Genomic DNA, 121,307 nt, shown 5'->3' with positions numbered 1-121,307 from the left:
TGTGAAAATTGGGCCTAAATTGTAATAAAAAAGAACTATTCATCGAATTTTTTTCGAACCGGTCTGCAAACCATTTCAGGGCTTAAAGGAACAAACTGTGAAAATTTCAGCGAAGTCGGCCGGGTAGTTCTCCAGTTTTGCGAGTTCAAACACACAGACGCTTTTCGGAAACTTCATTTTATACTATGTAGAGATAAAATTGAACTCCTGAAATATAAAAATAGAAATAAAAAAACTGAAAGCTGCATCTTATGTCTCAGTAAAGACGTGTTAAGGCGCCATTCTATGAAGAAATTACAATTTGTCCCGAACATGTCATAAGTTTTACATCAAATAGTAATTTCAAAGGGTAATGAACACAATTCCGTTGAAATTGTTGCCAAAAAACTTTGTTCATTACCTTTGAATTTTAATACTTTTTAACAAAATACATGAGCTGTCACGAAACGGATAAAATGACGGCTTTTCCGTAGAATTGTCCCGAGCACGTAAAAACTAAAAGGCAGCAAGAAAAATAATGTATAATAGTTTTAAAAAACTAAATGAGCAAGTTCTTGAATAAAAATGAACTATTGAGTAAAAAATAACATTTGAACGTCAAGTATGTTCAGCAGCGAGAGGATGCCCCTTTCTTTATGCGTTTTCTTTAACTATTAACGAATTGTATCTCAAGATCAAATTATGTATGTTGCGCCCACGGAACAGAAGTGACTCGTCTGAAAATTTTGAAAAAAAAATGTTCTAATCATTGATTTAAAATCTAAACTTAATGCTCTTTCTTACCACAAAATTCGCGAGGTGTGTGGCGACGTATAAGCGGTATCAGCAGTGACACACACTAGTAGGGTCTGGTGGGGAAAAGTGGTCAATGGGGTAAAGTGGTTATAATTCAAGTAAATGGCTATAGCTTAGAAATTAATGTTCGAATAAATGTGAAAATTTTATTTTAGGGTAGTGTATTTATAAACTATATTTTTAATACAAAATTTTACAAATGGCAAAATTTTATTTGGTAAAAAAAAATATTTTGTGTAAATATGAAAATTCTTAAAATCTAAACACCTTTTTTAACTTCCTTGGGAAATTTTGTTTGTTAGAATTATGAACATATTGACTGCACAGGAAGCTTCCTACATGTCTCAAGAACTCTTATTCATTAGCAGTTAGCTGAATCTATTTTGAATAATTTGTTAGAACAATTTAAGTAAGATGGGGTAAAGTGGTCATAATATTAGACTTAACGAATATTGTTCTTCTGAAGTCACTAAATCTTTAAGTATAAGGCAGATATAAATTAAATATTAATTTCACTTAATATGTATTGTTTTTACAATAAATAGGGTTAAATATACGAGTATATGCGTATGTATACGCATATACTCGTATATTTAACCCTATTTATTGTAAAAACAATACATAGGGTTAAATACACGTTTATATACGTATTCACATAAATGCACCAATAAACACGTATTTGGGTACCTACAAGTATTTTTTATCTATACAGATAAACATTCGACTATACACGTATATTCCGCCTGTATGCTTGTATATATACGAACAATTATATACTCAGGGAGACAGGTATATACGCGTACGTACTCGAGTAGACACTTGCATACAAGCATATGATATACATGTACACAGGGTGAGTCTAAACTCTTGGTCAAATTATTAAAAGGTGTTAGACTGGAGGATAAGAAGCAAGAATCATAAGAAACATCCAGAATCAAACTCAAGGCTGACGCGCTACATGCACGCAAAGCCAGAAACTGATGGATGCAAAACATGTCACAAATTTATTACACAAAGACAATTTTACACAACATTTTAAGTTTTAAGAAAATTTTAAAGTTATTGATGAAATTTGCGGCCGGCAGCTGTAATACATGCATCGCAATCACTCTGTGGCAATTACGAGACTTTTGAAAAACTTTCATCAGTCGCTGCACCTTCGTTGCGATGCGTGTATTAGAACTACTACCAGTGGCGGATCACCGCATAGGCGCATGAGGCGATAGCTGGGGCCTCCAGCAAAGCAGGGGGGCCCCGGGCCGCGAAGTGTTACATACTCAAAACGAAAATATTTTGCTTTAGGATTTGCCATGGAAAGTCATTATTTTGAGTGCAAAATGATCAAAATTCATGGAAATTGACAGTAATGGATTTTAAGCGCTGACTGATTGCTCCCCATAGGGCCGCGTCTAAGGGGGCCCCAGGCTTCAGGTGCTTTTGTTTGGATCTTTCTAGGGGAAAAAATTGTTCGTTTAGAGGAATTGCAATGGGTAACGTCATAATTTTGAGTGGAAAATGCTCGAAACTCATGGAATCTACAATTAGTCATGGATTTCAGGCGCGGGTTTGCTGCTCCCAATGGGGCCCCCAGCGTCTAAAGGAGCCCCAGGCTTGGAGTGCGTTTGTTTGGATTTTTCCAGGAGAAAAAAAATGTTTATTTTGAGGATATGCCATGGAAAGTAATCATTTTGAGTGGAAAATACTCAAAACTAATGGAAATTGACAGTTAGTGATGGATTTTTGGCGCGAGCTGATTGCTCCCAATAGGGCCCCCTAATAGGATTGCTCCCAATAGGGCCACATCTAAGAGGGCCACAGGCTTCAGGTGCCTTTGTTTGGATTTTTCCAGGAGAAAAAAATTGTTCGTTTAGAGGATTTGCAATGGAAAGTCATAATTTTGAGTGGAAAAGGCTCGAAACTCATGGAATCGACAATTAGTCATGGATTTTAGGCGCGGGTATGCTGCTCCCAATGGGGTCCCCAGCGTCTAAAGGAGCCCCAGGCTTGGAGTGCGTTTGTTTGGATTTTTCCAGGAGAAAAAATTGCTTATCCTGAAGATTTGCCATGGAAAGTAATCATTTTGAGTGGAAAATGCTCAAAACTAATGGAAATTGAGTTAGTGATGGATTTTTGGCGCAAGCTGATTGCTCCCAATAGGGCCCCCTAATGGGATTGCTCCAAATAGGGCCACATCTCAGAGGGCCCCAGGCTTCAGGTGCCTTTGTTTGGATTTTTCCAGGAGAAAAAATTGTTCGTTTAGAGGATTTGCAATGGAAAGTCATAATTTTGAGTGGAAAAGGCTCGAAACTCATGGAATCGACAATTAGTCATGGATTTTAGGCGCGGGTATGCTGCTCCCAATGGGGTCCCCAGCGTCTAAAGGAGCCCCAGGCTTGGAGTGCGTTTGTTTGGATTTTTCCAGGAGAAAAAATTGCTTATCCTGAAGATTTGCCATGGAAAGTAATCATTTTGAGTGGAAAATGCTCAAAACTAATGGAAATTGAGTTAGTGATGGATTTTTGGCGCAAGCTGATTGCTCCAAATAGAGCCACATCTCAGAGGGCCCCAGGCTTCAGGTGTCTTTGTTTGGATTTTTCCAGGAGAAAAAATTGTTCGTTTAGAGGATTTGCAATGGAATGTCATAATTTTGAGTGGAAAATACTCAAAACTCACGGAATCGACAGTTAGTCATGGATTTTAGGCGCGGGTTTGCTGCTCCCAATAGGGTACACTGCTTCTAAAGGGGCCCCAAGCTTCAAGTGCGTTTGTTTGGATTTTTCCAGGATAAAAAAATGCTTGTTTTGAGGATTTGCCATGGAAAGTAATAATTTTGAGTGAAAAATGCTCTAAACTCATGGAAATTGAGAGTTAGTCATGAATTTTAGGCGTGGACTGATTGCTCCCAATAGGGTACCCTAATAGGATTGATCCCAAAAGGGCTTCGTCTAAGGGGGGGCCCCAGGTTTCAGGTGCCTTTGTTTGAATTTTTTCAGGAGGAAAAATTATTCATTTAGAGGATTTGCAATGGGTAAAGTCATAATTTTTTGTAAAAAATGCTCAATACTCATAGAATTATCAATTAGTCATGAATTTCAAAATATATTTGTTTCTTTCCTCCGTAATGCTTCATCGAAACAAACAGCATATTTCGTGTTCCACCGTAGCCATCACTTTTTCTGAGATCGGAGAGTTCCCGCTTTTTTTTCAAGGTCGTGTGTCCCCTAAAGAAAGTGGGGTGTTAGATAAGAAGTAACAAAAGGAAAGGCATTATATGGCTCAAGTTCCACGTCAAATGGAAGCCAAAACAGGGGCGGTTGACCTTGGGAAAATGACCGCGAGCACCGTTCTTCTTCCCTGTACATTTCAATCCAATTCAGCAGTGCAGTGTCATCTTGTCTTGCAACAGTGGTCAGAATCTTGCTAGTTTAATGAAAGAAAAGAAGCCTTCTCCCCCCCCCCCAAAAAAAAAAAAAACAGCACTGGAATTTAGGTGAGCAATCAAACTTTTTTTTTCTCTAATGCCTGAACTTACTTTTTAGTCGTAAGTTTGAAAACGAAATTGTTTCAATAGAATCGGTAAAGTAGGGAAATGTGGGGCAAAGTGAAATGGTTAAGATCACTTACTTCATTTCAGTATGAACAAATTGGAATTTTGTTCGAAAATTTTCGGCTCATAAAGTAGGAACAATATATTTTGTAATAAAACTTGCATTTAAACATTATTTTTAATTTTTAGCTATAACTTTGCACCTCCAAAAAAAGGTCGAAATATTTATTTTTTTTTCTATGGGGCAAAGTGAAAAATGAAATTTTTTCGAATTAAACATTTTTTATTTGATTATTAAAGATATCTTTGATCAAATGAATGAGTAAATAAAAGAATAAATGAATGAATAAATAAAAAGAAAAGGAAAAAATAAGCAAATAAAAAATAATTAGTTAATATATGAGAAAAATTAAATGAGTCAATAAAAAAAAATAATTTTAATTCTGAAATTTTGAATTCAAATTCTGTGTTTCGCAATAACGAGTTGCGACAGGACCCTACTCATTGGAGTTATTGTTTACAGAAACGGCTCCTGTCCCCCCAAGCCTGCCCCTCCTCCTGGGAAGTTACGTGTGCTTAGTTGTGTGTGTGTAAACCTATGTGTATGCACGTAGGCGTGTGTGTATGAGTATGAGCGTGCGTGTGTGCAGGACATCGACGCCACCTACCAGAAGAAGCAGATTCCGGGGGACAATGCTCAGGACCAGCAGAGGACGGTGGGCTGTAGTGCTGCAGAGGAAATCGGGAGGAAAATAAAATCACAGTAACGTCAAGGACAGTCAAATGAGAACAATAAGCAATCGTGATTGCTCAATTGTGAATGAATAAGAAAATGAATGAATGACTAAATAAGGTAACTATTAAATAAAAGAATGTAAATGAAATAATTAATAAATAAATACGCAAGTGATTTTATAAAGTATTGAAGAAGTAAACGAAATGGAGCTGTTTCACTTTGTCCCATCTACTTTGCCCCACATGCACTTGAATAACTGTACAAATTATTTAAAACAACAAATAAGAAGCTTAATATTAAACAAATACTTTGCCGAATATTAGTAGATCTCAATTAATATTTAAAACATTAATTCCAAGAACTTTATCATCTAATAATAACAAAAATAATTTTTGACTTACAGCAAAATATTACAATATGAGTATCAATTTTTTTCTTTCTTTTTCTTTTCTTTTTTTTTTTCGCTCACAAAAGTAAATTTTTATAATTTGCTTTCAACTGTCGGGTCTCGCGTAGGGTGGTTAAGTAATTATATCATATTAAACCAAGATTTCTGTTCCTTGAATATAAGGCACGTGCGCAGACCAAGTTGATACCGAGTAATACTTAAGACTTATAAATTGTAAGGATTATTTCCTTTTACCAGAAATGCTTAGAAATGCCCCCCCCCCCCCAAAAAAAAAAGCATCTATCAGTCACATTTGAATTTCGACGTCTTGAATTCAAATTATTTTTTAGAAATCAGGAACTGCAATAAGACCCTACTCGTTGGGTTTCTTGTTTTTACAAATAAAATGGAATGATCAAGAAATTTGCACCCGTCATATTATGACTGGTGGTTTTCTAGAATTGGTGACACGAGGTATTTCCACAAAAAAGAAATAGTGATTAGATTGCCGTAATACAAATGAAGAATTTATAGCCGATATCCACCAGTAAGTATACTTATCATGAAGATTATTTACAGTGTATAACGTTATGTATTTTAATTTCTTATCAGTCTTAAATGACGGGATAAGTGGACAGAGTACTAAGTGCGTACCGAGTACCCGGTACCACACTAATCACTGCTATTCTTTCACCACTATTCTAGAGAAATTGATATAATTATTGTACATTACTGATTCTCGTGGGCATGTTCTACGTAATACATTGTTTTAAGCAGCTCCCCCCACAAGGCCGTAGCCAGAGGGGGGAGGTCAGGGTGTCAGGCCCCTCTCGAAATTTTCAAAATCTTGCATGCTATAAAAACGCTCTCAAAAATGTTTCGCACTTCAACTCGAAAAAGTTAAAAATCTCCCCCCCCCCCCCCAATATCACCGAAGATCGTCTAAACTTCCGTTTTAAAGGCTTCAATTCCAAAAAAATCTCCGTTGAAGCGCACCCGAAAATTAGCGAAAAAGGGCCCACAAACCTCTCCTCCCCACTATCGTTACCGAAGATGTTCTAAAACATGCGTTTTAAAGCTGACTTCAAAATTTTTTGCAGGAATATCTCTCTGCCCCCCCCCCCCCTCATTAAAATCATTAAAGATTATCTTAGTTTTCATGGCTTAAATTTCAAACATTTTTCAGAGGAGAGCGTCCGAAAACTCCTTTTTTCCCTAACAGCATTGAAAGTCAACCAAAATTACGTTTTCGGAGCTTCAATTGGGAAAGATGGCCAATCCACTTTACGTTACCGAAGATGATCTTTCAATCGTATTCTAAAGATTTCAGTTTCAAAAAAAAAAAAAAAAAATCCCGGAGATTGACACCAAATCTCTCTCCTCCCTAACATTACCAAATATCGTTTAAAAAACTCCATTTTTGCAACTATAATTTCGGACATTTTCGGGGGGAGAGCCGCCCGCCGAACCCCCTTTCTCGTAGCATAATAGGTGATAATTGACAGTTTTAAAGGATACAATTTCAAAAAAGACCGGGGGAGCGCCTCTGAACCTCTATTTACATTACCAAAAGTTGTCTAAAATGCATTTTTAAAACTACAAATAAAGAAAATTTGCGAGGTCGGGCCCTGGAATCTCTCTTCCCCATAACATCACCAAATGTCTTCTAAAACTGCGTTTTTAGAGCTATAATTGAAAAAAAAATTAGTTGGCGAGCTCCTGAAAAGCCCTTTTATTAACATAATTTAGAGATGTAACAATACTGCGGTTTTACAATTATCTTCATACCTCTTCTGCTTCTAACATTACAAAAGATCGTCAAAAAACGAATTTTCAAGACTACAATTCCTTAAACTTACTGGGGCAGAAGCCGCTGCATTAAAAACACTTATGATATAAAAGAAGAGACCTGCATTTTCATACACCTCCTATTATTTTTTATTTGACTTCGGAATCGCCCTGAAGGTCGGATCATGCCGCGACAGCAACTTCTGACACTTACCACTGATCCAAAAGAGGGTTTTAACCCTTTTGACAAAATCAAAGACAGTCGAAAATTAGGTTTTTTACGATCGTAATTCTGGAAAATTTTCGACTCAGAGTCCCCCAATCCCTGCTATCCTCCCAAAAGTCACTTAAAAGTCCATTTTCAGAATTTTTATTTCGAAAATTTGCGAGAGGACAGCAGCTACTTACCCACCTCTTATGCAGTTACCAAAGAGAACTTTAGAATGTGTTTTAAGAAGGGAAAACTCCTAAATTTAAATCTCCTTCCCATAAACTCTCCCAAAGAAGATTTGTAATGGCATTTTTAAAGTTTTATTGTATATAACTTGAAATCCTCTCAAACCTCTTCTCTTCTCCACCAGCATCATCAATCGTAGACCTTATAATTTCAAAAACTTTCCGAGTTAAAGCAACCACCTCTCCCCCTAACATGTCCACATGCATCCCAAAATTGCGTTTTTTAAACTACAATAACAAAATTTCCCGGGGTCAACCCCAAATGCGTTTTTAGGGTTCAAAAATTTCCAGGGGAGCCTTCACAAAACAAACCCTTTTCCTTGTGTTTTTACCAAATATAGCCTGAAATTGCGTTAAAAAAATGTCTTTTGAAATTGCGTCTAAAATGAGGTATCAAACCCAATGTCAGTTTTTCAAAATATTAAAAATACTTCTGAATCTGCTCCTCTCTTATAAACAATAATTTAGGTGCTCCTGACCTTCAAAGCTCAGGAAAAGTGATTGGTGGTTTATATTACTATTTCATGTTCTAATTTGTGAGCCAATTAAAGGTCTTCATGTCATTGGTATCTCTTTCACGATTGCGACATTTAAGACGCCACACATCATTTTTTGTACCAACAAACTTGTACATTATTGAATTTTGATTAAGTGATATTATAATAATAATAAATTATTTGGAGAGTGGGAAAAAAAATTATAAAATAAAAAAAAGCCTTCAAAACGGCCGAGAAGATAACCAGCAGTAGCAGTGCATTTTTTAAAGTAATATAAAATATTTAATATAGTTTGGAAATTCTTGGGATAATGACTGATAATCATCACTAAGGATCGCATTAAAATCTTTTATTTGATGTCCTAAAGGTATAAATAAATTAAGATTCCCCCTCCCGTTGAAAAAAAAAATCAGGACTGTAATTGCTAAGGGGGGCACCTAGGCATATCAAAATGACCGTTACGTAACGTTTCAGAAATTATTTATCAAATTTGTAGTCTCCAGTTACATTTCGTTCTCCAGCTGAGCTTTAATTTAGACTATGATGTGCGCAAAATTAGAAACGCTTGTATTTGTCTAATATTAACTGAGCAAATTGTAACAAACTTCATCTTCTACAGAAGAAAAGCTGTTTTCGACGACGTAAAATATTAAGGAGTGCGTATGTCAATTTTAAAATATCAATTTTTGATATTTATACATAATTACACTAGTGGCGCAATCAGAGGGGGGAGTGGGGATCACGGCCTCCCCCTCATAATGCTGAGTTGATTTTTTTTTAAACTATTCTTTATTATTGAAGCGAAGAAAAGAACAGGTCTTGGGAAAACACAGTGATTGTTGAAAGAAAAAAATAATAATGATGGGAAAAATCTAAATTTCTCTTTAAAAGAAATCTCTGAGATAAAAAAATTCAGCAGTATGGCTTACTGTGTTCTTATTGCCACCCCATTCATATTTCGTTCTTATCTCTCCCTCTTAAGTTTTAAAATTGACACTTCTCTAAAGTCCCCCCTTCACACACACACACACACACCGAAAGCATTATGGAGAGAAGAGCGAGACTCTGAAATACCATTTTTGAAGATCTTCAATTTCACAAAAGTTCCAGGGGTAAGCCCCCAAACAAGATCGAAAATCGCTTAAAACTGCGTTTTTGGAACTTTAATTTCCAAAAATTACTGGCTCTAATGTTGCAAAATATGGTCTTAACAATCGCGTTTTTAAGACTTGAATTTCGGAAAATATTCGAGCAATGGTCGCTGAACCACCTTCCTCTAATATCATAAAAAAATAAGTTTTTAAAATTACACTTAGAAACAGTTTAAGTGGATTAGCCCCTGAATATAAATGCTTAAGTTTTTAGGACCATAATTTTGAAACAAATGTCCAGGAGGAGAGGCTCCAGAACCTCTTTTCTGTAAAATTGTTTATCCCGTAATGTTGTCTACAATTGCGTTTTTGAAACTTCAGTTTCTAAAATCCGGAAAGAGCTAGGAGTAATTGATTTCGAGCTATTTAAAAAAAAAAAACAAACAAACAAACAAACAATCGATTGGAGGCAGTTCCCTGAGCTCCATTCTTTACCCTAACGTCAATAAATATGGCCTATAATCGCGTTTTTAAGGCATCTATTTCAACAGCTTTCCCCTTGCACCTTTTGCCCCCTAACATCAGCGAAGTCTAAAATTGCTTTTTAAAACTACAAGTTTCAAATTTTTCCCGGGGGTAACCCCCGGACCCCCCTTTCTTATCTGATCAGAGGTTATCCCCCCTCTCTTTTTGCCAACTACCCCCCCGCCCCCCGTTGGAAAAACTGGGTAATTCTGGGATTTTGCCAGAAGATGGCACAAATCGGGGTCGGATATGCACCCCTGCATTAACTAAATTGCAAAAAAATAGAGAAAACAAAATTTTTTCGCTGTAAAGTTTTTTTTTTGTCGGAAATGTCGTTTTTCTCCTATTAAATAAGGATGTAAGCCCCCCCCCCCCCCCCCCACCCATTGCTGCTTGATTCAAAAATAAAAGAAAGTTATGATTTTCTGCATTGTTAATAGTAGCAAACTATCATTTTTGTCGTGTCAATTAGAGGGCCTCCGGATCAAGTTGCGCCTGGGGCCTCAAAATCGCATGATCCGCCACTGACTACTACAGGCCGTAACTTTTAACAACTGCTCTAAATATGTCTTAAAAACTAAAATGTCGGGTAAAATCATCTTTGTGTAACAAATTTGTGACCTGTTTTGCTAACGTCAGTTTCTGACCTTTTGTGCATGTAGCACTTCAGCGATCATAATTTCCTTATGCTTCTTTGCTCCTTATCCTCCCCTTTCACACCACTTAGATTTTGCAAAAAATCTTGGATTCATTCTGTAAGCATACATGTATATTAGCGGATATACTCGTGGATATACGTGGATACATGTACTGGTGTATACACGTAAATGCACGTATATACGTCTAACAGGTATATAATCGTGTTCACACGTGCTTTCATATATATTTACGTGAGTAGACACGTACAAACACGCACTGGATATATCCACGAATTAACTCGTGTATACTCGTATAAGTATGTATGTACACTTATATATGCGTCGACTGTACACGTATATACTCAGGTATGCACGCATATACTCGAGATACAAGCGCAAAACACGCATATGATGTTCTTTCCTACGCTTTACTCGCATATACACGTGATACGTATATACTCATGTAGACACGTATACACTCTTATAGGTAATCACGTATACATTCGTGAGTATATACGTGTATACACTCGTGCATACACGTATATACTTGAGTAGGCATGTGCATGCATCTGATGTATAGATGTATCTATTAATATATGAACATATTTACTCATGTCTACACGACACGTATAGTAGACTCGTGTATACCCGTATATACTCGTACATATACTTGTTACTATAAAAATAAACGAAATATACAAAAATTAGGGTTATTTGTAACGGTTTTGCAGTTTTTTTTAAACTATGACCACTTTACCCCATGCTATGACCACTTTCCCCCATCCCATGGGGTAAAGTGGTCATAAATACAAAGGGAAATGAAAGTGTTATAAAACTACTTAAATTCAATATTTTTTTCCTGAAATGCAGTACACCGTGTTCTTTAATAATGCAATGTAAAATAACAACAAAAAAAGTTCAAGTGTTTAAAGAATTTATTGTTTTTATTATCCACCTAAGTTGAAAACCTACGATTTTATGACCACTTTACCCCACCAGACCCTACAATTTCATAGTTTAGTAGAAGACTGTTCGTACTTCAAATCTATAATACGTATTACTTTAGAATAAAAAAAAGAGAGAACAAATCAGTTAAAGGTAGCATTCCGTCAAACCTTGGTTTTTGCCTATGCTGATCCCCACCCCTACCCCCACTGTGTCAATTTTGTTTTCGGGAAGCGATGTAAGTAAAAGTATATATGTTTGTGTGTATAACATATCATCGCCTCAGAGCAACAGTAAGATATCTTCGTGTTATTTCTGGGATTAGATATCTAACCGTTGCTCCGAGGCGACGACATACACTTTTTTTCTTGATTTTCACAACATTGAAGGAGCAGTCTAGGAAAGCGATATAAGTAAAAGTATGAATGTTTGTGTGCATAACATAGACAATTTTTATTTTCCTAATTTTCACAATATTGAAGAAGAAGTCTTTACTAAACTAGTTCTGAATTATAGAGCAAAGGACGAGATAGGAAAATTCTAACCCTAACAACAAGAAACAATTGTGTATGAATCAGGTGGTGCATCTAATTCCCCAATTGTTGTACATACATTCTTTAAAAGATCTTTAGAGTCGAAGAAAGCATTGTGCTGTAAAACTACATGTTGCTTCCTGGAAATGTTTTTACAAATAGCTTCAGGAATTTGCACCTGTCTTAACATTTCTAGAAGCATTCCAGCTTAATCTCTAAATACTACTATTGAATCAACCTAGGTGGTACTGATAAGGCCTTCATCTACAAAAGAAGCAGTCTTTCACGAGTCTTAAAAATATTTTTGAATGACATTTTAGAAGATAAAATAAATCTCTTAACAACTGAAAATGTGAAAGTATAGGTAACTTTTCTGACTTTGAATTTTTAGAGGTCGCAGGTAGATCCCTAGTATTATATAAATAGCCAAATATATTCCAAATATAGTGTTTCCCTCAGATCAAGGGGGGGGGGGGGGTACTTCCAGATAAAAGGGCATTTTAAATATAAATTTTGTAACATAAAGGCGTTTTTTACATTTCTGTACTGCATATGCCTTTAAACACAAGTATTTTATACAAGTAATTAAATTTCAAATAATAAAGAGCTTTTTTACGGTTAATTCGAAAAACTTTAAAAAAAAAACTGAGGAAATTAAAATCTATTCAAATTAAATTCTTGTGGACAGGGAGGCGAGGGAGTTTCGTTTCAGTTTTCGTTTCTTGCCTGAGCTCTCTCTCGCGCGCAAAGAAAAAAAATTGCTTTTGTGATTTTGTCTTGAAAAGACTTCAAAGGGATAAGAAAGGCGCAAAATGTTTACTTAAAAGGTACAGGGCACTGCGCCCTTTTAAAAATACACTACAAATATCAGTATCAGGGTTAAGAAACAGAGCTGGATTTTTTTTTTCTAATTTGAGTTTAAAACCTCTCTATTTCTATCAGCTGGCCCGTCCTAAAGACATAACAGCGCTTTGGCAAAAATTATCTGGCGCCCACTACCAAAAAATTGCTTATACTATGTTAAATATTTAGACAATTTATAATTAAGCATTGAGTGCTGAGCATCTGAATTTTACTTCTACTCAAAAGAAAAAAGACATAAATCCTGGCGCAGATGGAGTTTTAGGTTGATAAAATTACTTGTAACTAATTGTTTTTGATATTAACAACTATTAAAAAATTAAAACAGAACTACTTTTACAACTGGTTTTAATACTCGCAGCTTTTACAGCATAGCAAATTATTATGAAGGAGTATTTTCTGTAAAAGATTTAAATGTGGAAAAGTATTAATTATAGATTGCGCAATGGCTTATACATTTTTAAATATGCCTATTTCATACATTTACAAAAAAGGAAGAGGACCCTAAAATGGTAATATTGAAGATGATATCGAAGGGTTGGTACGAAATGTTTCGCTAACTTGAACTAAAAGGTTTTTAAAATAGCACCTTCCTTTTATTTTCATGAAATTCTTGAATTTGGATCAACAACAGCGATCTAAGTAAGTCATAAAATAACGGGGGGAAAAGAGAAAAAATAACAGGATGGAAAAGAAATTGTCATCGTTAGAATCTAGATTTTATGCACTGAAAACTAGTAAAATATGCTTGCGAATATGAACTAAAAGTTTTTAAATATGTCCTTCTAACACCGTACGGCAAAAAAAAAAAAAAAACCTTCAAAATGTTTCTGATATAATTCTTACTGATTCTCATGCAAATTTACCCCCCTGAATCCAAATGTGACCACCTTTTCCCCCTTTTACATTGTCGTATATTGTAATTATTGTTACTAGATTTTGCTTACTATCTGTACATAATTGGTATCTTTAGTTTAGTTTTTAATAATTTGTAGGAGAATGACGAGTCACAGTTATTGTAGTCATTGTAAAGTAAATTATATTTTAAATATTTCTACTTTAATCTTTAGCGATGTATGTTTATAGAAAAAGACTCTTTTTCTGTTTTAGAAACTGTCGTTTGCAATAGCTATAAATAATACTCTTGACACATATATTCTTTTATGTTCTAATACCATGAAATTATTAAAACGAACATTTGTTAAATTTACCTATTCCAAACTGATATGCATGCTTGTTGAAACATCTTCATTTATTTTTTAGTTTTATTTGCAATTGTATTAATCGCTAATTGTATTTTCTGGAATTCAAAAATATAAGTGTAGAACATCAATTTAATTTTAAATTTATGACTTTTATCCTTGGAAGTGGAAAAAATAAGAAAAATGTATAATACAGTCCACTCGTCTCGCCTAAACATTTAAATTTATACGAAATTTTAAAATAAAATTATAAAAAATATTTATTTATATTTCAAAATAGTAAAATTAATGAAATATAATAAATTTTGGCAGAATTAATTCGCAATCTTATTGGCAACTTTTTTCTCTGCCCAAGCCATTCGGTCAAGAAATTCTCGCCAAAGGTTACCGAAATCATCCACGCAGATTTCATCTTCAACGGGGGTAGACAAATTTGCTAGTCTTGGTTAGGGGAAGAGCTTCCTCTCCCAATGGTGCGATCTCAGGTTAGCCAGAAGAAAAATCCCTTTTAAAATCCCTACCACAGCGTCCCCCTTTCTAAATAGGAGGCGAGTTCATCAACTGTCAACTCGGCTTTCCCGATATCTATTGTTCATTGTTAAGCACCCCTCGCCCTATTCATATTGACAGTCCGAGACAAGATGTCGCGGAGGCGAAATATGGTATAAACCTGGTGTTTGTTTCCCCAACAAAAAAAGGGATGTGATTTGAGGGTGAAAGTGACAGCACATATTATGGTCAAGAATACGAGAATGGTTTTATTTACTGACTGTACTTTAATTGCTTAAGAGCATATGACTCCCTGTTCTTCTAACGATCAAGAGTGCAATAGAAGCAAGAAGACAAGTAATGTTAATATTTGAAATCTGCACATTAAAAATAGTGTAATGTCGAAATAAGTCGCATTGAATCAATATTTTAGTGGATGGGTGGACATGATGACGGATGTCGCATTTTTTGTAGCTTCAAAAAAAAAAAAAAAAAAAAAATGAGGACAGGACTGTACGGTGATTCCTAGAATTTTTGAGTCAAGGCGCCCTTTTTGGAACTAAGATTTTCGCATGGCACCCTTCCCAAAATAAAAGTATGACTTGTAACTGACAGTCAAAAATAAATACGAGTCGTGTATTTGCATTGAATAGCCCTTATTTATGATGCAGAGGTTCTGTAAAAAATGTAAAAAAGTTTCATAAATAATAAGTCTAAATTAGTTGAGAAAAAATAGTAAAATTTGGAAGTGGTCCTAGGAGGACTGCAGGGCTTCCCCGTGCACATTTGGGGAATTACTGGACTAAACAATAAAGATGCCGAACAGTTTTAAAGATAAAACATTTTTCGATTTTAAACTAAGCTTTGTCAATTAAAATTATAACAAAAGTTCAAGATCTTTGCTGTTGACAAGCTTTGTGTTCAAAACATATTCCAGTTTTTGTAAATGGATTTAACTCCTTCACTGTCTTTTTAGCCAGAGGTGTGCACAAAGGAAGGGGATCATGGCATAACCTTCGGTATTGAAATTTTTTGGGAGTAACTTAGGAGATTTTTTAAATCTTAATTTGGGTGTCACGTTCTCGGGGGGGGGGGGGTGTAACATTTGGACGAGGGAGTTCGTCATAGGGTGGTGGGGGGTTGTCGCCCTTGTGTAAGCTATAATACTACCTTAAAAATATTTATATTTGAATTTCTGCATAAAATCATTACATTATTGCATTTTATGCTGCCTTTATATCATTTTGGGAAGTTTGGGAAGTTTTTTAATCCGTGTTATCCCTCAGATGAAGCTCGATACCCCTCCCCCCTCGCTATCCTGCTCACTTATGAAGATTATTATTAATAAATTTTGCATCAATGAAACAATACAATTCATTATGAGCGAAAAGAAGTTTGAGTTTGGAGAAGGAACGTATAACGATGTCGTTAATACGTAAAACGCAAAGGTATTACTAGTGACGTCGCTAAGGTGGCCGAAGGGGGGGGGGTGTCCGTCCCGGGTTTGACCTGTCTGGGGGGTAACACCCAAAGTGTAATTGAAAGTTTTTGAAAAATATGAAGCTGAAATACATTTTTAAGACTTCTAATTTGAAAATTTTCCAGGGAGTGGGACCGTCCGGACCCCAATATTTTCCACCCCACATCATGGAATTGATACATACTACTATACTTCAAATTAGGTTCATATTGTCAATATTAAGACCTGGTAGTGACCTCTTATACCAAAAAACTGAAAACTCATTATCTTTCCCTGTGTGTGATATACGTTTAAAGTAGTTACGGGGCCATCAATTTCAAAGACCATCTTCCTTTTTTGATATCTCGACGCACACATGCGTCTAAGGCAAGTTACATAAAAAACATTCATACTTTTATTTGTCTTTTGTATATTATCCCACTTAAAATTTTGTTTCTCACAAATACAGTTGTTTCTAAAAATTGTAAAATTTTAAAACTTTTTTTTTTTTTTTGGCGTTTTAGAGGGAGGGTGGGGAGTGACATCACAAATTACCGTTCCGAGTGTCACCCATACCAGGTACGCCACTTTCATTACAAATATTAATAAGAGTCAAGAAAGACTATATTAGAAATGTAATGTGAGAAATATCGAAATAACCTTATTCGTTTTCTATCTGCAGTTATAGTTACATACACATATCAGGATAGCATAAAGCCTTAAAAAAAAAAAAGCACGTTTTCTTTCAGAAAATAAAAGCTGAAGATTCTAACCATTAAAGCATTTTATGAGGGTCTTTCGAAGCATTCCTGTACTGAAAATGGACTTTATTAATTTTGTACTGTCCAAGAGCTTTTGACTATCTTTTGGTAAGCAGAAAAAAGGGACCATACATGTAGACCACATACTTGTTTTATGGCTTTAAATGACGCCTTTTAAGATGCTTTTCATGGATAAGGATCTGAGATGCTTGGGGATTAGCAGCAGTGGATTTCTGTTGGACAAGGGAGGACAACTATCATAAATTTTATGCAGTTAGACGACAGAGGTCCAATTGCTGTTACTTACACTGGTGTCCAAAAGTTAAGCATAATTGTTATTTATGTGAGTAATGGGAGAAATATGTATCGAAATAGGGGGAAACGTGATATGCGAGTGCAACACGGTTACAAAATAAGGAAACTACTCAAAAAAAAACGGTAATATTTACTTTTATCATCCCAAAAAATAGTTTAAATGAAAATTAGGCATATCAGGAGTTTACTCTTTGCACAAAAACTTTTCTTTAAAAGATGATGCTGAAGTTCAATAGTGTGTATGGCCACCTGTGGCTGCTAGGCACGCTGCACAGCGATTACTCATACTTTCTATGAGGTGGTGGATGAGTTGTGGGCTTAGACAGTTCCAAGCATGCTGGAGAGCTCTTTTTAGCTCCAGAGCGGAGCTTGGCGGGGGCGAACGGGCTGCAAGTTGTCTCCCGAGCATATCCCAGACATGCTCGATAGGATTCAGATCAGGGGAGTTCGCAGGCCACGTCATTCGCTGGATATTTTCTGATTCGAGGAAGTCATCGACCACAGCTGTTCGGTGACATGGCGCGTTATCGTCCATGAATATGAACTCAGGACCAACAGCACCTCGAAACAAGCGAACATAAGGCTCAAGAACCTCGTCTCTGTATCTTTGACCAGTGACTGAGCCTGTCTCAAAAATATGGAGGTCGGTGCGGGCATCCAACATAATGCCCGCCCACACCATTACTCCTGCTGACGCAAAGTGATGTCTTTCTCTTATGTTTTGTGGTTGGAAACGAGTCCTTTTTTCTCTCCAGTTTGTTACCTGACGAGAATCACTCTGTAGAGTAAAGCGGGACTCATCTCTGAACATCACATTAGTCCACTGTCTCAAACTCCAATGCCGATGTTGCAAGCTCCAGTTTAAACGAGCGCGTTTATGATGTGAGAGGAATGCAAACTGCTGGTCTTCTGGCATACAGATCGACATGATCGAGTCTCCTGTAAACAGTTTGCCTCGAAATTGTTATTCCTGTGACGGCACTGAGCTCCGAACCCAGTGCTCTGGCAAAGCTGTCCCTATGACGTCGTGCAGAAATTGCCAGAAAACGATCTTGGCTTGCGGTTGTGACTCTTGGTCGACCTGGTACTGGTCGGCGGGTAACATCTCCCGTATTTGAAAATCTCTGCCACTGTCTCGAGATTACACACTGAGGCACATTACGAATACGAGACACTTCAGTTTGTGATCGTCCAGATTCTAGCATTCCAACGATTCTTCCTTTCGCAAACATGTCCAATTGGCGTCTTTGTGCCATTATTAGAACTGTTTCACCAGATCCAATGTTTCTTGGTACAGCAATTGCATGAAACGCGCATGAACTCTCTATAGCGTGCGAGCTGTTTTATCCACATTCCGAAACACGCACTTAATTCGCGCATCGACTATACTATTACATATTGTTTCTTCTTCAACCAATAAATATCTCCATAAGTAACTTTATATAATTTTACGAAAATTTACAGATTTTTCTCGCATTTTATGAATTATGCTTAACCTTTGGACACCAGTGTACATGAATCGAAGAGTCATTTGGATCAGATTTTAGCATTTGTGAACAAGTGACTTTGAAGCGGCAGCAAAATTGGATGCATCAAGTCAAGGATCTTTTCAACAGTATGTTACTCGTTTCAGTTTTTATTTTCTTTTTATTGCGGAAATATTTTCCTATGTGTATAATCTTAAAATATAAAATTACGATCTATGATTCATAATTAACTGTATGATCTATGAGCTGCGAAATGACAAATAAATGATATTGCAAAGTTTTCGACAATACATATAGTTAAGAAAATAATAAGCCGATTTCATTACAAATGCATAATTCGTATCAAATTTGACGCTTGAGATGCAAAAAAAATAATAGTATACTATAAACACAGAACAAATGAGTAAACATAATTCGAATAATCTTTTGATTTTGAGGACTGAAATTAATTAACCACTAGTGTCATGTCTCATGTTATATCCACATCCACACTAAATTCTTCATCTTAATTACTCTTTATTAATTTTCATTTCTGATAAATCATAATACAGTGAAACCTGTGTAAGTTGACCTCTTGCGGTGCAGTACTTTGGTGGTCAACTTAGACAGGTGGTCAACTTGTAGAGGGTAGTAATGATTTTTTTTCTTTTTCTTTCTTTCTTTCTTTCTTTTTTTTTTTTTTTTTTTTTTTGTCATTTCTTGCCCTATGCATTCATTTTTTAACTAACTGGAATACTTTAAATTCATTTTCATTGCTTAAAATTACTTTAAAACAGTAAGAAAAAATGTTGTTTAAATATTTTTAGAGATTATTTACCAGAATGGCGTGTAAAATATCATACAAATTCAAAATTTCTGTAAATCGATCAAAAAAAAAAAATGTCTCATGGCTTACAAAAAACTACTTACTTGATATTAACGATTCCTAAAAATTTATAACAAGTCAAAAGTGACTCAAATTCTTAATTCGATTTTTTCCTGTGCATTTGTAACCATGGCTATCTACTTTTCAACAAAATAAATCCTTATTGAAGTTTGGCGCATTTTTTGGGACTTAACATTAGCCCAATGTTTTTCGATGGAAACGTAAATATTCATAGGTTTTTCTAAAATGTCTGGTTGCTTATTTGAGGCATTTCTGATTAAACTTTTTGTACAATCTAATACTTTTGCAAAGTGGTCAACTTACAAAGGGTTTTTTACAATACCCTAAACCAAAGCTGGTGTATATTAGTGGTCAAGATAGAGAGGTGGTCAAGTTATAGAGGTTTTCCTTCATTATATAAGATAGGACTAATTCCGTTCCTGACAAAAGTGGTCAGTTTAGACAGGTGGTCAACTTACAAAGGTGGTCAACTTTACAGGTTTTACTGTATTTCTTGACTTGCCCAATTTGTGAAATCATGTTTTCCCTTCATGACTGAATGCCTTTTTTTTTCGCTATTCATCGAAAAACATACTTTTCTTAAAGTATGTACATTTACAGAAACTAGTAATGGCCTGATATCCATTTCCACTCGCTCCTACTCTCAAAATAATTGCATAGCTAAAATGCTTTAAAAAAGCACCATGCAGAGATGCAAAGATTTTTAACAGTGAAAAGAAAAAAAAATTATTTACAATGAATTGATATCTTTAATTTATTATTTTTGAGTTTTGAACTTTAGCACAATAAATAAATTGAAATTTTTTTTTTTTTTTTTTTTTTTTTTTTTTTTTAACAGTCTGAAAACGGACAACAGTTTCAAACGTGATGTACACCTCTTTTTAATTTTGAATTGCGGAAGCACTTTGTCGAAAATGATCGGGGGAAGGGGGAACCTGGGCATGAATATTGATTACACGGACAAACTCGTCAGCTTAAGGAATCGATAAATTCATGTAACAAAATGACAGCATCATGTAAAACAACTGCAGATACCAGTGAAAAAATTCAATCGACAGCACACACATACAAAAAACGAAGTATCACAGTAAGAGGTGTTGTCTTCTAATGCTGTTGAACTAGTGAATGATGCATTTCTGAAGAAAGACGAACAAGCAATGAATTTTCGGAAAAAGTGCCTATTGAGAAACATTTAGCAAAACTTCTCATTCTTCGAAACTAGAAAATATTTCACCCCCTAACCGCTTCCCGCCGTTCTTCAAATTTTCAGTGGGTATTTTGGTGATCTTTCCTCTTTTTTTTTTAGGGAAATTCTCTTTCTAGGGTATCAGTAATCAGTAATATTTAAGAGGATGTGCCAAAACTCTTTGGGGGGGGGGGGGGTGCTCTCCTACTATTTTTGAACTTGCAAAAAATATGGCTTCTCGTTTGGACATTTTCTGAAACAAAAAAAGGGCTTTATTTACTTCTCAATGATTTTTTATCATCTTTAAAAGTCCGCACTAAATCTTAATTTCTTTGATATTATGGAGGCTAAATCGGCGCCCTTTCAACTCAGCCTTCCCGCGCCCTGTTGACCACCCAGTCCGGCCCTGCGCAAAAGTGTTCCCTAAAAAGTCCATTGCGTCTTTACAAAGCATCGCTAGCGTGGGATGGGAAAGGATTTTTGCTTTAAAAAAAAAATAATAACTTGAATTCTGAAATTTTTAATTCAAATTATGTTTTTCGCAATCACGAGTTGCGACAGGGCCCTACTCATTCTCTATTGTTTCCAGAAACAGCTCCAGCCCCTCAAGCCTACCCCTCCGCCTGGGCGGTTACGTGTGTATAGTTGTGTGTATATGTGTAGGCGTGGGTGCGTGCATGTGTAGGCTTGTGTGTGTGCGTAGACCTGTGTGCATGCACGTAGGCGTGTGTGTATGTGTGTAAAGACTTGTGTGTATGAGTGTGTGTGTGTGTATATATGAGCGTGCCTGTGTGTAGGACATGGGCGACGCCACCGACCAGGAGAAACGGATTCCAGGAGGCAGTGCTCTTTTTGAGCAATCGTGATTGTTCAAAAAAAAAGATCTTGATAAAAACACGTGCTGTGGTTCCACTGCAGTTAGTTTTACTGAGATTAAGCAATTGCGGACATTTAGCAAAAGATCTCCATTAACTTCATCACCTTCTGAAATAGCTTTTACTTTTCTTATATGCTTGGTTTTTGCTCAAAAACTGCAAATTTCGAACAGAAACGATGTCTATTGGATATGTGTTTTACTCAATCAATTCTAACTTGCATTGAGAATACCCTTGTTGCTTCAATAACGTTTGCCTTTGTATCAGTGCATTTGATTCATTACAGTAAGGTGTTAATTCTGCTTGATTTCACCAAGTCTCAGTCTCAGTAAAAGAATTTGGTTTACTTCGCTATGTTTACTTTTACTTTAAAGAAACATTCAAAATTTTGAACAGCTTAACTTACTTCACTTTCATGCGAGTCATTATGTGTTTCATCCCAGCTTCTGTCGCCTCTTCTAGAGTCGTGCCAAATATACCACTTTATGTAAGTTTGCGGTTTAAAGTGTATTCCTTAAGCTTACAGAAGTGCTCCAACATTGCATTCAGGCTACTCCAACGAGTTTTGCAATTTGTAATAAACTTTCTCTATTTTTTCTAAATCATAATTTTCTAGGTTTTAAATTTTAGTGATGGTTTTCGAAAATGTTTTTAAATTATACTCATTTTCTTAATTGCGGAACGTATGAAAACTGAAATCTTGAACGAGAACACCAATTCATTTTCCGAAAAATTTACTATATTTGTTTTGTGTTCTTAATGGTAAATCCACCGTTCATCATATGAGACACTCAGTTTTTCTTGCTCTTCTTGCAGATATATGATGAAGGTGATTCAACCTTCAATTGATGCTTGTGAAAATAGTCGTTTTATGAGCGGAAAAAACAGGAAAACGCTTGCACGGAAAAAATTTGCTGAATTAATCCCGCTAATTATCATGCGGATTCCCGCCGTTTTCTGGATCGGGATTTCGGGATTAGAAACCCTAGTTGCGATCTGAACTGTGGGACGTTCAGACTGTATTTTGGAGCACTTTTTGGCGATGTTTGGATTGAACGCACGTTCTACCCAATTTGGAAATATGTTTCAGATCGAGCAAGGGCGGATCCGGAGAAGGGTCCGTGAACTACCCCTCTTTCCCAAATTGATATCCGACTGTGTTGGAGACATTAGAAAGAAAAATAACTTGGACAGTTTTCAATGTTATTTTTCTAATACATATGTTTCAAAACAATGGGAAAAAAAATGAAAAACAAGCTTTCAAAATATTATCTTTTGAAACAACTGGACAAATTTGAAGAAAAATAGCAAAAAAAAGTGTCTTACGCTAACAGCTCTGGACAAAATTTGGTTCTAATCACACATATAAATCCTTGTGAATAGCATTTTTTGACATTTATGTGTGTTTTGCTGTAAAAGATTTCTTGTTTTTCAAAATAATTCTAAAATATAGCTGAAGAAAGTTCCTATACTCTAGTTTTTAAAAACAAAATGCGTTCTTAAAAAATTATGCGCACAAAAATATTACTGATTTCTAAAATTCAGCTTAGTTTTTAGGGGAGAGGAAAACAGCAAACATATTGTAGAAAACTATCTCAGAATATTTTTTTTTTAAGAGTCTCTACTCTTAATCGGTGATATAATTTCCTTCACTATCTTTTTGCCATTTTAAGTTGAAATTTTTATTTCGAATCGGAAAAAAAAAACAACAATCAGTTGGTTTTGGAGTAAAATATATATGGAGAAAACACTTCGGATGTCAGCCAAATTTTCATATTTTTTTTGTCTCAGCTCACATTTTCCACATAAAATTTAATCACGCAAAGATTTAGGGGACCACGACAAACAAAAAAAATTGAAGAAGCAAAAACAGTTTTTGAACATAGTGCGTCGTCGTCGTAAATACAGCTTGAATTAAGAGGAAATTTTCGAGAATTAGTTAACTTACTAAATATTCTGATTCATAAAATTTACAATGCGTTTTGAAATTAAAAGTTATACTGCTTGCATTGAATGTCAAACGAATTGAAAAAGAACACACGCTGAGATCAACTTGAAAATTTTCAGTCAATATATGGAGTGATAGTGATGTGTCATGTGTCATACAAGCATTTTTGATGCTCAATTTCCATTCATTTTCTTTTGTCGTGAACTCTAGCTTCTCGATATGAAAACTGCGCTTTCATATAGGGACGCTGGTGGACTCCATAGCGGTAGTCTACATTGTGCACAGTCGTGCTGTTTTTATTTATAGTCCCCTAATTCTTTTAATAGCAGTCAGAAGTTTCGTTTTCTAATTCTAGTTCTAAATTATTTAACTAGTTTTTCATGATCTCTTTTGGGCATACAACTAACCTATAAACTACTCACAAAACAACTGCGAATTTAATTGCCTTAAGTTTGGCCTTAATTTTTACATACCTAACTCAGGCATTTAAATTTCGCAATTGTAACCTCTATTTGGCAGCAGTAGTTTCGTTAGTGTTGTGGGTTTTCTGCGATTTCTGTGAGTAATAAACCAGGTGTTTACTAAATGATATTACCAGATAGACGTTTTAAGCAGCTGTTTAATTCGATGACATGTTTGTAAAAATTGGTCCAATAATATTCTACCAGTGAAAATGTAGTGAATGTCTGGTGAGTTAAAGATATCAATACGCTTGGTAAAGTAGTAGACATTGACGTAATGTATCTGTACTTTTTAATTTACATTCTTAGTTTCCACAATTTGATCTAGCTGTTAGTTCCTGCTTTTTAATATTACACAGGTCACTTTCTGTTCATTTGTGATTATATGGAAATGTGTAGGAGTAGTGCATGGTCTTTTAACGATTTACTTTAGTTCCTGGGTGAACATCCACAGGAAACGAACTACGTATTTTTGAGTCATTTTTATTCTTCGAATGTAGAAGTATGATTAAAAATCGTCACTTTTTTAGACTTTTAGATTCCAAACAGAGAATGTAAACCGGAAACCGTATTTTTCTTTACGCTTTTCCTTCATTGACTAACATTTCTGGTTTACTGTCGGAAAAAGTAAATATGTTAGAGAACTAAAACTTTATGATCTTAATTGGGCGAGTGTAAGTTTGAAGTTTAATTTCTTCGATTCAATCAACGAATTTTCTGTTTGGTTTATAACATGCTAGATTTGCTGACTGCTTGTATTTTCTTCTTTTTTTGTTATATATGTAAGTGAGATTTACTTTGTCAACATGGACTGCTTACTTTTCAGAGTTTTATGGTAAAAGGTTTTGTATTTCTTTTTGAATTCAGTACTTCATTTTTGTTTAGAACGCTGAATGTATGTTTAGAATTTTGTCAGTACTCCTGTAAACCAATAACATCACATCATAGTTCACTGAAATAATAACAAATTAAATGCAAGATTTTCTACACTTTTTTTTACTATTAAATCGCATTCTTTTTGCTCACACTGCTTTCCTCTGAATAATTATTGCTTGAAATTGCATAAAAATAAAAGTTAAAATGTTATAAACAGTATTGTTAATATTCAGTAAGTTACCATAGCCAGGGCTAAGGCAGAAATACATGAAATACACCGCCAGCTCAGTCAATTCCAGCCAAGGACTGCAGTTTCATGCTTATTAGCACTCATCAGCCAGTCATAGGAGGGACTGAGCTGGAGGTGGAAAACCTCTTAAGGAAGCCTAGAGTGCCAAACAAACTGGTAGCTAATACAGAATTAGCTTACTGAATATACCTGCCTTGCCTTCAATATTCAAATTGAACCGAACCATTGTTTTGGTCACTCATCTGGTCAGTGCTAATTCTGTATTAGCTACCAGTTTGTTTAGCACTCTAGGCTTCCTGTAGAGGTTTTCCACCTCCAGCTCAGTCACTCCTATTCCCGGCTGATGAGTGCTAATAAGCACAAAACTACTGTCCTCGGCTGGAATTGACTGAGCTGGCGGTGTATATTATGTAGGATTGTTAATAATTATGCAACTGTTACATTTTGTCAGATTCCTGCATTTTTAGTTTTTTCGGTATAGATGTGATATACCCCCCTCCCCCCCCCATTTGGCGACATTCGATTTTTTTGCACAAAATTAAAATATTTTTCTCGCCAATGAGGCGATAATTTTTTATGCATGGCATCCCTGGCCAAACTAACCTGTGTTTAGCAACCCGACGGCAATCTTACAGATCTGTTCAAACTTGTTTACTTGGGTTGTTTGGGTTTCAGGCAGGAGAGATACGTGGTGTTGTTTCGTGCAATATACCTTACAGGAATGCTTATTTTGTGTTAGTTTAAATTCAGTAGTTGTGTTTTGAAGTAAAACATTAGAAAATGCCAGTTTCTTCAAACTTGAAGGTTAATTAAAAGTTAACTCCAACATGGTGTGTATCTGTAACGTGCCATTGTCATATGATGTATTGTTTTAGACTGAGTGAATATTTATACCATATAAAAAGGTAAGTTCTTTATTTTAGAATTCAAAAAAAACCTCTCACTTCCAAAATTCTTTGTTTTTACAAATCCTTGAGGGGTTCTTGTAGTTTTTAACTTTATTTTTACTGTATGTAAATTAATTTTACAGAAATAGTACGGTTATTTTGTTCTAAAAGTTAATTCTTATCGATGCTACGAATTATTTAGACATTCTCTTAACGTGCCTCCTTTAGGTACTGAATTTTATGTTAACAATTGAAAGTTCTTTCGGTTGTACTCTTAAAAATGCTGAATTTTATTAGTAAATCTGCACAATAATGGTGCATATTTCACACTTAAAATTGTGTCATTATTGTACACTGAACGGAAGGAGCCACCCTTGGGTGTCATGAAAATATACATAACTGTGACCATACTCCGACTGTAATGTATATTAACAGTCGGAGGGATAACGGACCGAGCGGAGCGAGGTCCTGGCGAGCCAGAGGTCTCATAGTACTTTCGTAACGAGACCGAGGCAGGGCCGGCGAGCCGAGGTCTCATTACGAAAGTACTATGAGACCGAGGGCTCGTATCCCGGAGAAATGATGAAAAAAAAATTAATGCATTAATTTCGACTTGTAATTAATACAATAATTTATTTCATTGTATTTTAATATGTTTACAAAAAACCCCGGCCCTGTACATTTTTGAAGCATATATTCGTGATGTTTTTTGTTGTGCTTTTATGTTGTTTTTATATATATTGTGTTCTGAAGTGCTTTGATCATGTTTTTTTATCTGATTTTTTCCTGTTGGCGCTAAAAAAGCATCGCTAAGAACGATGTATGATATATGTCATCATACATCATTTTCTTGGCGACGCTTTCTTGGCGCCAACAGGAAAAAGTCGGCAAGGGTGGGGTATATCACATCAGTTCCGTTTTTTCTTGTTGGTTCCATATTTGTTCAATACTATTAGTATAAATTATTTCTGCTTATTATGTTTCTCTATCCACCGCATTCCCAATTTTATATTTGTTTCTTTTCAATCCGAAATTTCTTCAATGCTGTTAGCGTTAATTCTTTCCACATATTAAGTTTCTTTAGAGACTGCATTCCTGCTTTTAACATTTTTACCCAATTAATGTGAAATTGATTTTGTTCATTTTCCTATAACAGATTCCACTTTATATTTCTTTTGAAACCAGAAACATAATTTAAACTTTAAAAATGCTTCAGAAAGAAGACTTATTGTGTTAGAGGCGCTGCATTTTGTATACTCAAATCAAAAACATAACACAAAACTGCCTCGCTCATAGGCTGACATGGCCTCTTATGAGGCCTGTGTTGATTTTTATCTTGAAGAATTCACAGGTTGTAATTCTTGGGAGCTTCAAAAGTATTAGACGTAGTCATTAGACAGTAAAAGTGAAGGTAATGGCTAAAAAAAACCATTAAAAACTGATATGATTCAGAGGAAAAATACTTACAAGCTCTTCTTGGGAATAAAGCAAAAAATGTTGGATAAAAATAATCAATTTTAAACATTTTATTTGTAAGTGTTCTATTTTGTCTCATCGTATAGATCAATTTTTAAACAAAAAAGGTTGTGAAATATTTTTTACTGTGTGAATCAACTTCTATTAAAATTAATTTGTAGCATTTAATGAAAATTTGGGTTTTTCCTGCCTAATGTTTTCTATCTTACTGTCACACTTTTTCTCAAATAAAATATGATATAATTGAATATCATCAAGGGTTTTGCTATGTTCTTATTTTTTGCAAAATGCGAAAATACTCTTTCAATTACAAAAATGAAGCAAGGTATTTTTTTTTTTTTTGCGAAGAAAAAAAATGAATAAATTTTTAAAAACTACAGTTGACTCTCTGTTTAACGACTTTCTCTATTTAACGATGGCTTTTCAGGGTCCCAGATGGTCCACTATAGTGTTAAAAGCATTCTATTTAAAGACGGTTTCTATTTAAGGACCATTTCTTGTGGTCCCTTGAAAGTAATTAAACAGAGAGCCAACTGTATGCCCGGCCTGAGGGAGGAAACAAACATGGCAACGGTCTTATAAATCTTAACTAAGTTGTTTAAGTTTCTATTAAGTTCAACAATACTTAGTATTAATGTGCATTATGCCTCCCCCCCCCTTCCTCCCAGGGGATGGGACTTGTGAATATATAAGGCCTGACCTTAATATCTGTTTCTATACTATTTATCACATCGTTTTCAACTTTCCTTTTGTACAAACCTGCTAGAAACTGAAAAATAAATAAATAAAAATGCTGTCAACACAACTAAGTAGCATAAGCATTTATAGCAATATCAACTTTGAGTGACTTACAGCAGGGGTTCTCAACATAGGGGTTAGAGAAGAACTTGAACAGAGGTGTGAGTGTAAAAAATGTGAAAGGAGAAGTGAAACAGATCATAATTTATTCATTTTGTGGCCATATGTTAATATTAAATTGTAATGTCAGTCAGCTTATTAATGTTGTGAAAGTGACTGATGTGCAAAGCAACCTAACTTGGATCCTAGATTAGCTCAAAGAATGTGTCTATTTTTTTGTTTCTTAGATATTATCTGTTCTAATAATTCTGTGTTGAAAATATTTTTTTTTCTAGCAATCTTTAATTTTGTGTTAGAAATTATCGTATTTTTTACTTAAGAACTAGCTTCAGCTATTCTAAGACTGAAAGGTTGAGAACCCCAGGCTTAAACGATTATATGGTAACCTTTTGCTTCATTTTACTAAATTTCATTTCATTTACAAAATCTTCAATGTCATCTATGGTGTGAGAGTTCACACTCAAGGTTTGTTTGTGTTTTAATGAAGTTCCTCATGTGTTCATACATTTTCTATGCTTCAGAATAAAAAAGTATTTGAGTATTTAGACTTTCATATTTCAATAAATTTAAAAATTGTGGAGACTGTTAAAAAAAGTTTGTAATCTTTGGTTGAAGAAAAAATGGCAAGCATAGAGCGTTGAAAACCAAATCATTCTCAATGTAGTTCCTTTGAATTCCACGCACTTCACCTAATGGTGCTGCCATGCCGTGCTGAAATGAAATGAAAGAAAGGGATGTTCAGCTGAACCAAGCCCTGCAACCTGAGGTCTATTGTACTAGTCCCCAAACAGAAGTCTTAAAACAGACCAGCAGTTGAAGTAAAATTCTGCAAGCACCCAATAGGAATAGCATGAATCTCCCACGGTTCCAGGGCCAATCCAAGGGTCTCGGCTGCCCGTGTGCAAAGGGCTGCCCATGTGCCACCCTCAAAGAGTAATTTGCATATTTTGACTAATCTTTAACGTCCATATAAATCTTTCTTCAAATTTCTATCCCAAATTTTGATTCAAATAACAAAAAAAAAAAAAAAAAAAGAAGAACAATGAACTTATAAAAAGGAAGACAAGTTTTATAGTAAGAAACTCCTTAGTACAATTTGTATCTTTGAAGAAAGTAATCGACATACCAAAATTTACTAGTCTGTCTGTACCATTTTATAGTCTGTCTTCGGTGACATCAGAAGAAGGACGGAGGAGAGGAAGCAGGGTTGGGGTGGGGGGTGGGGATTTATCCCAGAAAATTATCGAAATTGGCGTATGAAAAATTGTTTTAGTTAATCTTTGGTTGTGTTTGGTTGCAATGACTAAAGAGTCGGGTATATTCAAGGTGCATGGAGAAATTTTCGAAATTGACGCCAAATATCGCAATTTTAGGAACTTTTTTGAGACTTCAGGGAAAGTACTAATGAAAGCTGGAGTACTTTCCTAAAATTCTTTCAAAATTGAAATCAATTTGAAGCTATTTTTTGTGATTGTATCTTTAGAAAAATCGGCACTGTTCCTGAAAATTTTTCAAAACTGGAGTTTTAAACACGCAATTTTGGGCTATCTTTGTTGACGTTTCTAAGTGAGGGAGATTCAATCGTCCCTTATCGAAAGTTTTCGAAATTGAAGTTTTAAACGCAAATTCAGGCCATCTTTGGTGACCAATCTGGTGCCTTTCCTTTGGTAATTTCTCGGGACTATTGTTTCAAAAACCCACTTTTGACTACATTTGAAAATGATAAGGGGAAACGTGAAAATATTCCTAATCGAAATATTTTTCGGAACTAAAATCCATTTCAGGATATATTTTTGGGAAGGAAGGGTTTTGGGTCCCCGAAGCGGATATTTCTAAAAGCACAATTTTATACTATCTTTGGTGACGTTAACGAAAATGGGAAGCTACGGCGGATCTTTCAGATATTTTTCGATATTAATATCTGAAAAATACAACTATAGACTTTTGTCCACCTCAAATTGACGATTGATGGGTATGCCCTAGCGCCGTGAAAAGTTACATAAGCAAGGCAGTTCTCTGGAAATTTTTGAAAATTGAAGTCCCAAAATCGTATTTTAAGCATTGTTTGATAAGGATGGGGCAAAGAGCAGGCGGGGGTTCAGTGTGCCCTCACCAACTGTTTTTTGAAACTGAAGTCAATTTCAGGCTAGATTTGGCAGGAAGGGTTCTGTGGCTCCACAGAATTGTCTAAATACGAATCTTAGAAGTATAGTGATTGCGTTGGAAGAAAGGGGAATCCCGGGTCTTTCCCCGAAAGTTCTTGAAACTGATGTTTGAAAAACACAATTTTAGTTCGTTTTTTAATACCTGAAGTGAGAGGGGGTAGGATTTGGGGCCTCTTTAAAGACGCTAATTGAGACTATCTTCGGTAGTAATGTCTTCGAATAGATTGGGGGGGGAGGGGCGTCTGTCACAAAAATTTCAAAAAGAAATCCAAAAATGTCATTAAGCAATTTTTGATGACATTAGTAAGTGCTGTCTTCTGAAAACACATTTTGGATTTTGGAGTACATTTTTACGCTATGTTTGATTTAGTTAAGGTGGAAGGGGTGAATCAGAGGCTTAATTGGGTCCTTAAGATCGGTGGTTCAACCAGCGACGGTTTCCGAAACTGAAGTCCTAAAAACGCAATTTTGAGCCTTCTTTGATCTTGTCAAGGAGGTTATGGCATCCTTTTGGATCTTTGTTTTGGAGGAGCCACATTTAAATTTTCTACCCGGGTCAAGAGCCCTGTCCTCCTACCAGATTTGAAACTGAGCAGTTCATCCGTGATTTTAATTAGAAAAAATTGCTACGAAGGGAGAAAGTTACAAAATTTTTGTTTGTCATTCCTATATGTTTGACTCTCAGGGGAGTTGTAATTTTCCACTGTCACTCCACGCATCCCCAATTGTTGAACACAGAATTTGTTGTTTGAAACGCTTGTGAGAGTATCTAATCCGTATAGCCTTTTTTTATACATAAAATAAAACTATATCTATAGTCTATAAAAGCTTGGGGGTAAACATTAGTGGCCACCCTCGGTGCTCCTTTTAGAATGCACCTTTTCATGCTTCAGGAGGGGGCCATTTCCCCTTTCCTTTATCCATGCCTGAGTACCAGTTCTGTCACGAATTTTACAACCAAATGAAGCATGTGTGAAAAGAGTGGATAAATAATGGACAATGAACCGATACAATGTTCCTTAACATTCTATTTTTCTTAAACTATTATATGCTGTTGGGAAATTGGCACTTACTTTGATAATTGAACATTTAAAATTCAGCATATTTATTCGACTTATAAGTTGTGAGAAATTCTTGAGGAATTTTTCTTGATTAAAAGAACTATATGATGCGGCCTGCGGCCGCCCCTTGCTTTGGCTTCCCTTGTGCGGTGCACACCTGCTAGGATCGGCCCTGCACGGTTCAAGCAAATGATGTCCAAGACTTGCTTATTAAGTAGGGTGATTTGCCAGTAGTTGACCATTTATTGAAAATTTCTACAAATTCTATTTAACTTCACAGGGAAAAAAAATGGAAAAAAATTGAAATTTTTTCTATGTGTCTATAAAACTATCAGGATCACCGGTTACTAATAAATTTTCTGTTTTATTTAATATTTTTCATGTTATTTTGAATAGAAGTTAAAAAGGAAGATTTCGCCAGTAGTTGACCACTCACTTCCAGTAGTTGACCACTTTTTAAACACTAAAAATTGGACCGGATGCATGCAAGTATGTACTCATGTTCCCTTAAAGGTCGCCCCTGATTGGTTGTTAGGTGGATGACATCATGATACATGTCATACGTGACTTTGATGATGGTTACACAACAGTGATGACTAATAGTTTAAAATGGCATGAAAACTTTTTGACATTTGGCACCAAAACTAAATCACCAAAAAATTGTGTCAACTTTATATTATATCTTCAGTTTCCTGCCAAGCCTATATACTACAAACACATATAACGTCATTGATATATGAGAGGCCAAAGGCTCCCCAAGTGCAGAATTTAGCTACCTTAGATCACCCATATAATGCTTAAATATTAAAACATTGCTACAAAAAATAATACATTGATATTATGAGTGATCAGTGTAAGTGCAGTAAACTCCCAATTATCTGCAGAATAGGGTGACATGGTAATCGCGGATAGGTGAATTTCGCGGATAATTCGCAAAATAAATTAAAAGAGATAGCTAAAAAAATCAACATTCGCACATATTTTTAAGACCTGCCAACAATGACCTATTAAATTTTAAAAAGTCGCCAAATTTGGCACCAAAAATAAATTGCCAAAAATTATCCCAACTTAGCAATATCTCTTTAATTTCTCGCCAAGTCCATAGCAGCCACTCCAAGCAGATATGACATCTCCATCATGTAAGTCGTCGCAGAACCCGAACGTTACCATCGACCCACATCTAGTCAGCATAGCTGCAAAAAATGTTTGTTCGAAAATTTAAGCGGCAAGAGAGAGAGACTGAAGAAACACGCTTTCCAGTCTGCATTTTAAAGATTTTCCTTAAGCTTTGCACATGGTGTTTAGTGGTTGGTGCTTCTACTACTGTCTTACCCTGTGAATTATGCAAAATGCTTCTCTTTTATATTGTCACTAGGATAAACAATTTTCATCTTTGCAGTTTTTGCTGCGCCACTCATTACAACGCAATTTGAGGTTTTTCAATACGCGGATCAATTTGAGCACGAAAAATGTGGGTATTGCAATTCGAAATTTACGAAATTAGTTTACTGTAACAGAATCTGTGTTAGTACTACGTTGTTTAAAATTTTCGCAATTAGAAGAACATCTGTTCAAATAACCGTGTCACAAATTTTTGTTTAGCGAACAGGCGGCTAGTCTGTTACTTGCAAAAATACTTTTTTTTTTTTGAACAAAAGTAGCATATTTTATCTTAAGCTAAGAAATGTTTGTAATCACTTTTAGTTGTAATCACTAATATTTTCTGGAAAGAAGCTTTAAAGCCAACATAAATTCATTACTTGACCATCCAGCTCAACTACTGGCATTTTAGACAACCAGTAGTTGACCACCCTCAATCCCAGCATAAATTATTAGTAAATTGATGCAATATTTTTATTTACGTAGTATAAACATGGATGATCAGCATATATCAGTAAATTAACATGAAGAATAAAATTTAACTTCGAGGAATACAATTAAACATTTTATCTCATGACAATTCTCACAAATAAGAAAAGTGATTTTCTTGAAATTTTTTATACGTCTTTGTAATTCCATACCATCCTTTCCTTTGTATACCATCCTAACCTCCATTCAGAACTTAAGAGAACACTTCATAGGATGCTATATATTAGTTCCAGAAATCAGATTAAAAATATCGACTTATTTATTCTTATTTTGTACATATTAGTACTTGAGTGGTCAACTACTGGCAGGTGGTCAACCACTGGCGAATCAACTTTTACGGTACAATCTTGTAGAGATTTTTTTTTTTTAAGAACATTTTATTGATAGAGTTTATTTCTTTTTAAGAATATTAAATTTATTTTTTCTCCACAGGTAATCACTTTGATGTTCAACAGCATTTAACTTGTAAATTGTTTTCTCATGTAATGCACGGATGCCATTAGCACTCTGGGAAACTCCTGTTCAACCTCCTTCCAATAAGCAAAGTATCAAAGGATATGAAAAATCAAAAATCGTAAGTAGATTTTATTGCCAACCTGTTTAAATGTTTTAAAATTTAAAAATTGCAGGAAGATGTAGAAGAAAATAGAACCCATTTTGGGTGATCTTTTATGGTCATTTTTGGATTTTACTAAAGAATTGTGTGATATAAATATTTACTTATGCTTTTTGAATATGATGAATAACTAGCTTAAATGCAGACCTGTAATCCAAAAGGGAGTTCATACTCAAGGGAGTGTAGACCCCTGCCCCTTAGGTGACCAAATATAGCAGCGGAAGGCAAACCACCGATCGCAATGAACCAGTCAATCTCAAGCCTATTTTCAGTTGATCACAACATCATTCTAGATCATGGTTTTTGTCAGAGAAAAAATGTTATTTTCTCAAAAAAAAAAAAAAAAAAATTGCTAAACTTCTGAATCAAAATATTTTTGAATATTTTTGAAAATACTTAATATAATCACTGAAAGTGCAACATTTTTTAAATTTCAAGAAACAATTCTTTTTGCCTTTTGTTCTTGAAAAATGTCTATAAAAGTTACATGGAATGAATATTTATAAATAATAAAAGTAGGAAGACATATTTTGAATGGGATTTTACTAGTGGGACTGCATAGAAAAGGATCAGTCTCCCCCTCCCCAGTGAATCTTGGTGTTTGCAAAATTTGGAAAATAGATCAGCAATTAACTTAGGTTGCCAATCACTGAAATATAGTCCAAACTTGCATTTTGGAAATATATGTTTTGAAAAAATTATCCCAGATCCCCTTTTTATACCCAAATTTTGTACTTTGATCTTTTTACTTTCTCATAATGACAAATCAGAAAAGCATAAGAAATAAGAATGCTTGACCAGAAGCGTCAACAAAAGTTACCAAATGAAGGTGCAAAAATGACAAAGCATGAATAACTGGAAAAAATCTTGATTAAAGCAATAATTGATGATCTGTTGATGTGTGTATACAGTCAAATCCCGACTTACGCGAGGGATGTGTTCCAAGACCCGTTGTGTAAGTCGAAATTTCGCGTTGTGGGAAACGGTATGTGTAAAATTCTTTATAATCATTCCTAATTATTTAAGACACTTTTTAACACCACCTAAAACTGATTTAAACCATTCCTAAACTATACATTATCATTTCAAAAAGAGCTGAATTTTTATTTGTATTTTCAAAAAAGCTGTTTTAATCGACTTAAAATACTGTTACGATGCACAAAATACAGCGATCAATGGGAAAAAGAGACATAAAACAAACCAGTACGGTAGGTGCATTATGTAGTAATAATAAAATGATGTACTATAATAATACTGTACAGTAGATCTAGTGATGATATTTGTGACTTTAAAAAATTAAGATGTTGATGATTTATGCTGAGTGATCAAATCGTTATTCTAATATATTTTTAAATACAGTTGCTTTTCTAGTTCTTTTGTAATGTTTCCTTCTATGGCACCACCCCTCTTCCTGGTTTCTTTAATTCTCAATACAAGAGCAGCTTCCCTTTTCATAATTTTTGCATTTTGTTTCGACACTACTCGGTGAACTTTTAATTGTACATATGAAAGATTTATTGACACCTAACTGTCACGTTATCTTCAGCGCATTTTTTAGTTGTCCAAGTGCATCAAGAACCTTTAGCTCTTCTTCAATTGTTAGAAACTTTCGCTTTTTCTTTTACCTTCACAAACTTTAGACGAAACAGCGCTCTTAGGTGTCATTAATTTTCGTCAACTTTCTCATTTAGAATGAAAAATACATGATAAATGCAGAGTAGTTATTTGTACCTATACGTAAACAAAGCCATGTTCAGACTAGTACAGTGTGGGAGCTTCTGTTGCCAGTGATGCTAAAGGGATAAAGGTCCATTCAGGAAAAATATATTTATAGTAGCCAATAACAAAGATACTTTCACACCGCCACTCCCTTCTGAAAAGTTTCGTGTTGTGGGCAAGGAATTCGCATTAGGTCTAAAAAATTTAACTGGTGAAAAAATTGGGCCATTTCGCGTAAGTCGAATCGCATTGTAGCGGGAGTCGACTGTACATCCAGTGCATTGTCTCTGATAAGTTTTTAGTAGATCATGTCTTTCAAGTAGAAACAAAAGCCCACACAAAAAATGATCCATGCAAGTTATGCCAAACAATTATGAGGGAGGAGCGAGGGAATTATGGGATTGAGAGATATTGTTTTGTACGTTTGGGTTTCTGGTTACAGAGTTCTGTATTATTCTTATATTTTTCTGTAATTTATCCTTTCTCTAAGCATTTGTATGAACAATTTTTAATCACCTTGTGTATAAAAATGAATTTATTGTATGATAATGCAGATTTTTTTTTTTTCTTAATTTTCTTTTTTGAGTTGAAGAATCCAGAACCAACTGTATGGAACATTATTTCCTTACTGTGAAGATAAACAGTCTAAGATTAATTTTCAAAAATTTGCTTACTTTCTTCTATATGACCAATTTTAATTGGCTCTTGATTACGTTTCTTTTATAAAGACAATGTTTAGTTTATAAAGTTTATGATACTGCAAGGTTTTCTTTATTTTCCGAATCATGTTTTATCAGGAATTTTTATCAAGAAATACATTTTGTCTTCATTTTTATTAATTGCTGATACTCTTGTATCAGCATTCCATGATAAGAAGTCTTTTTCATGTACACACGATAGTTATCCAAGTACTTGCACAGTGTACTGTGCATTTAGCTGCTTGGTATTAGTTTTTCTGTGCTCAACTAAATTTAACACATAGATTTGACTGTGGTTCCAGTGGGTAAATACAACTAAAGGTTACTTAAAACTGCAGGACTGTTTTGAGAAATTACTGAGAGAAAGCCCCAGACCTCTAATTTGGGCCTGAATAATTATACTTCTGAAGCCTTTCCCTTCAGATTTGTAAGCTCATGTTTTAATAACTCCTTCCAAAACCAGTGGTTGAATCCATCCATGCATTGTATTGAGAATTGATATGTACATAGTGAAATTTACAGTATCTCCTAAAGAACTTTGCAGCAGATGAATTCATTTTAGAATGAGCTGGGAAGTAAATAATGAAGAGATGTATTATACAGTGAAATTTCTCTGGAGCGACCACTCTCCGTTCCTGCAAAAAGTGGACATTAATGGAGGTTGGTCGCTCTCAGAGGTCCTTTTCCACCATGCAAATATAGCACCATAGTTGTTGTTTACCTTCTTCCTGCAGTACATTAATCAAGAACTTTATGATAAAAATTGTATTTAAATAAACTTTTTTAAAATTTTAAATGTAAAATATACTTTTTTACATGATTTTTCTATTTAAAAACTAATAGCTTTAAAATATGTAAAGAGATTCATTTGCCTCAGATTCTTTGTTTCTTTCAGCTTCTTTAGTTTTCAGCTGCAAAAAGTAAAATTCTAATATGTCATTATTAGTACAGGATAAGATTATCTATTTCTGTTAGAGTGTATTGTGCTGACAGCTTTGGTCATACAGTATCCCTCAATATTCTGCATTTTCATCACTTTCATTTTCCTCATGGGATTCTGTGTGTCTGAAGGACAAAAACATTTTTTTACCGCTTATTTCCTTTAATTTCCTTTTTGATTTTCCTTTTTCGTGTAAGTACATGACTTCTATATGTTTCTTGAGCATGAGACAACTCTCTTTTTTCGAAATTTTGACTGCAGTGTCACTGAAACCAATTCTTGAGCTACTCAAAGGCACAAAAAATAGATTTTGTCCATTCTGATGAACTAGGAATACTTCGTTCTAACTCCCTCTCCCATAAGCAACCAAGAAATTCCAAGAAACAACTTTTTAACGAAGTTCTATTCTTATCAACCTCCCTCAATGAAAGGCACACACTTGACTTGCCTTGACATTTGCATGTGCCACCTTAGCTTCCCAAGGGTCCAAAAAACAATGCCCTCCTTTTTGTGACATTTTTGAGGTTCAAAGCAGAGATGGCAAGAAAGGAATACGTTTTGACCCACAGGAGAATTGACTTTAATCCCTTATTCTGGTTTCTTTCCACCTTCGTCAACATGAGAAAACTGTAAAGTAAGACAAAACAACGTTAGAAGAAGCACAAATTTGTAAATTACAGCAGACACGTGTTTCGGCGTTACAGGGAACGCCTTTTTCAATGCAAAAAATAATGAGCTTATGGATGAAAAGACATCCGACAAAAGCCAAAATCGCTTTTGTCGGATGTCTTTTCATCCATAAGCTCATTATTTTTTGCATTGAAAAAGGCGTTCCCTGTAACGCCGAAACACGTGTCTGCTGTAATTTACAAATTTGTGCTTCTTCTAACGTTGTTTTGTCTTACTTTACTGTTCAGCACAAAGGTATTTATTTATCTTATGAGAAAACTGGTCTGTGTATGAACTCCATGTTCTATTGTTTTTCAATTGTTGTCTCTCTCTTTTTGAGTTTTCTCTAACAAAAATTCCTATATTTTTTAATGCTAAGGTTTATGATTTGCCGGTCATTGTGAGAGGTTTCAATGGTCTTTCCCAGAGGTATTTCAGCATTAGTCATACACGGGGGAAAATTGGTGCCTCAGAAAAGTGGTCATTAATGGAGGTGGTCGCTATATAGAGGGAGGTCGCTCATAGAAGTTTCACTGTATAACTAAATAACAAATCGGCAATAAATGCAAAAGTACACCAATGTTGGTAGTTATTATTTCTGAGTTTAGTTTGAAATTTAAGTTGTTGACATAGATGATAGGAAATTACAGATCTTGTTTCTATGATAGGGTGATTGTGCATCTTCATGAGCTAATGGACAAACTATATTAACTTTTTCATCAACAAAAATAAATAAATAAATAAATAAAATAAAATAATAAATTTTTTTTTCGTGAAGATATGTTTTCAGTAATTTTAATATTCATTATATTCAGGATATCTAGCTATGGGAGAAAATATTTAAATAAACATACAACTTATTACATAGCTATTTTGATAATGTGATTTCATTCCATTATTTAAAAAAATGACATTGTATTAAAATTATGAAGAAATCAATCAATGAGAATTAATGATGTTTAATCATAGAGCTGACCAATTTTTATGCCAAAATATTTTAAATTTTCAAGTTCATTGAAGGTTGTTTAAGATGAAAAATTTTGGGATTATAGTAGTCATTGTAACTATTTTTACTACTTTAATCTGCATGCAAGTGGTATGTATTGTAGTTTTGACGGGCATCGAAAGAGTATGTGTGTTTCAATAAGTGGAATTCAACTGTGCATCTTTTTGTGTTTGTTTTAATTTCAACTACTTTCTCAAAAGCTTTTTTATAAACACACACAGGCAGCATTTGACTTGTCAATGGTTTTTGAAAGTATTTAATAGAAATTTAACTAGAATTTAAAAAATATTCTACTTAAAATTGAAGTTTTTCAAAATTCAATTGTTCATATTTTTCAAAAAAAAAAAATAAATAAATAAATAAATAAAATCATATTTCTCTTGATAATTATTCATTTTATCATTTATACCTTCATTCAAGTTTTCTCTGATATTTCCTAACTTTGTTCATCTTTATTAATTGAGCCAATGCATAAAATGTAAGGATTAAAGGTTTGAAGTAAATTAGGGAATTAAAATAAAACCTTTTATTAAGTTTCACATATTTTTTAATGCAAAAATACCTCTGCCAATTATTTTCTATTTTAAACTTGGATTGTTCTAATCTGAATTATGTACTTCTTTCTAAATTATGTATGAGCATTTGGTGTTTTCCAGCATGCAACATGTAATATATAATATACTATTGGTTATCCTTAAGTAGCAAGGTTATCCCAGGTAAGCCAATTTCAAGGATAATCCACAAAGAAATGAAAGAATTAAACAAATCAACTCAAATATAAATTTGAACAATCTTTACACAGTGTTACATAAATGTAGTGCTTGAGGAATAATGAAATTTTTCACTACTTACAAATTTGTTGATTTACTTCTTTAGAAAAATCAGCCAAAAGTCCTGCTTTTTTGCATTGAATTTCTCATATTGGAAATTGAAGTTTTTTTTAGCACTATTTTATCATAGAGATGCTTTGTCATTTTCTCTAAATATGTATCAAAGCCTTTAATGTGCGCTAAACCTGTGTGTCTTATCTTTTATCCTATCACAATCAATCTAATCAGTGATATTTTCTTTGTTGATCTTTTCTCACTATTAGCAAATTTCACTAAATTCATTAATTCATGTACCAAAACTTCTTCCTCTTTCTTTTCAGATGATAGCAAAGCTTTTTTTCATATTTTGATGGAATTAGTGTTTAGTAAAAAGGGTCAGCAACTAATCTTTAAATACAAAAATAAATTTCCTCTGAAAGATGTGAATTGAGAAAAAGATGATAGTTTGGCATGTGGTTGTCTGAGATAGCTTGTGAAATGTTGGTATGTGTGTTTCTCATTATCCACAAAGCCAATATATCGCTTGTGGATAAATGTAAATTTACTGTAGTTAGGTTCAAAATCATTGTAAAAATATTCTGTTCTAGAATAAACTTCTGTCATTTTGGAATAAATTAAAATAATAATAATAATTGATATTATTTTAACTACCCCCACTCTTCTGGATGTGTCCCTAAATTCTTTCATACTTATTAATTTTAAGAGGAGGAGAAAGGTGGAATGTGTTAAGGAGTCTCCTTGTCTGAGCCATATGTATTTAGTTTTTTGTGCATGAAAATAATGATATTGGGTTTGCTTTTAAATAATTCACACATATTTGTATGCGTCAATGCTTGTATGAAAGTATTTCATAGGAAATAGTATTTACATTGATCTTTATAAAAAAGTTTTTAATTTCAGGTAAAATTCTTAACTTTTGAAATCACATTTTATTGTTTGATGTGTAAGTTTTTTTCCTATAAAATTTTTCATTTATTATTTTTTCATTTATTTATTTATTTTTGCTTTTATAAAAGTGCATACAATATGAATTTTTGTTAATTAGCCTTTGGGAAATTAATTATATTAATCTATTGAACATAAAATCACTCTTCAGATGCAAAGGTTACTGTCCTTTGATATTTAGTGGTTTGATTTCAAGGAAGTGAAATTGGGCAACAAAGTTATTTAATTAAAAATTAGCATATTACTTTAGTCAATGGTACAATGAATTTTATAAAGTTATCTGTTTCATTTTAGCTTGCCCAAGCCCAGGTTGCCTGCTGACTGGAGTTATTTAATTTTGAAGTGTAGTTAAGTGAGCAGAATTATGCTTTAAACAAGCTAAAATTGTGCTTTAAAAAATCTTTAAAAGTTGAAGGCTTGTAGTGGAAATAAATTGAAAGGGTTATTGCAATATCATGGCTGAAGATAATATTGTTTCGTCAAATTTAGGAGTAATGTTTGGACTTGATGAAAATATTAATCCTTTGAAATCTACTAACTTGCTCTCATGTTCTTCAGAAAGAGAAGATAACCAAAATACACTCTTTACTAACTCACATGCTATTGCAATGATACAAAAGCTCTCTGAATTCAGAAAACTTTCAACAAACACTTCAAATAAGCGTAAGACTGATCAGCCTGAAACAATTACCTTAGAGAAAAATGTTTCCTTTCAAACAAGTACAAACACAGTGTCTTCCAATGCAGTAAGTTTAAATGAGTGTATGACTGGTGCTGTTTCAATTCTTAATGGTGCACATACATATCCAGCTCTTACATTAAAAGCTGATATTCTGCATCAAGATGATGTAGGTAATGAACATCAAATATCATCATCTGCTGAATACAAAGAAAGAGAAGTAAGTTTTCTCCTTATTTCTGATTTTAAAAAATGATTTCAGCGCACTTTTCATAATTTGAACAACTGTGTTTGTAAAATCCCGAAAATCATTAATTATCTAGATCTTTTAACGTTTTAATTTCACTAACTTCTCTTTTTGCATATTTTTTTCTTAACATTTTAACGCCACAACTTTCTTCTTTCTGCCTTCAAACATGTGTTTCAAATTACTATTGTTTGAAAGGCTTAATTTAAAAGCTCAGTATACTGTCTGCTTAAAATTCAGGAAACTACATAATCATAATTTTTGACAACATAATACTGTGAAGTAGTAATTATTTTCATCTGTTTTTTTCCGTGAAACACCATACAATAAATTAAACTGGGGTACAAAAAGAAAATAAATCATGAAACTCACCTGAAAAGGTTCTATAAAAAGTTTTTTTAAATTTTATTTCTGCATTTTTAGGTATTTTTACAGTAATCAAAACTCACATATTGCTGCAAGTATTTATTCAAGTATCATGTGCTAGAGTAAACTGCAATATTATATTTAAAAATGACTTTCATGAAAAATGTTTTGAAGCATTACTGTATATTTACTTATATTACGGGTGATTTTCAAATGCATTGACATATTAGGCTCAACACAATTTGAAAATTCTTGTTGTTATAAACATTAAAACTTATCTAGGTATAAATGCCTTACAATTTATAGTTTTCTAACCTGGTGATTATTTGTGAGTTAATTTACTTAGATTTTAGAAATTCCAAAATACTTCTTGGCAAGTCACTGTTTTTCTCATGGGAGTGTTATCTGTATAGATCTTTCTGTAATTTCTTTTCTGAAAATAAGTAATCTTAACAAACTTGATTAAACTATCTTAAATGCTCAGTAATAAGACAAAATGGTATATATTTATTTAAGAAATTTTAAACATTTGTATAGCTGTTTTTCTCCTGAGTGTTACTTTGTTTTCTAAATAAAGGGTAAAGTTTAGGATAAAAACTTACTAAATATTTTCATTGCAATTACCATTTGAATAGTTAAATAATTTCAATATTGAAACCAATTTTTAAACATTAAAGAAAAAGTTTATTTATACAAATGCTGAATTTTAGCTATAGTAACACTCATGAGAGACGGTAACACTCATGAGAGATGGACTCATGAAATAAGTTATTGTACAGCTTTTACTGTAATTCCTCTAAAACAGCGGTTTCCAACCTTTTTTTCCTTGCGAATCCTTAATGCAGTAAAGGTAAAGTTCTGCCTGTATAAGGGGGAAAATGAGTCTGTTTTTGAAGAGGATTATATTTGCACTAAATGTGCTGAACTCTCAGACTTAAGACTTAAGATGCTAGTTTCCCAGTTAGCATTAGGGTGTAAGCCAGTTGTAGAGGGTATAAATGTTCCAGAGATTCAGGGGGAAGTTTCAAATGAGGAGTTAGATTGGGAAACTAATAGGACTCGACCGATGCATCGGCCTGGCCGATGCATCGGCGCCGATGGTTCAACAATTTAGCCATCGGCATCGGCATCGCGGCCGATGCTAACTTGCAGGAAACATCGGCCCATCGGCCTTAAAATACATCGAAACGCCGATGGAATTGGCCGATGTTTTTGAAACAAAAAAGGACCTTTGTTGTTTTACTTTTTAATACAAAGTAAAGAGAGTTATTGTTTTCATATAAAATTGTTTACTTAAATTTCAGTATGAATTTCTATTTTAATCCCCCTGAAAGAGTTTTTAATACTGCATTCAGATTACCAAACAAGTTAATTATTGCGTTGTTTCTTGCAGCTGGATGTACGTATATATCTCTCATAAGTCATAACTCTAAGATGGTACGCTGTAGAAGGTTAAGTTTTCGCATGTGGGATGTGCGTACGTTCCAGTTGTGCACTTCTTTTTTTTTGTTTTCGATCGGGTGTTCTGAAAAGTCGGTTTACTTACTTTTTATAGCTATTAATTACTTATTTCAATGCAAAACTAATCTATCGTCTCAGACTGACAATCATTTGGTGATATATTGCCGAATTGGAGATCATGGAAACAAATATGAGATGGTGAAACCGGTTTTTGTGTCATTTTGGTAGATTCCTGTTAACCGACGGTAATTTTTAATTTTTCAATACTTGTAATGTGAGTCACAGTAATGCAGTTTTTTCTGTATCGCTTCGGCGGAGTTACAAGTTTAGGGCCCGTCGAAATATATTTTGGGGCCCTATTTCTCTATCGCAGAAGTTGTGAAACATTTATCCTAAGCATTTTTCTAACTCCTACGGTGCCCCGATGGTTATGGGGCCTCTCGTACAATTGCAACATTTGCTATATTTTAAATCCGCCACTGCACGTCAAAACAAACTCGGGTGCAAGTTTTAAAAGTATTTTTCTGCTCCATGTTTATGATTATTTTGAACTCTATATTTTACGACTATCTTTTGAATTTCCGAGAACACTTGCGTGCCCCTCCCCTCACTCCCTCAGTTTCTGAAATTAAACCCTAGTTATACTTCTGAGCTTTTTAAATTAACACCATTCATAAAATTAGAGATTTTTTTCCAACTTAATTTATTGTTTAGAAATAATCTAGAGCATTAATGTAAGAAATTCATTAAAGACGTTTTGAATGGTGACATAATTCGAAAATCAAAGGGACTCTTGAATTTTTTCTTCAGATGTGCTGAAGTAGATTCAGAAACTCTTCCGAGGCGTTGGTGGTAGCGGTTCTGTACTAAAAATATGAGGCCGAAGTTATGGCCGAAGTGTGAGTTACTCAAAAATGAGAGGTTGACCCCTCCCCCCTTAACCCTCCCTCGTCGTTTCGAGCATTTCTTAAATATTTATAGCGATTATTTATTTTGGTCAAGAAATGTCATTTTGCGTATTTGTCATACTTGTTTCACCTATATTTCGTAATGCGCCATCTTTTTTGCATCATTAATAGTGATCGATGTTTTTTCTGTTGTAAGTAAATATTTTTTTGTATTTATATAAAATCAATGAATAAGTTATTTTCGTTTTTATAGAAACGTTTCAATTATTTCCTATTATGCAATTTTTTAACTTTCAGAAAATTATTCTTAAATTTAAAAATTTAATTTGAACTTGTTTGTAAAGCGTCATAAAAGATTAAACAATCAAATTGTTCAATATTATGTGTGCAAACATCAGATCAAGTAGTATATTTATTCAGTTATGAACTTGGTGTAAATATTGAGTTTGTTTATTATAGCTGCGTTTTAAGAACCTCGCTCTTTTTATGACTATTTCTCTTTTTAAGCAAAATGTATGTCACTGTTATAGCTTTTATGAAAAATGCAAACTTTTCTTTTCATAAATTTTAAATAGGTACAAAAATATTCCTATTATGATTTAAAATGTAATTTACCTGTTACCTTTTTTGTTTAATTTGATGACTAAAAAATGTCTACGTGCAATCTTTTCACTTTAATTGCGTAATTTCTTGACGGTTTCATAGTTTTATTCTTTTTTTTTTTTTTGAATGATTAAACAACATAATTTAATGTTTTTCAACTATTTTTAGTGTACCTAAATCCATACATTATTACAATATTACTGAAATCTTAGTTATATGCTCAATTTAAAAAAAAAAAAAAACAAATCAATTGGTTATTAAAGTCTTTTTGTTTTTCTTCCTTTTTTTTTTCTTTCTTTCTTTTTTTTTTTTTTTTTTTTTTGGCTGTTGTTCTTGTTCTTTCATCATACAGCAGTCAACAAAGGAGAAGCATAACTACACCCTATACATAGTGTACGTAGTACGACGTAAAAGTTCGGGGAGAAGCTGTATAGAACCTTACCCAGAATAATTCACATTACCGAAGCACATCCAACTTCAAAAGGTCACCTTGAGGGACTATGTACTTCGTCCAGTGTTCATATAACTTTTGGAAACACTCCTGGAAGCCATTTTTCGCTACCTTCTGTGATGCAGCTTTATCTTCTCCTGACGGAAGAAAACGGCGTCCATGCAAATGTTTTTTTGCTGGGAACAGGTAGAAGTCACACGGAGCTAAGTCCGACGAAACGTTGTGTTATTTGTTTGTCATATCAGAGTATTGACCAATCAAACCGTGCATCCTCAACATGAAAGTCGCCTTCTTCCCCACGATGAAGTAAAAAGCAGCAGCGCAAGACGCCTTACAGGAGGTTGCGTAAAATGTCTTCCAGGAGTATTTCTAAAAGCTATACGAACGTTGGCAGAAGTGCATAGTCGTCCAAGGTGACTATTTTGTAGATAGGCTTCGGTAATGTGAACTATTCAGGGTAAGGTTGTATACAATTTGTCCTGAACTTTCAGATCATATTAAGTACGTATGTGTTTTCAACTTACTATTTCCTAACGTTTTTGAGTGACGCAAGTTTACCCGCATGAAGACATCACTAGAGAATTTGCGATAATTTTAAACTGGGTGATCGTAAAATAGAAGTTTAGGTCGAAATCTGATTTTTTTTTTTTTTTTTTTGTGATTATACGATTCCTTATTCGTAGAAAGATAGTAAAATGAAATGAATCAGCGATCCTTTAAATCCCTAATAATCTTATCAATTTATTTCTGTTTGATTTTTTTTTTTTTTTGCCATCGGCCGACGGCATCGGCCATCGGCCATCGGCAATCGGCCATTTGGAGGGAAACAATCGGCCATCGGCCATCGGCTGTCTTTGAACAATCGGCCAACAATCGGCATCGGCCCATCGGCCAAAAAATGCCATCGGTCGAGCCCTAGAAACTAAGGGTGTAATTTTGGGGGACTCTATGGTAAGGGAGGTGGGTAACACAGTTGGGAGAGTAAAGCGTAAGGTGGCTAGGTGTTGTTTACCAGGGGCTCGGGTAAAAGACATTAATATGGTTGCTGAAAAGAAGGGAGTATTGAATAAGGAGGACATGGTTACTTTGTGGGTGGGAACAAATGATGTAGGCCACAGTAAAAATGAGGAGTTTTCTAGGGAATGGGAATCCCTGTTGGATAAAGCAACCAGCTTTTCGACGAATGTCCAAGTGGTTGGTTTGCTTCCCAGGTATGGAGTGCATAGGAGCTGGCTAAATCAACGTGCGAGGTGTATGAACTTGCTACTGAAGTCAATTTGCGAAAAGCGCAGTATCAGGTTCATTGATGTATGGAGTCACTGTAAACGGGATTGGATTGCTAGGGATGGCCTGCATCTGAGCTCTACAGGGGTCAAAATGGTTAGTGGATTAATTTTAAAGGGCTTCGGAGTCAAAAAACTAAGTTGGAATGGGGGGCATGGTTCAAGCACCAGGTATCGAGAGAATGAAATGTTTTTGGGTATTGCTAGAAATGGAAATAAAGTGACAAACAAGAGTAGTAATGTTAACAATTGTAATTTAGGAAATTTCAGGGTGTTAAATAAAAGCAACTTAGGCATGCTTAAAGTTTTCTATACCAATGCTCGCAGTATTAGGAACAAGATGGATGAATTGAAAAGCATAGTTATGGATGAGAAGTTGGATGTTATCGGAATTACAGAGACATGGGCTACCGAATCTGATGCAGAGTTATTACATATTGCTGGGTATAATTTATTCAGACAGGATAGAGTAGGTAAAAGAGGTGGTGGGGTTTTATTTTATGTTAGAGACAATTTTATTTGCAATGAATTGGTCATAAATGATAAGCCTACTGATATTGATATGGTTTGGCTGGAGTTGATGAGCAGTAAGGGCATTAAGCTACGCTTTGGAAACATTTATAGGCCACCTAATTCAAACCAGGGACAAGATGAACAGATGTACCGTATTATTAGTGACATGTCTAGTAAGGGATCCGTTATCATAATGGGGGATTTCAATTTTCCGGGTATTGATTGGAATAATTTTTATCCTGGTAATGGCAAAGAAGAGGAATTTTTAAAAGTAATTGGTGACTGTTTCTTAGATCAAGTTGTAACTCAGGGAACTCGAGAGGAGGCCATTTTGGATCTAGTTTTTTGTGACATAGGTAGTTTTGTTCAGGGGTTGAGTGTAGGGGAGCATATTGGAGATAGTGATCATAACAGCATTAGGTTCCGGGTTAAATTTGAAGTGTGCAAAGATGATAATTTTAGGTTTGTGCCCAATTTCAGAAATACCAATTTTGTTGCACTTAGGCAGAGCTTGAAAGAGGTTTTTTCGTCAGGGTTGGAAAATAACGACGTAGATCAGCAGTGGACGGAATTTAAGGATAAACTTGCTAAAACCGTTGGGGACTATGTTCCATTTAGGAGAAAAGGTGTTAGTACCAAAATTTGGCCCATGTGGTTCTCCAGGGAGACTAAAGTAGCTCTTAATTATAAGCAAGCCACTTTTCGTAAGTTTAAAGAAACTGGTCAGAGTGCGGAGAGGCTCCAGTATGGTAAGGCAAGGCGAAATTTTAAGTATTTGGTAAGGATTCAGAAAAGGGAATTGGAGCAAAGGCTGGCAGATGACATTGATGGGAACCCTAAGAGGTTTTTTGCTTACGCTAATTCTGGGAAAGCTCGAAACAGTCAAATTGGGCCTTTGGTTGATGAGCATGGAAATTTAATCCAAAACGATAGGGATATTGCAAATGTTCTAAATAACTTTTTTTCCAGTGTGTTTAACGATAACTGTATCTCAACAGTTGACACTAACAAGACACAAGCTATTATACAGCTTGAGGATTTTGTATTTTCCAGGGAGGAGGTTTTATTTCATTTGAAAAAGATTAAAGCAACTAAAGCTCCGGGACCAGATAATATTTATCCAAAAATTTTAGTTGAATGTGCAGAGGAATTAGTGGATGTTATTTTGAACATTTTCAATGCTTCTTATAACTCGGGGACGGTGCCAGAGGACTGGAAGCTGGCTAACATAACGCCACTCTTCAAGAAGGGGTCTAAAGGTATTGCTGGGAATTATAGACCTGTAAGTTTGACTTCGGTGATTTGTAAGATTTTCGAAACTTTGATCAAAATTAAGATCATGATGTTCTTAGAGACTAATAGTCTGTTGACTAGTTTGCAGTATGGTTTCAGGAAAGGTAAATCCTGTACTACTAATTTATTGCATTTCTACGACAAGGTTACCTCAGCTTTAGATAACAAAAAATGTGTGGATGTTGTTTATATTGATTTTCAAAAAGCTTTTGACAAGGTACCGCATGTTGCTCTTCTCAGCAAGTTAGCTGACATTGGAATAGGAGGAAAAACTTTACTTTGGGTTAGAAATTGGCTTACTGGTAGGAAGCAAAGAGTAGTTGTGAGAGGAAATCATTCTAATTGGAGTGATGTTTTAAGTGGGGTTCCTCAGGGATCAGTTTTAGGGCCTCTTTTGTTTATTATATTTATGAATGACATCAATGAAAATATTTCTGGAAGCATGAATTGTTTTGCTGACGATGTAAAAGTTATGGGGATTGTCGAGAATGAAGAACAAGTAAAACAGCTGCAAGAGGATTTAGATCATATTACTAAGTGGGCAGATAAATGGGGTATGGCAGTTAATGTAGGGAAATGTCAAGTGCTGCACTTAGGTCATGGAAATAAGCGTATGAGATATCGTTTACAGGGTTCAGTCATAAATCAGGCAGAAAATGTTATGGATCTGGGTGTCTTTATAAATCAGGACTTCAAGTTTAGTCAACAGTGCAGTATTGCTAGTAACAAAGCCAACAAAATGCTTGGGTTCATCAATAGATCTATTTCAAACAAATCTAAGAAAGTTCTTCTGCCTTTATATAGGAGTTTAGTAAGACCTCATTTGGAGTATGCTGTTCAGTTTTGGTCGCCTTATCTGAAGAAAGATATTTTTGTATTGGAAAGGGTTCAAAGAAGGGTAACTAAATTAGTAAGGGGACTCTCAGATTTAGATTATGATACCAGACTTAATAGGCTTAACATGTATAGCCTGGAGCAAAGGAGAGTCAGAGGGGACATGATTCAGTTATTTAAATTTATCAAAATGAAAGATGTAAATGGATTAAATTTTTGCGGGGAAAGCAGGACAAGGGGTCATTGTTTTAAGCTATTTAAATCTCAGGCTAACTTGGAAATCAGGAAAAACTACTACTTTAGCAGGGTTGTGGGCACTTGGAATAGCTTACCGGAAGAGGCGGTAATGAGCAAGGGAGTGGATAGCTTTAAGAGGGCCATTGATCTTCATTGGGGACTAATTAATTGACTAGGACCAGCCTAGCTGGGCCCAGTGCCTGTTGCTGGTCGTCACATTTGTATTTGTATTTGTATTTGTATAAATGATAAGAAGCAAAAAAAAAGAAGAAAAATAATGAAAATTATGTACATTCATAAAAATTTGGGAGAGGTGTTTCAGTTTGATGCTGCTGAATAGTTTATCACGAAAACAAAATCTTAGCAGAGCAATATAGGAGCACACATTTCGACAAACTAAAGTGATAGCTAGAAAATGAATTCAAAACTACCTCAATAAACATTAAACTAAGTGATTAATCTTTGTTAAGATTCAGTCAACTTAGGAACAACTCTTAGTTATGGAGTAAAGGAGCTCTGTGTTTGACTCTAACGTCTAACAATTTCAATCTGATTTTAGGTTCATCATTCAATTTGCTTATGTATTTTTCTCTGTGTGTGTTAAAATCCTTCTTAACATTGAACTAATGTTCAAAAGGGATATAAAATTTAAAAAGGATTCTTCTCCACGACAGTATATTTATTTGTAACACTGAATCAGATGTCGATTAAAGAATTATTTTTAGAAATACCTTTTAGAAAACTCTCAGTTTAACAATATGACGTTTTTACTAGCAATAAAATTAGAACAGCCTATAAATTTATATCTTCTTGTAAAGGACTATGAGTCTAGCTGTTGGTAGGGATGTACTGCGCACATTAATCATGTGACTGCAATTTGAGATAATCATGCAGTAGACCCAACTGGGTTACGCTCCGCGGAATGCCACATAAATTGAGACCTAATCAGAGCCGTGTCCAAGGGGAGGGTTTTAGGGGTTAAACCCCTCCCATTGCGGAGAAAATAATAAGAAAATAAATGAAGAATGCATATTTGACTTAAAATTAGCTTTAATGTTGAAATTTGTGCACAGAACTTTTTTTAAAAGCATTCTCTTTGAAGTTGCCCGGAAACTTACGACTGTCTTGTCGTAATAAACTAAAATCATATTTTGGAAAAACAGAGATGTAGGAATAGTTGAATGGGCTGTCAATACACGTTTAATATTGTTTCTCATAAGGAGTTTTGATCTGAGGCGTTTCACAAAAAGTGATGAGTGTTGCCGCTCTGTAAACGCATAGTAATTGAGTTTGTTAATATAATTTACATCTGCATCGAAACTCTTCCCATTTAGTTTGCTAAGCATTATCTTAGAATATTAAAACCTGAAAACATATGTCATAAAAGAATTTGTGAAATTTTCTCAGTACTTGTTGCAATATATTGCACAGTAAACAGATAATAGGTTTGAATCTAAATAATCAATAAAATGGATAAGTACTGAGATTTTCTTGCGCAACCAGAAATTTTCTTCTGAGAGGTGGGCTTCATAAGATCCTTACATGTACAATACAACCTCGTCTATCCGGACTAGATGGGACCAAAGGCAATTCTGTTCTTGAAATTATAATTTTAAATGATTATTTACGTAAATATATTTTTTCTACAAATATGATCCGGATAAACGGGGGCTGAATAAAAAAGGTTCTGCTGTGTGTAAAATACATTAATAGAATAGGTAGTATATTACTTAAAACCTATTCTTCTGCGAATTTGAGCCATCCCCCTCCCCTCCGAACCCCCAAGCCCCTCATTGTGATCATTAAACAGTGATGAATTATTTGCACACTGTCGTGTTTTCCTGACAATGCAGCTAAGAATGAAAATAATTGAAGCCAAAAGCAGGCCCGTCGTTTGGGAGATCAGGGGGGGTCAATTGCTACTCTTCTCCCTGGATTTTACAAACACAGAGGGATGTAGCGTCCAAAACTCGCTTTTGGAGCAATCTTGGGAGCAGGAAAATGGTGAGTTTAGAGCAGTAAAACGGTGAATTTGGAGCAGCATGAAGCAGTAAAATTGTAAATTTGGAGCAGCATGAAGCAGTAAAATTGCAAATTAGGAGCAGCTTGCGGCAGCAAAAAGTTAAGTTTTGCATCAATTTGGAGCAACTGTGTATATTTCACGCACAGAAACATGTGTGACATAATAAAATAATAAAAAAGGAGATTAAGGGTAAAAACCAGGAAGCTCTCTTAATTACATTTATTTATTTTGTTTGAATTTTTATTTATATTTATTTATTTATTTATATTTTTTTTGTCTAATATTTTTCACAAAAAACAAGTCATGTCCTGCTGTACTTTTTTCTTACACTGATTTAAATTTAGTTCACATATTTACTTTGCTTAATACATCACTGCTTTTGTTCACACACACACACACACACACACAGATTGTATATATATATATATATATATATATATATATATATATATATATATATATATATATATATATATATATATGCATAAAACTCAAAAACATATTCAGAAATGCTTTGAAAAAGAAAAGCAAAAAAGAATAGTTCAATTTAAAAACTTTACCTCAACAAGTTACAAGTGAGTTTTAAAGAGCTATTAATTAATCTTTTTTGTTTTTTTGGTACCTGTAAGTTATTTACTTACATTTGATCTTATACACATAGGCATATATGTTACATACTGAGCTACTTAATTAAAAAATCTGAAGATCAAGCAAAGGCAACCATCAAACCTTTTATTTTTAACTGTTTGATATTTAATCACAAAATTAATAATGAAATTACAATGAAAAAAAAAATGCTTTTGAGAAATGATGTCATAAGAAAAGGAATTTTAAAATACATGTGAAAAAAAATATATAATTTTTTTTTTTTTTTTTTTGAAGCAGGCTCAGAATATGGAAAATGATTCTTGAATCTCAGAAACTTGAAATGTCTGCATATTCATCGCCAGAGCATTAGAATTTCCCGATTTTTGCTATCTTATGTGTCTCCAACCAAAACTAGGGATCAATTTTCTGTCCTAAAATCTTAAGAAACCCAAGATAAAAAAACTGGTGAACAATATTAATTTTTGCAGATGGCATTTGCTTAGATCAAGTTGGATGCAACTGGATTGACATTTTTGAGTGGGCATGGCAAGAAGACGAACTTACAAGTCCTCTTCTTCTGAAGATAAAACATTCGATTCCGAGTCACAACTGACTACAACTGTATTTATGTCGAGGACTGCATACTAAGTGCCTTGCCTCCATTATTTTTTTAAACCGATAGATGGCAGCACCATCACCAGATCGAACAGTTAATTAGAATTTAGAACCAGTCCAGGAGCTAATAGCTACCTGGTGCTAGCACCCCCAGAGGTATCGTTTCACTTGGAGGACATTGAGACCATGAGCATATTTAACGTCGCCCAGTCTCCTTTAATGACGACGGTGGATCTTCGACCATCGAGGTCAAACTCAGGACCCTCCGGCCCCGAATCCGACACTCTACCGATCGGGCTACCACGGCCCTAAGACAAAAGATAAGAATGGTTGAAAATAATGGTCAATGCAAAATGTTTCAACTCAAAAGAACCGAATCACATAATAAATTAAAATGATCGAATTTTTCAATCGCGGATGCAGTCGGATTTTGAACTACGCAAAAATCGGGACTATATTAAAAAAATCGTACAAACAAGCTCCAAATACATTAACTTGATGATAATCTGCAAAAACTGTTTTGGTGCAAGTTTGTCCAATTTTGGAGCAGAAAAATTCATTTAGCAGTCTTTTGAAGCAGTTTGACACAGCTGGCACATCCCTGCAAACGTGATGAATTTAAGCATTTTTGTATGTATTTTGTTGTTTTTCTGGATAAAATGTATTGAGCAAATGTTTTGCCTCCCCCCCCCCCTAAAAATATTTTGAACTGACAAGACTGTAAAAACCTCTCCCTTTATGAAATCCTGTACACGGGCCTGGACCCAATAGTAGTGTTAAAATAGGGGTTAGGTTCCGCAGATAAAAAAAATACTTCATTCTAGCGATGACTACTTGTATAATAAGTTTTATGTGTGCTTATATCGATTTTCATGCACAACATGCATAAAGAAAACATAAACAACTTTCGTGTTCTGTTTATAAAGAAGAGCTGGCTATGATATTCTTTGCAGAGCATTAACACATCCATGATCACTTGCTTCATTTCCATGATTAAATCTTCCTGCACCAAAAAATCCGAAAGATAATTTCTATTATCTAGGAATGGTTCAAAATTTTCAATGTGAAAGTTTTTGGTTGTGTGTCACTGAAGTCGGTATCCTCGTTGGTTTTGGCCTCCTTTGTGACTCTTAAAAGCTCTTCTTCCAGTGAGTTCTGAACTGTGTGAGTTTAATAACTTTACTTCTGGAAAGAGCTCTGGAACCAATCGCATTAATGTCTCCATGGGCCCAAGTTTGGTTATTAGCATGCCAAAATGCAGTTTATTGCATGTAATCTGCTATCTTTAGGAGTTTGGATTTTGAAGGAGAGGAAAATGTTATCTGTTTGCATTGCTGCATTAGCGTAAAACTAAAACTCATCCACCTAATATAAAATAAAGATGTCAAATCTTAAACCGCGTAAAATAAACCCGCGTAAAACGAGGGTCTACTGTACTTCGATTTGAAGAATGAGTGTTGAAAGATTTTCTTGTTATGCTAAAAGTGTGGAATTTAATGCATAGTTATTTTTAATTTCATTTTTAAAAAACAAAATGGAAACACCTATAATTAACTTTAATTTTTACATAAAAGCTAATTTTTACCAACAAAAATATTTTTATGCCCACTTGTAAGAAACTGTTTTTTAAACAAATTTCATAAATTTGTTTTCTAAATACAAATCAAGCTGCATAGTTTAATTTCTTTGAATCTTTTTACTGCGTAATTCACACAACAGCAAGATTCAGACAATAAATTTTTCTTAAGTAAAAATATTTATTCACGCTTCCTGCATTATTTTTGCATTACCAACCAGTTCTTATCTTTTTCATCAATAAAAGCTCAAAGGAAATTGAAGTATAGGTATTGTGAAAAATACTGCAACCCACAACAGCAAGATTGCACTTCTGCTCATTTTCGGCATGCCATAAGTGCCAAGTTTAATAGAATTTTCCAATCAAAAACTACTGAGAAAACCAAAGCATTTAATTGCTTTCACCTTCATCTACATACATTTTATCCAAAAGTTCAACTTCTTTGGTACTAAATGAAAATGGTAAAAACCCGCGCCTTACAAGGGACAAATAAATGATGAGCAAAAAACACTTAAATTAAAACTCCGCCATTACAGTATTACTTTTGCAAACCCCCTTAATACCTCTCGCAAACCCCTACTTGTTTGCAAACCACCAGTTGGGAAACAATGCTGTAAAATATATAGTTATTTGAGTACCATATCTAAAGAATTTCGAGTTTTTCTTAAAGAAAGCACAAAAATTTCATTTTTGCAAACATTAGCTTTGTGTCAGTGTTCATTCTTCAATTTTTAATGAATGAGAATTTATTATATACATATGTGTGAAAAAAATATATCTCTTTGATAATGATATGAGTTAAAGGTAGTACACTATATATATATATATATATATATATATATATAAAATAATAATAATTTCTATACTTTAAAAAAAAAAAAATCAATAAATAAATGGGTAACACTCATGAGGGATGATTGAAATACTCTTCACATTGAATTGTACGTTTCGAGGTACAACATATAAGGAATAAATATATCCAATTTTGGACTTATACCTTCTAAGAAGAAACAAATATGCCTTCCTTAAATCTGGTGCTAACTACAATATAGAAATATTTTGCATATACACTCAAAAGCCATTACATTATGACCACCCTACTAATAACATATAGGACCACCTTTAGCCCTCAAAACTGCTAACACCCGCCGTAGCATTGATTCTACAAGGTGCTGATAGGTAGTCTGAGGTATCTGGTACCAAGTGCTCACCAACTGGTCCTGCAATTCCCTCACATTACGAGGCGGTAGCAGGGCAGCACGAATTTGGTTTTCCGAGTAGGACCATAAATGCTCTATTGGATTAATGTCAGGTGAGTTTGAGGGCCAAGGCATGACTTGAAAGTCACTGGAATGTTCCTCGAACCAATCCATGATGATTCAAAACGTATGAGGTGGTGCATTATCCTGTTGGTAAACACCATCACCCGCAGGAAAAACTGTTGCCATGAATGTGTGAACCTGGTCTGCAACTGTGTTCATGTAGCTTACGGACATCAAAGATTGTTCTATGGGGATTATGGGACCTAATGTGCTCCATGAAAACATTTTCCACACCATAATACCCCCGCCACCAGCTTGTATCTGTCCAACTATGCATCCGGGAGCCAGGGATTCCTTTGGTAATCGGCATATTCTCACACGCCCGTCGAGGTGATGGACCAAAAAACGTGATTCGTTGGACCATGCAACCTTCTTTTATTTCTCTAGTGTCCAATTCCAAAGTTTCTTGGCCCATTGCAGCCCCAACTGGTGATGACGTTTCGTCAGTGCAGAAACATGCTTCGACCTCCAGCTGCATAGGCTCATATGCCGCAATGTACACTGCACAATGTGTTGAGGAACACTGTCTGGGTCACCTCTGTTGTAGCTGGTGGTGATTTCTGGTGTTGTAGATCTTCCATCACGCCAAACAATGCGTAGCAATCTCCGCTCTCCTCTGGAATCAATGCGCCGTGGACGACACACTGTTGGCCGGCAACTTGCAGTTTCACCATCCCTGCACCATTTTTGATATGTTCTCACAACAACTGCATGTGGACAGGCCACTATACACGCCGTTTCTGAAAAATTGATGTTCCCAGTCGCCGAGCCATAATGATTTGACCTTTATCAAAGTCTGATAAATCAGCTGCTTTTCCCATTATGTCGCTAATCGCACTATGTTTAGAAAGACAATGCATACCCGCTTTATAAACTCCAATATCAGCCACGCACGTGCAGTGGTTCTGCTCCTAGGCGAGCCCATTGCTATAGATAGAGGATGGTCATAATGTAATGGCTCTTCGGTGTAAAAATCATTTTATTCCCTGAGGTAACACTCATAAGTTGCACTTAAAGACACAAACTGCACTGAAATTTTAAAATGTTAGATGAGCAGTTCAGTAAAATCAGTTTCAGCTGTGTTTAACCAAAACATATTACTTCTTTCTTTAATGCACAAAAAATAAAAAAACTACTTGAAAGCATACAAAAAAGATAAGGTTTATGCAAACTTTATAGTCAAGACAAGGAAATTTTCCTTACTAGCTAGCTAACTAAAGTAATAGAAATGGCTTATTAATTTACATCCATGAAAAAAATCACTGAATGCAATGAATTTAATGTAAAACAATGCCTCACTACATTCTTATGCAATGTCAAAAAAAAAATAATTTTATCGACATTAAATTGAACGGAAAAAGTCAGGACACCAAACTGTTGATTGTTTTGAAAATCACCCTTACATTCAAATTTCATAAACTCTGTATGTTAGTATCTTTTCTAACATACTTTCTTTTTTTTTTTGTTTTTCATTTATAGACATTATCATAATTGCCTTGCATTTTACCTTTTTAATTATTTTATTTATGTTTTTAGATGTTCCATATAGGTTCTGTAATTGAAATAGTTAAGTTTTCTCTTTTCTTTCTTTATTGTTTTTTTTAAAGTACATGGAAACTAAGATATGTTTTAAATTTAAGTCTTAGATGTTAGTGAGCCTGTAGTTCTTATATAATTATTATTTTGAACTTTTATCATTTTCAAAGTAAGTAGATTTACTTAAAATCATACTGAAAAATCAATACAGTTGGTTCTCGGTTTAACAATGCTCTATTTGATGACTTCCTCTATTTAAAGATGATGATTAATTTGACGAAAATTCTGTGTATGGATGCGTTCTACTGTGGACTTTTTCTTTTAGGTCTCTTAAAATTAGTTTAATAGAGAATCAAATATATCTCTTTTTTTGTTGAAAATTCATTATAAAGTATGATATATAATATATATATATGTATATATATATATACACAGAGGGACAAGAAATGACTTGGACAGACAAAATACAATATAACTTTAGTGCTAATGAAAATATTACGATCTAACTTCAAAATAACTATGAATCGATTGTATTGGCTAATATATTTACAAAAATTTTCAGAATGGCTATCTTTAGCCTTAATACGTACAGAACTTTAAATGTGTCACAAAATTTTTGGCTAGGGGTAGCAACTCACTTACTCATATTTTATCCCATTCCTTGCATGGGGATTTCTTTAGAGTTGACAAAGTTTCATGAGCTTCAGCACACACCCTTTGTCTCCACGACCTTTTGCATTGTTGAACGGCGTCAACGACCCCAATCTGTAATGATTTGGAGTCAGATGTGTGCTAGTGGGAAAACACCACATGTTTTTGTTGATCAAGGGATAAAGATTAATCAAGAAACATATCTCGGGCTAAATTTGGAAGATATTGTCTAGCCTTGGTCACAAAAGTTCTTTAGAAACAAAAACTGGACCTTCCAAAATTATTCCGCACCTGCCACACTGCACTATAGGCTATATGGTGCAAGACACATTTTCTGGACTTTTGGAGCACAAGAATGACCACCATGTTCCCCAGATGCGAACCCAATGCATTAATCTGCTTGGTCCATCTTGGGAGACAAGGGAGTATGCTGAACCTCGTTAACAATAAAAAGTTGTGCGGTGTATATTTTCCAATCCTACTTCTATCTGTGTAGAAAGAATCTGGTTCCCACATACCAATGGACAAAATTAGGGAGTTATCAGAAAAATTACCAAAAAAATTTTTTTGCTTCTTTTTTTTGCAAACAATTTTTTTAGAATTAGTATTTCCTGTGAGATTTAAATGCTTGATATATCACTTATAAATTGTACATCAAATTATTTCCTTTTGGGTAAAAATATAAAGGTGACTCTATTGTTTTTAAAAATGCAGTATTCATGACCCTAAGAGGGTCTATTATGTATTTCTGTTGGTGAATTACCACTTTTATGGGTGTATTCAAGTAAAAAAAATAGAATAGTTATTGCACTAAAAAAAGATAGCAGGATACAGTTTACCTTTAACATTGCCAAGTAACTTATTTTATAAGTTATAAATTGATATTATTCCACAGTGCTAAACTGAAATGCTTTGAATAACATAAAATGTACTACTTGAAAAAGCAGTCAGAAACTTTGTTCAATGAAATGTGTAAAATTGTGATAACGTATATACTAGTACAAATAACTACAATTAAAATGAGTTTAAAAAACTCTGCAAACAGCCTTTTCAGGCTTGTGAATGCTAACCCCTTCATCACTGTAAAAGGAAATGGATACCAAAGTCTGACAATGGAGAAGTGAACCAAACGCATAAAATGTTCTCTTAGAAAAATTTTAGTTTAGTAAATAAATAGAATGCATTACTTTATGTCTGTTAACTGCAAAATTATACAATGGATAGTTCATAATCTGGATAAAGTTTAATGTAATTGTGAATAGTAACACTTTTAAATGTTGCATTTTACCTAAGTTATTATTTTTAATGAAATCAATGCTATTAATGTATATCATGATTCAAACACTAGTCCTCAAACAAAATGAATTTGGTTTCTGCATAATTTTCTTCTTAAGAATGCAATACTTGTCTTCCATCCAGAAAATCAAAATTGACACAGAAGAGTGATTTTATGAGAAGAATGAGTTAAAATGTTTCGATATATTGTTTAAATTTAAGCTGACAAATCAACTGTTGCTATTTTTTTTTTTTTAAATCTTTGCCTGACTTTTATAGCATGGTTATTTATTGTGCATGGTTACTAGGCTGTGTTCTAATTTGTATTGGTTGTCTTTTCATCCTCATTTGCATGAATTAATTTATTTGTGCTTTTTTTTTAGTTTTGTTCCAGGCTCATAAGTATTTTATTGTAAATAGTTTTTGTTACTCCTTGGTTTATTCTTCACTGCTTGATTGTTTTTAAATACTTATTCTTAACATTTTATTTTTATAGCTGTATCATGAAGTATCTCATACAAATTCCTTCGTGAAGAATGAGTTAGATCAGGAATTGTCATCTGGTTGCTTGGTTGAAAATCATAGCGAAGCTGGTCCTGATGTAGCAGAGTTTTCTGAAGATGAGCTTCGATCAGTAGCTGAATGTAAGAAACCTTTAATGTTTACGGGTTTTAATTTAAACCGGCTAATCTTTTAAATTGAGGGTTGAAATTACTAAAATAAGAAGCAAGAAATGAAGAAAAAATAGTAATTACTCATGAGTAGTGATGTAAATTACCCAGGTATTTTTTAAGGGAGATTGGTATTTACCTGGGTATATATTTTCCAAAGAACTCTATTCACACAATATACTTGTATTTATGGGTATAACAGGTAGGCACAAAAATAATGGAAACCCTTGAGATTTACAATCCTTTATTAGTATGGTATAGAACCACCTTTAGCATGCAATACAGCTTGGATTCACCGAGGAATCAACTCAAACCAGGGACGAATACAAAGGAGGGACAATCGGCCCTCCCTTGAGGGATCCTGCAATGGTAATGTTTCCGAATTGAAGTCCTGAAATGCAAGTATAGGCCCTTTTTGATGATGTTAAGAAAAGGAATAGAGTCAAAGTTTCTCCTCCAAAAACTTTTCGGAATTGAAAATTCAAAAAGGCAGTTTTAGACGATCTTTGGTGATGCTAGGAAAAGAAGTACAGCCCCCCCCCTTCCCCGGGCATTTTGTGAAATGTAATCCTAAGGATGCGATTGTAGGCGACTCAAGTAATGTTAGGGGAAATAATAAGTTCAGTGACTATCCTCATTATCCATCATTGCAAAATTGAAATTCTGAAATGCAATTTTAGAATGCCTCTTTCAACAAAAAAGGAAAGGAATGCTTTTGGGATATCCTTGGCTAAATCTCTATATTTTTAATTGTGTTAGATGAATATCTTGTGCCTTTGCGTGGTTTACACATGCTTGTGGTCGCAAACATGTGTAAACCAGATAAACAGTAACCGATCTATTAAAAAATAACTGACCCCTCCTTGAAAACTTTCTGGATCCATCCTTGATTCACACAAGTATGGAATAGTGTTTAGCGTTATTCTGTACCATTCTTCATGAAGATATTGTGAAATTTCTGAGAGAGATGCTGGTGGAGGCTATCAATTTCTTTAAAGTTGACTATAACGGTTCAATTATTTTAAAGTGAGGTTTAATGTCATGGGGTGGGAGGGATTTAGGTGAAATATGTGAAATTTTAACCAAAATCATTAATTTAATAGAAAAACTAATTCAAAATTTAAAATTCCGGCTTCAAGGTTCAAACTCCCCAGGGTATGTTCGAATTTTGTGCTAAGTTTCAGGGCTGTAAGTGCTATAGGTGCTAGCCATCGGGTACAAAGAAAGAAAGAAGCAAAAAGAAACAAACATCATTTCCTTTATATATATATATATATATATATATATATATATATATATATATATATATATATATATGGAGGGGAAAAGAGTAGAACTAACTTCTGGTTTAAAAGGAGTTATTAGTAGATTATGAGCATATAAATCAGGGAAACTGCATCATACATACAGGAAAGAGAGAGAGAGAGAGTTAGCAATATGAACTCAGTTGTAAGTAGAAATATAGGATAAAAACTCCTAAAATTGTCACCTCAAAGTAACAGTAGAATATGTTACTGTCATTCCTGGGATTAGATGTCTTAACTTTTTTGCTTGAATGACAATATGAGGTATCTTTAATCTTGTATTAAATTTGTAATATTTTTCTTTATTAATTATGAAATTCTAACATTCAGCAGAGAATGAGATTCAAGATCTTGGATTAGTATCATATGCATATTACTATTTAAACTAATAATTTTAGCTTTATATTTATATTTATCCGTAATTGGAAAGAGATTTCCTCAGATGAGAGCGACTCTTATTGTGGAGTACACTAGCAAAAGCACTAGAAAACAATTGTTTGCAATTCAACAATGAATTAGCTCGGGCGAATCCATCTCTTTTTTATATCACCAGCTGTCTAAATGAGCCTATTTGAGGTATTTTTAGTATGAAACTCACTGTTCAGTGCATGATCATTTGAAAATAATCTTGCGCTAAAGCACTTGGCATCATTTTCATTCCATTTTCCCTTCTCTATTCTTTTTCTAAGGATGTAAATGTGCCTCACCCTATATTGAGACCTACCCCATATTTTGCATTTTACCAACCAGATTTTCATTCTTAATCATATGCATTACTAGTGCATGAAATCAAATAATTACTAAAATCAAGCACTTAAAATAATACAGTGAAAATAATAACTGATAAAGTTCAAGTCTTCAATGAACAACAGAAATATAAATTTGATTACTGTAGCACCAAAAAATAAATAAATAAATAAACCTCCACCATACTGCTGCGCAGACCACTGTTTTTCTGTTCCACAATGAAAATATCTAATATTTTTTATTATTAAAATACTAGTAAGAAAAACTGTTTTTAAACTATAAAATTAAAATATTGTTTTAAATACTAATTTACATAGTTTAATAATACAAAACTAAAAAAGATATTGTATTGAATGTTTTTATAGTACTTTACTTCATATTTAATTACAAATGTAGCAGTTTGTAGTTCTTTAATTTTATCTTTAAACTTTTTGCCCATTGATCTGTTGTTAATTAAAGGCAAACTATTTTTCTTGTTTTTTAGTGTTCAAAGAGCCTTCTGCCTTCCACTTTTTCCAGAAGGCCTCAAATTCCAAGGTAAGTATTATTTTAACCCTCTAACAATTTCATTTTTTCTGCCACATTGTAAAAAAAAGGAGGAAAAAAAATATTTTTGTGATCACAATTTTGTATTTATATCCATTTTATGAAATCAAACTATCATAACCAGCATTCATTTGGTTATGATAGTTTTTAGTTATGATAAAAATAAAGCATTTTATATGAAGCTATTTTTTTTATTTATTTATTTTTTGAAACAAAAATCTAAACTAAGAAAGAACACCTTACAAAAGATAAATGTTAGAAAAGAGCACTGAGTTTTTAGACTTTTTTTTTTATTTCAAAAAACTCTGAAAAAACTATTAAGGTGAATTACAAAAAAAAGGTTTTGAAGTTAAATTGTTTGAAATTTTTAATTTTATCTGAAAAATCAGAAAAAAAGAGTAAGTACTTTAGATGTTACATAATTGAAATAAGACATCTGCAGAGCTTAACTATTTGTATTTTCGTAATTCTGTTTTTGTATTGCATGCAAATGGCTCAACATGAATTTGCCAAGATACTGAAGAGATATCGACCAGATAGCATCATTTTTGTTGACAATTTCTTCCAAAAAACACAATGTCTCCTATTTTGCTGACTTATTTACCTTATAGATCATTATAGAACTTTCCAGAAATTTCTAGCATTTTCTCAAAATAGGACTTGTTTTAATTTCTGGCATTGGTTGTGAAGTTGACTAGCTGTGCGAGTTTGTTTTACTTCTATATTTCAAAACTATAGTGCATTTGGATTATCGCATTTGGAATTAAATACGTGTTTAGGCTGTTCAATAAGATTTAATGGATGTTTTAGCAATTGTACATACTTCTTTATAATTTTGTCAATAAATTGCCTACTAATTTTAGAACAACTTAGTTGTTACTTACCAAGAATACTTGAATTTAAGCTGACAATATAACAGTAGAAAAAAAATTAAACAACCCTGCACTTCTATCACTTCTATCATCTAAGATCTTTGAGTCATTTATGTATTTCAATGTACACCATTCCAATGACATATGATAAATTGAATACCAATGACAAAACAGTGTTAAATTTTGTTGAAGCTATTCATTTTATAAGCTTCTAAACCTCTCTCAAGTTTTAGAATTGAGAGATTTATCACAGTATATTATAAAATTTTAATTATATTTATATTTTACTGGGATTTTGCTAGCCATGTCTATAACAGAGAATTAAAACACCTACCTTAAAAATGAAGTAAAAGTTATCACTAATTTAAAAAAAAAAGTGCAGATTGTCAAAATTGAACCTAAATCAACTTAACTAACATGCTTCTTTTTCAGTAGTGTTGCAACTATTTTCAACAAGTTTTCTAAGGAAGAAACATATTTAACTTTTAGCCCTCTGAATGACAGACAATGTTTAAATTTTTTTACGAGATGATATTTTACTTTGTTTTTATATTTTGTATGATACATGCTCTTAAGATATAAATTTTATTATTTGTAAAAAAAAAGAGCTGAAATTTAATAAGTTGCTTAGATTTTTGGAATATGTGAATTATTGCCACATGGCAATGATAGTTAACTGAAAAGATTTATTTTTAATGGGAAAAAAAAAATAGATTTGAGTGAAGTTAAATATTGGAATTAAAATGGTAAAGAAGTTTAAAAGTGTGCAGATTTTTTTTTTTTTTTAAGAAGTTAAGCAAAATAACACAAACTTTCTCCTTTTTCTAGACTCACCCATATACAAGGGTAGATCAAATATAAACTGGAATTTGGCTCTAATGCTGCTGTTAGTAATAAATCTGAGGTGATGCTTTGCCAGTATGTTGGTGGTGATGTTTGAAAAGAGGTTTTTTTTTTTTTTTTTGTTTGCACACATTAGGATATTTGGGCTGTTTCAGTATGCCATAAATGAGCATGAAGTGCACGCGTCTGTTGTACAACACATCATTAATAAATTTCTTGCAAAAAAGGGCACCAAACCCTCTAAACTTTTGAGACAGTTTCATGTACAGTTTGTGAAAGAAACACTTTGCACACTCGAGTGTATGAGCAGGATAAAAAATATGTGGTAGAAAGAGAAGCTGAAAAAATCGAACCTAATGAAAGGAGACTGCACACAAGAATCACTGTGAACAACATTGTTGCCATTCCTGACATTATTAAAGAATAAGATGTTATATGTCGCAGAAATTGTGTATTTTTAAAAAACAATTGGAAAAACAAGCAAAAAGTTCCTGGTTTTCTGATATTCTGGATTCCGGATAAAATGTTCTGTGCTGTACATACTTACATTTTAGTTAATTACCTTTTACCAATAAAAAAAGGTTCTGTATCACTATACAAATAGTTGCTTTTTTTTTTCTTTTTTCAAATAATACTTTTAGATTTCTCTTCAAATCATTGTTAGTGCAATGCTGACTTTTCTGTTTCATTGTATTTTGTTTATTCTTACAAATAAGTAATCAAACACTTGTCTTCTTTTAGCTATTGAGGGAATCTCCATTAGGGCGTTTGTCTTTGCTTGTGAAACTTGACTCCACCTGCAAAAGTGGAATTGAAGGTAGCTGGAAGATAGATCTATGTAGTTGTTTCTTTCCCGGTTTTGAAAAAAAAAAAAAAAAAAAACCCTAAAATATATATTCTCTTCTCATTAATTTTTTGAGTTTTAAATGCAAATTCTTATCATAAAAAAAAGCTGTTTGGCAAGAACTATTTCTTAATAAAAGGAAGCATTAATACCTAAGAAAGAAATCTTAATGCACTCAGTAGTATGTACTTCTATTTGTTTTATTAACACTGTCATGTTTATTGGTTTTATAACACATATTCATAATATGTACATCTGAAAAGAATAGATTGGTGATTATTTTTTGGAACCGAATGATTAATTTGACTTACGTATTTAGAATTTACCTTCTAGGGGAGGTATTGGTCACAAAATTTCTTACATGTATATAACCTACCAGGGGTGGACTGAGGAGGAAATTCGGCCCTGGCAGTTGTCAAATCAACCAGCACTTGAGGGGGGGGGGGGTACTACAGGGAATTTAAAAAACTTGCATTCTTAAGCGAGTAAATACCGTAAATAAGCTTTGCAATAGCAATTTTGCAGTTTTACGATTATAATTTACAAAATTTTATTAATAATATCATTATATGTCTAACATTAACTGCTGAATCAAAAGAAAATTTATTCTTTTCATGTTGTGTTCCTTTAAATTGATTAAACATGAGAGGGATAACATATTTTAAGAAAGGCTTCTCTTCCTCTTCTCTCTGTTTTTTTTTTTTTTTTTGAACCATTTTAAAGTATGCAATTAAATTTAAAACAAATGATTAAAAAGCATTATGAACAAAATAAAGAAATATTAAATGCATAGTTATCGAAGAGAATAACATTATTTTTTTTCCTTTTTTTCTCAGTTATTACATAAAGTCCACCTCTGTGAAGACTTTTTGCCATTTAGACTTTCCAGATGTACTTTGCAAGAATTATTAGCTGCTTAAGAATATTTATTTATTCTCTCCTTTTGCTTACTCAATGCAAATTTTATCGGAAAACAACAAAAACCACGTTCACTTATATATAAAAGCATTTGTTTTTTAAAACCAAGGAGGGCGGGGGGGGGGGGGGGTAGTTGCTCTTTCCCCGACCCCTCTAAATGATGGACCTAGTTGCAGTGATATCCATGTTATTTCAACTCTGCACGCCCCTGGAAAAGGGTCCTAGATACATGTTATTATTATTTATGTATCTAAAATAAATCAATGTTACATGAAAAAAAAAATGTTGAAGTAGCATGCTTTTTAAGTTTCAATTAACAATAACCAGTGGTAAAAGCAGAAGAGAACAATGACGTACATGCTTTTGATGTGTATCAACTATATCTCATATCAGTGTGCAATATTTTCAAAGAGTTTTTACATCACATATTTTCCCGAAATAAATATTTAATCTTTTAACGGAAGTAAAATATAACAAACTAAAGATTAAACTTGTTTTTTAAAATTTACGCTATAACACTCTCAAATTTGAATAACCCAGCAAACGACATGTATTTAAATAGTACGAACATATATCAATAATTTCTGCTGATCTGTAAGAGAATATTTACAGTATATTGTATTGGCTCGAATATGAAATGACTTTGACTTTTTAATTAGAAACTTAAGTAGAAAGACTTTTTTATAAGCCTTCAGCTCTCTATCTTAATTGCTGCTTTTTATAATAATGAGAAAAAAAGTTTTTTGTGTTAAGTATATCAGGACTACAAGCTACAAAGTGGCTTTTTCAGTACAAAAGAGTAAGCTTAATTCAATTAAAAAAAAGTCACACATTGTAATAATTGTACATGAATGTTCATGGATGATTTATAATAATTTAAGTTAGCCTGTTAGTCACTTTACAATGATGGGTTCTCACGTGAAGAAGACAGTGATGAAATTTAAAATTATATACAGCACCCCCCGTTAAAAACAAAAAAGTTATCACCGCAAAACACAAAATGGCTCATTGCTCTAAGTTTGACTGAGAAGGTATTACTGGTACAGCCATTACTTGAGAAGCTTTCAAGATTTTTTTGCTTAAAGTTATCCTAGTAAAACATACCGGTTACCCATGTAACATTCTTTCCCGAATATGTGCCTGCAGGTTTTTCTTTTAAATTTTGTGCTTCTCTAATATTGTTTATTCCATTAGATTTTCCATCACAGAAGTACTCGATTTGTTTCAGCTATTGGTATTTTTGTTTGTTTTTTCCTGTATCCAATTCTTCATTAGAATAAAAATTAAATAAAATGCTAGACATGACAGAGTTTGAAAGGGTATTATTCGACAAGTAAAACCAATTGATAAATGAAGGGGTGCCCCAAACTAAATTTTTTTTTGGGGGGGGGGGATTCTCAATTTGTGGAATGGAATTCCAAGTTTTGCCGATCGATAAAATACGGGTATGCACCAAGACTTACATCTAATAAAAAGGGACATTCGGACATTTTAAAATTGCACTTTTGCAATTATGTCTCGAAATTTTTTGAATCTTCAGACCAAATTTGCTGAACGATTATTTTTTCGGGGGGTCACAGCGACCTTCCGTGACCACTCATCAAAGTACCCTGCTTAAATAACATTCTTTTTTGTGCTATTTTATTATATTATGCATTTGGAAAATATTTAGTAAAGTGCTTAAAATAAAAATTCTTGTTATTAAACTTTAAAAAATAAAAAATAAGTGCTCTTCTTTCCAGGTTATTTGCATTTAATTATAAATACATATGTACCAAAAGTACCGAAACAAAATTCAAGTTTGAGAGCTGTAATAAAATAAAAAATATATTCATTTCTAAAAGCTTGTTTCGCACTAATATAAAATAAGTATACAGTTTATTGATTGCAACACTCAAAATTTGAAGTTGATCTTAAAAGCCATTATTTTGAAGTTCAGACAAGGTGTGGCAGTGACCATTTTTGATGTTTCTAATTTTTTTATATGTCAAAGTAGGTCATAAGAAGTGAACATTCTGAAATTTTCAGCCTTCCAAAAATTTTCTTTCGCTCGTTAAAAATTCCCAAAGTTTGAGGTTTTGCAGCGCTTTTTTAGAAAAATTCTAAAAGTCACATTTCAGTGCGCTTTAGCTCTTTACAGAAACACCACCTCACGATTATGTTTATATTTATTGGTTGTACTTTATCTAGTGATGATGACTTCATAGTTATTTTGGTTGTGGGTTGTTACTTTCTTCAGATAAGGGGTCGCAAAGTATGGATTTTATCCGTTTTTGCACAAGTTTAACCTGCGTTATTTCCCCCCAAAAAGCAGTCCCCCGAAAAATATTTAACATATACTGAAAGTTTATAGTATAAAGAGAGTAAAAAGCACAAAATTTGTTTGAGGTTTAATTTTTTTTAGGAGAAAAATGCCCTGATATTTTTCAAATTTTCAAAAATTGTGCTTTTTTGATCGCAATTAACTCAAAACAGCATCACTAGGAAAAAAAAACCTTTTATATATTATGGTACCTGACTATGTGTAAAACATCGTGAAAAAGAAAATAGCATGGGATCTCTTCTTGTTTTCTAGAAAATAATTTTTTTGTAGCTCATTTTATGCGTTTTCTCGTGCGTAAAACGTGTGTCTAGTATGCAGATTAGATCTGCTAAAACTTAAAGGATGTAGTAAGAATGTATGTATGTGTGTATAGAGAAAGAGAAAGAGACTATTTTTCTGATTTTCCCAAATTGATGGTATTTTAAGTGCAGGTAAATCAGAAAACGATAAATCGATATCATATAAATATATATATATATATATAGATTTATCGTATCAATCCCAAAATAATTTTTTCTTATTTATGTCCATTACAGTGGAAAAAATTTCAAGAATAATATCTGCTTCACTTTCCTCTAAATGTCTATTTTCTACGTCATCTTCAAATACCTGTTCAGAGTTCTGTTTCTTATGGTCTTGGTCAGGCATCTATCAGTCAACAAGGAGAAAACAAAGAAAACATTTTGTCAATCTCATGTGAGGGGTGGACTCTCCCAACTCGTAAAAGTACACGACTTTCAATGAAACAACGAGAGTTTCTTTAAGAAAAGTTCCTTTATGGTGAGAAAACCGGGAGAAATCAGACGCCCAACCAAGTAGAACATGCAATGAGAACAGAGATGATTGAAGACATAAAAATATTAGAACCGAACAATATCTGACAAAAAGTCAAATTCAAGCTGCTTTTAGCCGATATACAAAGCAAAAAAAAAAGCAAATAATACTGATTTATCAAGAACCGACAGTCTTTTAGAGGTATTTGAAGATAACATAAAAAATAGACATTTAGAGGAAAGTGAGGCAGATATTGTTCGTGAAATTTCTTCCATTGCTATGGACATAAATAAGAAAGAATTATTTTGGGATTGATACGATAAAACGATAAATCAATAACGATAATATATATATATATATATATATATATATATATATACACACTTATGATATCGATTTATCGTTTCCTGATTTACCTGCAATTAAAATACCATCAATTTGTAAAAATCAGAAAAATGTAGTGCTAATCTTTTTCTCTGTCTTTATACATACATATATGCACAAGGGCATGGCCAGAGGAAATGTTGGTCCTTTTAAGGACCCTTCACAAAAATCTAATTAGTTAAAAAGGACCCTTCACAAAATTCTAATTAGTTAAAAAGGATCTTTCACAAAATTCTTATTAGTTAAAAAGGACCTTTCACAAAATTCTAATTAGTTAAAAAGGACCCTTCACAAAAATCTAATTAGTTAAAAAGGACCCTTCACAAAAATCTAATTAGTTAAAAAGGTCCCTTCACAAAATTCTAATTAGTTAAAAAGGACCCTTCACAAAATTCTGATTCGCCAAAAGGACCCTTCACAAAATTTTGATTGACCAAATCGGACCTTTCATGAACTAATTTGTTAATAAATGAGTACACAAACCAGAAATCTAATCTATATTGCTGGATAAGTTTTGGTTAAACACTTTGAAATTTCACAAAAATATTTGATTTTTCACAATTTTTTTTTTAAATTCACAAAAATAGGATCCTGTAAAAAAATCTTAGACAGACCCCTGATACATTCTTACTACATCCTTTAAGTTTTAGCAGATCTAATCTGCATACTGGACACACGTTGTACGCACGAGAAAACGCATAAAATGAGCTACAAAAAGAAATATTTTCTAGAAAACAAGTGATCCCATGCTGTTTTCTTTTTCATGATGTTTTACACATAGCCAGGTACCATAATATATAAAAGGGTTTTTTCCCTAGTGATGCTGTTTTGAGTTAATTGCGATCAAAAAAGCACAATTTTTGAAAATTTAAAAAATATCAGGGCCTTTTTCTCCTAAAAAAAAATTAAACCTCAAACAAATTTTGTGCTATTTACTCTCTTCATAGTATAAACTTTCAATATATGTCACATTTTTTTCGGGGGGTGACTTTTTGGAGGAAATAACGCAGGTTAAACTTGCGCGAAAACGGATAAAATCCATACTTTGCGACCCCTTATCTGAAGAAAGCAACAATCCTCAACCAAAATAACTATGAAGTCATCATCACTAGATACAGCACAACCAATAAATATAAACATAACCGTGAGGTGGTGTTTCTGTAAAGAGCTATAGCGCACTGAAATGCGACTTATAGAATTTTTCTAAAAAAGCGCTGCAAAACCTCAAACTTTGAGAATTTTTAACGAGCGAAAGAAAATTTTTGGAAGGCTGAAAATTTCAGAATGTTCACGTCTTATGACCTACTTTGACATATAAAAAAATTAGGAAAATCAAAAATGGTCACTGCCAAAATTTCCGTTTTTTGTCTGAATTTCAAAATAATGGCTCTTAATATCTTTATGAAATGTTAGTCTGAAGTAGCCAATACAATTCAAACTAAAAATTGAGAGGGGAAGAAATGTAGGGATGGTATAGAAAACCATCTATTTCAGCTCTCAAAAAATTTTAATTTATTGGCAGCTTTAGAATTAACATGAATATATATTTAAAAAAAACTTAATTTTTGAGTGTTGCAATCAAGAAGGCATACTTGTTTTACTTTATACATTTTAGTGCGAACCAAGGTTTTAAAAATAGTCTTTAGAATTGAAAATATATTTTACGTTTAATTTTAAGGTTGTTACTTTTTGAAATTTATTAGAGGTGTGATTTTGTGAAATTTAAAACATATTGACTTTCGTTTTAATATAAATGTATTGCACATAAAGAGAGAAGTCATATTTACTATTTATCTTTTTTGAATATTGCTGATTTGTATGCTATTCTCGAATTTAAAAGCACTTTTGAACATGTACCTATAGAGAGAAAAAAAAAACTTAAAAACGCCCACAAGTACTACATGCTTCCATTAGTTCAACCTTGAAACTAGTTTGTTTTAAATTTATTAAATGAATTTATTCGGTTTTTTGGCAACAATTAAAAAAGCGGAAATATAACTTTATAATTAATCTATATATATATAAAAATGAATGTTTGTCTGTATGTCATCCATGAACTCAAAAACTACCCGGCAGATTTGACTGAAACTTTCACCGTTTGTTATTTTTGGTACTGGGAATGTTTATAGACCAGTTCGAAAAAAATCCGATCGATAGTTCCTTTTTTATTCCAATTTAAGTCGCAATCCATTGGATAAATACGAATAAAATTATCGGCTGCAGAAATTAATTCGCGTGAAAGATCTCATTGATAAGAAGTTAGCTGTTGCCATTTTTCTTGAGTTTGAACAAATAAATTCTTTATTGTTTTATGGCTTTTCATGCAAGGGGGGGGATTTAAAACTTTTTCTATTTGATATTTTTAGCGATTGATTGATCTTGCAAACTGCGTGAGTACAAAATTTGAGTATAGTCACGGCTTCACTTGATACCTGGACCGATTATTATGAAAATTGCTATATATATGTATTTTTCCACGGAGAAGGTGCATAATATGCTCATTGAAGCCACTCGCCACCAGGTGGCACTGCAGAGTAGCAACTTCTGCCCCGTTCAATCGATTGTCATGAAAATCAGTATGATGTATTTTTTTGTTGGCGTAGCAAAGCGCGTCGGGTACAGCTAGTTTAATAATATTTTTCATTGTTTTGACATCAATTAAGAACCAGAAGCAAACCGCAGGGAGAACGTGAACTGAAAAATAGACTTTAAAAATAACTGATTTCTAACTTTATTGACGTTGATGTTTTAAGCATAGTTAAAATATTGTATGGGAGAAAAAAAATATTTTGAAACTTAGTTGAAAACTTCTTATTTGATTTTAACTAACTTTGTCTCTAAATAAAAAACTCTTATATTTTCTAAAGAAAAATTCGGTAGCCTTCCGACCTACAAATTGAATCTGCTTTATTTTCTTTTTCTTCAAGAATGAGAAAAATTGAAATATTCAACAAATTTGTATTACATCGTTAAAATTGTAAAAACAAATGCCTTACCTGCTATCTGCTAACGTCTTTAGCATTTAACCATGGTGATAAAAAAAAATGAAAATTGTTGGGATTCGTTTTCGCAGTCTTCGGCACTCTTTCAAAATACAGCTTGAAATGTTTTTTTTTTTTTGCATATCTTAAAATTGATTTAACGTCATACATGATGAAGTAAAAAATATCCTGAGAATGAAATAAGAAAAAGCAAAACTAGCAGAAAAAAGTAAGTGGTATGAGCTAGAGTTCTTTAGATCAGAGAATGATTCTGACGTTCTGAGACCTAGCCTCTCTCTTCACAACACGCAAAAAAGACTGCCAAATTTATCGGCAGTTGATGAATTCCATTGGAACAGATGGTTTTTCCCTAGGCTAGAGGGGAACACAAGCTGTGAGAGGAAAAAATCAGGGAATGGGAAAAGACACATTGTCGACAGCTTTATGACGTTTAATTGTAGAAAAAGGATAGTTTGGCATTTCCGCTGTTTTGTATTGGTGTGTACTTCCCACAGTTCTGCTTCTAAGGCCCTGTGCTATATATCCCTTCTGAGAGTGAGATTCTTAGATAAGATTAACTAGTACTGTTCGCTTTAAAATGAGTATTTTGGTAAAAAACCATCGTAAAAAGAAGATATCTTGTACTTCAGATGAATCGAAGGGAATAGGAAAAAGGGGATTTTTATTGCTTTTATGACTCATGATTCAAGTGAATGTCAAGTTAAATAAGAAAAAGTAAGTTACGCGATGACCTTACTCCATTCCTGTTGTTTCTTATTTATTACCGTTTTCTTTCTTGTCAAGAGGAACGTCTCTTCGATTAACACCATGTCCCCGCAAGAAAGTGAAAGTTTTAAGTGCTCGATTGTACAAACGACTACCCGTGAAAAGCGGCTTTGAAACTGCCCTGAAGCGAAGCAGTAGAGGCCTCACACAGATGTGAAATAAATTTTTTTCTTTGAAAGAAAGAGATTTTTTTTTTTTGATTTCCAACACTAAAAAGAGGTTCTAGTTTTATTAAAATTGTAAGTTGCATTTACTTTTTAAAAATAAAACAAGTGCTAAATCAACCCCCAGAGGAAATGACATGAAATATCCCCTCCCCCACACACAACCTTTACTCAAATAGCAGCAAAAAATAAATAAAATAAAATAAATGCAAAGGTTGTCATAAAGCTCATTAAAAAAATATAAAACTATACATCGTACAAACACACATAATACACATATATGTATGAAGATGTGTTTAAAAGGAGACTCCGGCCACGGCCGCGGGAGTCGAGGTGGACCCCTACCTTCATGAAACTTGTAAAATTTCTACTGCTTGAACTCCAAACTAGGTCCCTTGTTTCTGCAGGATCGGCGAGAGGCTATGTCAGCCTAGTCGTAAATCAGAGACCCGGCCCTAGAAAGGGTCCGGATCGGAATTGAGGTAGTATAAGTTTGATAAGTTTTCTGGGGTCCCAGTGGTCAAACTGACAAAGAGCGCGCTTTGGCTCTCGGCGGCCCTGTGTTTCCGACTAGGCTGACATGGCCTCTAGTTGACCCTTACCTCGGCCCCACGAAAAATTTTTAGGTCCACCACAATGCTCTAAAACCTTTCTCCGAGTTACCACTGGTAGCCCTTTGGGGCCGAAGCCTGAAAGTTTCGCACCTGTTCGGCGGCCCTCGGAGGGACCGGCCCTTCTGGCATTTGCCCAGATGCCCACATAGCCAGTCCGCCCTTGTAACCTACAATGTGAGTGTTATAGGATTGGTAATAAGTCTTGAAACCAAAGTTTCTGCATGGTTGACACCCCCCCCCCCCCCACGTAACTGTGCCTCTAATTAATATTAATAGGAGTTGTGGGTGTAACACCATGGTAAAATAATTATGAGGTAGAATATATGGTTTCAAAGGATGAGAGTTAAACCATGATGCAAGAAGGTACATGATCAAATGTATGTTTTAAATTATTATGCTATTTATGATAAAATTTAACAATTCTTGATTTCAATGATTCTGTATTCCACTCCTCACTAAAATCAATGCCAGTGGTGTTCAGTTAATAGATATTGTATAGCAGAATATTTTAAAATTTTTGCTCAACTTAAAAGCATTAGTCAAACCATAAATTTTCATGTAAACTTTAAACATAATAAAGATAAACATATGCAATTTAACTACATTTTCAAAATCCAATTTATATTTGCTGAATTGTGATTAAAGTACGAAACATGAGTTGATCTTTTATTCAATTTCTGTGTATTTAGTAAAGTTGTTAAAGGTTTCATGAAAAAAAAATCTATAAAACATAAGAATACAATACTTTTACAGTATATGATATTGAATAATTTTGCATAACTTAAATAATTGTATTTATTGTAAGATATACACTGAAAACCCATTTTTATAGCAGTATTGTGTTTTAGGCAACCAAGAAAAAGGGCAGGATTCTGGATTAGATATAAGTGGTGACAGGTATGTTATCGTATTCATGTATACACTGAATAATTTGCATCAATTATTTAGTACAGATAGTTCAGTGCATATAATTTGCAACTGCTGTTTACTGTACACATTTAAAAATTTTAAATGTAGTTTAATGTATTATAGCAACTCTTTAAATGCTGCCTGTGGCAATGATAAAGATTATGAGAGGGTGCAATCTAGCATAGCCATGACGACTGATTCTGCAGCCTTGTCTGATGATCCAATCCTAATTGATATTGATTCTTTCTCCATGAAGAAAGTAACTATATTTTTTACATCAAAAATGTTATTTTGCTGCAAAAATAAGTTATGTTTTGTTTTAATTTTTTAAAAAAAATGTTTTTCGTTGCCTGGTAAAAATTCTTAACTTTCTTTCTTTTTACTGCTCTTAATCAGATCCATTCAATTATATTTGGAAATCAAAAGTAACTGTTTTGATTTTTACAAAGCAAACATTCTTATTTTTTGTGAATAATAACTATGCATGAAGGAGTGCCAAACTTTTTCTAGATAGTGATAATTTTTAGTGCAGTGAGTTAAACTAAATGTAGATCAGGGTTGCCAACTGCTCCGCATTTTGCGAAGGCGTTCCGCTAAAATGGTGAAACGCTGCTGCTCTGCGAAGTTCTTTTGCTCCACATTTCCAAGCCGAAAGTTTTCATGCTTAAATTTTATTATCTTATCCCAACAAACAGTAAATATGGGAAATTATAGATGTTTATACTCAAAGATTGAAATAGTGTTTAAAGCTGTTTTATTAATTTTAAAATAAACGTTTTTATACTCGTGCTTAAAATGATTTATTAAAGCTATAAAAAAGTTTTGAATTCGTTTTTTTAGTTATTTTTATTGACTTTGATACAAAATACCGAATTGCTCTGCAAAATTTTAAATTTCTCCTCAAATTGTTTCTCCAAGGTTGGCAACGCTGGTTGATCCTTCTTGAACTTTAAAGTTTATAAGCTATGAAGTAAAATTTATTCTGCAGATTGTATTTATTAAAACATGTTTTCCAAAATTAATTTCATTGTTTAATTTCTGAAATATCTTTGATAGCAAGTGGTGATGTAAATTCCTTTTTTTTTTCAGTCCGTAGTTTACTTGTGTATAATTGATGAAGTTTTTTTTTAAGTTATCTTCTTCATTACTTTACTTTTTTACACATTAATCAGAAGAACAAAAGCTCATCATGAGTCAACATATTTTGTTTCCACCTTTCTTCAAGGAAAATGAACTAAAGCTATAAATTACATAGTACAGTTCACTCCCAATTATCCGTAGTGTAGGGTGGGACAGTACCACGTGGATAATCCGAAAAATGGTTAAAAAAACATATATGGACTAGTTTATGCAATAACATAACAAGATCAATAACATTTGCATGCATTTAAACTATAGCTAAAACCATATCAGTGTATGCAAAAAATGTATGTAAAGAATTAAAAAAGGATTGCTCAATTGCAAACTGATTACACAAAAACCCAAACAAGTGATGCAAACTGATTAACTATAAAATATTTATCTAGATTGCACCAAAGATGCATAGGGGAAAGGAATTTTTTCTAACAAAACTAGTCCCGCCACTCATTTATGCACATAAGAAATGTAGATCTAAAATATGTAGTAAATATATATGTAGTGTAGATTTGAGCAGTTAGTAGTGTAAATCTTAATCAGAAAGAAATGTAGATTTAAAAACCAGGTTTCAACTGCTCAGGTTTTGGTGATCATTTGATGTCATTGATCACATCAAATGATTTCATTGATGTCATTGTCATTCTGAGGGAGAGGGGAAAAATAGAAATGTCTAAAAATAAATTTTGCACTTTTTAAGTTATGCAACTGCTAAGTTAAAATATGTATATTTATCTGCATTCAGTTAACATCGCGGATTTTCTTTCCTTTTTTTTTGAGTGTGAAAGGTTGCAGATAATACACTCCACAGATAAACTGCCCGCATATAATCATAAGTTTACTGTATATAAATGAAGGGTGCTTTTTTTTATTTATTTATTTTTCAACCATAATGAAAGTTTATGAAATACGTGTAATAAATTGTTATTAGGGATAGTGACAACCTGTTTTTATTTCTTGTTGCATCTGGAGAAGAATTATTTCAAATATTGTACTTTCTAATTTTTTAAAAACCTTTTCATTATTATATTATTCAGGAGTATTTTTTTTTGTACAGATGGAGAAAAATAGTACTAGTCATCAAGGCTCCCATTGTGTTCAAGTAAGTTCATTATTCAGTACCTCTCTGTTAAGTATGTATGTATTTACTATTTTATTTGCAACTAGCAGACCCATGTGAAGCATTTGTACTCAAAATGCTTCTCCTTAGTGAAAAGCTTCATTTATATTTGGAGCAACAAATCCTTATTTTTTCTAACAGTTGCAAACATAGTTGTGAAAAAAATCTACATCAAAGCATACAAAGAAGAATCATTTCTCAACACAAAGTGGATTCCATTAAGTCTGAATTTTTAATAATAATGCTTCTATGCATACATTACTTTTACTTTTCTTGAGCAGAGAGTATTAACACTGCATTAACTTTAGCACCTAAAGTGTTTTGTGCAAAATACTTGCTTTAAAAATGCTATAAAGATCTACCATCCGTTCAAGGATTTGAACCCTAGGAGCCTAGGATGTTAAGTTAAAAGAAATGCTCTATGAAATGAGCTATCTGGCCTTGTGAAATTCTCAACTGACGTGTTAATACCCCCCCCCCCTCCTCCTCTCCCACACACACAAATCACAAAAAAAAAAAAAAAATCATTCAATCAATAAGGAACTTAACTGAATAACAACTGTAAACTGCATCAAAGCATCAAAATAGAAATTGGTTGCATATTCATATTGATATTTTTCAAGGAAAACAATTTCAAAGCCCAGATTGTAACTTGATAACATTTGATAAACATTCCTTTTGAATTTGGTAATAAATCTGTATGTTGTTTTTTGTCAGTTTAATAAATTCTTACATGTTTATTAGGCAAAGGCATAATTTATATTCACAGTAGCAAACTTTTGTCTATTAACTCATTTAAAGAAAATCTATACAAAGAAGGTTCTCTTTAACTCTGTCTTTTTAAAAGTGAATTAATTAAAAGCTTTTTACTCTAACATTACTTTTTGTTATTTGCCACAGTTGTTGTACACATAGCACAATAGACCAGTGGTCTCAGTGCTTGTGCTCATTTCAAGCCCCCTTTTTCACTTCATATACACATAGTGCTTGATTTTAAAAAAGTGGAGAACAGTCCTGTTGCCTCAATTTTCACGCCTTAGATGTTGTATGCAAAATGCTTGCTTTCTAAATGTTGTAAAATGCTGACTGCCCAAATAAGGACTTGAACCCTGAACCACAAAAAAAAAAAAAAACACTTTTGAGAAATAATATGTTTGATGACATTTAAGAAATGTTTTCCGTAATTCTTCTTGGCAGGGACTTTAATACTTTCTCAACCTAAAGTGACCTATATTCTGGTTTTGATTAGTATTACAGAAATTTTTAATTTCAATTTTCATCAAGGCCATACCTTTTCTATTTTGATGAAACAATGATTTAGTACCTTGATAATCCTTAAATACTTGCTTGTCAAGGGCAAGCAAGTAAGAAAATGTGGTGCTTTAGAATTTTCCGAATCATAAATTATAGAAAGAGTGGACAATATATATGGTCCTAGAGAGTTCCATCTTTCTTATAGTTCAGAAAAGCAAAAAGTAAATTTTTATAGTTGGTTCATTTGCTAACATCTACACATACAATTCACTATAGCTTCTGAATTTGATTTCTACAGTAAGTAGGGACATTTGAAAATTACTCTGAAAATTCAAACTTATTCCTTTAACACTTGAAGTACGTCGATCTTCAAATACCTAGAAATATGGCTGGGGTCATTATGACCCTTGAGAAGAAATCTGCATAGTTCCCTACATAATGTTACATATTTAAGAAAATTAGTTTAAAATATACATATTTATAATAAATGCAACTTATTTAAAGAATGCAGCAGTTTTAAGGATATTTATAATAAATTATTTTTAAATTTAAAATTTCCCTAAAATAATCTGCTTCTTCAATAACATTTCAGAAACTAGCGGCTAAAATTCCCTTTTATTTATAAAAACATAAATGCTTCATGTTCTTACAATGAGGCATTTTTAATAAACATTTTTGCCACCACTTTTAGGTGTAACCCTTTAGTTTGGGTTTTGAAAAAAAATTAGTGTTCCTGAAAACTTTATATAATTACACAGCACAATGATTTAGGAAGGACAAGGAAAGATTATGCATTTTGTGAAAATACAGATTAGCAGTTAATGAAATAAGTTAGTTTGGGGTCAAAATGACCTGTCCTGTAATTCTAGTGTTAACACCTTTCATTTCATTGATTTTATCAAGTGATATAGATGTTTAACTTAGTTTTCATAACATTTTTTAAATTTTAAGCGTTAAGTAAAAACTCTTAGTTCTGCATTTCAGAAGCAAATTAGTATAGTAAGGTTAAAGTATGCAACTGTTTTTATAAGTATATGGATTAAACATCAAAAAGTTTTGCAAAAATATGCCACCTTAAGTGTACACCTCAGCATGATTTCACATGGAATATCATTTTCTAAAAAATCATTTTAAGATTGGCCTATCCTTTCCTGGACATATAAGCAGTTGTGCATAGCTTTCAATATTTGAATTATCTTCTCCTTTGTGTTTCAACTTGTTTTTTATCTTTTTTGTGTGAATGTTTAGAAAATAAAACTACACTGTATTATAAAAATTATACCTGTAATTTTATTCAACTACAATATGACCCTTGTTTATTGAAATCTGACTTATATTATAAAAATTTTCATTCATAAATTATATTTATAAATGTAAAATTGTGAGTTTTTTCATTTTACAGGTCTTTTACTTTTTACAATTTCAAATACTTTGCATAAATTGTAATTTTCAATGCTTTATAACATTTTATTTTTCTGCTCTAAACTGTTCACTATAGGAGCATAAATTATTTACTGAAGAAGAATTCAGTAAAGCTTTGAAAATGCAAGAGCTTCTATTTCATGAAAAACAGTTAAAGCGTGACAAAGAACGTTGTGATCAAGTCAAACTCTTGGAAAGGGAGAAGCAAGTTTTGAAAAATCAAGTTGTTGCTATGACCAAAGGACATAGAGCATCAAGGTAAAATTTTTTTAGAAAAATGAATTTTACTTCTAAATTAATCTCAGTTCAAATTTTTTCAAATATATATATTAGTGTGGAGCTTAAAACCTATGATTTTTTTTCTTCTGATTTTTGCATGTTTCACTAGTGTGCCTCAGAAATCTATGGAAAAAAATTAATTATCTTTTTAGTTTTGTCAATCATACCCTCCTATTTTATGCCACTATATACAATGACAATTTGCGCAAAATTTTGGTAAAATATAGTTATTGTTATGTACAGAATATCTAACGCCATTAGCGAAGATACCTGACATATTCTAATACTGAATAAAAACAACATATTCTTTATTTTTACAATATTCTAATACTGTCTAACACTAAGCAGAGTGAATATTACACATTACAAGGAAAGATACTTCTGCTATAAAAAGCTTTTATTTAAAAGTCTAAAATAGTTGGTAAGTTAAAGAAATTACAATATACGTTGCAAAACAGGATGGATGAACATTTAACTTCATACCTGTAAGGTGAATATTCTAAATAACACACACTATTCGGACATGAGGAAAAAAAGAGCACCATGTTAAAAGACAGCCACACACCAAATACCACACGAACCCTCTGTGATCTTACTTCTTATATCCCACAGAAAAAACACAGTTGATGCCCACTCATGGCGCCATCTACCGGACAGTAAGACAAACAATGAGAAAATTGATACGTATATATTTATGATAACAATAGAGGGTTATTTAAATGGCAAGACCAATTATGTCTGAATATATTATACAACAGTTATATTAAGAGGTCGCGCGCGCGCAACCACATTCAAATTTCATAATATAGAGGACAAAAATGCACAATGAGGTGCAATGACCAAAAACCAGCTATTCAATATTTTTTTTGTCTCTAAAAAAGAAACTATGCAATTACAAAAAATATGAAAACAAAGCAAGTGCAAGAAAAATAGTTCAAATACAGAAAAATATGAAAAGCCCATAAAATCCAGATAAAATATAAAAAATTAATAAAATGCACAAAATGTACAAGGTCCAGCTATTAATTTCCAAGACTGACGTAACTGTAAGAGAACGAAAAGCCGACAGAGGATGCAAATGATTGCATATTGAAAGACGTTTTCTTGCATATGTGCAGTGCAATTGCCGCCATTCTGAGGTAAGTGGCTCTCATGAAAAGGCGCATTAAACATAGCTCTTCAATTCCTGTTGTCACCATAATGTGAACTTTTTCAATTGCTTCCAGCGTGCGTACCGACTGCGGCCGACTTGTGTGTGGATCATCATCGACACTTTTGCGCCCGTCCCTAAAGTGTTCAAACCATTCAAAAGTTCAAGTGAACTTGTTTCAACATTTTGTATGATTCTGCAGCTGTCTTGCCCAGTGTTAAGCAAAATTTAATATTAACTCTTTCTCCATTTTCAATTTGATGACAGAAATTTGAGAGCTATGTTTTAACACACCTTTCTACTAGCTCCTTACTTTAGAATGACGCCATTACACTGCACATACACAAGAAAGTGCTCTTCAATATGCAATCATTTGCGCCATCTTCCAGCTTTTTGCTCTCCTACAGTTATGTCAGTCCTGGAAATTTAATAGCCAGACCTTGTATTATATCGTACTCATTCGGTCTGAAATGATTTTAAGTGTTTTTTTTTCTTTCAACCTTGGTACTTTTTCACTGCTTCTGGACCACTTGAGGAAGACACTGTTTCTGTTATTTTTCCTTGTGGTGCTCATCTTAGTAAATGCTTTGATAAAAGGATCATGCTACGCTCCGCATTATCGTTCGCAGCTCCCAAGTTTCTTTACCCTTTTTGAAGGCTCGCTGAGCGCTACCTTAAAACTTCCAACTCTCTTCTTCAATATGCAGGAGCTCCTTGTTTATGCATAATAAGCTAAATAACATGTCTGTGTTTTTGACCAAAAAAAAAACTTAATTCTTTTTTTTTTTTCATTTGCCATCACTGCCCCTCCTATTTTTGCAGCCTTGGAAGCGTCAGTGATTCATCCCCTCCATCTCTTTTGTCAAAACTTTTAAGTTTTTCATAGTCTAGTAATGTTTTGTCTGACTTAAAATGGGAAACTGAAGTAATATTATATATATTAAAAAGAACATTAAAAACTTTCCCATTATTGAGCTACCTCTAAATAAATAAATCAGTAATTAATGTTAGATCCTCCTAAATTTTTTCCTGTTTTTTTTTCATAAAAAGGAACCAAATTAGGGGGTGAGAAGATCATATTTTCATACTTCAAAAAAAGCTCTATGCTAATATACATATGTATATCATTGGACCTGTGGTTTATAGTATTCTAATTTTATCCTCTTTAATATGTTATATATATGCATAAGTATATAGATGATGAAACATGTTTTCTTTGAAATATAAATATTTTTACACAGAGGAATTTTGGAGGAGCTGCTAAATATCTTTACATTATGGCTCACTGCAAAGGAACAAGAACGAGTTGAAATGACTAGCAACAACCAGAAATTGCTAAAAGAGCGTGATCAGGCATGTAATACATTATGTCTATGCATAAATTTAGTACCTTTTGTACTAGTTTTTAACATTTTCTCATTTGGTAGGCTTTAGAAGATCTTCAAAATGTAGAAACTGCATTTGCTGATTTACATAGACGTTATGAAAATTGTAAATCTGTACTGGAAGGATATAAACAGGTATTTTTAAATTATAGACATTATATATTTTTATTTCATTGAATTTCTGTTCAGATTTCTTTGTTTGGAGTTCAACCTTCTCCAAAAAAATTGATTTTAACAAATAGCTTTTAGAGCACATCATTCTCCGAGGTAACTAAAAAGTTACTTATTTCCTTCTGGTCTCTTAAGAGACTTTTTTTGAATTATTAAAATAGTTCCTTTTTGCAATGATTACAGTAAACACCCAATCATATGCAGACAGCTTATCCAGTCCATCATACTTTTAAAAAAAATGGAGATCATTAATTGAATGTAGATAAATTTATCCATTTTAATTTAACAGATACAAAATCATTTTAGATATTCCAATTTCTTTCTTCCCCCCCTCCAATCCAGTGACATAACACCTTCCAAGGTCCCCCCCTCCCCAACCCACTCTAGTTAATACCTGATTTTCAGATCTATATTTCTTACTGATTTTTAAATTTTCACCACTCACTGAAACCCTGTCTTTAAATCTATATTACTTACTGATTTCTAATTTTCACTACTCATGGAAACCCGGTTTTTAGATCTATATTACTTACTGATTTTTTAATTTTCACTACTCGTTGAAATCCATCTTTTATATCAACACTACTTACGAGTGTAAACAGTGACCAGACAACAAGCCTTGCTCCTAAATTATCCTATAAGTTTGAAAAAACATTCCTATTTTCCTATAATTCCTATACATATCTCTATTTTTTAGTCCCTGTTCCCTTGTATCTCCTATAATGTAGATAAATGCATTCATTTTAGCTTAACAGGTGCCAAATCTGTTTATAGACATTCCTATTCTTTTCTTCCCCCCTCCATTCCAGTGACAATGCCTTCCAAGGTCTCAAAAAACACACTCTAGTTGAAACCCGATTTTCAGATCTATATTACTTACTGATTTTTAAATCTTCACTACTCATTGAAACCTAGTTTTCAGATCTATATTACTTACTGATTTTTAAATTTTCACTACTAATTGAAAACCAGTTTTTAACCGACTTCAAAAAAGGAGGTTATGATTTCGTATTGAGGCTTTTTATGTGTGTTTTCGAATTATTCCAACACTACTGGACCGATTTGAATTTTTTTTTTTTTTTTTTTGTTGTTGTCCATTGTAATTTGGTCTGGATCTGATAAGGGGTCCCAGGGGAAATCAAAGGAACTTTAAATTTCATACGTCATGGTTACATAGTGTTGCTGTGATCGATGTATTTTCACACCTAAGGTTTTGGCTTTCTCTTGAACGATATTTAATTCTCACGGCACATGGATGATTAATTTTCTCAACGCTGCGCCACATGGTAATTTTTTATTATAGGTGTTACTAATGTATTTATTACTGCGTAGCAAAGCAGTAAATTAAATATATTTTGCTACTTTAATAGTTGAATCAATTACCTTAATATTTTATTTACTAATAAATAACTTTATTTAGGCACTAAAATATAAAGTTCTTTATTTAATACTCCAATTTTTAAATATATTTAGTGTTCAATTAAGGGGGAATTGAATACAGAACACCCCTCCCCCATGATTTAATTTATATTCTTTAATTATATACATTATAACTGTGTATGATTTCTGAAGTTTGACCAATATTCTGGATTTACTATTTCAGGATGCCGCCAGTTCAATTTGAAATTAGGGTTATTTATTTTTTTGCAGGCTTGAAAATTACTTTTATCACGAGTTACATGACACTAATTGCGAAACATAAATTAATTTACAATATTACAATTCTAAAATTTACAATTTTACAAATTTAAACTTAAAGCAATTACGTTTTTTTTAGTGACTCGTGCATTTGCTTTCGGAAAGCAAACTTTGATAAAGTTGAACAAATGATGAAGACAATTTTTTTGTACATAGTTACGTATTTGAAAAAGCCTTTCTTCACAGTCGTCGGAAGTCTCCGAGATGCTCGCCGTGTTATTTACACCACTAAAAAGCAAAAAATAAATTACTTTTAAATTTAAAAAAAACTGCCTTGAAAAAATACCCAGGTACTAAAAAGCAAAAAATTACTGATTACACTTACATTCTATTTTCTACCCAAACATAGAAATAAAATTTATTTTACAATTCCAGTACAAAAATCAACTAAACTAAACACCGAATTATAAAATAAACATTGATTTTAATTACTATATGATGAATTATTTTAAATACCTAACTAATTATATACAATCTCTCAATTTTTAATAACCTTTTGAAGTCGGAGCCTCTTATAAACTACTACCTAACGTAACTGAGTAGATTTAATTTTGAAGACCAATTTTGTGTATAGTTAAATTAGTGTTTAATTCAGGATTTGGTGGGTTGTCAGTTACATTATGTAGTTGTTTATAGAAGGCCCTTACTTCAAAAGGTTATTAAAAATTAAGATATCGTATATAATTAGTTAGGTATTTAAAAAAATTCATCGTATAGTAATTTAAACCAGTGTTTATTTTATTATTCAGTGTTTAGTATAGTTGATTTTCGTACTTTAATTGTAAAATAAATTTCAGTTCTATGTTTGGGTAGGAAACAGAATGTAAGTGTAATCAGTTATTTTTTGCTTTTTAGTTCCTGTGTATTTTTTGAAGGCAGTTTTTTTTTTTTATTTAAAAGTGATTTATTAGATCAACACTACTTACTTGTGTAAATGAGTGACCAAACTACAAGCCTTGCTCCTAAATTATCCTATAAATCGGAAACATTACTGTTTTCCTATAATTCCTATATTTTAATTTATTTTTTAGCTTTTGTTTCCTTGTATCTCCTATCCCCCCCCCCTCCCCGTCGATCTTCGAACACCATGATTTCTACTGAAAAACATATTTTTTGGAAACATGCCAGCACTAAATGGGGCTTTGCCAAAAATCGCCTTGCTTAAGATTTCAATCCTTTTGCATCCTGTAAAGATTTCAGTTACTTTTGAAGTTTGTTTTCCAATCAGTTGAAGTTTTTGGAGTACATTGAAACTTCTATAAGCAACCACCTCCATTAACGACCAATTCTCCAAAGCATTGATTTTCCCCCCTATCTTCTCAATGTTAATAAGTCTTCTAGAAGCGACCAGCCAACGCTACTCAACCCTCTATAAACTACCATATGCTGGTCATTTGTCTCAAAAGTTTTCTTGCATACTTTTCCCGACGAAAATTAAATCAACATTCAGTTGACCTTAAAACATTGTGTAATGATAGGCAACAGGTGCAAGGAAAGGATGTCAAGTGAAAAGTCATATTGCTGCTGATATTTCCTAGGGTTTCTCTGTCTTTAGGTAAGCAAGTTTGGTGTGAACTACAAAATTAAAGTTTGTAAAGAATGATAAACTTTCAAACATCAAAATTTGAAGATAAGTCAGATGGATTTTTCTAGATTGACAAGTATTAACACAAAAAGCAAAAAATATGAAACAATCTGAAATTTCTTCACATTTTAAGAAAGTTTTAAAAATGGGTTTGTAGCAGTGCTTACGTGATGCATTACTCAATAAATAGCTAAGACAATTTTCATGTTGCTTTTTTTATAAAATTTGTAAAATTGCAGCATTATTTTTGGGGAAATTCTTTTGACAATTTTAAGTTGACACTTCTTTGAGCGACCACCTTTCTTAACGACTGCTTTTTCATGCAACGAAGGGTGGTCGCTCTAGAGAAGTCTCACTGAATCAAGTTTATTTCATTATTGGATGAGGGAATTGCAATTTGTTCTATTATGAAAAACTAATGACTCGTTGATTGCAAACTAGCATTGATATAGTTTTTACAAGTTCAATTTGATGTGCAAGGAATCAAGAGGAAAAAAAAGGAACTTAAACCATTCACTTGGTTGAAAAAATGTGAAATTAAATTTAGAGCTTTATGCCAATAAAATAGAATGAGAGCTAAGCCACTAAGAAGGAGAAAGGATAACCGAGCTTATAATTTATTATTATCATTAGTAATGCACTAAATACAGATATGTTCTATCACGAAAAATAATCAACTGGCTAGATTTTTCAATCCTTTACAACATTTTACTTTAACAATGAACTCAAATCGCTTGTAATTAAAATCCAGATATTTTGCCCTTAAAGGTATGAAAGGTGGACGTTTTTAAGTAATACAGCTAAGATTTCACACTGGCTTTTTATTTCAGAATTATAGCAGAGTGCTTTAAGTCCACAAAAATATCAACATCAGCACTTAAATATCTGTCTATATACTACATATCACTGCCCTAGTCATATCTTGAAGAAAATGCATAAACAATATGCTTTGTAAAATGAGAAATGTATATGGGAAAATGAGATTACACAGTGAGAAAACTAAAATTCATATATCTGTATGAAACTAAATAAAGCATGAAGCTATATATTGTGGCCTCAGAGCAACAGTAGGATATCTCACTGTTATTCCTGTGATTAGAAATCTTACTGTTGCTCTGAGGAGCAATGATATTGATACAGAAATTTCAAAATCTAACTTTTTTAAGATGTCTTGAACTAGATCAGTTACAAATGAATGTGTAGGAGTAAAGGATTTGCATTTTGAAACAAAACAATACAATAGAAAATCCTAAATTTTAATGATTTTTCTAATTGTTTTTGTTTGGTTTTTGAATGTTATTTCTGAAAAAGTAGAAAAAAAAATTATATTTTTGTATCAAAGAGCTATGAAAATTGGCAGAATCTATAATGGAATCTATATAGTTCTGCCAAAATACATAAAATACCAACTATTTTAAATATTCAAAACCACCACAAACTACTGAAACCTCATTCATTTAGAGCAGCATCTTCTAGGTCATAAATGTGTTTAGGTAGAGAGAAAATAAATATACACTTGTATTTTATTGATGCTTCCGGGATGTATGGGGAAAGGGAGTTGATGATAACATTTAAGGCTTAAAAATAATCAGCTTAGCCCCTTATCTGCTGAGGGCAAATATATTCGCCTTGCTCAGCCAATGTGTAAACTGTCCCAGGTGTATAAGTACGCCCTTCTAAAATACTCTCATTTGCATTAAGCTGCTGCCAGAAAAATTATTCCCAAAAATTTGGAATACTTTATTTTGTATTTTAATTTTTTTCTCTTATTTATTTTGTGAAAGTAAAGTTTTCAGACTGCAAAACTTGCACTTATTTCCCCATAATGCATCGATAACAAAGCTTGCCTTTGTAAAAAAAAAAAAAAGCAGTGCCACTGGAGAATGAACCTTGCATGCTTTCCTTGGCAAGGGTTAAAAAAAGCTTGCACGCATATGTTTCTGTTAACGATTTTAATGGGATTTATTTTTTCTTCATTTTATGTGTGACATTTATTTTTTGAGTGACCTTGGAAGTCATCTCAACCTATAGCTCACAGCCATATGTCTTAGTAGTTTCCTTTTACCCTTTTCCATAACATCAATATCAGAGACAATTTTTTAAAAACATTGAATTTTGTTTTATTGTAATACGCAATATTTTCTGTTTAATAAGAATAAGAGTTCTGAACCTATGCACCACTTTAGATTTGATTGGCCCAGAGCTTTAATCTGTCTCCCAACATTTAATCTCATTTTCTGTACTAAATTTCTTGACTTATATATGAGTAATACGGTAACTGTTCTGTATATTGCTGATTAACAACACTGATTAAGTTGTGATAATTTTTGTATCTGACTAACTGGAAGTACACTTTAGAACTTCTTTTTGGAAAGAGAAGATATATTGATTAAAGGTTTTCGTGTAGAATAATGGTTCTTTAAGAATATTCATGCAAAGAATGACAAATTAAGTGGGAAAACACTACAGTAGCTGCTTAATGTGATCATGGTTAATGTCATCTTTTACTGAATGTTATCAGAATCACAAAGTCTTGTAGCGCTTGTATATTAACATATGTTTAAAACAGTTGGATATTGTAATCAGTGTCTTCGTTTATGTCCCTCTGTTTGTTGCTCAATCGACAAAAATACAAAGGCAAACCCTAACAAGTATCTTCCAGGAAAACAAGTTCCCTTCTTGTCAGTAAAGCAAAATAATATTTCTCTCTGTCCAATAACACTAAAAACTTCATTCTAAACAGTCAAACATTTTAGCCATGAAGAAAAAGAACAATGATTTAACACTTAATAATTTAAATCACATTGGTAATTTAACCATGATGAGTCAAAGCAGCATAACTAAAATTTTCTCAGCCATTACTTTGTAAGTTATAAAAATAAAAAAATAAAAAATAAATTTAAAAAAAAAGTGACTAGATTGAAAATAAAGTGAAGCTAAATGAAAATTTAAACAAGTGGAACCGTGCTAGAAAAGATGGTGAAGTTGAATCTGCTTTGAAACTGGTTTACGAATGTCAGAGAAAGGATGCGCAAATAAACAGTCCGTTACTGCTGAAAAAACTTTACTTTAAAAACTTTTTTCTTGCTTTTAAAATGGATAAAAAATACTTTGTAGCATCGGACGGATGGTTTAATTGATGGGAAAAAAAAAGCTATTTTATTCTGCTAATTTATAATTTTAAACTGTGTTTAATTGACTCAATGTAATTTTAAGTTGCAGTTGTAAAAATCAATGCTTCTTAATTGAAAAAATCATCACTTTGTGCATCCTGGATTCTTTTTGGCTATTATTATCAATCGGTTATTGTTATCAAATTATATTTATCCCAAAGTGATTACATTATGTGGCGCTTACTGTTTATAATAATCATTTGTGTTTTGTTAGATCACCTTTTAAAGTTTTTTTTTTTTGTTTTGTTTCTTTCTTTTAATATAACATTAATTAATTGGAATTTCATGTCATAAGTAGTGTTACCTGGTTTAATTTTTTTAACAAAAAATGCAAACTTCCGCGAGAAAACTGTTCATTGCAAAATTTTCAGTTTGGGTGAAAGTTGGCTTATGAAGCAAGATCTGTGCAATCTTTTTTTCCTTGAAAATTAAAATAGAATTGGAAACATATATATATATATATATCGACTTTAAAAAGATCAGGAATTTCCCTTGATTGCACACTTCTTGATCACTTCTAGATTAATTAAGGATCACATTTTTTTTTTCTGAGATAATGCATTTTAAAACTAGTTATACCATGGAGGTATGATAGCAGGAGGAAACTCAAGGTATGTACTTTAACTGTCATGATTGAAGTAACTGTGGGGGAGCAGCAACCATATCGGATATACCAAAAAAGGAAATAAGACTTGCATAGTGCGGGTGAAAATTTCACATGTTTTACTTTTTTCGCTTAAATTGATGAGTACAGTAGCATGAAATAATGTAGCAGTTTATTGTAACAGAGTATTAAAATTTAATTTACCTATAAATTGAGTAGCTGATGTGAGTCAATAATATACACTATTATGACCTAACATAAATGTTCATGCAAAAATCCAAAATTTTCTTTTCAATCGTTAAATTCAATTGTTCAATTAAAATGCAATTTCCCAAAAATGTAATGCACGTAAAATATTCATATCTAATTCTTTTCTACAAAAAATAGCATTTCATTCTACAGCTAGTTATATTTTTGTTTAAGTATTGTTTGCTGTGAAAATTATCTTCATACTCAGTATATGAATCTATAGTATAAAGTATTATTGTTGAATATAAATGATTGCATAAAAATTCAAATTCTTATTTTTATTCATGGTGTTTTTTAAATTTTTTACACTATAAAGTTTATAAAATATTTATGTCTGATTCAGCAAAAGAATTGAGTGTATGTTTTTTTCTCCTTCCTATTTTTTTTTATTATTAAGTATCCTCAGCTTTCAAAACTAACTTAACGCTCATTTAATGAGAGAAAATAATATTTTTACAGTTTTCACAGTTCTGAAATGTCTGAACTAAATGTCTGAAATTTAGAAGGTATTTTTTGGTAGGCAAATTCTTTTACATTTGTATTAACAAATTAAAGCGACATAAAAGTAACAAAATTGTTTAACTTGCAATGTAACTGCAAAAGGAGAAAAAAAGAAAAAAGAAGTTTTACAAAACATATACAAGAAAATACATTTAAGTAGAAGCCTTGTTTAAAAAAAATGGTTACATTTTTTTTTTTTTGAAGCAAAATGTTTGCAAAGAAGATGCACATTAAAGCAGGAATATTTTTCAAAGATAAAATGAGTTAATTTCAAAAACGTTCTTTTCATTTTATAAGTTGTATTATTACATTTAGTTACACATTATGTATAAACACTGAAAAACAAATCGCCTACTAAAGCTTCTTTGTTCATAGGAGATGATTGAAATAGTAATCCATAAAATATTTCGAATTTCGTATCTTTTAGATTTTGTTTTATTTTTAAATCATTAATCAAAAAGCATAAGAAATAAATTGCTGAACCAAAACAAAGCAAATTCCACTTAGCAACTTATTCCTTTCATTATAGTGTGTTATTACTCCAGAAATCAATAAAGCAAAAAACAATCTAGTTGAGTAATATTTACAATTAATCTCAAAATTGGGACAGTCACTGTTTAAATGTAGGTATTTTTACTCAAATCAGTTAATAATGTATGCATTCATCATGACATTTGATTCACAATAACTACAAACCAAAATTTGGTTTTCATGTCTACTTACCTTTCTAATGTTAATCCTAAAATCTTTTTTGAATGTTTATTAGTACAGTTGAAGGCTACACAAGATGCCATCCAGTTGAAACCCCTTCAAGATTTGATAAAAATGAAATGATAACTTTCTTATCTCATTACCGTTAAAAATTCTTGGTACACCTAAGATGGTGGTGTGGTTATGGTGATCGCTTTGAAAAAGTCTCCCTGTGTTCCATCCTGGAACTCCTACATCCATGGGTTATATGACAGTAACCTATAAATAAATACATTAGTTGACATAAATAAACCCACTATTCTCAGTTAAGCAGTTTTGAACCTTCTTCATTAACCTTTTTTTTCCATATTTCTTTGTGTTCTTAGTATTTTACAGTGTTTGTCGTTAAAAAAAATTAACAGCCCTGTGAAAGAACTATGTATTCTTATGTTTTTCTGATTATATTTACAACAAGAATTGAACATGGTCAATATTTATCCCAGTTATTAATCAACAATTATCCTATCTTTTAATGGGGTGAAAGTTAGTTAAAATTAGTTAAAAAGAAAGCCTTCCTCAATCCTAAAAAAAAAAATCAAGAGAATATGAGTAAGTGAATATTTTCATATAGAAGTGTTATATTTGAGTCTTTATAATTCAGAGCTCTGAACGTTCCTTGTGAGTTTTTCTATCTATTTCAAGCTAGTATATGTGGGGAGATGCGCTCAATAAATTTTTATATGCAAATAGGTTGCCTATTAATCATTCTGTATTTCTATTTTATAGAATGAAGAACGAATAAAGCAACAGGTAGTTGAACTTCAAGTCAAATTAAAACAACAAGAGCAAATGTATGAAATGCTGAGATCTCGAATTCAAGATAAGTTGGAGAGGTACATGTGTGCATTACTTGCTTTGTGTAAAAATAATTGTTGGCTAAAAGTTTTATTCCAAACATGAAAGAAAGCATATTTCTTTTTTTTTAATCTCTTAACTAATAAAATCAAATATGTACATCCTCGTTCAAGCTACATGGGGTTATTTGTCCTGTTGCTTAATATTATGAGATACAAGTATTGCTATCATTTGAAAGTGATAAAAAATTTATGTTTTTGATAGAAAAAAAATAAAATTTAGCATTTTCTCAAAATAATTAAAGATCTTAAATGATTAGGTAAAATATTATGTTGATATGAAAAAAAAGGAAATATTGGACTCTGTTTGTTTATATTAGCACAGTGTAAAAAAGACTGAAGCAATTAAAAACAAAATAACATTGAGAGATACTTTGAGGTAAACAGGTTTTTTAGAGGGTGAACATTTATTTCTATGGTTGGTTGATAGACTCCTTAACACACCTTAGTTACAAAAGCAGATTCCAAGAAGCTTACAGCTCTTAAATAACAAAATACTCCTTAACACTTCTATACATTGTTTTGATGGAACTTCAGAAAGAAACAAAGTTCATCATAATTTTGAGATTCAAATGAAAATTAAAAAGTGGAGATTCAGTTTTTAAAAACGCTAGCAATCTTCTTTCTTTGCTAGCATTTTTTCATTGACCTCTTAAAATATAAGTTTAGAAGAACTTTAATGATGTTCTGAGTTGGAATTTGGGGGTGCTCCATGAAATTTTTGTGTGATAGAATACTTATAAATATAACTGTAGGTTATCTTTTGGTAACATTAGGAAAAAAGATGGAATTCAGGGACTCTCCCATGCCAGTTCTTAGGAATTGAAGATCCAAGAAAGCAATTTTATATGATTTTCGGTAGTGTTGTCTGGAGAGGGCTTTACAGCTTTGTTCAGAAATTAATCCAGATGGTAAAAATAGATTGAAAATGATGATATCAAGTGCATTATTTCTTATATTTTAGATACTTGATTTTTTGGAAGCTAATTTTTTAAACTATGGATGTTTTATTCCATAAGTTTAATAAACTTGTTAGAAAAATTTGTTGCTGAGTATTTTAAAATTTTTCAATATTTTAGCATTTTGAGTTCTTGAATTTCTTTTCAAAGGCAGATTCAGTGTTGCAAATTCTGGAAATTCTTAATGCTTTTGAAATAATAATGCAATCAACACATTTTTTACTGAGGGAAAAGCTCCCATTTTTCAAACTATTAACTGTGAAGTCTTCTTTTGTCATAAAGTGTAGAAAACAGTTGGAATTTAAAAGGATATTGATATCAAAGAAATTGGCAACCAGTAAACTAGAATTCATGAGTTTTAAATTTAGAGCACTGTAAAATCAATTTGCTAATAGAGTTTATGTATATGTTGTAAAATATGATGAAGTTGGTGGTATTTCATACATTTGATGATAGTGGTGCCAAAAATCAACATTAGAATTTAAAACAATCATTCCCTTGAGCGTGAAGAGCAATTAAAAAAGGCGACTTTTGTGAACAATGTCATGTGACTGAAAACGCACAGCTATGGGCCACGTCATAAAACACGATTCTTCCTCTGCTCCACTACTGCTTATGAGACAGTCAAGGCGTTTCCCAACACATTGATTTTGGGTATTGTTATAATCAGGGTCTGGGGAAAGTGGATAACATTTTATTTTTTTTACATTTTTTGGCGTTTTTCCCGTTTCAGTGAATATTTCAAAGATGTTTTCATCACTTATAGCTTTTTCTTTAATTTTCCATGCAATTTGACCTATCTATATGAGCCAAAAGTTTTCATCTCTGATTTTTGTGACTAGTACATTCTTGAAGAAGCTGTATCTTCTTATCTATGGGAGTTGTCCGTCCTCATTGTTCACTTTGGAAAGGAAAAAAAAGGAACGAACATAAAGAGGTTTATATACTCCGACTACATTTCAGATTCTGGGTACAATCATTTTCTTAGAAGTAGATTTCTGAAGACTGTGTCCTTCCCAATACTGAAAAGCAAAAGTGTTAATATTTTTTGCAAAAGGCAGCATTAAATATCTGTGCCCTGATTCTTAGTAAAACAAACCCATGTGTAAGTCATTAAAATCTTTTAACTATTTAAAATGGGATTCTGACCTCATTTCTTAAGTGAAGTTTTAAAATTTATAACAGCATTTTTTTAAATATAACTTTTTTGGGGGGGGGGAGTCATTTGGGGGTCATTCTTTATTTTAGTTTAGTCGAGTTTTATTTTAGAGCATTTTTAAAGTTTTATTACGTTATCAACTTCTGGGCCTTGGTTATAATCAATGATTTATGCTTTGTTTTAATTTCCGTTTTTTTAAACTGATAAAACTACTTTGCATGTAAAATGACGGATTCTGTGTATCTGTGTGTGGCACTCTAGCACCTAAGCAGATGAACTGACTTTAAAATTAAAAAAAAAAAATTGTTCTAAAGGTGAGTTGATCAAGTGTTCTTAGCTAGGTTACACCTTCCGATGACATTAATTAACAAAGATATTAATTATAAACCACTAAAAGGTTTTTTGCTATTTTTGCAGTGAAAACATATTTAAAAATTTAGTACCAAATTAAAAAGTAATATTTTCTGAGTCTGATAGCATATGTTGGGAACTTCCATGTTATATAGAATTCAAATTGTAACGTTTGTTTAAAGCACTAGTATTTAAATACATTAAGCCTTGATTCACCAGATCGGTAACCAAATTCATTTTTGGCTGACAAGAAAAGAAAGTACAATGATTTAAAATGTTTGTCTGTCGCCAGTTTATATTTGTTAACAAATAAAATACTTGTAATTGATTTTTAATAGAAAAGCCTTCTAAAAAGATCTTCATATTTCCCTCTTGATTGTACATTTGTGATTCAGTAGGGTTTTTTTTTTTTTTTTTTTGATTTTTAATTTTAGTGATTATATTCAACAATATTAAAATGCTTATTATTATTTTTTTTAACAATATAATCAAATTTCAACTTACATATTCAGGCAACATCAAAATTTAAAAATGGATAGCTAAAAAATCGCTTTTAAAGGGTTCGTCTGAACAATAAAAACAAATATATTTTTTTTTAAACATCAAACTGTTTTATTGCTACAGTTTCTATTTATCGTTTGTCAAATTTAGCTTAGGTTTTATTATCAGTTCTAGCTAATAATTTTGAGTTAGAATGGCCAAAAAATCAATTATGGTCACATGTGCCCATAACTAAAATATGCACTTTTACTAGACGAGTTCTGGGCTCATCAGTTTAAAAGTATCTTAATTAATAGCAAAAATATACTTCTATGATAGAAAAAGCTAAGTAATGAGTACATACCAATATTTATGCAATCTACTTAAAAAACAGCAATGTCAGGTCCTTGAGAAACCCTTCAAAATCGTAAATGTAAAGAAAATTCACTATTAGTGACTGAGAAACATTACCTTTGGAAAAGGTGTGGTTTTGTGTTTTTTCCTGAAAGATTCTTTTTTGAGAATCCGCTAAAGGTGTTCCTGAAATATCAGTTACAAACTTGATAATGACAATACAAGACAAACCTGCCCATTACTGGTCATTTACCCTATATACTGAAAATCTAAAACTTTCACTTCAAAATTTACACAATATTTTTTTTAAATTCATTAAAAAAATATTTTGTTGCTGCAACAGGTCTAAACTGAAATCTGTGTTTCATCTATCAACATGTACACCATACCTTAAAGCAAAGCTAAGCAATTTTTAAGTACTTAAGTTAGTTCACTTAAAACATTTTCATGTATAACTTAAAATAAGGTGATAAAAAGGGGTAGGATGTGAATTCTTAAAATATGCCAAAAAAAAAAAAAAAAAAAACCCTACAAATTTTTGATGAATAGGATTTATGCAGCTTTTTTTTCATAATTTTTCATTGTTTTTATTATTATTATTTTTAGATTATTTAATATCTGATTACAAACTAAAAAAATCTTATTTATAAATAGAAGTTTAAATTTATGTCTAACATTTTGCAAAGTAATAGTTGCAAGTGAAACATAATTTGAATAAAACAAAATATAAATATATTTCTGATGTAGTAAGCAGATTAAACTTTAGTCACAATCCTAAAGAACATCAGAATAGCGTTGCATTTTGAAACTACATCATGATATCCTTGAATTGTAAAAAACCAAAATTATCCAAAAACCAAATTCTTCTTGTCTCACAAAAAACTTGATTCAATATCAATATGTCATTGAATATGATTCATTTACAAAAGTATTTTCTTCGTTCATTCCCCCCCCCCCCCCCCACACACACACTCAAAAGAAAAAGTCTAAATTTTGCCTCAAAGCCCTTTTTACCAGCTAAATGCCTTTAAAATGAGCACTCTTTCATAACTATAAAAATTCCTATTAAAGGGGGGGGGGGAACAATGCATAAAGTATTATGACTTGTGAAGCCCTTATAATACAAATTCAACCTATGCCTAAAAACTTGTGTTTGGAATTTGTTGGTTCCATATTCTCAGGCTTCCATTTCAATGTAAAGCGCTAGCAGAATGTACGCTGGGAGAAAAGTGTTTATTGACGTCACAAGCTCTTTCCACCAGATAGTTTTGTTTTTGCAAAGGAGCCTGATTGCTTTTAAAACTTGTTTTAATTATATTAAATTAGTTTAACTCAGGTGTTATTGGTATATTTTGACATAGTTTTGCATGATCTTTCGATTACAAGTGAGTTTGAAAATCATGCATGTTCCCTATAGTATAAAAAGCAGAACAGTTACTACAGAGTAAATCATCAATATGCCTACAACATAGAGGTAGATGGCCAGAATTTTCAGTGCAAAATTTCCTTTCAAAATAAATTAGAGTGAACTTGAAGTTAGCTTTCATTACAATGCCATTAATTTGTAAAAAACATAAGTTGTCTGTCACGAAAAAGTTGTTAAAATTTCAGAAATTCAAAAGAGTGGAAAAAGTTTTCACCAAGGTTGAGGGAAAAATCAACCAAATAAAACTACTTTTGATAAATGGAGTGTTTAAACTGCATTATTTATCTGCATTTGCTAATCTATATTTACAATGTCATATTTAAAAAAAAAAAAAAAATCTTTATTTGTTAGTGCTAATGCTGAAATTGAAAGTGCTAGAAAATCTGGAGATGCTGAAGTCACTGTACTTAGAGCTCAGCTGAAAAAAGCAGAGATGAAGATATCCAGTTTGGAAAAGGATATTGAGCAAAAGGTATATTTGAAATAAATAAATGTCTGTATTTTTTTATCAAAGAGTTAAAAAATCCATAATTTGTAATCTAGTGGTTTATGACAACTGACAACTGATTATGTATCTCCATTCAGTTTTCTAAGCATAAACCTGGATTGTATTTTTTTTTTGGTGAAAATATTTATAAAGGTTACAACAGTGGTTCAATCAATAGTTTTTGATTAGTAAGCTTTCTGTTACGGAGTTTAAAATATTTATTAGAAGGATTAATGCTTTATTTAGTAATATTTTATAAAAATTAAAATACTTGAACCTTTTGAACATTGCTCTGTATTCTAAATGCAAAAAAATGAGTTACTTCAGAAAAAACATTCCTTAAAACAATGGTAGAATTTTATTTAAAAATCTAATATTTTGGTCTAATAATTCTTAATTCTTTCTAACATACGCGTGTTGCATAAAGCTTTTTTACTGTGTTTTTAACTGAATTAGGGTTTAAAGTTTTCATGCTGCAGTTTTGTGCTCATTCAAAGTACTAGATGATAATTGATACTGTTTGTCTGATTCAAATGAGTTTCATATGGTAACTACTTTAAATAAAAATCAAAGGAAGAATCAATACATATGTTATATGTAGATTTATTTAAAACTGAAAACTTCATGGAATCACAGATAACTATAGCAAAAAAAATCTCCCTAGGGGAAAAAGGCACCCTTGATAATACCATGCATAATAGTTTTTTGAAAGTAAATTACTTTACTTAACCCCTTAACAGTGACAAGAATTTCAAAAAAATGGTCAAAAACAGGGGAATTTTTTTGACTTATATTTTGATTCTTATATCATTATAAAAGTTAGAAAATGATTTTTCGTAACAAATTTTAAAAAATAAATTCAATAAGTACTATTGTTATAATTAGAACATACACATAAAAAAAAATGGATTACACACACATCTTATTCGAATAGAGCAAACTAAACAACATTTTGATGCTCAATATGAAATATAACTAGTGCAATATAATATACAAACAATAATAAGATGTTAATACGTAAATTTTTACAAATCTTTTTCAGTATTGTAAGTTCCAAAATACGGTACTGCGCACAAACCTATGTCGCACTCTTTGCAATAAACTCGTGTCTCCCGTCTTATCTTTTTTCCTTTCTCATTGGTTTTACGACAGCATATAAAACACTGTCTGGTTGGAGCAGATTTGTTCCTCGATGGTGGAATGTGTTCTGGGAATTGTCAACATGTAAGGCGTAGCGAGTTCAGACTATGACGCCCTGGTCCTGGAAGCTGAACTTTCAACTTATTTTGTTCAACAATTTGTTCAACAATTGCTATTCTGTAGTTCATATTATTTTTCGCACCTTCTGCCGAACTATACAAAATGAACACTAGAAATATCAGTATCCGATTCCAAGAAGCCTAAACTGTACTCCTCACCGGTTCCTTATCGGACATTGCGAAAAAAGAAAATTATTTGCAAATAAACTCACTAAAATCGAAAAAAACTAAATGAGAAAAGCGAAAAAAAAAAACGAACAAAAATTAAACGAGAAAGTGAAACTGTCCAAGTGTGTTTTTGATTGTCTGAGCAGCCGACACACTCCCACCTTTCGCTCCTTCCTTCCCACCTCCCAATCTCTCATGATCGGTAAAAAACTACTACAACTAATGCCATCTATTAGGAAAATAGTGAACTAAGTATTCTCAAGCCAAAAATAAATCCACTCGTGATTCACAAAAAAGAAACTCGAATTTTTCTCCTGCCCAAACTCAGTTCGGGCATCACAAAAAATGCACTAAGTTGTTGCCCGAGCTGGACTCTGGTGACACTGGCAAGGGATTAAAATGCTTTTAATACTTAGTTTTAATTTCAGTTCTCTATTTGTGATAGTTAATGTTCACAAAAACATCTTTGACCTTCAAGATACATTTTTCTTTCGATAAAAGAGCAAAATTTACCCTTAACAGATTACACGTCTGCTTGAGAAGAGTCATAAACATCTTTGTTTATAAGTACAAAGCTCTTTTTCTAAATCTTTCCCACCCTGGAACATAAGAGGAAGAGTGGCTGGAAAAGGTACAGTTGATCAAAGAAAAGTTATTGACCGAGTCTTACATTTTTCATCAGCATTAAATAACAGTAATTCATAAATTATGCCACTGATCCTAAATGAGAACAAATAACTTTGATAGATTTCAGAAAATATATTTTTGTTTTAAATTTTTATGCATCATGTTTGTTTATCAAAAATGATTTTTTTTATTATTGCTTTGAAATTTCATAAGCATTAAGCTTTTCAGAAATGTTTTATGTTTCTTTTTTTTTCCCATCAAATCTTTGTAAAAATCGACAAAAATTGACATTCTGGTGAATTTTTGAAAGTGATTGTAAAGGATGAATAGCTTAACTTTAAAAAATTCTAGTCTACTTTTAATACTAATTATAATTTTTTAAAATCCTCATGAGTGAATAAATTGCCACACACCTCAATTTCTTTTAGAGAGTTTAATGCCACCAATGTTGCCTTTTCTGAACTAGCCATCATCCAAAATTTAAAGATACTTTACTTCACCAAAAATATTAAATCGCAGCATTTAGTTGATAATTCAACACAATTGCAACAGATCAAGAAATTGTCCAAAAAATTTAAAATCGCTATGAGCACTTAGCTCTACCAATGACAACTTTTTTGCACTATCCATCATCGAAATTAGAAGAAAAAAAATTTCTCAACCTGTTCTACTCTGCATGTGTAGACAATATTAATTATATCTAGTATGCAAGTTAATTACATTTGGAATTGACTTATGTGGTTTAAAAATGCTAAATATCTCTTTTTTTTTCTTCTTTTTTTTTCAAATGAATATGCTATTTTGTGCAACTTGTCAACCCTATAATTTACTGTACAAGGTTCTATAGTGAGGGTTGAAGTAAGTTAAAGTTCATTTACAATACTACTTAATTTTTATTGGTTGAATTTTTCTTTTTTTACAGGCACTAGTTTTATTTTTATTTATTTTTTACTGATATAATTTTTGTAAAAATTTTATCATTAGTTTTTAAAATGGGAAAATCTATTAAAGTTCGACTTTAGCCTCAATGTTATTTAGATTGATGGAAATCTAGATTTTACTAATACACATTTGGATAACTTTTCATTTTATTTTTTCATCTTATTGTTTATATTTTCAAAATGTGGAACATTATTTGTTGAATGAAAAATTTCATTATTGTTCATTTGTTATCATTCTATTTCAGAACAAAGAAAATATTGAGCTCTCAAGCATATGTGATGATCTCATAGCTAAAGTTGGGAAATCATAATATGCCTCAAAAACATTTTTCCATGATGAGTCTGATAACACACTATTTGCTCTTAAAAACTGAAAGAGAGAAAGAATACTCCTTAAATGTTATCAGTCTTCTCAACTTGTTGAGCAGTATCAGTCTGCATACTTGTATCTACTGTTTTGTTAGTTATAATTCAGATTCAGATTGACCAGGTGCTTTTCATATAAAGCATCCTTATGTAAAATATGAGACCTTTGTTGACAATTCTCTGCTGCCTTTTTTTCTCTTGACTTTTTTTTAAGTTATGTTTTTAGCATATATTTTAACAGCAAGCTGAGTAATAAATTTCTTCAGAAGTTTTGCTTGATCAAACTGTGATTGTAAGTTATTATTCATGTATGTTTATCTGTAATATAAAAAGTATTACTGTAAAATAAACTACAAATAGCTAACCACGTGACAAAATAACTATGTGTAACATTTTTGTTCTAGAATGTTTCACTTTGTCTTTTTGTCTGTAGAATAAGGCACATAAATAGAATGTAAATTTTTACTTAAAACACATGAATTTTGCCTTTGCACTTGAGCTGACACCTGGAAAATGCTTTCTCTCTTATGCTATGTTTTTTTTTAAACATAAGTGACGAAAGCTTTATTAACCCCTTCAGCACCAGGGACATACATATTGTACATTACATAATTGCAATACATTTATTATTTTGCTGCAAATTTATCTTCAAATTTATTGTTTGTGATATTATTTCATTATTATTTTCTTCTACTCGGACATGTTTATTTTTCATGCTTTATTCCCACAGAAGTTAAATATTTTCTTTTAAACTTTTTAAAACTTCACACATCTGGTATTATGATCAATGTTGCTAAAATCTGATATAGCGCTGAAGAGGTTAATGTTATCCCATAAAGTACTTAAAATTTTGTAAGTGAAAAAAGTTTAGTACAACCTTATAATGTCAGCCATGCGTGCTTTCTATCATAACGTTTGACTTTTTTCATACTATATATATTTTTTTAAGTTTTATGTTTATATTTTATATTTGATGCAATTTTTATTAAAGCTTTGTAAAAAAATAATTCTATTGCGATAACTGAAATGATTTTGTGTCATATGTTATTTATGTAATCAATTCTAGCAGTATTGACTTGTGCTTGTTTGTTTTTACTCATGACAACAGTGCTTTCAAGTTTCCATTTTAATTTATTGACACACATTGTTTTCCTTTTTTATAACATTTTAATGTATTATTTTTTTTAATCTAAAAACATTACTCTTGCATTGTTAATTTTTATTAATTTATTTAATTTGCTTGTACTTATTATATTGTAAAATTGAGAAGATGATTTCAAAAAATGTAAAATGTATGAATTTTTGATAGATGTTTTATATTATGTTACTGTTCAATTGTGGCATAAATTTTTTATGTTGAGGTTTTGTTGAATTAGTTTCATTTTACACTTCCATGTACATAATTTGATGCTAAAGTTCACTACAAAATTAATAAATTAATTTTATAAATATATTTTACATGTGTATTGTCAATTAAAGTTCTTAATGTGTATTTGACTAACTTAAATCTATAAAATAAAAAAAATAATAATTTTTTTCGAAAACTGTCGAATATTTTTTGTAAATTCAGTTTATGTAAGCATTTCATTTTACACCATTAGTTACTCTCAGCTGGATGAAAGTCTTGTTTATACTTGTTTTCTTTCCAAGCACTGCAATCTAATGTTGTTGGTTTCCAATCAACTCCTATGAATTTCTTAGTTAGCCAGACTGCAATGGTTAGGGGCACTTCCTTGGATGTTTATAGCTGCATGTAGCAATACATGTTAATACTAAGGCCTCATGGTAATAATTAATCAAGTTGAACATGTGAGAGCAGAGCTGCCCTTACACCGAGTACAGCGAAAGAGTCCAATGGGTCCCGGCTCTAAAAAAAATATATTTTCCCCACAAAAATAAATAAGAAAATAAAGGAAATAAACAATTCAAATGAACTCAACTGATATTAATCATAACATGCTTAACTGATAGTTAATCTGGGGGTATGGAGCTACTTTCAGTGTGATTAAGGGAGTAGGGGGAGTTTCCTGAAGCTTTTAACATCCCTATTAAAGTTAGCAAATATATATATCCCAGACTACTAATCTCAAATAAATTTCCAGAAGAAAAGAAAAACATATAGCCAGTTGTAGATCCATATCTAATGTGGTGCCCGCTGTACCCTACAACTTCCGGTCAAGAGAAAGGAATTAGGTAGTGGGGAACCAAAGTACAAATTTTTAATGACTATCAGCAATTAATATGGTCCGCAATAACGTAAGGGTCATGTTCCCCTATCCCAAGATCTTACTATCACATGGGAAATGTGGAAATTTACCAGAAATTTCAGGAATTTCCAACGCTATATTTTTAATTTATTTCATTTATATATTTACTTTTATTAGTTTTTTACTTTATTTATTTGTTGATAAAAAAATCTTAAAACTCAGCAGCAATTAAAATTTCTTTAATACACAATTAACACTAACGTGGGTGCAATTCTGAAAATAAATAAATAAATGATAAATTCAAATACTGCGTGTTTAATACGCATAAAACATCTCCATATTACTTTTAAAGAAAGCAAACTACCATTCATCTTCTAACGTTTATACATATAGCCTGGATTTTGGTTTTTATATCTTCAAGGCCAAGGTCAAAAAATTTCTTGGGGCAGCCACCAAACCCTGACATATCTCCTTAGCATGACTGAAGATGAGCTCTTAAGAAATCAGAAGGCTACTCAAACGTCCACCCTTACTCTAACTTTATCACAAAAAACTGACTAAAATTACATCATTCAGTTTTCAATTTTAAAGGATTTCTAAGGAAGGAAGATTCACAAATTTCACGACCCTCCTCCCCTTCTCCTCTAACGTCTCCAAAAGTAGCCTAAAACTGTTTTTAAGACTTAAATTTCGAAATATTTCATGGGGAAGGTCTCTGAAACCTTTTTCTTAAATAATGACCCCTTTCCTTAGCATCAGCGTAATAGCTTTAAATTTCCTTTTTAGAAAATACTACCACGAGAAAACCCTCGAACCCTCCCTCCCCATGGATAATATAAAATTTCATTTTCAAAAAAAAAAAAAAAAATCTGAGAGGAATCTTCTCCCTTTTCCTCTATTGTTACCAAACAGGGCCTAAAATTGAGTTTTTAACACTTCAATATCAAAAAATTTCAAAGAGTCACTGAATCCCCTAACGTCACTGCTAATAGTCTAAAATTGCGCCTTAAAGCACTTGATTTTGAAAGTTTTCTGCGGGAGATCACCAAATTCCTTTCTTTATTTTTATCAAACATCACCTAATTGGGACTAAAATTTCAGAAAAAATTTCTGAGAGTAGCCTCCAATTTCCTATCGTTACCAAAATAATCTAAATTTATTTTAAGTTTTAAAAATAATTTGGTAGGCAAGGAACCTCCCCCTTTCACTTCACACAAAATTGTCTAAATTTGCAATTTTAGACGTCAGCTTTGAAGACTCTTCCGCGGACCTCGGGCGGTTTATCTGACCTCTGACGCCCCTCTCCTCTCTTCCCCCCTCCCCCCAAACCTCATCTTCGTACCAAAACTGCTTTTTTAAACTTCAATTTCGAAAAATTTTCAAGAAGAGCTCACCCGTTCCCCGCAATTCCATTTCCAACCAGACGTCAGGTGTTTTGCATGTAGTCTAAAATTGCTTTTTTAGAACTGATCATTTTGGTGCATTTTCCTTTTTTGTCTAAGCTATAAATTGCACACATAGGCGGCTGACTTGTACGGAGGGGAGGGGGGGGCAACTACCCGCTCTCATCCAACGGTGAAGAGCCTTGCCCTCTCATTTCTCAAAGTTGTACAATAATGATCAATAGAAAAATGATTTTTTAATGGGTGGGTTGATTTATTCTAAGAAAATAAAGACTAAAATTCCAACTAAATGGACTTTTCTGATGTTACTTCATGAAAATCGAACTTTGAATGGAAGAGGGAAGTCTATGGTCGCCCTTTGAACAGGTTTTGGAGGCCATATTCCACATTTTTTGGAGATCATTTATTCATTCATTTTAAAATCCCATAATATTGTTCTATTTTACAAAAAAAGGAAGAAAAAATCAGCATAAGGGGTGCCCTTCCCTAACCCCCACACTTCTTTTGACCCTCCAATTTTCTCATGCACCAACCGCATGTGATTGGGCATAAAGATTCTCAAAGCTACTTTTCTTACGCTCTTAAAATTAACATTTATTTTTGCGGCAATTCGTTCATTCATTTCTTAAGAAAAAAAAAGTAAAAATCAAACGTGATCTAGGAATTTGAAGGAAGACGGATAACTGTGGCAGTTTCGAATCCTTGCTCGAATCAGAAAAATCAGTCGGTACTTCTTGAATTCGTACAAACATTGTGTAAAGGGCCCCACCAGATTTCTCCAATCGGGACCTCGCATCTGCTAAGGCCAGTTCTGTGTTAGAAAAAGGTATATACGTAGTACAAGTCATCTGTAGTCATATTAACCAGTGACCCTACCCATGTGGGAATCACTGATTAGAATAAAACTTTGCACATCAAGAGAACACTTAGAAAATATTGAACTTTTTTTTTTTAAATCAGCAAGAGGCACTTTAACAGGGTGAAATTTAACCCTAAGTATTGGATAATTGGAATATTAGAGTCTACAATCTTCTTTTACTTTAAAATTTAACTAAAAAAATTCAAATCATTAAAAATTTCAAAAAGCAAAACTTACTAAAGTTGACTTGTTTCAGGATTTCTCCGTAAATACTATTTGTAAGGGTACACCATTCCTCGTAATCTTACCGTATCCGCTTGGCTAGCTAATGAGCAATTCCATTAGTCCTAGTTAGTTGTGTGCAATTCCAGTGCCAGGTTATGAAGGACACATATGACAAGATAGGTAATTCTGTTCCTTTTTAGATTTGTATTTTGAAAATTGTTTGAAATATAAGCCAGTAAAAAAACTCAAAATGTGCGAAAAAATTTAAAAGTGTGTTCTTACAAATGACTAATTTCTCTTCCACCTTAGAATGAATATTCAAGAAATAATGTAAAGCTAAAAAATAGAGCTTTATATTTATACATAACATGAATTCCTCACAATAGATTTAAGTTTCAAGGTCATTTACTGTGAAGAGGGGAATCAAACAAAATATTGGGAAGGATAGTTTACCCCTATTAGTAGTATTTTCAGAAGAATCCTGGAACACATCAACTTTACTTTGTTTAATTTTTCCAAACTTTTAATCATTCTTTAAATTTTTGTTGATAAAAATTAAAATAAAGAATATAATTTACCCTCTAATAACCCAATTATCCAATATTTAGGGATAAATCTCACCCTGTTAAATCTGTGTTGTTCTTAAAAAACACTGATTCAATGTTTTAAAGTGTTTTATTGATGTGCAAAGTCTTATTCCAGTCCATGATTTACACTTAACGGGGATTACTTGTAAGTTGTGGCAGGATACATATTAAGCCTAAGAAGAAGAACTGCTGAGCCTTCTTCAAGCTCAGCAGTTCTTCAAGCTATGGAAGAAATTTCACACAAAAAGTTTTACCTTTCTGCATATATATATACTGTTCACACACTGCAATTGGTTCCTCAGTACCAGGTTTTCGGTCACCGAGCACCATTCCGCATAACTTCTTGCTGAGAAACATTTTGTACATTTCCTGTCATGAATGTCAAACTACAAAAGCGTGTACCTATTGCAAAAAAGGACAATTCTATTTTCGATGTTAATTTTGTTCCGATTATTAAACATTTGCCATATTTAGTTGTTTCTACGATTGTAAGGTATGTGAATGAATGAGTTGTTCAATAAGAGAGGATATCTTTGTCTCGAATTGTGATCGAAATTCTAGATTTTGAATGTAGACTCTGATTGATTTTACGAAGAAATAAGAAGAAAGGCAATAGTAAAACAGTGAAGGAAAAAATAAATATAAAGTGAAAATGAATATTTCACCTCTGATTATGAACTATGGTTCATGAAGAAAGGAAATCTTTTATGAAGTGGTAAAACACTCAAAATTGTTGCAATTAACATCACATAATGCGTTAATATCATTTTCACCCATGTTTTCCTGTAAATCTTGACTGAATTTCTTTAAAATGCAATTAGGGTCATTCCACAAAAATGTCAACCAGTAGGGCCAAAATTTCAAACTCAATCAATATTAATGTGTTATACATAAGTTTATGTTTTTAGAGATAACATTCTTAATTTTCGAATCTTGTAAAAGGTTTTTCAAGCTGAATGCCATGTATAGAAAAATTACTGCTTGAAGATTTTTAACAACAACATGCAAATACGAACTATAAAGCATTCAAGAAACCCGACCTGTAATTTTTTAACCATACATTTGATGTAAAAAACAATTTCTTCAGTTATTGCTTTTATTTTGAGATTTCAGTTTCTTTAATTTCGTACATTGAATTTTTATTTTTTTTCTCGTTTTCAGCCTAATCTGAATTCTGTGTTAAACAGCCTGTTACGTTCGTCATAAAACGAACGAAACGTCGTATTTTCCCTTCCACAATTTTTATAGGACTATAGAAAGAAATATTTTGCTTTATTCTCTTCCCACCTAGATTGCATTTAAAATGTTACATTTTTCACTGTAAAAAATAACCGTGAAACATCGAACCAAAATCAGGAGGAAATTTGCTGACCCTTCTGTTTGGGGAAAGAATGAACCATAAAGCGGCGTCGTTTTCTTCCCGCACGAATGGTGAAAGCTGAAACCTAGAATGAGTCTCGCTCGCGCAAAAGACTAGTGCGAGGTTGAACCAAAATATTGATCGGTTGAGCGCGGGTGGATAGCATATGGTAAAACAATGAAATGGTTTTGTTTAATGCGAAGGTTTAGAGCGTAATCGAACTGTACTTTGGCCCAACTTTAATAGTAGAAGCAGTGCGTAGTTTAACATACTATTATTTTGTTTTTAAGTATTTCTAAGAAATCGAAAATAAAATTAAAAATCAATGTTATTAAAATCTAAATGAGTAAACAAAAAAAAAAAAAAAAAATCTGGTTCTATTGCATTTGTTTATTTAATCACCTACGCCGATTTTGGATTTCATTATTAATTTTATTACTATTGAATCCAGTAATAATTATAATGTAAAACAAGAACTTATTTTTTCTTTTTACTTTTTAGGCATAAAGATATTTTTTCAACTCTTATAATTTTAATATTTCATTTAACTAATACAGAATTTCAGAGATTTTTTATTTATTTATTTTTGTTATTATTATTATTATTATTTTTTTTTTTTTGAGGAAAAATATGAGCAGATTTAAAAGTAAAAGCTAAATTTGTGCTTTTGCCTTTGTGATGAAAAGTAAAACAAAACATAAATAATACTACGTTAATTTCCAAATTTGCAGGACACTGCACACGTGTTTCGGAGGTTAAAAGGAACCTCTTTTAAATGGGGAAGAATTAAGCTCATGATATAAATATTATATATTGTTTTAAATGTGCTTGAACTTTTATTTCGTTTCTGTGTGAAGAAAAATGTATTCCAAGTAATTAAACGCATAAGCAATAAAATTCACGTTTTTTTTTTTTTTTTTTTTTTTTGCGTTTATGCATCGAATTTTTCTTCAACTATTTTTGCACACAAGTAAACATTTCATTTTTTAAATAATGTATGATTGATTCAAAAATTAATGTAGAAAGTGGAGGGGGTGAAAAAGGACATCACCCCCCCCCCTATGACAGGCAGGGCAAACTTTTTCGTTGAATTAAAACTCCGAATTAATTGCATAAACTAATTGATAATCAAAATTAATAAAATTGACAGGTAAGAGTATTTCTGCAAAAGAGAAAAAGCAAATTACAATTTTATACAACTTGAGTAAAAAACATTAATTCAAAGATTGTTAGGAAGTAATCAAGCTGACTTTGTAATCAATAGGTGTTCTTTTAGAAAGAAAAATAAATATATGCAGGTAGTGTTTTAATATAAAGTATGTTTAAAAAACACAACAGATAGTAAGTTTTTGTTTGAATTTGGTTTGGATTTGTTTAGCATTTAAATTGTGTATTGTTACTATACATAAAAAAAGTGGCTTTTGAGATCTTTAATAAAAATCATGTTTTTTGCAATCGCAAACTGCGATAGGACTTGACACGTTGAGTTTCCCATTTCTACTAATGGCTTTTATTGCAACCACTTTTTGAATGCAAGACGTCAAAATTCAAATGAATGCCATGGGCTGATGTTAGATGTTATTGTGCTGTATGCCGATTTTGCGTAAAAAAGATTGTGTCAACTCAAGGTGGTGGTTTGTAAATTCAGAATAACCACCATAAATTCATATGCACAACCAAACAAGGCTCAGCTGATAAACAAATGTGTTACACAAATATTAAATGTTATCACATAAAGCGGCGTCCACTGTAATTTGATTCTAAGGCACAGAACGCCACATTATAAGTATAGAAAAATAAAATCAATAGACAAATCAACTGCTGTCAAGTGAAAACAGTAAGCAATCGTGATTGCTCAACAGAACCCTCCCTCTATTTTATAATCTATACATAGCACAGGGATGATTATATCCCCCAAAAGCAGGGGAGTACCTCTCTAAATGCCAGAAACTCCCCCCCCCCAAAGAGAAAAATATCCCTCAAAGCAATCCCTTCCATTAAATTTCAACGCCGCTATGTGCGCCACGACCCCCCCCCCCCCAGGTTAGGTGGCACCCCTGCATAACACCATAAAAAATTAGGTTGTAGTGGAGATTAGTTCAAGAACATTGAACTCTTGTTTTTCTATTTGATGTAAATAAAACATTTTTAAAAAAATTCACCAAATTTTATAGCATGTGCAAGTTTTAAGTGGCAAACAAACCTAATGCACATTATTTTTATGATTAATCCAGTGGCCACCTCTTACATGAATCTCCTTTGTTCTACACAGTTTTGATTCTGTAAAGTGACTGATTCAATAAAGTGACAAATTCATAAAACCTGGATTTTGTTCTGTTTTTGAAGATTTGATTCAATAACGCATTTGATTGAATTTACTTCGGATTCAATTAACCAGCGTCCACTGTATTTTTAAACATCAAAGTTTTTTCTAAGCAACACATTCATTTATTTCGACATAGCGACACATTAATAATAGTCAATTAAAGTAAGAAAAAGTGTTATTTGCGTGTTAATGGATATGTCATATAAACAGAGCAGTGGCAGCAGTTGGGGGTACAGGCATGCCGTCTCAAAAAATGTTTTTTTTTTGTTGTAAAAATATTGCAAATACTGTGTTAACTGGTTTCACACCATCTTTTCTTTTTTGAGTTCCCCAAAATATTTTTTCCAACTACAGCATTACTTTTTAAAATTAACCGAACATACTTGAAAATTATGGAAAAATCAGTAAATGAACACAAAATATAAATTAAATAATATCTTTATTCACAAATGTACATAAAAAGTTTTAAAATATTCAATTTCAAACATGTTTATGTTATTTCTCATAACCAAAAGGAGATACAATATAAAAATTCTATAAATGTAAAAAATAATTACATGGGTGATTTTACGAGTACATTAACTTTTGCCTATGGTAAGTTGAAACATTCATCTCATACATTAACCTTTGGGTTTTAATTCTTATATGAAAACCATGCAATGGTCGAAAAAATATCTAAATGTAATAACTAATATGGGATCCAAGTCGTCTGAATTAATGAAAGTATGGATTAAACAAATTAATCTACAAATTCAGTCAAGGTGCATGACCAAACTACTGTACACAGTAAAATTTTGAACTCAAGACAGTGAAATATAAAAATGTGCAAGAGAAAAATATAAAAATACAAAATACAGCCAACAAAAATACATTATTGCTCTAAATGGTCTTTCATTTGTACAGCATGTACACATAAATGATTGTTCAGATTAAGCAAAGACAGATTTAATTGGGTCTGGATTAATGAGGGTTTACTGTCCAAATTTAGCAATGGTTTTGAATTCAACTTTCATGCAAAAAATTAACTACTGTCCTAACTTGAATGCTTCACGAACTCAGGAAAAAATTATTATTTTTTTTTCAAGTAATTAAAATTGAAAAGTTAGACAAAAGACGTTATTTTAAGTAATGTTGATTGAAATTTCAATAATATGTTTGAAAAAAAATATGGCAACAATTGTGAAGAAATATTTTGAATTTTGATTATTCTCAAGATTTTTTGGTGTTGTACGTTAGCAAAATTTTTTTGTACGTTTTAATAGTACTTAAGTGAACACATTTAAGGGGATCAAATTTTGTAAATAAACACATAATATTTTTACATAAACATATAAAAAGTTGCTGATTTAAATTGCGACTTTTGTTTCAAGGAGCAGCAAGGACGGGTCAGAAATTACAATAATTTTATTTTTAACATAATTTTGCTTTGTTTCAAGACTTTTTTAATGTAATATTTTTCATAAATAAGATCATTCCCTAACATTTCAGAACATATTTTTCTTATTTCATTTATTTGTCTGCTGTACAGAAGAAGAAAGAAATTGGGCACGATGGCACATTTATTATGTTGCTACACATAATCTCACTTTCAGGAATGTTTCCTTAATTTTATGCTTTTGGCCTCACAAATACTACATTTTTTTACACTGGTATTTTCCCCCCATTGACTTTCTCTCATTTACGTAGCATATCTTGAGTTAAAAAACTGAAATAAGTAGTAAACTGAAACTTTGGATCAGACTACATAAAAAATGCTTTTTTGCAGTTGGTATCCAAATTTCTATTTATTAGAAGTTAAAACAAAAAATATGTAAATGTATACTGAAAATTTTTGAAAATAAAAACTAATTAGAAAACAGTTGATTGTATTAATGTAATATGAAAGCACTACTCAGTTAAAAAACAATTATGCAAATGCTTGATAGTATTCAAATTTTACGAAGGATAAAATGAGAATAGCAAACTTCAATTAAATTGCTAAGAGGGACCAAAAAAAAAAAAAAAAAGTTTACTTTAAAAAAACATTTTTTTAACATCTGTTTTATTCTACATATTCTAAAAATTAAACCTATTTTTATAAGACAAAATATTCTGAACTAATTAAACAACATTTAAACAGGACATTTAAAATTTAATTAACAATAGGAATTACCAGGGATCTCAATAGAACCGCTAAATGTTTATTTTTATCAAAATTTAACTATAGTTCACATTCAAAATTTACATTTTGATTTACATTCACAACAAAATTATGCATGGGTTACTTAAGATTAAAAAAAAGGAGGAAGGGGGGAATTCAAGTGGCTAACTAACACTGTAATATGTATATTAAGATCTATTTTTCTTTTCGTTTGTACTAATGGCAGTATCTATGGACACATATACAAAATGTGGAATGATTTTAGGAGTATTGATTTGACACATTTAATTAGACTTATGCTATTTTACGTATAATACTTGTATGTATACATTTTTAACACAGCTTCATTATACAGTAAACTTGCTGGAAAATCGATAGAATGCATGTTGTTGACAAGGTACAGAAATGACATTTTACCTGCATTTTATTTTTTAAAACAAATTTTAAACACAAAATGAGAGTGATAAATATTTTTATTACTCGTTGTGAGTATTTTAAGTAAAATATACTAGTATGTATTTTTAATTGAATGCTTAAGAAAACTGATCGCAAAAAAAAAAAAAAAAAAAAAAAAAAAAAAAAAAAAAACTAGATTCTATTCATTCTTTAGATTAGTGGGCAGATATGTGATGTTTAATGTCAAAAAAAAGAAAAAAAGAACTTCAGTCTTTTTACATTATCTGCTTTGAGTGGACCCTTTGTGTAAATATTGGAAGTCTGAACAGAATAGAATTGGTGGTACCACACTCATCATTCATGGTTTAATAGATATTTTATCTTCATTAAGCCATGAAAATAGTAACAATAATGATTTAGTAAATAAATAAAGATGAATTAAAAAAAAACAAAGATGAATGTACAATAAATAAATGAATAAAACAATATAAAATAAATAAACATTAAATAAGGGCAATTCCATGGTGTCGGACGTAAAAAATGAAGAAAAATTTCTCAGTTTTAATTCCATTTGCCAAATATAAACTGTTCCAAAATGATCAAATTTATTTACAAGATACTTACTACATCCCACGGAATAACAAATCATGTTAGTTTTACACAATAGATCCCTAAAGTATAAATTTAAAAAAAAATGTCAAGAGTTGCTGTCGGACGTAAACACACAAATAGTAAAATGGATGGTTCACTTAAAAGTTATTAAAAGTCTGTGAATTGGCTTACATTTTAATTTTAAAAACAGCATAATTATAAAGTATACTTATTATTGAAGCATATTTCACAGTTTTCAAATGATATTATAAGGAATAAAATTATTTAAAAAATATTTTTAGCGGACGTAAATTTTCGGTGTCGGACGTAAATTGTTCATATTGGACGTAAACTATTGCTCTTAAATGTAAATACATAACAATGATTACAGTTATAAATATATAATATAGGTTACATATACTGAAACAAAATTTATGAAGTAAATTCAAAAATAGGGTTGATTGGGGAAGTGGGTCACCCCCTAAAACTGAAATATGTATATGGTTTTTATATTTTTTTACATTGATCATGTCATGGTTCATCAGTGTTTGGTTTTGAATATAATTGGGTTACGTGGAATTTTTTTCTAGATCAGATAACTTAGTCAAAAAAAAAAAAAAAAAAATCTGAATTTTTTTTTTTTTTTTGGCGAGTTTAAGCAGAATTTTTCAAAGTGTTTCCCGGTTAACATATATTTTTTATGATCATTAAACATTCATGTACAGTTTAACTTAGAGTGCATACTGCGATCAGAATTTTTGAATAAAATATTGTTCAAAACTGTTTTAGAGGAGGAACCCCACTTACCGCGTAAAATTTCGCTGGAAGAGGTCCCAACACTATGGGGTAAGTGGTTCCCCCCATAACAGTGAGGATATGAAAATCAAAAGCAACTCTGATGCAATATTTGTATTAGTGAAATACAACTATGATCACTTAGTACGAATTGATAGATCAGCTACAAAAGCTGGTGATTATTTATTTGTGAAACTTAAACTGATAGAAAACCATCAAGATTTATATGGATTGAATGTTGATAATGGTTCTTCCTTAGCCAACTTTACATAGATGCAGTCATTTAGTGTTTCCAATTGCTATTTCCAATCATAGTTTTGGCAAATTTGCCAAAATTGAACTTAACCAACTGTATTACATTCAACCAACACACCTTTTCTCAAAAAGGGTCCTACTTACCCCTAGCTAGAACCCCTATAAGTACTTACTATAGGGGCCTTACCCCTAGCAACCCTAAATGTTATACAGTAAATTCACTAAGTTGTTTTTTTTTTTTTTTTTTTGCATGTTTCAAGTGCGTTCAAAAAGTCTAACGAAACTCACTGGCTTAACGAACGATAACTGTTCGGTTTTTCGTTACCCGCGTTCACTTTTTGAACGATCAGTTAAAATTAAAGTTGGCGGACGTTAGGTTAGCAGACGACGCAGATCATTGTTTTTTCGGAGGATATATATTTTGAAGTTAGTGATTAAAAAAGGATTAGAGGATTCTTCTTTTGAATAAAATAAAAAGAAGAAAACAAATTTACAAATTTTCAGATTCCTTTCAACTAAATTAAGACATTTTTTTAGATTCCATCATATTGTTTCTTAGCACAGAACAACAAATAGTACTTTTTTTAAAAAAGAAAAAAAAATATGTTCCCACACATTCTATTTTCTGCCCTACTGTTTGCAAATATTGTTAATTTCTAAAAAAATCTAAAATTTTTTTTATAGAAAACAGTCTCTTGTTTACTCTTAAATTGATGTATCCCCGGTATATGCAGAAAAAGTCACGCCGACTCTTTTTGGATAGAAAACATTTCACTATAAATCTATTAACTTTCATAAAATCAGATATGACCAGACTTAAACAAGGTATTTTGAATTATTTCTTGGGGAGTTACAGGAAAATGCAAAATGTGTTTTTGATTTAAAATTTCCGATCTCCGACACATTTTTCCCCGTTAAGAAATGACAAAGGTGTATTTAAATTATTTGACTAAAAGTAAAGTACAATGCATCGGTAAAGGTTAGTAAAATTCAAAATGCATTATTATTATTATTATTTTGTGTCATAGTTGTCTAGAGCAAATGAATAATTAAAGTATGAAGCATTTATTTCGATTTCTTTTACTGAAATTTTCTCAACCCTGCAAACTCTGATGTTTTATCGCTACAAGATTTCATATGCTCAACAATAAACTCATTATAAACCGCACATATATCGCATTTAAAACATAAACATTGCATGCAGTGGGCGCCGCCATGTTTTCTAACTGAGCAAACCACCTATTTCCTTCGTGAGCTTCGTTAAGAATTTCGCTTCACGAAACTAACCAAGTTACACTTTCTGAACGACCAGTTAGCTAAACGCGTTCTCTTTTTAACCGACTTCAAAAAGGAGGCGGTTATCAGTTCATACCGTATGTATGTTTTTTTTTTTTGTTTGTCCACTCACAGCGTCTCACCTAGTGGACCGATTTTGATGATTCTTCTTTTAATGGATAGGGGATGGCTCAACTTAGGTCCCATTACTTTGTTTGACCATATTTGTTCGTTAGAAAAAAAGTTATGGTCAAAAAACAGTAAATTTCATGCAATTTCCCTATTAAATGATTAAACATAAAACCCATTGTTTCAACAATTTGGTGCCATACAACAATAATATTAATAGTAATTGTGGTGATAATTTTGAATGGAGGCTTCTCTGAAGCAAGCATCAAGTTTCTTCAGTGTCATTGCTCTATAGTGGGGGTAAACCTAACGTGGAAGCGAGGTTTATGCAGTGATTTGGATCTGCTTAGCCTTCACAATGCTACTAGGTTAGGTTTACTTCAACTATAGTTGTATTTTTATCGTTATCAAGTATGCCAATAACAGATGATTCGGGCTGAGTAAGGAGATACAGGATTGCACAAAAAGCAACTATGCTGTGAAATGTAAATTAGTTAGGGAAAACGTAATATTTAAATGGTTATAATTAAATTAACACACAAATGAATTCCAGCGAGGAACAAAGATACATTTTTATTGTCAATCGCCTAAAGTTTAAGGCGTGTTTTTAATTTTTTAATATGGAACATTTTTATGAAAAAAATAAGGTAAAGTTTCGTTATAGTAACTTTTTAATATTTCTGAAATACATTTACACTAAAAAGAATAAAATAAAAAAATTTTGAAAAAAAAAAAAATAGAACCGTCTTCAAAATTGCTCTAAAAAGTGAAAAATAATTTTATTCTTTAAACACCATCGATAATACTTTTAAACATAATTTTTGAAGTTGGCGCAAAAACGATCGATAAAATCATTCACAGCCATAACTCAGTTACAAATATAAATTAAATCAGGCCCAGTTTCTTCACTACCACATGCATTACGCATTGATGACTGCATATTTGAGTAACGATATAAATGTTTCGTTCCTAACTTGGGATGATTTTTCGATAACAATATGAACGATGCATGGTTACAATGGATTTTACTTTTTGTTTTTGCGCCAACTTCAAAAATTATGTTTAAAAGTATTATCGATGGTGTTTAAAGAATAAAATTATTTTTCACTTTTTAGAGCAATTTTGAAGTCGGTTCTATTTTTTTTTTTTCAAAATTTTTTTTGAACGCCTCGTTCGGTTAACTCGCTTCACTCGTTAAACGCGTTCGACTTGATGAACGCACCGTTTAACTTTGAAATCAAAGGCAAAAAAAGGAGAAACACAGTTGAAAACATATGGTGTTTAAAGGAATGTAACAGTGTCGGACGTAAATAATTTTTTACGTCAGACACTTAGATTTTAGTAAAAAATATTCACTTGTTACAAAATAAAAATAGGTTACATCAATGAGATTGAAAATCTTACTTTGTACCCAAAAATACATGTATGTAGCTTTAAAATTATTGGTTCAGCATAATTAACTGCACATTTTGGTGTCGGACGTAAAACACTTAATGTAACCCACAGGAATTCTTTTACAAATCAAAATGAATTATACTTTGCCACATTTTTGCAACATCACCAGCAACACATTGTACCTTTAAATGGTTATTCATCTCAATTCATAATATTAGTATGTATTTTTTGGGAAAAACAGAATTTCTTTGAGAGTCACCAAGTACGATTTAAAAATACTCAAGATGTTGACTTTAGTTTAACCTCCTGTAACTTATTTATAATTGAAGTGATCAAATTTTAGACAGGCATTTCAAAATATACAACTCTTTACCTTTAAAATGACACCTTATTTGTTTAGAAATCTTAATTTTGAAAATTTGATCATCTGGTTGATCTTGCCCATAAGCACATCTCCTGCACAGGATGCTATCTTTTTGAGACAGCAGATCACAAAGTCGGGATCCTGTCGAGGGCCACTTTGAGTAAGATTCTGTGAAAAGCATAAAAGTGTACAACATATTTAGCGCAGCATTTGGACATAAAACGTATCTCAAAATGGAGAAGCTAATTAAATCACTTAACTCAGATAAAGATAATGAAAAAAAAGAAATATTAATGCAAAAAAGGGCTAAGTTGAAAAGCAACAGGTGTGACTAAGGTACTTAAAATACAGTTCAGTTATTCCATTCGAGGATTGCAGTTTCATGCTTTTTAGCACTCATCAGCCCGGAATAGGAATCACATGAGCTGGAGGCGAAAAATCTCTTAAGGGAGCCAAGAGAGCCAAACAAACTGGTAGCTAATGCAGAATTAGCAAACCAGATGAGCGACAGCAGCAATGGTGCGGTTCAACTCAAAGATTGATGGCAAAGCTCATGTGATTCCTATTCCGGGCTGATGAGTGCTAAAAAGCACGAAACTGCAGTCCTCGGATGGAATAACTGAGCTGGCGGTGTATTTTAAGTATTTCTGCCTTAGCCCTGGCTTTAGGGCGGTAACAACTTAAAATGACTAAGGTGACCATATGTTCCGCTTAAACATGACACCCGTGGTCCCTGGACATGCTCAAACGTATCGTTCTCCGAGGTGACAATACGGAAATCTGAATGCTTCAACTGAAGGTCATTCGTACAGCAATTTAACCCTTTTCAAGGCGATAATTTAATCATGAATAATAATTGAATTTATTTTAAGGTTCCTCGACCCTCATACACCTGTGAACGCAGGTTGAAATTTCGCTTTGTGGAAAAGGGTATCTATACGATTTTTTTTTGAACATAACTATTATTTTAGACATCAAATTGTTTTAACCCATTTCTTAACTTCCTACTACCGAATTTAATCATAGAGAACTGAAATTTTACTGTATTTAAATTAGTGTTCTGTTATTGAATAAAAATACGGTTAGAATGCACAAAATCAATGGTAGAGACTAGCATAAAATTAGACGGTACAGATAGTATGTAGCAATAATAAAATGCAGTAGTACAATAGTACTGTACAGTAGATACAGTAATTATATTCGACGCACTTTTTAGTTGTTCAATCATATCGACATTTTTTAAATTTCTTTAGTTGTCGGAAACTTTATTTTTACTTCCACTTTAAAAATTTAGATAAACAGCCCGCTTGTGTGAAATTATGCTTCATCAACTTCATATTTAAAATGAAAAAGATGCGGAGTGGCGATTTGTAAATTAACAAAGCGATGTTTCGACTAGTACAGTGCGGGGTTACTTTTGCTTTCAGTGATGGTCAAGGGAAAGTCCATTTACGAAACTGATATTTAGTACCCAATAAAGAAGGTGATACCTAAGCCTTGCAATTCCCTTCCGAAAACTTTCGTGTTGTGGGATGAGGAATTCGCGTGAGCTCCAAAGTTCGTTACTCGAGAAAAGTTCGCTATTTGTCCATTTCGCGTAAGTCGAATCACGTTGGAGCGAGAGTCCACTGCAGTTTAAAATTGCACATTGAAGTAAAATAAGCATTCTTAGTTATGTTTCATATTTCGTATATTTATTGATATTTGATTATAAATACTGGTACCGTTTGGATATTTTTCCTATTTCTTTATTTTCTCTTTTTTACTGATGGAGTGTTGATACATCAACTAAATAAAAGTGAATCATCAAAAAAATATTGTTAGTTTTTGAGGTCATTCGGTAAAATTGAAAACTGCTTTTACTTCATTTTATCAGCAGCGTAAGAAAGGAGATGGTGTCCAGGCCCGGATCCCTAGCTTGAAGCTCAAAATCAATTAACTAGTTCCTGCAAAATATAAGCTCCTATAAAATTAACTCCTATAATGAAAATTAAAGTTTTTCTCTTTTGTTTTTCACCATCTAAATCAATTTTATTTAAATATAGTATGTATGCCTATATAACATTTTAATCAAATTATGACTGCATCTATTTACATTTTCTTTGCACTTCTTGAATGAAATATTCACTGTCAGGAAAGGATTAAAAACTTGAAGGTTGAATTCCTTCAACTTTTTCAATCCTTTCTTGCAGCGAATATTTGTAAAAATCGTAAAAAATGTCTGGAATGACAAATTGGCTCAGTAAAGGAATGAAAGAATAAATAATTCTTTGCTATATTCCATGTTCAAATGAGCCACTTTATTAATTTAAACCACTTTTTGAATTTTTTTGTTCAATCCTCAAACGGAGTGTATGTGTATGCTTTTATTTATTTATTTTTTAAAAAGTAGCGAAGTAGCGACTACTTTTCAAAAGTGTTTGTAGCTGCTACATTTTGAAAAAAAGTAGTTGTAGTTGAAGTTAACTACATTTGTAATAAAGTAGTTGTAGTTCGCTGCAAAAAAAAAGGAATTTTTCCAACCACTGTTCAAACCATTAGTCTACAAACAGGCACACGCTTACTATAAGCAAAGCTCTAAATATAATACAGCTAAGCCTAAGCAAACCTTTAAATGCATTACTAAAGTCAAAATAACGAAGGTTATGCAAATATTTTAGTCTAAATTATCTGCGTTTGTTATATTTCAAATATGAAAACATAAAGTAATCATAGTAACATCAAATCAAAATAGTACAAACCTTTGGATTGCAGCTTTGAATTCTGTGCTGCGCCACGGAAAATAAATAAAAATGGCGGCCGGTGAGTAACTTCACTTCACTTCGTTAGTTGAACTGAAATACGGTGTGGTCCGTAATTTCGAGTGGTTGCACCGTGATTTCGAGCCATCATCACTTCTGAAAAATTTTAGTTGAACCTCTTTTTCGTGATTGTACAAGTGGACCATAAATTGGTTCAAAATAGTACTGAAATTTTTTACAGTGTTATTAAATTCAGCATCTTTCGCACTTTAGTTCAATAAAAAATAAATGAAATTTTTACTTAGAAATAATGTAATGTTTTAAATGTCGCTGTATAATATTTTGTAATTTTCGCAACAATTAACTCGATTTTTAATACATTTGTGGAAATTTCTTGGGTTATAATTTATGGAAAAAACGATTTCTCAAAAGAAAAGAGTTAAAGCAGAGCAAGGTAAACTTAGAGGAAATGACAGGAAAAAAAACAGCAGAGCGTTTGCGAATATTACGAAAAAAAAAAAAAAAACACACACACACACACACACACACAACAAATTAAAAAAAAAAAATCAAGAAGACTGAGGAATCAAAAATGAGAAGTCAGGAGATGAGAATCGATTGCAGAGAATCTAGTAAGCTAACTTTGTATAGAGTAGTAAACCAATGCAGCTTTCTCAACTTGCTAAGTTTACGGAAAGATTAAAAAAGCACGCTCTTCCAAGTAGTCCGAGGAAAAAATAGGCTTTAATATGTTACCCTGCTAAATAATAATAACAATAATATTTGAATTACTTTGGCAGAAATGAAAATCAAACAATTCCTGGAAGAAGCCTTCTTGAAAAAACAATCCTTACAATGGATTTTGTTTTCGTAAAGAAGATTTCTTGATAGTTTCTTGAAAAAAAAGTTCCGCTTGTGTGTGATAAAAAAAAAGTGTGTTGGAAAGACTCAAGATAAAAGCAAAACTTTTTATCTTTTCTTCTTTTTTACTTTCTAAACTGCCATTTCACTCGGACATTCTCTCTCACGCTAAGCTCTAGTTCTTTCTGCGTCTGACTTGGACATATTCACAACATGAATGTATATTTTAATAAAGAAAATAGATTATAAGGAGTGAAAAAACTAAAAATTACTCGAAATCTGCTTTTTAATTGTTGCCAAAAACAATAAAAAATAATAGTAATATTAAAGTTAATTTTGGTAATAAAAGTGAACTAACTAGATTCAAGGCTAAACCTTAGCAACGTGGATGACGCTCTTAAACTGATGACTTGACTTAAATCAAAGAAATCCTCGAAAACCAGCATTATTTGAAATGTTTAAAGTGACCAAAATCCACAAATATATGCTTACTTAAGCCTTGAAATTAAATTGTTAATTTTGTTAACAAAATTAAATTTACAAATGCTATTAATTTTCATTTTTTTTTGGCAACAGTTAAAAAACAACTAAACAACTGCGTCACTTCGGTCACACAA

The 121,307-nt window shown here is 32.3% G+C and overlaps 1 protein-coding gene across 6 annotated transcripts; it reads left to right on the top strand.

Moving 5' to 3' along the window:
- Positions 1-23,933: 23,933 nt before the first annotated feature.
- LOC129219189 (transforming acidic coiled-coil-containing protein 3-like) lies at positions 23,934-102,325 on the top strand. Of its 6 annotated transcripts, none has more exons than XM_054853513.1 (14): positions 23,934-24,097; positions 33,744-33,885; positions 59,692-59,839; positions 62,402-62,454; positions 64,920-64,995; positions 74,815-74,863; positions 74,999-75,134; positions 77,067-77,111; positions 79,882-80,063; positions 82,476-82,587; positions 82,662-82,754; positions 92,077-92,183; positions 97,285-97,405; positions 100,661-102,325. In XM_054853513.1, the coding sequence occupies exons 2-14, from the start codon at positions 33,805-33,807 to the stop codon at positions 100,724-100,726; spliced, it is 1,269 nt and encodes a 422-aa protein (XP_054709488.1). In that variant the 5' UTR covers positions 23,934-24,097; positions 33,744-33,804; the 3' UTR covers positions 100,727-102,325. The 6 variants fall into 6 exon arrangements, with proteins under 6 accessions (XP_054709488.1, XP_054709490.1, XP_054709489.1 ...); XM_054853515.1 differs by lacking the exon at positions 23,934-24,097 and adding an exon at positions 24,098-24,123; XM_054853514.1 differs by lacking the exon at positions 23,934-24,097 and adding an exon at positions 24,122-24,143.
- Positions 102,326-121,307: the final 18,982 nt, after the last annotated feature.

The sequence above is a fragment of the Uloborus diversus genome, chromosome 3 (genome assembly GCF_026930045.1).
Source record: "Uloborus diversus isolate 005 chromosome 3, Udiv.v.3.1, whole genome shotgun sequence".
Lineage (NCBI taxonomy): Eukaryota > Metazoa > Arthropoda > Arachnida > Araneae > Uloboridae > Uloborus > Uloborus diversus.
Note: the sequence above shows the minus strand (reverse complement) of the source record. Positions and strands in the feature narration are given on the sequence as shown.

Coding starts and splice junctions, on each gene's coding strand:
- LOC129219189 (XM_054853512.1), top strand. CDS start 41,190: ATGGCTGAAGATAATATTGTTTCGTCAAATTTAGGAGTAATGTTTGGA. Junction 62,455..64,919: donor AGAAGGCCTCAAATTCCAAG/GTAAGTATTATT, acceptor GTCTTCTTTTAG/CTATTGAGGGAATCTCCATT. Junction 74,864..74,998: donor TTAGATATAAGTGGTGACAG/GTATGTTATCGT, acceptor AATGTATTATAG/CAACTCTTTAAATGCTGCCT.